Source organism: Rhinopithecus roxellana, chromosome 4 (assembly GCF_007565055.1).
Source record: "Rhinopithecus roxellana isolate Shanxi Qingling chromosome 4, ASM756505v1, whole genome shotgun sequence".
Lineage (NCBI taxonomy): Eukaryota > Metazoa > Chordata > Mammalia > Primates > Cercopithecidae > Rhinopithecus > Rhinopithecus roxellana.
Window position 1 is genome coordinate 75,062,389 of NC_044552.1, and position 133,223 is coordinate 75,195,611.

The window sequence follows — 133,223 nt, forward strand, 5'->3', positions numbered from 1 at the left end:
AATGATTTAATACCTTTTACCTAGTCAAAGTTCCAACACATGGTCATGATTTGAAATTTCAATTGGAATAATGTTTTGGAAGATTTTTGTAAATCATAAGTGTTGTACAAACATTACTTTGTTGATGTCATAAGCATGATTGGTTACTTTGTATCAAAAGAGATTTAATGAAAAAAATCTCTATTATAACATTAAAGATAACATTAAAACTCGGGTTTAACATTAAAGATAATTTTCTAGGCTTTGGCAGTAAAGGTTATGGTCTATTGCAGCATGGGGGAAAGGGAAGAAGACTGAAAGTAACTGTATGCCCTTATTTAATCATAATTTGGTTCCTTCCAGTTTCTTTGCAGCTAACTCCACCAGCAGATAATTAAATAATGCTGATTATGGCTACAGAAATATACTTTAGTATGCATAAATTTAAGTCAAAAATGTAGTATAAGGATGACTGGCCAGGAGCGATGGCTCGTGCCTGTAATCCCAGCACTTTGGGAGGCTGAGGCGGATGGATCACTTGAGGTCAGGAGTTTGACAACAGCCTGGCCAGCAGTTTGACAACAGCCTGGTCAGCATGCCCTGTCTCTACTAAAAAGTACAAAAAATTAACTGGGCATGGTGGCGGGCACCTGTAATCCCAGCTACTCGGGAGGCTGAGGCAGGAGAATTGCTTGAACCCAGGAGGTGGAGGTTGCGGTGAGCTGAGATCACGCCATGGCACTCCAGCCTGGGCAACAAGAGCAAAACTCCGTCTCAAAAAAAAAAAAAAAAAAGAAATTAGCCGGGTGTGGTGGTGCATGCTTGTAGTCCCAGCTACTTGGGAGGCTGAGGTGGGAGAATTGCTTGAACTGGGGAGGCAGAGGTTGCAGTGAGCCAAGATTGCACCACTGCACTCCAGCCTGGCCTACAGAGAGATACTCTGTCTCAAAAAAAAAAAAAAAAAAAAAAAAAAAAAAAAAAAAAAAAGGATGACTTACAAAGAAGGAAAGAGTCACTCTAAGGAAAAAACAGAGTATGAAAAGGAACCCTGAAATAGTCAGGCTTTCTACAGGGAAAATGTCTGTCTAGCCATTAAAATAAAATTGATTAAAATATTCAATTACAGACAGAGATAAATGCTAAAATGCCCAATGCCTTTTGTTTTTTGTTTTTTGTTTTTCGAGACATGGTCTCGCTGTGTCACCCAGGCTGGAGTGCAGTGGCACGATGTTAGCTCACTGCAAACTTCGCCTCCTGGGTTCAAGTGATTCTCCTGTCTCAGCCTCCGGAGTAGCTGGGATTACGGGTGCCCGCCACCACGCTAATTTTTGTATTTTTAGTAGAGACGGGGTTTCACCATGTTGGCCAGGCTGGTCTTTAACTCCTGGCCTGAAATGATCCACCCGCCTTGGCTTCCCAAACTCCTGGGATTACAGGCCTAAATGCCTTTTAATATATGCTGTTAGACTAAAGACAATTTATGTCTGTAGCTTTGCTTCTTCCATATTCTTTTTTTTTTTTTTTTTTTTTGAGATGGAGTCTTGCTCTGTCACCCAGGCTGTAGTGCAGTGGCGTGATCTTGGCTCATTGCAACCTCTGCCTCTCGGGTTCAAGTGATTCTCCTGCCTCAGCCTTCCGAGTAGCTGGGGTTACAGGGGCCCACCACCATGCCCGGCTAATTTTTGTATTTTTAGTAGAGATGGGGTTTCACCATGTTGGCCAGGTTGGTCTTCAATGTGATCCATGGCGCCCGGCCATATTAATTTACTTTTATTAAATATCTCACTAAAATAATTTCTTGAAACAATTGTATTGGGTTAAAAATATCTGCTGGGCATGGTGGCTAACGCCTGTAATCCCAGCACTTTGCCAGGCCGAGGTGGGGGGATCACATGAGGTCAGAAGTGACTTGGGAGGCTGGTGAAACCCTGTCAACTTGGTGAAACCTATCTCTACTAAAAATGCAAAATAGCCGGGGATGGTGGTGCATGCCTGTAGTCCCAGCTACTCGGGAGGCTGAGGCACGAGAATCACTTGAACCTGGAGGAAGAAGCTGCAGTGAGTCAAGAATGGGCCACTGCACTGCAGGCTGGGCAACAGAATGAGATCCTGTCTAAAAAAAAAAAGTGTGAATCACAAATTGCAATGAAATTATTATTATTATTATTATTATTATTATTTATTTTTTTTTTTTTTGAGACGGAGTCTCGCTCTGTCACCCAGGCTGGAGTGCAGTGGCCGGATCTCAGCTCACTGCAAGCTCCGCCTCCCGGGTTCACGCCATTCTCTCGCCTCAGCCTCCCAAGTAGCTGGGACTACAGGCGCCCGCCATCTCGCCCGGCTAACTTTTTTGTATTTTTTTTTAGTGGAGACGGGGTTTCACCGTGTTAGCCAGGATGGTCTCGATCTCCTGACCTCGTGATCCGCCCGTCTCGGCCTCCCAAAGTGCTGGGATTACAGGCTTGAGCCACCGCGCCCGGCCGCAATGAAATTATTTAAAGATATGATTAACATTTGCTTTGGAGAACATTTGAGTGGTCTGAGGTTATCTATGTTCAGGAATTTTAAGTTCTAGGATAAATTATATGTATATTTTTGAAAATAGAGGATACATTTTCAAATCTTAAACATGCTTTGGTTAAAAAAAATAACATTTTGATTGGTCTGGTGTTTTTTCAAATTGCTATTTCAATTTGGTTCGAGCCACTTTTAGGCATGACTCCAAAGTTGCAGTGAAAATATTATTCCTGCAGAAAGAAAGAAGGGGAGTATTTATCATCAATAACTTATATTGCTACAAGGTTACAAAACTGATGTATTATCTTTACACAAATGCGGAGTAAAACATAATAGGAGTAATAAAAAAAACAGTTCAACATTGTTAAAACCCAGGAAGACTTAAAACATATTCAACAAACAAAAGGAACTTCAGGATCCCACTCACTTCAGCTGAGACAAGTCTGTGACTAATTTTCTGCAGCAAGACAAATTGTTCACTCTGGGTATATCAGGGTTGGGAGATCACAATGCTATGTTGATTTCACAGTCCAACTTTCCCTTCATTTCTTGATTTTATTTTTTGACCTATAATATAGTTTTGAAACTTTGTGCAGAAAAAAAGTGAGGGGGGAAATGCATAGAAATGAATTTCAGAAATTTCCTTTCAAAGTGAGTAGATAGGAAATTTGAAGGGAAGAGAGAATACATATGAACACAATCTATTATGAAGGAAAGCATTACTGATTACAATAGATAATAGTTTTGAAGACATGAAATAAAAGACAATGAGCAACCAGATTTTTCCTCCAACAATGGAAGGAATATTATGATGCATTTAGTTAACAGACTATAAAGTATTAAAATGAGTCTTTAAAATATAGTGTAATATAGGCCGGGTGCGGTGGCTCAAGCCTGTAATCCCAGCACTTTGGGAGGCCGAGACGGGCGGATCACGAGGTCAGGAGATCGAGACCATCCTGGCTAACACGGTGAAACCCCGTCTCTACTAAAAAATACAAAAACTAGCCGGGCGTGGTGGCCGGCGCCTGTAGTCCCAGCTACTTGGGAGGCTGAGGCAGGAGAATGGCGTGAACCCGGGAGGCGGAGCTTGCAGTGAGCTGAGATCCGGCCACTGTACTCCAGCCTGGGTGACAGCGAGACTCCGTCTCAAAAAAAAAAAAAAAAAAAAAAAAAAATATATATATATATATATATATATATAGTGTAATATTTGGTATTTGCATATTACACACTTTCTCCTTTGAAAAGCATTTTCGCAATTAGTCCTTTCAATCTCCACAACCAGGTGGGCTATCCTTTTAACCCAGGGAGGGTCAATGGACTCTGGGACAGACCCCAACCACAGCTGCCGCTGGACCGTAGTGGGGTCGTTCCAAGATCCGGGCAGAAGCCCAGTTCCCAGCTCAGCAGACACCAGCCTCTAGGGTCCCACAGCCAGGGGAGGGAGAGCCTCCCGAGAGCGACTGCTACCGCCACCGTCCTTCCCTGAAATGCAGGTTCCTGTTCACAGCCTGCGGAAACAGTGCCAGCCACAGTCAGGAAATGTTAAGGTCCTGGGCGAAGGAGGGTTTGTGGCGTCAAAATGATACGGGTTTGATTCCTCAGACATTCTCTTACTGTGAGGGACCTTGGGCAGTCTCTCTGAGCCTCAATTTTCTCATTTGTAGAGCGGACATATTTTGCTTTATTCCATGGGGTTTACTGATGATTAAATGACACAAAGCAATCAAGGTCTCAGCTTACAGGGAACCATCTGTAGGGGACTGGGGAAATTTTCATCTGCAAAATGAGCACAGGGTAGTAGATTCCAATCTGTCACCCAGTGGAGAGCAATCTCATCTCACTGTAACCTTCGCCTCCCGGGTTCAAGCGATTCTCCTGCCTCAGCCTCCTGAGTAGCTGGGATTACAGGCGCGTGCCACCACACCCGGCTAGTTTTTGTAATTTTTTTTTTTTTTGAGAGGGAGTCTCGCTCTGTCGCCCGGGCTAGAGTGCAGTGGCGCGATCTCCGCCGCCTCCCGTGTTCTCGCCATTCTCCTGGCTCAGCCTCCCGAGAAGCTGGGACTACAGGCGCGTGCCACCACGCCCGACTAATTTTCTTTTTTGTATTTTTAGTACAGACGGGGTTTCACCGTGTTTGCCAGGATGGTCTCGGTCTCCTGACCTCGAGATCCTCCCGCTTCGGCCTCCCAAAGTGCTGGGATTACAGGCGTGAGCCACGGCGCCCGGCCTAACTTTGTATTTTTAGTAGAGACGGGGTTTCAACATGTTGGTCAGGCTGGTCTTGAACTCCTGACCTCATGATCCATCCGGTCTCCCAAAGTACTGGGATTACATGCGTGAGCCACCGCGCCAGGTGGGATAGTAAACATTGCTTTGTAAACATAACTGCAATCCACACCTCCTCCCCCCCCCCCCCCCTTTTTTTGAGACGGAGGCGCGAGCCACCACGTCCGGCTAATTTTTGTATTTTTATTAGAGACTGGGTTTCACCATGTTGGTCAGGCTGATCTCGAACTCCTGACCTCATGATCCGCCCGCCTCGGCCTCTCAAAGTGCTGGGATTACAGGTGTGAGCCACTGCGCCCGGCCTCCCACCCCCTATTCCAAATGACATTTGTCATCCAAAATATGGGGGCTGGAGGAGAAGATCCAGAACCCAAGGAAACATGATCAACCAGGGCAATTAATCGAAAGGGCAGGACAGGCTAAGCCTCAGCTCTTCTCTGAATATCTGGGACCCCAGTCGCAGCCAAGTGAACCGCCCGCGGCCGCTGCTTCCACGGGAAGCCTTTACTGGGATCCCACAAGCCGACGCCCGGGATCCGGCGTGGGGCGCTGGGAACTCAGCCGTGGAGGAAGGCGGAGGGGTTAGGGGCGGGGTCCTAGGGGAGGAGTTAGGGGGCGGGGCTTTGACGTTGGGGCGGGGCTAAGGGCGAGACCTCGCCGAGTTCCACCGTTGCGCTCGCCACGTCTCCCTTAGCGAGCTTGTTGGGGACAGGCAGGGGGAGGGAAAACTGAGCGGGGCGGGAACTATCTTCTCTCGCGAGAGCTGGCGACGGCGGCGGCAGCAGCGGCGGCGGCGGCGTGTCCGTGAGAGTGGCGTGGGGGCAGGGAGGAGAGGCGGCGGCGGCGGCAGCGTCCAAGCTACGCCACTGGGGCCGGGGCGTTGGGAGCGGGAGTGCAGAGCGTGGTCGTGGCGGCGGCGGTGAGAAGAGCGAGGGGGAGGAGGGGGTGCCATGGCCGGGCAGCAGTTCCAGTACGATGACAGTGGGAACACCTTCTTCTACTTCCTCACCTCCTTCGTGGGGCTCATCGTGATTCCGGCGACATACTACCTCTGGCCCCGAGACCAGAATGCCGGTGAGTCCCGCCGGCCTTTGCCCGCGGACCCGCGCAGGCCCCACCAGCGCCCCCAGGCCCTGTGGCGCCCGGCCCCAGCCCGCGGCGTCCGGGGTGACAAGGACCTGCGGCCCGGCCTGTGTCCAGCGTCCGCCACTGGCGGGGCCTGGGTCAGCGGCGTTTCCCTCGGCGCTTCTCCACCTCCCTTCATTGTCCTCAGGAGTTTCGCTCGCTCCATCTTCTCCATTGTTGTGGACGCTCCTTGCAGTCTCCTCCTGCCTCTTTGTCTTCTCTGCCTCTGCTTTTGGGATTTTTCTTTATGGAGGAAACGAGATGGGATGGGGAGGATGGGGACTTGGGAGGTGAGCAAAGAGTTGGCCAAGGAAGAGACTGAACGTGCGGGCACAACTCTCAGTCCCTCCAGTTCGCGGCCCTCCTCCCCCGACTCCCGTTTCCCTGTTGCAGCTGCTCTTAACAGATGTTTTGAGGCTTCTCTGAGCCGGGTGGCACGCTTAGGACTCCAACTGAGGTCTCCACCGCCTACCCCCGTCACTTCCTCCCGTTGCTTTTTCATTTGTTCACTCACTGTGGGGGTTGGAAGCAATGCTGTTATTCCTCTTAGCAAAAATAGGCTTTTTTCTATTTCCTTTTCTTTGGAGTTTCCTGTTTGTGACGGAAAAAGTGCAAGTATGAAGGATTAAGTCTCATTTAATTAATCTTACAGGGAATTTTGAGGTAGTGGGTCGATTTGCTTTTGGTTCTAAGTCTTTTCACATTAAACAACATCGAATTCAAGCACAGAATAACAGATTCTTTTCATATTTCACTTTATGTTTGGGTAATGTTTGCATCCATTTGTTGCACTCTACTAGGACATAGGGCAGATGATATTCTTAAAGCTGATGTAACTGCGAGGGCCTAATGGGTTATTTATGGTGGTGTTAACAGTAAGGAGTAGGTTTTGAGTATTAACAACGTAGAGAAGGCTTTCTGTTTCACACGAGCTGTGCTAACTTGCTTAAATATCTTCTCTTCAACTGGGTGTGCTGGAGGTCTATGTTGTCCAGGTTATATATTCTACTTCGGGGAAGTTGTTAACAGTGAAGCATTGAATCAGCTCAGAACTTGTTATGCTGAATGGATTCAATGCCCTGTAACATTCTTTTTTCCCTCCCGCCCCTTGTGATCTGCAGGAAACTAACATTCTTGACTTGGAATAGAACTAAAATAAATTTAGGATAAATAGTAAAGGATTCCATCATTTTGTACCTTTGCCAGTAAGTTAAAAAATCCATTAGATGCAAAACTCTGTGCATAGTTACCAGTCTTAATACTTTTCTTACTCAATGGGTAGTTTGTGAAATTTGGATTTTGGACTGTTGTGCCTTATTTCCTAAGTGCATTTAAATTGTGTATATTCTTCCTCGATGTTGAAAAAGGAAAAAAAATATTGGCTAGGTTCTTTGGACAGTGGTTGTGTATAAGTGAAGTCTTAATACTGTAATGACTTTTCTTGTCTGCAAAACCTAGGCCATTCTTGTGGTTGTTGTATTTCAAGTTAAATGGGTTCACTTTTTAACTTGGGTTAAAAAGGGTTAACTACCAAGTTAAAAGGGTAGTTTTATTTTCACCTAACAACCATTATGTGTGCAATTGGTAGTGTAGAAGACAAAAAGATACTGGGAGGGCAGTCGGTGGTTTTGGCTAGAATGTGTTTTGATCAGACAGAGCAAAGGTATAAAAAAAAGTGTTTTGAGAAACGGCCCTAATTTCAGAAATTAGCCATCATTTTTTAATCTACATTGGATTTTTGAAGTTTTTCTTTTTAAAGTGGAGAGAGTCTCATTTGCCCAGGCTGATCTTGAACTCACTTCAAGCCCCCCGACTAGCTGGGCTTACAGACTTGAGCCACCATGTCAGGACGGATTTTTGAAATTTGAAAGTCATATTTTCATGGTGAGTTTTGTATTACAAAATTCAACTGATTTCATAGACGAATCATACTATTTATTTATGTATTTATGTATGTATTCATTTTTTTTGAGACAGAGACTCACTCTGTTGCCCAGGTTGGAGTGCAATGGCTGGATCTCAACTCTTTGCAGCCTCCACCTGCTGGGTTCAAGCAGTTCTGCCTCAGCCTCCCGAGTAGCTGGGATTATAGGCATGTGCCACCATGCCTGGCTTATTTTCGTATTTTTAGCAGAGATGGGATTTCGCCATGTTGACCAGGCTGGTCTCCAACTCCTGACACCAAGTGATCTGCCCTCCTCGGCCTCCCAAAGTGCTGGGACTACAGGTGTGAGCCACCACGCCCTGCCAACAAGTCATACTTGACCCCCTTCATTATGTAAGTGTCTTTGAAAAAGTGGTGGTAGTTTAGGTGGAGGGAATTAATGCTATTTGTAAATCATGGAGTTCAACTTTTACTTTATTTAATCTTCTTAAAAATGCAATGAGGTTGGCTGGGCACAGTGGCTCACACCTGTAATCCCAACACTTTGGGAGGCTGAGGCAGGCGGATCACCTAAGGTCAGGAGTTCAAGACCAGCCTGGCCAACGTGGCAAAACCTCATCTCTACAAAAATACAAAAAGTTAGCTGGGCGTGGTGGCAGACGCCTGTGATCCCAGCTACCTGGGAGGCTGAGGCAGGAAGAATTGCGTGAACCCGGGAGGTGGAGGTCGCGATGAGCCGAGATTGTGCCACTACACTCCAGCCTGGGCAACAAAGTGAGACTATGTCTCAAAAAAAAAAAAAAAAAAAAAAAAAATGCAGTGAGGTAGGTTCTATTATTATCTCCATTTACAGGTAAAGAAACTGGGGGTAGAGTATGTAAGTAATTTTCCTTTATGGTTGAGCTTGGATTAGAACATTGGTCGCTTAGCTTCAGAGCCTTGTGTGGTTTCCACACTGCTAGATAGAAAGTTAGGTGAACTATTTTGGGTGTCAGTTTGCCCCTGTTTTACATCGGGCCCTCTGCTTCAGGCTTGCCTTAGTCAGTATGCATATTTTGATGTATTTGTTTGGTCTTGCTCAAAATCGTGTTATGAAAATTAAGGTGAACACTTAAATGCTATTCTAATCATTATGAAAATTACTGGGCACCACTTGGACTCTAATAACTTGAGTTGTTTCTGTAGAATTACAGTTGTATTAAAAGGATGTTTTCATCATAGTGACTTTTTTCTGCAGCCCAGTTGCAGTATCTTGAATATCAAAGAGAAATCTTGAATTACTGCTTCATTCAAAGCTCTGAAAAAGGAAGTTTTTTCAGAAGTTTTTGCAAAATAATTTGCTAACTTGTACGGACAGGAGGCTACTTAATAATCCTTATCTCACTTAGGAAATAGTTATGTTCTGCTCTTGGAATATTGATTTGTTTGGTTATTGGTGCTATTTTAGACCTTACAGGGTCTGTTTGAGTATAAATGCTGTGTTATCTTTCTAAAATCTGAAAAATTCTGAAGCACATTTGTTCTTAAGGATTTTAAATAAAAGATGAGGACCCCATAGTACTGTTTTGGGGAAACGCAACAGCATATATATATATGTATATGTGTGTGTGTATATATATGTGTATATGTATATATGTATATGTGTATATATATATAAAAAGTATTTTTATTTTTTGAGATGGAGTCTCGCTCTGTCACCCAGATTGAAGTGCAGTGACGTGATCTTGGCTTACTGCAACCTCTGTTTCCCGTGTTCAAACGATTCTCGTGCCTCAGCCTCCTGAGTAGCTAGGAAAACTGGTGTGAGCCACCATGCCTGGCTTATTTTGTATTTTTAGTGGAGATGGGGTTTCACCATGTTGGCCAGACTGGTCTCAAACTCCTGACCTCAATTGATCCACCTGCCTCAGCCTCCCGAAGTGCTGGGATTACAGGCGTGAGCCACTGTGCCCCGGCCACAACAGCATATTTTAATACTTGTTTTTGAGGCTTAATTGATTTAGTTGTCCTGTGAAACAGTTAAGTAGCCAAATACAAATATGTAGGCATGTGTTTGAATTTCAGAGTTCTGACAGTATTTTCAGAGATAGCGTGTGTGTGCATGAAAGCATGAAAAGGTTTGCTCTGGCAGTTATACAACCTTAAAGTTCAGTTTAAGTAATTTTTTTGTTTGTTTTGGCATGAAGTCTCACTCTGTCGCCCAGGCTCACGTGCAGTGGCATGATCTTGGCTCACTGCAACCTCCCCCTCCCGGGTTCAAGCAGTTCTCCCACCTTGGCTTCCCAAGTAGATGGGATTACAGGTGCCTGCTACTATGCCCGGCTAATTTTTGTATTTTTAGTAGAGACAAGGTTTCACCATGTTGGCCAGGCTGGTTTCCGACCCCTGACCTCAAGTTATCTGCCCACCTCAGTCTCCCAAAGTGCTGGGATTACAGGTAAGAGCCACTGCGGCCGGCCCAGTTTAAGTAATCTTTATTTCAGTTTTTTTGTTTGTGTTTTTTGCAACACATTTGGGACTTTCCGTTTTTAAGGTTGACAGTTGTTTCAGCACGACTCTTTTGGAATTAGTGGGCTCTTGAATGCACCAGAAAGCATAGCACCATTTCACAGCTTGTAAAGTCTGTGGTTTGAAAAATCCGCAGTTTCTTTATTGGCATATTTGACATGTTAATTGAACGTATCTGTTATCTAAAACATTAATGGACTTCTTTTGCCTTGATTTTTGCCTAACGTGTTTAGCTAAGTGTACTTCTTTTTTTATTTTATTTTATTTTATTTTATTTATTTATTTATTTATTTTTATTATACTTCAAGTTCTAGGGTACATGTGCATAACGTGCAGGTTTGTTACATATGTACACTTGTGCCATGTTGGTGTGCTGCACCCATCAACTCGTCAGCACCCATCAATTCATCATTTATATCATGTATAACTCCCCAATGCAATCCCTCCCCCATCCCCCCTCCCCATGATAGGCCCCAGTGTGTGATGTTCCCCTTCCCGAGTCCAAGTGATCTCATTGTTCAGTTCCCACCTATGAGTGAGAACATGCGGTGTTTGGTTTTCTGTTCTTGTGATAGTTTGCTAAGAATGATGGTTTCCAGCTGCATCCATGTCCCTACAAAGGACGCAAACTCATCCTTTTTTATGGCTGCATAGTATTCCATGGTGTATATGTGCCACATTTTCTTAATCCAGTCTGTCACAGATGGACATTTGGGTTGATTCCAAGTCTTTGCTATTGTGAATAGTGCCGCAATAAACATACGTGTGCATGTGTCTTTGTAGTAGAATAATTTATAATCCTTTGGGTATATACCCAGTAGTGGGATGGCAGGGTCGTATGGTACATCTAGTTCTAGATCCTTGAGGAATTGCCATACTGTTTTCCATAATGGTTGAACTAGTTTACAATCCCACCAACAGTGTAAAAGTGTTCCTATTTCTCCACATCCTCTCCAACACCTGTTGTTTCCTGATTTTTTAATGATTGCCATTCTAACTGGTGTGAGATGGTATCTCATTGTGGTTTTGATTTGCATTTCTCTGATGGCGAGTGATGATGAGCATTTTTTCATGTGTCTGTTGGCTGTATGAATGTCTTCTTTTGAGAAATGTCTGTTCATATCCTTTGCCCACTTTTTGATGGGGTTGTTTGTTTTTTTCTTGTATATTTGTTTGAGTTCTTTGTAGGTTCTGGATATTAGCCCTTTGTCAGATGAGTAGATTGCAAAAATTTTCTCCCATTCTGTAGGTTGCCTGTTCACTCTGATGATAGTTTCTTTTGCTGTGCAGAAGCTCTTTAGTTTAATTAGATCCCGTTTGTCAATTTTGGCTTTTGCTGCCGTTGCTTTTGGTGTAGTGTACTTCTAATTATTACCCCTTTTAGTAGTTAAAGGGTCTTATTTGTTTTACTCTCTTGGTTTGCAAGTTGGCTGAATAAAATGAATACTTTTTCAGACAATTAAGGACAAAAGCTCTGTATGAAATGATACCACAGAGGGCTTAGATTTCCTTGGCACAGTGATTCTTAACCCTGGCTACACATTAGAATCACTTCGGGAACTTTTTAAAACACTTACACCCATCCCCAGATACTCTGATTTATTTGGTCTGGAGTGGGTGCTATGTATTGGTATTTTTTAAAGATCCATGTATGAGTCTAAATTGTAGCTGTTTGGGAAGTGCTGCTTGGAGGAGAGCTTCCTTAGTAATGGTCTTTTGCTGTAGTTGTCATTTTGGGAGGTAGTATATTTTGGTATGTGCTCTTTGCTAACAACAACAAAAATATCCAAAAAACTAATGTGTTAGCATTTTTGTTTTACATAGCTAAGAAGCACTTACAGAACAGTACTGTAAAGTTCTGGGAGTTAAAAGCCAGATATTTTTGTCAAACAACTTTAATGATACAAGTTTACAATCAGTTTATCATAGTTGTGTATTAATGGCTTCCAGAGTATTTACCATTGTGCCATGATTATATTATTAATCATATAATTAATTATTAATATATAATTAATTATATAATTTGGATATCCTTAACATTTTGAAATAATTGCACATAATTACCTTAGCACTACTCATCTTTGGTGTTGCCAACAATACCTTTTGTGTGCACTGCCCACTTTGTGCTTTCTTAGTAATTGTTAATGTTTGTCTTGCTTAGTGCTTTTAAAATAGCAAGTATTCTTAATGTTTACTTGGAATTTCAATCCAACCATTATTCTTACGTGCATAATTTTGTTTACTACTTTTTTGATTTACAATAGAAGAGTTATCACTTTAAACATTGTATATCATTAGGCTTTTATTGGTATATTTGACAAGAGAAAATAACTGATTGCTTGTAATTATTAGAATTTTAAATAATCAAAAGCATGCTTTTATTCTTTCCTTAGGTTATGGAAAGAATTCCTTTTCAATTGAGATAAAATGTATAATTTCAAAAAAGTTTTTGAAAAAAGTTTTTGTTTTGACTCCTTGATCTTACTTTTGGGGCTTGATCTTCCCTTTTCAAAACTTATTTAACCTTACTCTGACCTTACTTTTTCAAAATTGCCTGGTTTTGAAACCTGGCTCTACAGCCTATTGTAAGTTATTTAACTTCCGTGTGTTTCAGTATACTCACCTGTATTGGTTACTGATTTAACTTCTGTGTATCTCAGTGTACTCATCTGTATTGGTCATACTTATCTGTTATGGTCAGAGAAGATACTTTGTATGATAGTTATCTTTTAAAATATACTGAGACTTAATTTTTGGCTTAACATATAGTCTGTCCTGCAAAATGTCCCATGGGCACTACAGAATGATGTGAGTGCTGCTGCTGTTGGGTAGTGAGTGTTATGTATGTCTGTTAGATCTAGTTGGTTTGTGTTAAGTCCTCTATTTCCTTACCTTCTTTTTGGTTGTTCTGTTCATTATTGGGGATGGAGGGTGTATTGAAGTCTGAAACTGTTATTGTAGCATTATCTGTTTTTGTTGGTTTTTGCATTGTATATTTTGATGGGCATTAGGTACATAAATGTTTATAAATGTTATATCTTCTTGCTGTATTGAACCTCTTACTAATATGTAATGTCTTTTTTCTCTTGTAATCTTTTTTTGTTTTAAAGTCTATTTTGTCTAATACTATAGTCACCACCCTGCTATCTTTTGGTTACTGTTTGCATGGAATATTTTTTCCATCCTTTCACCTTCAATCTGTTTGTGTCTTTGGATCTAAAGTGAGTCTCTTGTAGATGGACTTAGTTGGATCAGGTGCTTTTAATCCATTCTGCCAGTCTGTCTTTTGATTAGAACATTTAACCATTTACATTTAAAGTAATTACTGTTAAGGAAGGAGGGCCAGGTGCAGTGTTTCATTCCTGTAATCCCAGCACTTTGAGAAGCTGAAATGGGAAGATCACTTGAGTCCAGGAGTTTGAACCAGCCTGGGCAATATAATGAGACCGTGTTCCTAAAAACAATAAAAAAAAATTAGCCAGGCATGGTGGCGCGCACCTTTAGTCCTCGCTACTCAGGAGGCTGAAGCAGGAGGATCACTTGAGCCCAGGAAATTGAGGCTGCAGTGAGCTATGATCATGTCACTGCACTCCAACCTGGATGACAGGAGACCCTGTCACACACAATAAAAAGAAGGACCTCTGTCATTTTGCTATTTGTTTTCTATAGGCATACAGCCTTTTGTTCCTTATTTCCTGCATTACTATTTTTTTGTTTAGCTGATTTTTTTTGTAGTGAAATGTTTATATTTCTTTGCATTTTCTTATTTTTGTTTTATTTTATTTGTAAGTAGAGACTGGGTTTTGCCATGTTGCTCAAGCTTGTCTCGAACTCCTGGGCTCAAGCGATCCATGTCTCAGCCTCTCAGAGTGCTGGGATTACATGCGTGAGCCACTGCTCACGTCTCATTTTCTTTTGAGGATATTCTGTAGTTTTTGTGTGGTTACCATGGGGATTACATTAAACATCCTAAATATTGTAATTTCAATTTATACCAGTTTAACTTTGACATATAAAAACTCTGCTCCTTTATAGCTCCATCCCCACCTCTTTCAATGTTTGATTTCACATAATTACATCTTTGTACATTGTGTGCCCCATAGCATAAACTCATAATTCTTTTAAATGCATTAGTTTATTATTTAGAAAATAAAGTATGGATGTAGGGACCAAGGGAAACTTCCCTTTTGCCCTCTGAAGATTTGCTGAAAAGTCAACTCAGACAAGGCAGATTAATTGGAGGAAAGACATACAAATGTATTTGATGTGTACATGGGGCGAACCACAAAGTGATTCTCCACACTCCAGTGTAGTTCAGAAGCTTATATACCATCCTGGTGAAACAATGGGAAGGGGGAGAAGAGGAATTCTGTTGATAGGATTGCGAGGGAGAATGGATCAGAGAACAGAGATGAACTTGTACATTATCTTGTGAAGGGTCTGTTTAGGTGTGGTTACCTTCTTGGTCCTACAGGAGGAGAAGAAAAGCAGTTATTCATTTTGGTGGGTCTGGATCTTAGGCAGTTGAAGGCTTTGGGATATGGTGGGGTGTATCAGGAGGGCAGGGAGGAAAGTCAGACTTTGAGGCTTGTTTATTTAGCATGTCAAAATGCCATATTTTGGGTATCACTGAGCCCCAACATGGAGGTACAAACCAAGGAACTAAAATTGACCAAAAGTCTTCATAATTTACTCTCCAAGCCTTTCCCTGAAACTTGCAAGCCTTCAGTAGACTCCAGAGTTACAAAATAGTTATGTAAGACAGATTCTGCCAGTGAAGTGTTGTCTAGATAGGGAGATGGATTCCTGGTGTTTCTTACTCCACTGTCCTCCCGGAATCCTCTCTGTGGGGATAACTTTAGACATAGTCCCTCCTTGGAGGAGGAAAACCCACTTCCGCCTTCAGTCTGAGATAGATAACCATGGTTTTCCTCATCTAGACTCAGCTCTGCTGCTGTTGAGTGAGTGAGTGCTAGCCTGAAGGTGGGTAGTGCGGAATGCACTCACTGTAGCACTTTGAGCTGGATTGATGTATTACCTCATTTTATTCATGAGAAAACTGCGTCCTAGAGGAGGTTACCAACTTTCCTAAAGTCATATAGCTACCAGGTGGAAGATTGTATATTGGACTCAATTCTGTCTTCCGCCAAAGCATCTCTTGTTAGCCACTACTCTCTGCTGCCTCCTGTAATTAAGTAAATATAACACATTATGATATGTGTTAAAATGGCTAGTGGAAAGTGCTTTGGGAGCACATAGGAAGGAGTAAATACATTTTGGGATTTGGGGAAGTGTTTCATGCAGAGGAGGTGACATGAGATTGGTCTTAAATGGCAAGTGGGAGAAGGGCATTCCATATATAGGGGAAAGTATATATGAAAGCGTGGAGGTGTTTAGTATATGGTAAAGATTTGAATGTGATTGGCACTTACAACCAAGTTAACTATTTTAAGAGTGTTATACTTTATCCTGTAAGTTATTTGGTAAACAATGGAGGTTTTAAAGTATGGTAATAAAACATGGTCAGTTTGGCTTTTGTGGAGTATTGTGTGGAGAATGGTTTGGTGGGTGGAGGGGGAGGTTGGTGATGGCTGGGTGGGAAACTAGATGGAGGGGGTGTACATTTCAGAGGCTCTTTCCAGTGACAGGCGATCGGATTAGAAAGAATTCTAAGAAAGCTTGGACTGTTTATTGAATATAAGTACAGAGGAGAGAATGAGAATGGAGTGCAGATTTTGAATTTTCACTCATTTCCAGGATTACTTATTTCTTGTCCTCTTGAAAGCTGTTTGGTAATTGGCCAATGATCAGTTTGGGGATTAAGTTCAGGGAAAAGAATGGGGATGAATTTTTTTTGAGGCTGGGTTCTCATGTTGTTACCCAGGTTGGAGTGCAGTGGCACCATCACTGCTCACTGCAGCCTCAATCTCCTGGGCTGAACCATCCTCCTGCCTCAGCCTCCCAAATAGCAGGAACTACACATGCACACCATCTATAGAGTTGTAATTACAGTACAATGGGTTATCTCAGTCTCCTGTTGAGTGGTTTGGTTTTTTTTGTTCTTTTTTTTGACAATAACTTCTTGTCCGATAGTGAGTGTTTTTGTTTTTTGTTTTGTTTTTTCTTGGAGACAGGGTCTCACTCTGTCACCCAGGCTGGAGTGCAGTAGCACAATCTCGGCTCACTGCAACCTCTGTCTCCCAAGCTCAAGTGACCCTCCCACCTTGGCCTCCAAGTAGCTGGGACTACAGGTGCACCATCATGCCCAGCTAATTTTTCTAATTTTTGTAGAGATAGGGTTTCACTGTGTCACCAAGGCTGTGTTTCTTGACATTAGAAAAAACTAACTTGTATCAGCTTTGTATTCAAAGGGATATGTCTTAATGTTCATATTTAGAGCTTATGGTCGATTTTTTTTTTTTTTTTTTTTTGAGACAGAGTCTTGCTCTGTTGCCCAGACTGGAGTGTAGTGGCATGATCTCGGCTCACTGCAACCTCTGCCTCCCAGGTTCAAGTGATTCTCCTGCCTCAGCCTCCTGAGTAGCTGAGATTACAGGAGCCCACCACCACGCCTGGCTAATTTTTGTATTTTTAGTAGAGATGGGGTTTCACCATGTTGGCCAGGCTGGTCTTGAACTCCTGATCTCAGATGATCCGCTTGCTTCAACCTCCCAATGTGTAGAGCTTACAGTTTTCTCAGGCTTTCGCTCTTGAAGGAATGTTAGAGATCTGAGAAAACTTTAAATTGTTTTAAAAAGTCATTCCCTCTTTGTTCTATCCTAACAGAGGGGTGTATCAGACATGCAGCATATACACACTTAAGTCCTATGCAGAGGAAAGCAGTTGGGAACTTGGCAGTAGGAATTACAGGACTACATGAAGGTTTTATAGATGTGGTGACAAACATTAGATTAATAACTGCATTATTTTGGTCGGGTGCGATGGCTCACGCCTGTAATCCCAGCACTTTGGGAGGCCGAGGTGGGCACATCGTTTGAGGTAAAGAGTTTGAGACCAGCCTGGTGAACATGGTGAAACTCCATCTCTACTAAAAATAGAAAAAAAATTAGTTGGTTGCCTGTAATCCCAGCTACTTGGGAGGCTTAGGCAGGAGAATTGCTTGAACCTGGGAGGTGGAGGATGCAGTGAGCTGAGATTGCACAACTGCACTCCAGCCCGGGTGACAGAGTGAGACTCTTGTCTAAAAAAATAAAAATAGGCCAGGCGCGGTGGCTCGTGCCTGTAATCCCAGTACTTTGGGAGGCCGAGGTGGGCGGATCATGAGGTCAGGAGTTTGAGACCAGCCTGGCCAATATGGTGAAACCCCGTCTCTACTAAAAATACAAAAATTAGCTGCGCGTGGTGGCAGGCGCCTGTAGTCCCAGCTACTCAGAAAGCTAAGGCAGGAGAATGGCTTGAACCTGGGAGGCAGAAGTTGCAGTGAGCTGAGATGGCACCACCGTACTCCAACCTGGGTGACAGAGCAAGACTCTGTCTCAAAAAAATAATAAAATAAAATATAGATAATAAATTTAAAAACCCGAAAAAGAAAACCCTGCATTATGTAAAATTGCTTTTATTTAAAGGTCACATTGCATATTTGCTTGATCTTGGGAAGACCTGAGAAACAAAGATAGGTTTTCTTTGATGCTTTTCTTAGATGCTTGTTCCCTTAGTCATACTTTTTATTTAGACATAAAGAAGGTGATTACAAATGTATTCATAAATTGCTTGGACTTGCTTTTAAAAATGTTTTCATATTACCAGACTTTATTGATGACAAATGTTGTTACACTATTTCACCATCACATTGTTTCTTTGGTAGGCATTGCTGTTCATTCTTTTAAAAAGATGTTCTTGGCCAGGCACAGTGGCTCACGCCTGTAATCCCAGCACTTTGGGAGGCTGACGCGGGTGGATCACGAGGTCAAGAGATCGACACCATCCTGGCCAACGTGGTGAACCCTGTCTCTAACAAAAATACAAAAATTAGTTGGGTGTAGTAGGGTACGCCTTTAGTCCCAGCTGTTCGGGAGGCTGAGGCAGGAGAATCACTTGAACCCAGGAGGCGGAGGTTGCAGTGAGCCGAGATCATGCCACTGCACTCCAGCCTGGGCGACAGAGTGAGACTCTGTCTCAAAAAAAAAAAAAAAAAAAAAGAAAAATATTCTTTACATTTTGGAATTGTGTTTGTCAGTAGGAATTTTCTCGTGTAGATTCCAAATCTTTTTTTGCTTTAGATTTTTGTTTAGTTTTAGTAGTTACTGATTAAATGTTCACTGTTTGACCGTACAGGTACAGCAGATGATACAAAGATGAACGCAGTATAAACATAGTCTTGTTTTGGTAGAATTTGTAACCCGGGTGGGGTGACAGGACTAGGATTAGACAAATGCACTGATTATTATATGCAGAACACAAGAAAGAAAGTGTAAGAAAAGTGAAAACAAGTGCTGTGGAGGTTAGTTGGATGAAGTATTTGCATCTAGTTGGCTGTGATAGTGGGGATCTAGAGGTCAAGAAAGGCTTTTGCACGGTAGGTGAATTTTTGACTAGACTTTTGAGGACGAAGAAGTTTTTTTTTTTTAAGACGGAGTCTTGCTCTGTCGCCCGGGCTGGAGTGTGGTGGCACGATATTGGCTCACTGCAACCTCCGCCTCCCGGGTTCAAGTGATTCTCCTGCCTCAGCCTCTTGAGTCGCTGGGATTACAGGCGCCCACCACCATGCCCAGCTAATTTTTGTATTTTTAGTAGACACGGGGTTTCACCATCTTGGCCAGACTGGTGTTGAACTCCTGACCTCGTGATCCACCCACCTCGGCCTCCCAAATGAACTACAGCGCCTGGCCGAAGATTTTTAATTTTTTTTTTCCCGCAATTTAACCTACATCATGTTTTGAAGGATAAAGATTTTAATCAGTTGGGGAGGGGAGGAGGACTGCAAAGAAGAAATAGCATGAGTATGGAACATGTTCAAAGTACATATCAAGTTAGTTGGAACCAGGGTTCATAGAGTGAGAAAATGTGAGAAAAGACCAAAAGTGGATTTAAATCATGGAGAATCTTGTATGCCCAGCTGAAAGTTTCTATACTTTCTGTCTCCGTAAGTTTGCGTGTTCTAGATATCTCATATATGTAGAATCATAAAAATTTGTCCATTTGTGTCTGGAGTATTTTACTTAGCATAATGTTTTCAGGGTTCATCCATGTTGTAGCATGTATCAGAATCTCATTCCTTTTATTGCTGAGTAATACTCTATTGTAGGATATACCACATTTTGTTTATTTGTTGAACACTTGGACAGTTTCCACCCTTTGGCTGTTGTGAATAATGCTGCAGTGAACATTGTCAGTTCTTTCGAGGATATTCCTAGGAGTGGAATTGTTGGGTCATGTGCTAATTCTATGGTTACCCTTTTTTTTTTTTTTTTTTTTGAGATGGAGTCTCGCTCTGTCGCCCAGGCTGGAGTGCAGTGGCCGGATCTCAGCTCACTGCAAGCTCCGCCTCCCGGGTCTACGCCATTCTCCTGCCTCAGCCTCCCGAGTAGCTGGGACTACAGGCGCCCGCCACCTCGCCCGGCTAGTTTTTTGTATTTTTTAGTAGAGACGGGGTTTCACCGTGTTAGCCAGGATGGTCTCGATCTTCTGACCTCGTGATCCGCCCGTCTCGGCCTCCCAAAGTGCTGGGATTACAGGCTTGAGCCACCGCACCCGGCCCCTTTTTTTTTTGATATGGAGTCTTGCTGTGTTGCCCAGGCTGGAGTGCAATGGCGCGATCTCAGCTCACAGCAGCCGCCGCCTCCCAGGTTCAAGCGATTCTCCTGCTTCAGCCTCCCAAATAGCTGGGACCACAGGTGTGCGCCACCAGTCCTGGCTAATTTTTCTATGTTTAGTGGGGACGCAGTTTCACCATATTGGCCAGTCTGGTCTCCAGCTCCTGGCCTCAAGTGATCTGCCTGCCTCGGCCTCTCAAAGGACGGGATTACAGGCATGAGCCACCCCAACCAGCCTTATGTTTAGGTTTTCGAGGAACCACCAAACTGTTTTCCATAGTGGCGGCACCATTTTACATTCCTTATTTTTATTTATTTTTTTTCTGATACGGAGTCTCACTCTGTCGCCCAGGCTGGAGTGCAGTGGCGCGATCTCGGCTCTTTGCAAGCTCCACCTCCTGGGTTCACGCCATTCTCCTGCCTCACCCTCCTGAGTAGCTGGGACTACAGTCCCCCGCCACCACGCCTGGCTACATTCCTTACTTTTAAAATAGAGATGAGGTTTCACTATGTTGTCCAGGCTGGTTGTGAACTCCATGTTACATTCCTCCAAGCAATGTTCCTTCGTCTCCAATGCTTGTTGTTTTATGTTTTTTAGAAAAATTATAGCTAATAATGTATAGCTATAATATTAGTTAATTCTATTAAAATTATATATGAAATTATGGTTAATACTTTTGTTTTTGTTTCTTTTTTGAGGTGGGGTGTAGCCCTGTCCCCCAAGCTGGAGTGCAGTGGCGCTATCTTGGCTCACTGCAACCTCTGTCTCCCGGGTTCAAGCGACTCTCCTGGCTCAGCCTCCTGAGTAGCTGGAACTATAGGTGCATGCCACCACACCTGGCTAATTTTTGTGTATTTTTTTTTGTTTTTGAGACGAAGTCTCACTTTGTCGTCCAGGCTGGAGTGCAGTGGCGTGATCTCAGCTCACGGCCACCTCGGCCTCCCAGGTTCCAACAATTCTCCTGCCTCAGCCTCCCGAGCAGCTGGGATTACAGGCACGTGCCACCACACTTGCCTAATTTTTGTATTTTTAGTAGAGATGGAGTTTCACCGTGTTGACCAGGCTGGTCTTGAACTCCTGACTTCAAGTAATCTGCTGGCCTCAGCCTCCCAAAGTGCTGGGATTACAGGCATGAACCACTGTGCCTGGCTTAATTATTTTTTTAATTTTTAAAAAATTAAATGATAGATTTGAAGTGTATCTTATGGTTTGGATTTGCATTTTCCTAATGGCTGATGATGTTGAACATCTTTTCATATTGGCCATTTGTTTTTGGAGAAATGTCTATTTAAATCCTTTGCCCATTTTTAAATTGGGTTATCTTTTTCTCTATGTGTTCTGGATATAAATCTCTTGTTAGATACACAGTTTGCAAGTATTTTCTCATTCTGTAGGTTCCCTTTTTACTTTCTTGATAATGTCCTTTGATGAATCAAAAACCAAAAGCTTTTAATTTTGATGAAGTCCAGTTTATCTATTTTTTTTTGTTGTTCATGCTTTAGGTGTTTTATCTTTTTCTGAGATGGAGTCTCACTCTATTGTCCAGGCTGGAGTGCAGTGGTGCAATCTCTGCTCACTGCAACCTCCACCTCTCAGGTTCAAGTGATTCTCCTGCCTCAGCCTCCTGAGTAGCTGGGATTACGGGCATGTGCCACCATGCCTGGGTAAGTTTTGTATTTTTAGTAGAGACGGGGTTTCATCATGTTGACCAGGCTGGTCTCGAACTCCTGACCTCATGATCCACCTGCCTTGGCCTCCCAAAGGGCTGGAATTACAGGTGTGAGCCACCACGCCTGGTGTCATATCTAAGAATCCTGTGGTAACTCTAGGCTTATAAAAATCTGTTCGTATTTTTTTTCTAAAAGATTTATGGTTTCGGCCCTTATGTCTTTGATACATTTTGAGGTAATTTTTGTAAATGATGTGAGAAGGGGGTCCAACTTCATTCTTTTCCATGTGGAAATCCAGTTGTCTCAGCATCGTTTGTTGAAGAGTCTGTTCAGCATTGAATGGCTTGGTAACCTTGTCAAAAATCAACTGGCCATAGATGTATAGGTAGAACTATTTTTTATGGGGTAACTAATTGAACATAGTTTCACTGTGATGGCCTGTTAATATTAGAGTACCTCAAGGCTGATTCCTGGACATTAACATCTACAGTTATGCCTTTTGGTGATCTCATCCAACCTAATGACTTTAAATATAACCAGCCTACATGATGAGGACTCCCAGACTCCCAAATTTCTATTTCCAGGCTGGACTGGACTTCTTGTTTTTTTTTTTTTGGAGACAGAGTTTTACTTTGTCATGTAGGTTGGAATGCAGTGGTGTGATCTTGGCTCACTGCAACCGCCGCTTCCTGGGTTTAAGTGATTCTCCTGCCTCAGCCTCCTGAGTAGCTGGGATTACAGGCATATAATAACCACCTGTGGCTAATTTTTGTATTTTTAGTAGAGCCGGGTTTCACCATGTTGGCCAGGCTGGTCTTGAACTCCTGACCTCAAGTAATCTGCCCACCTCGGCCTCCCAAAGTGCTGGGATTACAGGCATGAGCCACTGCACCTAGCCCAGTCTGAACTTCTTTCCTCAGACTCCAGACTTAATGTGTAAAAGTGCTTAACCCACATTTCCACTTGGATATCTAATAGAGATCTTTCTATTAATATGCATATAATTGATAGGATTACTTTCTTCCCCTCCCCCTTAACCTTCTTGACCCATAATCTTTAGTTAATCACAACTGTCTTTTCAGCTGTTCAGAAAAGAAGTTTAGGGGTCATTCTTTGTTTTTTATTTAAATTTTTACCTTTAAGCTTTGGTGGACTGAAGAGGTTATTCTTGATTCTTCTCTTTCTCATACTCCACTTTCAGACTATTAGTATGTTCTTTTGGCTCTACCTTTGAAATACATCGTGTCTGACCATTTCTCATCACTCCACAAACACTACTGTCCTGGTTTATTGCCTAGATTATCATTAGCTTCCTAGTTAGTCTGTTTCTACCCTGGCTGAGTGTAGTCTTTTCTCAAAATAGTAGCAAGGATCCTTTATAACAGGAGTCAGCTCATACGATTCTGCTCAGAACTCTTCAGGGCTCTCTGTCTCAATCTGACAAGAAGCTCAAGTCTTAGAGAGTAAAGTCCTTCATGGTCTCTTTGATCCCTTTGCTGTTTCCATTCCAGCCATAGCTGCCTCACTGCACTTGTGAACACAGCGAAGCCACACTCTTTCTTTCAGTCCTTTACTGTTGCTGCTCCCTTTGCCTGGAATACTTTTCCTCTAGATAATCACATTACCTCTTCCCTCATCTCTGTTGTCTTTGCTCAGATGCTATCTTCCCTGAGCATCCTATTTTAAATTGTAGTGTTTCTTACCCCTACCTCACTAATTTTCTCTCAAAGGACCCTTCAACAACATGGGTTTGAACTATGTAGGTCCACTTATACGTGGATTTTTTTCAGTAAATATATTGGATAACTTTTTGGAGACTTGTAACAGTTTGAAAAAATTTTGCAGAAGAAATGTAGCCTAGAAATATCAAAAAGAAATTAAGAAAAAGATATTATAAATGCATAAAATGTATGTAGATACTAGTCTGCTTTATCATTCGCTACCATGAAAGAAGCACGTATCTATTGTAAAAGGTAAAATTTATCAAAACTTATGTACACAAACACTATAGATAGGACATGGAGTCATTTGCAGTTGAGAGAAATGTAGTATTAAATCATAACTGCATAAAATTAGTGTATACTACTGTAATACTTTTATAACCATCTTCTTTGCTATTGCAGTGAGCTCAAGTGTTGCAAGTATCCGCTTAAAACATTGTGTGATGCTGATCATCTCTGTGTAAGCAGTTTGTCCCTTCAGTAAATTCCTTATCACCATAAAAAGTGATGTCTTGAGGTTCTCTTGTATTTTTCTTTGTATTTAGTGCAATACCATAAACCTTGCAACACCATGGGACTCATACAAAGTGCCACTAGTGATGCTCTAAGTGCTCCTAAGAAGAAAAAAGTCATGATGATAACAGAAAAAGTTGAATTGCTTGATATATACTGTAGATTGAGGTCTGCAGCTTATAAACAGATGACATAAACTTAAGGTATTAATAAATACAGTACTGTAAATGTATTTTCTCTTATGATTTTCTTGACATTGTCTTTTTTCTAGCTTACTTTATTGTAAGCATACAGTATATAATACATACACAAAATATGTGTTAATCAACTCTATGTTATCTGTAAGGCTTCTAGTCAACAGTAGGCTATTAGTAGTTAAGTTTTGGGGGAGCCAAAAGTTATATGCAGATTTGCGACTGCACAGGGGGTAGGGACAGGGCCCCTAAACCCAACGTTGTTCAGGGGTTAACTATATATTATATAATTTACTTTGTTTATTGCTATGGTCTTTGAGAGCAGGGTTTTTTGTTTTGTTTTCTTCTATATCCTCAGTGTCCAGAAAAGTCCGGGTACGTAGTGGATATTCACTAAATGTTTGTTAAATAAAGGAGTTCATCATTCTCAAGAAATATTTATATAGTGCCTCCTCTATTCCAGGAAACTGGAAAGAGGAGGGTGAACACTGTGGATAAGATACAGTCTCTGCCCTTGAACTTCAGTACAGAGGAATCAAAATTGGCTTTTAGTACTGGCTGCTGAAGAATGGTGGTGCCAACGGGCAAACTGCTGAAAAGAATGTATAGTCCTACTGGCTTTTTTAGAAAGGAGTTACAAAAGTGTTAATGCTCTTAAACCTAGTAATTATACTTCTGGGGCTGTGTTCTAAGGATAGAGTGTTCTGAATACTTCTAGGACCAAAGAGATCCATAATACCAAGAAATTAGAAACATTTTATGTATCTAATTATAGAACAGTAGGTATATTGTGGTATCTTTATTCATTTGGTTATTAGTAGTCATTAAGTGATATTTATAATGATCTAAACACAGGGAAATGTTTAGAAATTTTAAAAATTAAAAATTGCTGCTAATGCAACCTTAACACAAACTTCAGCTTTTCGTTTTTGTCTCTTTCAGTCTGTACACTGATACATCATAGAAATGCTACCCTTAAGTGGGCTTTTATGTGTCCCATTTTTCTCTTTGAGAAGCTCACTTGGGCAGCTGCTGCAGTGGGGATAAGCACCAGGTATCGTCAACACTGCAAAAGGGCCCTTACAGGCCCTGATTGAAGCAGCAGGGCAGCCCTTTAATTGATTGAAGCTCATTCCTCAGGAAGTCAGTTGCTGGAGCTTCCTTCTTCACAGAGCTGTTTCTCTTCTGAGAGTGTACCTTCAACCTTGCCAACTCTCCTGTCTTCTTTGCCTTTTCCAGATATTCTCCTAAATATAACTAAAAGGAAACATACTACAGTGGTATTAATGATTACTAGCTGGGTGTTGGATTGGTGGATTTTTTTCTTCCACTGTATGCCAAATTTTCTTTTTCCTCCTTTTTCTTTTTTTTTGAGACAGGGTCTCACTCTGTTTCCCAAGGCCGAGGGTAGTGGCACGATCACGGCTCATTGTAGCCTCGATCTCCTGGTCTCAAGAAGCTAATTCTTCTGCCTCAGCTTTCTGAGTTGCTGGGACTATGCGTGTGTGCCACCATACCCAGCTGGTTTATTAATTTTTTTTTGTAGAGATGAGGTCTTGCTATGTTGCCAGGCAACATATGAATTTGTATCAACACTCAAAATCTTATTAAAACAATCTCTGGCTAGCATTACGATCTTGAGCAAGACACACTCTGCACTCATCTTCAGAGGCCTTTTCAGCTCAATGAATTCTTTTTACTTTGGGGTATGTGGTTTTTAAAGTTCTGGTGGGACATACATTCTTGTGTGTTAAGTTGCCTTTCCTTCTTAGCTAGCATTTATTTACTTTCCTAGTACTTGAGTTTCTCTTCCATTTTCTCTTGTTTTACCTGTTTTTGGTTAACCTTTTACTTAGGCTATGGATTATCACTATAAGATTAAGAGTAAAAGAAAAATAGGAGGACAGAGCTAACAGAGTGGTTAGTACATTAATAATGAAACTTCCCAGGTCCTCCTTTCCCTTCTTCCCTCCCCTCCTCCCAGGTAAGTACTGAAAGATACTACAACGAGTCTTTTTTTTTTTTTAAAGAATACTTTCAGGGGAATGGGAAAAGACAATTGTTGCCTGCCTGGTTTATTCTGCCAACCTTTCCTATCCTCCTTTTCCCTGTGTTCCTGATATGTAGGTCATATCGTTTAACTTGTTTTTCATGAACCCTCTGTAGCTATGTCTGTGTGCCTGTGTGTGAGAGTGTGTATGTGTGCACTTTAAATCAGGGGCAATTTTGTGTCCCAGAGGATATTTGTGAATTTCTGAATATTTTTTTGGTCTCCACTGGGGAGCTGTTCCTGGCGTCTAGTGGGTAGAGATCATGATGCTGCTAAACATCCTAAAATGCACAGAAACATTAAATTATAAGAATTGTGTAGTCCAAAATGTCAGTATCGCTGATGTTGAAAAGCCCTGCTCTGTAGTACTTATTTCAGTACCATAAAAGGAAAAGAGAAAGAGATAGTATATAATTGTATGCTGCTGTCAAGTACCCGCTTAGGGAAGATAAAACTCTTGATTTATTTGAACTTCTTGGTTTGTATTGGTTTGCACTTAGATTGTTCAGGAATTCCTGAGAATTGTGAACTTTGGTGGTAGAGGGGTGGTTCTGCTGTGATCCAGTGGTTTTTTTTTTTTTTTTGTTCAAGAAATTTTCAGTTGCCTTCTAGGTTCCCTCCTCCATTGCCAGAGTATGTGTAGTGGATAGGTGTTAAGTAGATCCCACGTTTCTGTAACCTTTCTGATTTAGGTAATCTGTGATTGTGTATCCTGGGTGGTGGTGATGGTGAACAATATGTAGTCTTATGAAGCCTATATTCCAAATCCAAATGGTTCTGAACTGGCCTTGGGAATGAGATATCATGGCTAACTGTTCAGATTCAAGTTAAGAGCATAGTGATTACTGGATGACTTTTATTTTTCAGTCATCTAGAGCCATGATTCCCAGTTTTTCACTTCCAAGTTATTTGCATGCTTTTCATATTCTGAAACATTCTGGGAAACCACAATTAAAGGAAATATTTTTTTTTAATTTTTTAAAAAATTATTTTTATTTTTATTTTTTACTATTTTTTAGTTTTTGAGGCAATCTTCTTGTACTTTCACCCGGGCTGGAGTGCAGTGGCATAATCTTGGCTCACTGCAGCCTCTGCCTCCTGGGTTCAAGTGATTCTCCTGCTTCAGCCTCCCGAGTAGCTGGAATTACAGGCACTCACCACCACACCTGCCTAATTTTTGTATTTTTAGTAGAGATGGGGTTTTGCCATGTTGGCCAGCCTGGTCTCGAACTACTGACCTCATGCAATCTGTCTGCCTCGGCCTCCCAAGTGCTGGGATTACAGGCATGAACTTTTTTTTGACAGTTCAATTTGGTTGGTTAGTTTAATAATGAAAACTGCCTTTGCCAATTAGGTTATATGGTATATGTTTTCTATAAATCAAATAAGCTAATCTGCAGCTTTAGGTTTTGACAAAATACACTTGAAGTACAAGGTAAAGCTATTTTGGCAGAGATTGAGCCATACTGACAGAAGTGTACTTTTTGTTTTCAAAAATAAGTTTTAGTTGGTTTTTTTTCTTTGAGACGCTGTCTCGCACCATTGCCCAGGCTGAACTGCAGTAATGTGATCATGGCTTGCTACAGCCTCGAATTGCTGGGCTCCCGTGATCCTCCTGCCTCAGCCTCCTGAGTAGCTGGGACTGTAGGCGTGTACCACCATGCCCAGGTAATTTTTAAAGTTTTTGTAGAGACAGGGTCTTCCTGTGTTGCCCAGGATAGACTTGCACCCCTGAGCTCAAGTGGTCCTCCTGCCTCAGCCTCCTAGAGTGCTGGGATTACAGGCGTGAGCTACTGTGCCTGGCCATTGTAATATTCTTTCAACTTTTATGATGACTTGAATATTTTCAAAACAAAAAAATTGGGAAAAACTTTAAAGTCACAGGGAATTAAAAAAGTAATTTTAAGAAGTGTATTTCGGTATTATAAGAAATGACTTACTGGGGCTGGCTGGGTGCAGTGGCTCATACCTGTAATCCCAGCATTTTGGGAGGCCAAGTGGGTGGAACTGGAGGTCAGGAGTTTGAGACCAGTCTGGCCAACATGGCGAAACCCCATCTCTACTAAAAATACAAAATTAGCTGGGTGTGGTGGTGCATGCCTGTAATCCCAGCTACTTGGAAGGCTGAGGCATTGCTTGAACCTGGGAGGCAGAGGTTGCAGTGAGCTGAGATCGTGCCATTGCACTCCAGCCTGGGTGACAGAGTGAGACTCCATCAGAAAAAAAGAAAAGAAAAGGAAGTGACTTACTGGGGCCAGATGTGGTGTCTCACACCTGTAATCCCAGCACTTTGGGAGGCCAAGGTGGGTGGAACTGGAGGTCAGGAGTTTGAGATCAGCCTGGCCAACATGGCGAAACCCCATCTCTACTAAAAATACAAAATTAACTGGATGTGGTGTTGCATGCCTGTAATCCCAGCTACTTGGAAGGCTGAGGCATTACTTGAACGTGGGAGGCAGAGGTTGCAGTGAGCCGAGATCGCGCCATTGCACTCCAGCCTGGGCTACAGAGTGAGACTCCATCAGAAAAAAAAAAAAAAAAAAAAAAAGAAATGACTTACTGGGGCCAGGTGTGGTGTCTCACACCTGTAATCCTAGCACTTTGGGAGGCTGCGGAGGGAGGATTGCTTGAGCCCAGGAGTTTGAAACCAGCCCGGGCAACATAGATCTCCTTATCTGTACGAAAAAAATACTAGCCAGGCATGGTGGCATGTTCCAGCTACTCCAGAGGCTGAGGTGAGAAGATCACTTGAGCCTGGGAGATTGAGGATGCAGTAAACCGTGATGGCATTACTGTAGTCTAGCCTGGTGACAGAGCAAGACCCTGTCTCAAAACAAAAACAAACAAAAAAAATTAACTCACCAGGATGAAATATATTACATTAGGATAATATTATATGGGAGAAGTAGAATGAAGGAAGGACTGTTCATACATTTTTGTAAATGGATGATGATGGGTATGAAATTGCTGTGGTTTTTAGCTTTCTTTGGATGTATTTAAAAGAGATGTAATTATTTTAATACATCAGCTTTACAGTTGCAGCAAAAGCAAGAATTGACAAATGGACCTGATTAAACTAAAAGAGATTCTGCACAGCAAAATAAACTATCAACAGAGTGAACAGACAACTTACAGAATAAGAGAAAATATTTACAAACTATGCATCCAACAAAGGTCTAATATCCAGAATGTATAAGGAATTTAACAAGCAAAAAATATTCCCATTAAAAAGTGGGCAAAAGTCACGAACATTTCTTAAAAGAAGATTTTTTTTTAAGTGGCCAAGAAACATGAAAAATGCTCAACATCACTAATCAGATAAAAGCAAATTAAAACCACTGTGAGAGATCATCTCATACTAGTCAGAATGGCTATTATAAAAAAGTCAAAAAACAGATGCTAGTGAGGCTGCAGGGAAAAGGGAACACTTATACACTGCTGGTGGGAATGTAAACTAGTTCAGCCACTGTGGAAAGCAGTTTGCAGATTTCTCAAAGAACTGAGAATTGTGATTTGACCCAGCAATCCCATTACTGGGTATATATCTAAAAGAAAATAAATTGTTCTACCAGAAGACGTGCACCCATGTTCATCGCAGCACTGCTCACCATAGCAAAGAGGTAGTACCAACTCAGGTGTCTATCAGTGGTGGACTGGATAAAGAAAATGTAGTAGTGGCTGGGCATGGTGGCTCATGCTTGTAATCCCAGTGCAGGCGCGGCTCGGGACTGGCGGGCAGCTCCGCCTGCAGCCCTGGTGCAGGATCCACTGGGTGAAGCCAGGTGGGCTCCTGAACTGGATGGGGCCTTGGAGAACTTTTATATCTAGCCGGAGGATCATATGTGCACCAATCAGCACTCTGTATTTAGCTAACCTAGTGGAGACTTGGAGAACTTTTCCGTCTAGCACTCTGTGTCTAGCTAAAGGATTGTAGATACACCAATCAGTACTCTGTGTCTAGCTCAAGGTTTGTAAATACACCAATTGGTACTCTGTATCTAGTTAACTCTGTATCTAGCTAACTAGCACTCTGTGACTCTTGTCTATCTCGAGGATTGTAAACGCACCAATCAGCACTCTGTCAAAATGGACCAGTCAGTGCTCTGGAAAATGGACCAATCAGCTCTCTGGAAAATAGACCAATCAGCAGGATGTGGGTGGGGTCAGATAAGGGAATAAAAGCAGGCTGCCCAAGCCAGCAGTGGCAACCGGATCAGGTCACCTGTTCTTTCACTCTTTGCATCTTTGCAATAAATCTTAACTGCTGCTCACTCTTTGGGTCCACGCTGCCTTTATGAGCTCTGACACTCACGGGGAGGTTCTGCAGCTTCGATCCTGAAGCCAGGGAGACCACAAACCCACCGGGAAGAAGGAGCAACTCCAGATGCACTGCCTTTAAAAGATGTAACACTCACCACGAAGGTCTGCAGCTTCACTCCTGACAGCGAGACCGTGAACCCACCAGAAGGAAGAAGCTCCAGACACATCTGAACATCTGAAGGAACAAACTCCCGACACAGCATCTTTAAGAACTGTAATGCTCACCACTAGGGTACGTGGCTTCATTCTTGAAGTCAGTGAGACCAAGAACCCACCAATTCCGGACACAACAGCACTTTGGGACGCCAAGGCAGGTGGATCACCTGAGGTCAGGAGTTCGAGACCAGCCTGACCAACATGGAGAAACCCCATCTCTACTAAAAATTCAGAATTAACCCGATGTGGTGACGCATGCCTGTAATCCCAGCTACTCGAGAGGCTGTGGCAAGGAGAATCGCTTGAACCCGGGAGGCGGAGGTTGTGGTGAGCTGAGATTGCGCCATTGCACTCCAGCCTGGGCAACAAGAGTGAAACTCTGTCTCCAAAAAAAAGTAGTACATATACACGTAGAATACTACACAGCCATTAAAAAGAATGAAATAATGTCCTTTAAAGCACATAAATGCAGCTGGAGGGTATTATTCTAAATGAATTAATGCAGAAACAAAACCAAATACTGCATGTTGTCACTTATAAGTGGGAGCTAAACACTGGGCACACATGGACATAACGATGGCAGCAATTCACACTGGGGTCTACTAGAGGGAGGGAAGGAGACGAGTTGAAAAACTGTTGGATACTATGTGGTAAGTAGGCAAACAAGTTTGAAGACTTTAGATCTGACTAATATTCCTTCACCTCTTTGGGTTTTATGATTATGGTGCAAAGAGTTCAATCAGTAATACTGCTGACTGGCAGATCATCCAGCGTGGACAGAGTGACTTTTTTAGCAAAGGCACTATATGGTTTATGAAGCACAGCCATAACCCAAATCTAGATTATCCTTGCAGCTTTACTATATGAAGTTCAGCTGCTGAGAGCAGTTATGACACGTTTTTATTGTTTTATGATCTTAGGATTTCCTGTTCTATAAATGTGGATAATTTCTTTAAAAACAGTATAAGTTAAGGATACTTCTAACATAATTTTTAGTGCCCATGAAAATAGTAATTCAATAAGCAAGTTTATAAGTGAACTTCATTTTATTCTGTTAAGTGTCTTATTAAAAAACTGTCTGGAATAACTTGACTTGTAATAGTTACTTTGACTTGAGGTCATTCATACAGAGATTTGGAATGTGTACCATGAATATTTAGTTTTGCTGGAAATCTAACTGCTACTATGTTAACGTGTAAACTGTGGCCTGTAGTACTTATTGATTGATTTAAATACTATCCTTAAAGGTTAAGATTTAATTTTTAGGTTGGAAGAGTGGGGCACACAAGGTCCATGCATTGTGTGGCCCCCAAGAATAAGGGGCTGAAAACCACATGTACTTTCTCTTGACCAGGAACAGTAGAACATCATACCTTTGAGTAGATCAAACTGTCTGCTTCATAAAGAGACTTCAGCATTGTTCTTATAAAACCTCATAAAATGTTTCCTTGATTTTATACTTGAAAGTGGGAGACTGTAGAGGCTTAATTTAATAAAATACATATTTAAAAATCACTAGTGGGCCGGGCGCGGTGGCTCAAGCCTGTAATCCCAGCACTTTGGGAGGCCGAGACGGGTGGATCACGAGGTCAGGAGATCGAGACCATCCTGGCTAACACGGTGAAACCCCGTCTCTACTAAAAAAAAATACAAAAATCTAGCTGGGCGAGGTGGCGGGCGCCTGTAGTCCCAGCTACTCGGGAGGCTGAGGCAGGAGAATGGCGTAAACCCGGGAGGTGGAGCTTGCAGTGAGCTGAGATCCGGCCACTGCACTCCAGCCCGGGCGACAGAGCGAGACTCCGTCTCAAAAAAAAAAAAAAAAAAATCACTAGTGGTATTTTCAAGTGTTCATAACTAAACCATGAACATCAGAAAATTGGCATTACTGCCATCTCATTGTCTGACTCCATTTGGGTTTTGTCACTTTTTTTGATGTTCTTTAGAGTAAAATATCCAATTTAGAGTCACATACCACATTTAGTTGATGTGTTTCTTTAGTCTTCTTTAGTCTGAAGTAGTTACTTATCCCTCTGCTTTAAAGATTAGAGACCAGTTATTTAGTAAAATGAATTGGAGTTTGAGTTGTACAGTGTTTTCTCATTATTAAAGTCAGGTTATGTATCTTCGGCAGGAATTTCACAAAACTGATTCTGTGTTCTTCTCATTGCATGCTGTCAGGTGGTGTATGATTTTAGGTTGTCTTTTTTTTGGCGATGCTCACTGATCACTTGATTGAGGTGGTGTCTGTTTAGGTGTTCTATGTTTCCTATTGCTGCTGTAACAAATTACCACAAACTCATTGGTTTAAAACAGCACACATTTGTTCTCTTAACAGTTCTGGAGGCCAGAAGTCCAAAATCAGTTTCTTTGGGCTGAAGTCGTGATGTTGGCAGGGCTCGTTCCTTCTGGAGGCTCTAGGGTAGCATCTGCTTTCTTGCCTTTTCCAGCTTCTGTAGATAGCCTGTATTTTTTAGCTTGTGGCCCTTCCCTCGTCTTTAAAAAGGGCATTAGTCCAGCATCTGCTTTCACTGTCATATCACCATCTCTGTCTTTGACCCTCCTGCCTTCCTCTTAAAAGTACCCCTGTGATTATGGTCCTCCTATGATAATCTCCCTATTTCAAGATCCTTAACTTAGTCATATCTGTAAAGTCCCTTTTGTCATTTAAGATGGTATATTTACTGGTTCCAGGTATCAGGATGTGGACATCGTGGGGGACAGTTATTCAGCCTACCCAACTGTAAAGTCATTCGTTTCCCCTTTGTAATTAGTATTTTGTGGGAGGATACTTGGATTCCTGGTTCCTGTTAGTGGAGAATTTAGAAGCCAAGATCTACATGCTAGATGTGCTCATTGCTACTGGGATTTTTCTGCTCCTAGGTCCATTTAGTAGATAGAGCTAGGGAGTATGTATGTATGTATTTAGAGCTGCATTTGTATTTCTTTATTAAAAGATATTCATTCATAGTGATGTCTTTAATTCCAGTCCAGCAGTACAGGGTTCATTCTTGTTTTCTATTTTTTCACTCCTTTTTCTTGACAGTGGAAAACTAACTCCAGGTATCTTTAACATATTAACTTATTCAATCAGTTCCCCTGCATATTATCAGTTTCCTTTTCTGCTACCATACTCTCCCCTACATGGATCCCTCCCTCTTCCCAATACTTGGTTTTGGTACTTCTTGCTGGGTAGTCCTCCCATGCGGATGACTTCATCTAAGCATGGTGGTAACAGGGTAGTTGGACTTCTTATATGGTGGTTTTGGAACCTTCTATATGCCAAGTCCTTTTACTTACCTGTTATCTCATTTAAGAACTGCAGTTTTGTAGATTTTTTTAATATGGTAAAAAAAAATTGTAGTTAACCAGCTGGACTCATTTTAGATCATCTCAATTGTGTTGGCAGCGTTCAAAACATCGTAAGTTAGGAGCCAGTTGAGCATACACCTTCTTCTCTCCATTAGGCCTGATGAGTATGTTTACCTTGGCCATGCCAGTGTCATAGAGCTTCTTCACAGCCTGTTTGATCTGGTTGCCCTTAACATCCATAGTAAACACAAATGTACTGGTGTCTTCTTCACGGCTGACTTAGTGGTCAAGGGGAACTTGATAATGTCATAATGATAAAGCTTGTTTTTTGTGGTGGTCGTCTTCCTAGGACATTTAAACTGCCTTTGGAGCTGCATTGTCTTAGGTCACTGGAAGGTGGGTGGCCAGTCTTATTTTGTGTGGTTGTGGATGCCTTTCAGCACTGCCTTCTTGTTCTTCAAAGCCTTTGCTTTGACTTTGGCTTTGGGGTGGGCAAGGGCTTCCTCCTTTGTTTTTGGTGCCATCTTCTTAAAAAGGCAGATTTTTATTTCGAAACTTAATTTTTTTTCTTTTTTTTTTGAGACGGAGTCTTGCTCTGTCACCCAGGCTAGAGTACAGTGGTTGTGATCTTGGCTCACTGCATCCTGCCTCCTGGGTTCAAGTGATTCTGCTGCCTCAGCCTCTCGAGTAGCTGGGACTACAGGCACGTGCCACCACGCCTGGCTAATTATTTGTCTTTTTAGTAGAGAGGGGGTTTCACTGTTTTAGGCATGATGATCTCTATCTCCTGACCTCATGATGTGCCTGCCTCGGCCTCCCAATACATTTTTTTTTTTTTTAAACTTGGGAGAGTCATTCAATCCAAGTGCTTGTGGTAAATTTAGTAAAACAATACATACTATTTTTGCTTGGGCTTAATTTCTTTTTAATTGAACTGCAAGTTTTTCCTGAGGCTGAAAATAATAGCTTTTTTTTTTTTTTGAGATGGAGTTTCACTCTTGTTGCCCAGGCTGGAGTGCCATGGCGCAATCTAGGCTCACTGCGACCTGCGCCTCCCAGGTTCAACTGATTCTCCTGCCTCAGCCTCCTGAGTAACGGATTACAGGCATGCGCCACCACACCTGGCTAATTTTGTATTTTTAGTAGAGACAGAGTTTCACCATGTTGGGCAGGCTGGTCTTGAACTGGCTGGTCTCGAATTCCTGACCTTGTGATCTGCCCGCTTCATCCTCCCAAAGTGTTGGGATTGCAGGCGTGAGCCACTGCGCCCAGCCTTAAAATAATAGCTTTTGTCACAACTCTCATATAAACTTAAGTTTTTTGTTTGTTTTGAGATGGAGTTTTACTCTGTTGCCCAGGCTGGAGGGATCTCCGCTCACTGCAACCTCTGCCTCCTGGGTTCAAGTGATTCTCATGCCTCAGCCTCCTGAGTAGCTGGGGCTATAGGTGTGCACCACTATGCCTGTTTAATTTTTGTATTTTTAGTAGAGATGGGGTTTTGCCATGTTGACCAGCTTGGTCTTCAACTCCTGACCTCAGGTGATCCGCCTGCCTCGCCCTCCCAAAGTGCTGGGATTACAGAGGTGAGCCACAGTGCCTTACCCCATAAACCTAAGTTTTACGGGTTTAGGAGACTTTTCCAGCTTAACACAAAATAATTATAATTTGTGATACTGAATTTTACTCTACCTTTTTTTTTTTTTTTTTTTTGAGACAGAGTTTCGCTCTTGTTGCCCAGGCTGGAGTGCAACGGTGCGATCTCGGCTCACTGCAACCTCGGCCTCCCAGGTTCAAGCATTTCTCCTGCCTCAGGCTCCTGAGTAGCTGGGATTACAGGCATGCACCACCACGCCTGGCTAATTTTGTATTTTTAGCAGAGACAGGGTTTCTTCATGTTGAGGCTGGTCTCAAGCTCCTGACCTCAGGTGATCCACCCGCCTCGGCCTCCCAAAGTGCTGGGATTAAAGGCGTGAGCCACCGTGCCCGGCCCCCCCTTTTTTTTATAACATTTTTTAAATGGTGCTTTTTTTAGGGACCAGGGTGCTCTGAGGCAGGAGGTGTGCTTGAGGCCAGGAGTTTGAGATCAGCCTTGGCACCATAGCAAGACCCAGTTTCTACAAAAAACAAAAAAAAAACTTCACAAATATGCATATCATCTTTGGGCAAGGACCATGCTAATCTCTGTATTGCTCTGGTTTTAGTGTATGTGCTGCTGAAGCAAGTACTCAACCTTTGTTTTAACTGCAAGTTGATTTTATGTTACAGCTCCAAGTCTTACTAGTTTTATATCATAAATAGATGAGATCTAAACTTTGTTGATTAGAAGACATTTTGATAGGCGTTTATTTTTGTGTTTGAGGAGTATTATTTCTGCTTAGCTTCCTTAATAAACCATGTTTTAACTGTTTTATACTTCTCGTTCCTTCTATAGCAGAGGGGAAAGAGGGAGAGAATTTCCCAGAAATTACTGATTATATCTGACTGAATATTTTGGGTGCAAGTCAGTTTTTGCATTTTCATTAAGTCTCATGTGAAAAATGGTCACCTGGTGGTTGAATGAAGTTTTCTAGATAGGTTGTTTGTTCTAAATGGCAGAAAATTTAACCTATCTTGTAAGTTTTTTAAAGGCTATTTGAATAGGCAGTAATTTCATGTTCCAGTAAACTATTAGTGTGATAATGAAGGTTAGTTAACCAGTTAACTCTGGTTTTGCCTTCACTGTGAAAAATGGTTTTTAATTCATCTTATTTTTCTTTCTTGACAGAGCAAATTCGATTAAAGAATATCAGAAAAGTATATGGAAGGTGTATGTGGTATCGTTTACGGTTATTAAAACCCCAGCCAAATATTATTCCTACAGTAAAGTAAGTAATGGATTTCAAGAAAAAAACCTACTTAATGCTTATTCTTTGCTAGGCCATACAAAATATATGTGTAATGATGAATAAGTTATTGTGTCTGTAAAGAAATTGTAATCTATAGTAAGGGTAAGATATGAGGAAATGTGGGAACAGTCTGAACAGATTGGTTTAGAAGTTCAAAGGAAGGAGAATGTGCTGTTGCTGGGGATTGGGGGTAGAGAGAGAGAGGTCATATTTTGAAGGACCTTGTGCACCTTGTGCCAGGATTTGAATTTTGTCTTAAAGACTGTGGGGAAATCTTTAAAAGATTTCAGAAGTAGGTGACATGAACAAGTTAGCATTTCATGGTGATAAAGTTTATTGAGTACCTACTGTATGCTAGAATCTGTGCTAGGGCTTTATATGTTATCTAATTTAATTCTGTATTCACTTCGAAGTAGATGGTTTTGCTTTTTCTCAGATAAGGAAACTAAGGCTAAGAATGATGACATAACTTGACCAAAGTCATGTAGTTAGAAGTGTTGGATCAGGGACCTAATCACCCTTTATTTTAGCAGGCCCATCTGCTTAAACAGGCCATTAACATGTTTAGTTATAGCAGACCAGTTTAATTCTGTGAGGCTATGGGGTGTACTGGTTAAGAGCAAGGCTTTGGGCATTTATCCTACGTCATCAGTTTAGACATAATAGATGAAACTGACAGGAGATGAGAGAGTTACCCTTATCAGACTACTATGTCTCGTGAATTACCTACATTTATCCAGTAGGAAGAGAAGATGTAGCAAAAGAAATTAGTGAGAGTAGAATCAGTTATTTAAAAGTCTTGGTTTAAATGATAGTTTTTTCAGCATAATTTCAGGGGATTTAGTTTTTCTTCATAAGGTTTAACTTTACCTAATTTAGTTTCTTTTTCTTTTCTTTTTGTTTTTGTTTTTCTTTTCCTTTTTTTTTTTTTTTGAGACAGAATCTTGCTCTGTTGCCCAGGCTGGAGTGCAGTGGTGCCATCTTGGCTCACTGCAGCCTCAGCCTCATTGGGCTCAGGCATCCTCCCACCTCAGCTTCCTGAGTAGGTGGGAGTACCGGTGTGTGCCACCATACCTGGTTAATTTTTTTTTTTTTTGAGGCGGAGTCTCGCTCTGTCTCCCAGGCTGGAGTGCAGTGGCCGGATCTCAACTCACTGCAAGCTCCGCCTTCCGGGTTCACGCCATTCTCCTGCCTCAGCCTCCCGAGTAGCTGGAACTACAGGCGTCCGCCACGTCGCCCGCCTAGTTTTTTGTATTTTTTAGTAGAGACGGGGTTTCACCGTGTTAGCCAGGATGGTCTCAATCTCCTGACCTCGTGATCCGCCCGTCTCGGCCTCCCTGTGTTTTTTTATAGGGATGGGATTTCACCATGTTGCCCAGGCTGTTTTTGAACTCTTGGGCTCAAGTGATCTGCCTGCCCTAGCCTCCAGAAGTGGTAGGATCACAGGCATGAGCCACCCTGCATGAGCCACCCAGTTTAGTTTCTTTGTAGGAGGAGGGAAATTCTAGCTTTGGTGTTAAGAGTTCTTTAATGAGGTGAAACTGGAGGCATAGTTAGTCTTGAGTAATTTTCTCTTCACTGTTTATTCTTTGCTGTTGGTTCTCATTTTAAATTAAATTTTCATAAAGCAGCAAGACAAAAAACAGTTCCCCCCCCAATATCTGCGGGTTCCACATCGGAAGATTCAACAAACCGTGAATTGAAAATATTTGGGGAAAAAAACAAGAAAAATAACAATACAACAATTAAAAGTATAAATAAAAATATGGTATAATAAGTGTTTCCACAGTGTACATTTTTATAGGTATTATAAGTAATTTAGAGATGATTTAATGTACACGGGAGGATGTATGTAGGCTATATGCAAATGTGACATCATTTTATACTGGGGACTTGAGCATCTATGGATTTTGGTATCTGTGGGATCCTGGAACCAGTCCCTTGAGGATACCAAGGGATGCCTGTATTTTTGGCCTCCCAGTCTCTTGTCTGGCTTTGTTCAAGACTTTGTGGGTATCTGAACCTCAGTTTTCAAGGAAAAAAACTTTGTGAAGCTCTTTTAGTGATTAATTAACTGATTTACTTAAAGTACAGTTTAAGGGAGTTTCGGTAAGGAAGAATTAAATATATACTGGTAACAATTTAGATAAGGTCATAAACCATTAAAACTTTTACTACTTAATCTTGAAACGTTCTTTCAAGGTTAAACAGTTGTGTAATGCTTTTCTTCTGCCATCATCTGCAAAACTAAGGCATGTAATTTTTGAAAGTTGCTTCTAAAGATGACACTTCAGACTGGGCATGGTGGCTCAAGCCTGTAATCCCAGAATTTTGGGAGGCTTAGGTGGGTGGATCACCTGAGGTCGGGAGTTTGAGACCAGCCTGGCCAACATGGTGAAACCCTGTCTGTACTAAAAAAATACAAAAAATTAGCCAGGCATGGTGGTGCGTGCCTGTGGTCCCCCAGCTACCTGGGAGGCTGAGGCAGGAGAATGGCTTGAGCCCAGGAGGCAAAGGTTGCATTGAGCTGAGATTGTGCCACTGCACTCCAGCCTGGGTGACAGAGCAAGACTCTGTCCCCCACCCAGAAAAAAAGATGACACTTTAAGTTAATTACTGAAGCCAAGTGTGGGGAAAACGCTTATCTTTTCAGAGGAACCAAATGGGTTTTTTAAAAAAATTGAACACAGAGCATGATGTGATCTGTTATGTTTCCATCTTTGCTTTGGCTCTCAGGAAACTAGAGCATGGCTTTATTGGTTGTGGTAATTTTTATTAGCCTTGGGATTCTGTTAGGAGCTTCTCCTTTCCTCTTCTCATTCCTTGGCTTGGAGAACTAGATGCTCTATGTGAAACATAGGGTTTAGCATATCCTAGGTGTTTTGTTCCTTTTGCCTTGCTTGGTTTTAAATCTTGTTTTTTTGGTTTCCAATTTCATTTTATCTTTGTTTTGTGAGCTTTTTTAGCCTTTTGGAGGAGTTGGAAAAACAAAAGGGGAGTTAATTCATGTGAGAGTAAAGCATATTTTCAAGTTTTTCTTTTCTTTTCTTTTTTTCTTTTTTTTTTTAGCATATTGAGGCTGTCACCAAATTTGGAGTTTAAAAAGTGTTAAAAAAGTTTGCTGTTGTAGGCTGGCCACGGTGGCTCATGCCTTAATCCCAGTGCTTTGGGAAGCTGAGGTGGGAGGATTGTTTGAGTCTGAGAGGTCGAGGCTGCAGTGAGCCATGATCATGATTTAAAAACAGGTCACTCCAATTTTGTTTAATTTGGCCTCTTAAGATTCATTTGATGTTGTCTAACAGTTCTTGCTCAGTGTAACATTGTCATACAAAGGGTATAAGAAATAAAAGTCATTCGGTTTGATCACCTAAAGCTAATTATTATTAAGATAATTACTTTGTACACTTATTTGTAATATAACTTTTATATACGTAGAGTTTTGAAAGCTATTTTGTAAATTTAACAATATAAGATAGTTATCCACAGCAAATATTTTTTAGTGGCCAGAAAGTATTTCACTGTGGAGGCTGGGTGCGGTGGCTCACCCCTGTAATTCCAGCACTTTGGGAGGCTGAGGGGGGTGGATCACTTGAGGTCAGGAGTTTGAGACCAGCCTAGTCAACATGGTGAAATCCCATCTCTACCAAAAATACAACAATTAGCCGGATGTGTTGGTGTGAGCCTGTAGTTTCAGCTACTCAGGAGGCTGAGGTTTCTGTGAGCCGAGATCGTGCCATTGCACTCCAGCCTGGTTGCGAGATTCTGTCTAAAAAAAAAGGTTCATCGAATGTACAAATAAACTAATGGGTACATCTCTACGGTGAAATACTTTCTCTTATTTACATCTGTGACCGCAGTTTTATACTTATTTCCAAATTATTTGAAGTGAAATGGATTGATAGAAAAACGGTATGTATTTCTTTAGGGCTTTTAATACCTTATTGCCAGATACTACTTTAGAGTGTATAGTGTATGAGAGTTTCTCTTTTTCTTTAACCTCTCCAGTGCTGGTAATGTTAATCTTTCACATAATTTTACTCACTAGAACACATTGGAGGGAGCAGAAATTAGTTTATTTTCAAATGATACATTCTTTTATACTTTTAACCTATTATGAACATCCTTCTATAACTATTGGCTACAAAATGTTGCATTGTGTGACTGTATCATGGTTTATTTAATTATTTCTCTGTAAATGGTTTATTTAATCAGTTCCTGTGAATGGACATTTAGGTTGTTTCCAAAGTTTGCTGCTATAAACAAGGCTATGTATTTATTTTTGCACAACTGGCCAATTGTTTTTCCTAGTTTACTTTAATAAAAGTGTAATTGCTGGGTCAGAGCAATTCTTTTTTCCATTAAATGGTTTACTTAGTATTTATATATTTTGATCTAATTTAATGGGTCCAATAAGTTAATAAGTTGAATTCACTTCTGTATTTAAAATTGTGCAAATAGTAACTGAGAAAATATGACATAGTAGACACTGTACTAGATTATAAAGAATGCAAAGGTAAAAAAGACACTGTCCTTGCTGAAACAGGAGTTTGTAACCCAGTGATTGTAGAATTTGAGTCAGTAGCATAGTGATATGGTACTACTTTAGAGTTTTTGCCTTGACCTTGCCATGATGTCTTTAGACTCTACACAGATGTATTTGTTGTTGATTCACTTACCTTTTTCCTAAACAGGAAAATAGTTCTGCTTGCAGGATGGGCATTGTTCTTATTCCTTGCATATAAAGTTTCCAAAACAGACCGAGAATACCAAGAATACAATCCTTATGAAGTATTAAATTTGGATCCCGTAAGTAGTATTTTTATATAATACATATTAGTTTAATGATCCCATGAAAATGCTATAGGTCCTCATTCTAAAAGAAATCAGACTTTGGTCAGTTTGTTTATTAAAATAAGACGTCTAATCCTCTGTTATTCTGTTTTAAGCTATAACTGTTGATTGTTATTAATAATTGGTTTTCAATTGCTGAAATAATAAAAGTATTTGAAGACGAGAGGAGAGGTCATTTTTTTAGGTGTTTTTTTTTTTTCTTTTTTTTTTTTTTTTTGAGATGGAGTCTCGCTCTGTCGCCCAGGCTGGAGTGCAGTGGCGCGATCTCAGCTCACTGCAAGCTCCACCTCCCGAATTCACACCATTCTCCTGCCTCAGCTTCCCTAGTAGCTGGGGCTACAGGCGCCCGCCATCACACCTGGCTAATTTTTTGTATTTTTAGTAGAGACGGGGTTTCACTGTGTTAGCCAGGACGATCTCGATCTCCTGACCTCGTGATCCACCTGCCTTGGCCTCCCAAAGTGCTGGGATTACAGGTGTGAGCCACCGCACCTGGCCTAAAGGCATATTTTTAAGATATATCTGTAATATTGGTTAATGCAAAGTTAAAACTGGGAAGTTAATTTGTGTTAGTTGAATGATAAAAATCTTATGACCTTGTATTCACTGACACTTAAGCAGTGTGGTAAAGTCTAGGTTGGGGATCTTAGAAATAACTAATATCAGCCAGGAACGGTGGCTTACACCTGTAATCCTAGCACTTTGGGAAGCTAAGGTGGGAGGATCCCTTGAGGTCAGGAGTTTGGGCAACATAGTGACACCCAGGCTCTATATTAAAAAAAAAATTATCTGGGTGTGGTGGCAACATGCCTATAGTCCTAGCTACATGGGAGGCCAAGGTGAGAGGATAGTTTGAGCCAAGAAGGTTGAGATGAGAGCCACACCCAGCTAGAGATGGGGTTTCACCATATGTTGGCCACGCTGGTCATGAACTCCTGACCTCAGGTGATCCACCCACCTTGGCCTCCAAAAGTGCTGGGATTACAGGCTGTGCCCGGCCTATTTTTTTGATATTTAAATGTCAGTATTATTTTATGTAAATGTGTCATCTGTTTTTAGTTTCAAATGATCAGTGCTTAGTGTACTGTGGCACATAGGTGCTTAATAAAATACATATATTGAACAATATAAGTGTTTTTATTTAAAAATGGATGAAATTTATCGGAAAATGTATAGGATGAAAAATGGATTTTGTCTTTCTCAAAATACTAAGTAGTTCATATTTTAAGTTCAAAATAGGATTGATTATTTCTTTACAGAATTGTGCTTATTTTTGCTAACAGAAAGCTTGTTTTTTTTTTTTTTTTTTTTTTTCAGGGAGCTACAGTGGCAGAAATTAAAAAACAATATCGTTTGCTGTCACTTAAATATCATCCAGATAAAGGAGGTGATGAGGTTATGTTCATGAGGATAGCAAAAGCTTATGCTGCGTAAGTATCAGGATCCATTACAGATTTTTAAGAATGGTACAGATAAACCAGGTGCAGTGGCTCATGCCTGTAATCACAGTACTTTGGGAGGCTGAGGCAGGAGGATTGCTTGAGCCCAGGAGTTTGAGACCATCCCTGGCAACATACCAAGACCCCATCTCTACAAAAAAATAAAAATAAAAGAATTAACCCTGTGTGGTGGTGGGTGTCTGTAGTCCTAGCTACTTGGGAGGCTGAGGTGGGAGCATTGGTTGAGCCTGGGAGGTCAAGGCTGCAGTGATCCATGACCGTGCCACTGCAGCCCAGCTTCGATGACAGAGTAATACCCTATCTCTAAAGAAAAAAAAAAATAGTTTTGTGTTTTAGTAAAATAGTTGTCATACACTTTCCAAGTGCTTACTTCATGTTGATTCTACCAGGTATTTAGGGGACTACACAGCAGCACTAACGTGGTAATTTAATTTAATTAAACTTTAATTTTTGCCTTGTAAACTTGATTAAGTTAAGTGGTGAATAAGTTAATTGAGCTGTTTTATTAGCATCTTGATTAGAGGAGGGTATACTTAGATCTTGTTATCATTTCTATGTTTTTTTTTTTTTTTTAGGCTTGATCTGCTTCTCTTGTTTTGACAATGTATAGCTTATCTCATTTAAACTATTTAAAGACAAGTTTAATTTGGACTTTTAAGTACTTCATTTTGGTGTCTTTTTCTTCTTAGAATTTCTTCACACAAGATTATTCTTAGATAATAACTACTGTACTTGTTGAGATATGGATTTTTAAGGTCTCCTTTTTTACTGCTCAGAAACTTTCTTCACAAATCTTTTCAGAACTTCCAAATATTTTTTCTTGTTGGTCTTACACCTTAGGTAAGGTGCATTGTTATTGTGAGATATATATATTCACATATACATTATATGCACACACATATGTCTGTGTATTTATAAAGTTTGAGGAACATTTGTGCACACTTTTGGGAAATAGAATAGAGTATGTTAAAATTAGATGCAGTGATCTCTTGGGTATTAATCTTCCAAGAGATGAAACTTAACTAGGTTCTTCGGGACTCTTGATAAGTACATCCCCACACAGCTCTTACATTGAATGAAGGAGTAAAATATGAGATTGTCTGTCTTTTGAGGACTCAGTGATGTATAATTTTGTAAACTCATTTTAAACATGCAAGTAAATACAAGCATCGTTTGGAGATATTATAGGTTCAGTTCCAGTCTCCTGCAATACAGCAAATATTGCAATAAAGTGAGTCATGTAAATTTTTTTGTTTCCTACTGCATATAAGTTGTTTCTACTATACCGTAGTCCATTAAGTGTGCAGTAGCCTTATGTCTTAAAAAAAAAGTACATACCTTCATTTAAAAATACTGTATTGCTAAAAAATGCTAGTAATCTGAGCCTTTGACAAATTGCATTCTTTTTGCTGTTGGAGAGTCTTGCCTTGATGTTGATGGCTGTTGATTGATAAGGATAGTGGTTACTGAAGGTTGGGCTGGCTGTGACAATTTCTTAAAATAAGACAACAGTGAAGTTGACTACATTAGTTAAATTCTTTTCACGAAAGATTTCTCTAGCATGTGATGCTATTTGATAGTATTTCATTCACAGAACTTCTTTCTTTTTTTGTGTGATGGAGTCTTGCTCTGTTGCCCAGGCTTGAGTTCAGTGGCATGATCTTGGCTCACTACAACTTCCACCTCCTGAGTTCACGCCATTCTCCTGCCTCAACCTCCCGAGTAACTGGGACTGCAGGCGCCCGGCAACGTGCATGGCTAATTTTTTGTATTTTTAGTAGAGATGGGGTTTCACTGTATTAGCCGGGATGGTCTCGATCTCCTGACCTTGTGATCCGCCCACCTCGGCCTCCCAAAGTGCTGGGATCACATGTGTGAACCACCGCACCCGGCCAGAACTTCTTTCAAAATTGGAGTCAGTCCTCTCACATTCTGCCACTGCTTTATCAACTAAAGTTTATGTAATATGCTAAATCCTTTATTTTCATTTCAACAATGTTCATAGCATCTTCATCAGGAATAGATACCATCTTAAGAAGCTACTTTCTTTGTTCAACTATAAGAAGCAACTCATGTGTTCAAGTTTGATTGTGAGATCCAGCAATTCAGTCACATCTTCAGGCTCCACTTCTTTAGTTCTCCTGCTATTTCTAGCACATATGTAGTGACTTTCTGTACTGAAGTCTTGAACTGTTCCAAGTCATCCATGAAGGTTGAAATCAACTTCTGGCTGGGTGCGGTGGCTCATGCCTGTAATCCCAGCACTTTGGGAGGCTGAGGCAGGTGGATCACCTGAGGTCAGGAGTTTGAGACCAGCCTGACCAACATGGAGAAACCCCATCTCTACTAAAAATTCAAAATTAGCTGGGTGTAGTGGCACATACCTGTAATCCCAGCTACTTGAGGCTAAGGCAGGAGACTCCGCTTGAACCCGGGAGCTGGAGGTTGTGGTGAGCTGAGATTGTGCCATTGCACTCCAGCCTGGGCGACAGAGTGAGACTCCATCTCAAAAAAAAAAAAAAGAAAAAAAAAAAGAAAAGAAATAAACTTCTACCAAACTCCTCTTAATGCTGACATTTTGGACTCTTCCTGTGAATCAGAACAAATGTCCTTAATGGCATTTAGAATAGTGAATCCTTTCCGGAAGGTTTTCAATTTACTTTACCCAGATCCATCAGAGATATCACTCTGTTTGTAGCAGCTATAGCTTTACAAAGTGTTTGTGTTTTTTTTTTTTTTTTTTTGAGATGGAGTCTCACTCTGTTGCTCAGGCTGGAGTGCATTGGCACAGTCTTGACTCACTGCTACTTCTGCCTCCTGGATTCAAGCAATTCTCCTTCCTTAGCCTCCCGAGTAGTAGGGACTACAGGCATGCACCACTGTGCCTGGCAAATTATTGTATTTTTAGTAGAGACAGGGTTTCATGTTGGCCAGGCTGGTCTTGAACTCTTGACCTCAGGCGATCTTCCCACCTCAGCCTCTGAAATTGCTCAGTGCAACTGTTATTATTTCTTAAGACTTAAAAGTCAAAATTACTTTTTGATCTGTGTGCTGCAGGATGAATGTTGTGTTAGCAGGTGTGAAAACAACATTAAAATCCTTGTACAGCTCCATCAGAGTTCTTGAGTGACCAGGTGCATTGTCAATGAGCAGTAATCTTTTGAAAGGAATCATTTTGTTTTTTTGAGCAGGTCTCAACAGTGGGCTTAAAATATTCAGTAATCCGTGCTGTCAACACATGTACTGTCATCAAGGATTTGTTGTTCTATTTATAGAGCATGGTAGAGTAGATTTAGCATAGATCTTAAGAGCTGTAGGACTTTTGGAATGGCACATCAGCATTGGCTTGAAGTTAAAGTCACTAGCAGCATTAGCCTCTACCAAGAGAGTCAGCCTGTCTTTTGAAGCTTTGAAGTCAGGCATTTATTTCTCTCCAGCTATGAAAGTCCTAAATGGCGTTATTTTTCCAATATAAGGCTATTTTGTCTACATTGAAAATTTGTTGTTTAGCCACCTTCATTGTGATCTTAGCTAGATCTTCTGGATAACTTGCCGCAGCTTCCAAATCAGCACTTGCTACTTCACCTTGCACTTCTGTTGTAGAGATGGTTTATTTTGGAAAATCTCGTAAACCAACATCTGCTAGCTGCTGCAGCTCCCTCACCTCTCTGAGCCTTCGTTAAGGCCTTGCTGGATTAGGCTTTGGCTTAAGGGAATGTTGTGCCTAGTTTAATCTTCTATCCAGACCACTGAAACATTCTTCAAATCAGCAACAAGGCTGTTTCACTTTCCTCTTATTTGTGTGTTCACGTTTAAGTTCCTTTAAGCACTGTTGCTCTGAATTCACAACTTGACTGTTTGGCTCAAGAGGCCTAGCTTTTGGCTTGTTTTGACTTTTGACATGCCTTCCTCACTAAGCTTAGTTATTTCTAGCTTTTGATTCAGAGTGAGAGACGTGAGTCTTTTTTTCGTTTCAACATTTAGAGGCCATTTTAGGGTTAGTGATTTGCCCAATTTGAATCTTGTTGTGTCTCAGGGAATAGGGAGGCAGAGGAGAGGGAGAGAGATGGGGGAATGGTCAGTGAATGGAGCATTCGGAACACATGTGTATTAAGTTCTTTTTCTTCTGCAGGTGCAGTTTCTGTGGCAGCTCCCCAATGACAATAGAAATGTCAAAGATCACATATCACTGTAACAGATAAAATAATAGTGAAAACATTAGATATATTGTGAGACTTACCAAAATGTGACAGAGGGACATGAAGTGAGCACATGCTGTTGGAAAAATGGCACTGATAGAATTGCTTGATGCAGGGTTGCCACAGATGGCAAAAAAATACACGATTATCTGCAAAATGCAATAAGAAGTTTGCTTGTAATTGGATACTAAGTTATAATAGCAAATTGTGAAAGTGGCATGTGAATGACAGAAGTTTGGGAGGTATCACCTTACTTATTTTTGTACTTTTAGGATATTGACTATGTCCCTTCTCGCCCCTTGTTTTGTGGCTTGCTGTTTATCTGTATGGATTACTGTATGATTCTGTAATAAAGCAGTGCCGTCGGCCGGGCGCGGTGGCTCAAGCCTGTAATCCCAGCACTTTGGGAGGCCGAGATGGGCGGATCACGAGGTCAGGAGATCGAGACCATCCTGGCTAACACTGTGAAACCCCGTCTCTGCTAAAAAATACAAAAAAAAAAAAAAAAAACTAGCCGGGCGAGGTGGCAGGCGCCTGTAGTCCCAGCTACTTGGGAGGCTGAGGCAGGAGAATGGAGTAAACCCGGGAGGCGGAGCTTGCAGTGAGCTGAGATCCGGCCACTGCACTCCAGCCCGAGCGACAGAGCGAGACTCCGCCTCAAAATAAATAAATAAATAAATAAATAAATAAAGCAGTGCCATTAGGATTTCTGAAGTGCGTATTACATTTTCTGCATGGCAGTTGTCCTTGAGATTGCTGTCTTTCAGTTAGTGTCTCCTTCAAGCATTTACTCTCTTTTCACAAGTATTGGTATGCCTTGATTGCTGTCTTCAGGTAATTTAAAAAGACATTTCCAAAGGAAGTCAGATGGCCAAGATTATTTAATTAGTAGCTTTAATTTTAGTGCTTTGGTGAAATCTCCCCACCCTATCCCCCCGGTCTTCAGGTATTTTAACATTTTCAAGTTTATGATTTTGTCTCAGATTTCTGGAAATCTGTGATGTGTGGTCACTATTCTGAAAAATGCACAAGAATAATACAAGGCCTTTACTTTTAACTCAGTTTTGTAGTTAAACTATAGAATATTTTATGTATAAAATATCTTAAATAGTTGACTTTCTATCAGATCAATGAAAAAGTGAAATGATCGTGGGACCTAGAACCTTGAGATTATGTAACTTGCATAAATATAGCTAAATTAGATAAAGGTGTATATTTTACTGACTATAAGTTCTAAGTGCTTGAGTTGAAGTTCCTATCTCATGAATAACTTTAGCAGCCTTGGAATGCAGTTATATAGGCTTTGATGTGCAAAGTTTTTTAGAACTTGCTTAGGTTATTTGAGATCATTTCTCTCTCCTTAGTTGCCTATTATAATAAACCAGCTGGGTCTTTTTTTTTTTTTTTTTTTTTAAATCAGGAGTTATGCCATTGAATTCTCTGGTTCATTATCTAGATAGAATTGAGATTTTGCTCTCAGATGTAAAACCTATCTTTAAAGCTATTTTATAGCAAGTGGGCAGCATTGTTGTCACCTTAAAGATAGGTTAATTTTTATAAAAGCATATGGTTTTTACAGATGAGCGTGTAACTTATAATAACTATGCATAGCCAACTCATGGTCACTTGTTTACAGTTTAGTGAAAGCATTCTCTAGATCAGGGTTTGTAATCTGGAGTCCCTGAAATTATATACACAATTTATGTGTCTCGGTAATGTGCATTTTTCCCAGGGCAAAGGGGTCGTAGATTTCTTTAGATTCATAAGAGAATCTATAATCATCTTCCCTCCCACCCCAAAAAAGTTAAGGGTTGTAATTATGTTTAGGAAACTACACTCATTAAATTTTCAAAAATTCTGTTAGCATCATTGATCTTGTTTAAACTTGTTAAATGTGAATTATACTAAAATTACACAATTTTTAAGTATTTTAACTCTTAGAAGTGGTATTATACTGAAATACTAAGTAACAAAAAATCATTTGCTTCTTAAACTGACTTTAAGTTGCTGACTTATTTTATTAGATTGAATGTTCAACGTGGTTCCATCACACAGCGGTTGTAGAAGTCAGTTTAATGAGTGAGTTAATGTAAAGAAGTCAGTTTAATGAGTGAGTTACTGTAATCATAACTCGTATGTCCGTGTAGGTTGCAAAACCAGAATGTCTCTGATATGAGCTGTGCTTTATTTGGCAAAATCTGGGAGTATTGTATAGAGGACAGAGCAGTTTGTTTTGCTGCCATAATCACAAAGGCAGAAGGGGACAGAGATGATTATTTTGGGCAGAAGGATCCAATTAGACAATAGTGAAAGAAACAATAGCTAAAACTCTGAGATGGATGGACAGTTGTACAGGGAATCTAGGACAAATTTTTTTCAGAAACATCCGTCAATTTTGAAAAGAAAATCTTAACACTATTCCTTATTAACTTGCAACCTGTCTAGTAATGCTCTTCACTGGCCCCTGTATTTTTCTGTGGCCTTTAATTGAATAGTGTAAGTGGAGTTACAATTAAATAAGGATTAAAGATATCAAGGCACCTGTTTGCGTACATGACTAAATTGATAAATTTAAAAATATTTTCAAGTCATTGAAAACTGATGAATGTCCTTTTTGCTATTTTATAAAGGTATTTCTGCATCGCCTATCTCAGATTGGAGTTTTGTTAAATAGAAACTACATTGACTCTTAAGTTTTGAGAAGCAGAAGTATGCTTAAAATTAGATTTGACCATATGCAAGGTCTTTTACCAATTGGTCTCCAAGAATGTCTTCCTTATTATGTTATTGGTCATTTTTGAGTATGTGTGTTGGGACGGGGAGGGTGTTCTGCCTTATATTCCTTAACTATATTGTAAATTTTTCTAAGGAATTGGGAATTTATTTTAACGCCTTTTAACGTCTTCACTGGGAACTGGAATAAAACTACTCTTGACTCAGTACCTTGAGCCATTGTCAAAGTCAGGGGTTACATTTTAGGTATCTAAAAATTACTCTTTAACTTTCACATTCCCTGGGTTAGGAAGCTGCTGTTTAGGAGAAATTTTCCTAGTTCTTCTGGCAATTGGCTTAGGAGAAAATTATGATATTAGCACAGTGCAAATTACCTTACCCACAGCAATGGAGTTTTACATGTGGTGGTCATTTGTTTCTTTCAGAATATGGTGCTGTTGTTTTGTAGGGAAGCTACCATTATGATTTAAATTTATGTTTTTAAAAATACGTATTTATCATTATTAATGTATAAACATGCTCATTGAAGAAATTTTGGAAAATATATGAGAGTATAAGGGGGAAAAAATTCCCTACAGTTCTCCCTGCCTTCTTGGAAAATGTAGTGGCCTTTAAAGTTTGGTCTCGTTGAACTGGCTAAGCTTGAGAACCATGGGCCAATCAGGAATTAGTATCAAGATGCAGTAGTTAGCATTTTCTGTTAATGCAGCTTTCTTGCTCCTCCCTTTCCCTTTCTCCTGATTTCAGAGTGACTGTTTTTGATTCATGGAATCAGTATCTTCTAAGAAATGAGTTGGTTGGCTAATGGAGTTTGTCTACATGAGTGCTTATTTTTCAGATGTGGCTTTCTAATTTTGCAACTTTGTTCTTTTGATGCTAGTTTAACTGATGAAGAGTCCCGGAAAAATTGGGAAGAATTTGGAAATCCAGATGGGCCTCAAGGTGTGGTAAATGATGATTTTAAAATATTGGCGATATGATATATATTATAAAAATGTAAACCAGATTAAAGGAATAATATTATTTTCTTACTAAACTTATACTCATGTGGAGTTTAACATAGATAAATTGAGCTCTCATTAATTTTTGCTTTATTTTTCTTTCTGAAGACTAGTTTGAATGATATAATTTCAGTTGGTCCAGAGAGAAGAGTAATCACTATCATTTCCAATTACTAGTTGATAAAAATTTGGAGGAAAAAATCTATTTTTCTTTACTGACTTCATATTTTCTTATATGTTCATAGTGTTTATGTAAACTCAGGACATATAAAATAATTTACATTTTCTTGAGAGAAGGAATTTGTACTTACACAGGGTTTTGTTTTCCTTCTTGAAAAATTTGAAGTTTCAGATATAAACTATATCCCTGAACTTTTGTGTAATGGGGACCTACTAATAAGATCATCTTTCTCAAAGTTTGTTTTTGTGTTGTGGGGGAGAGTTTTGGGATATATTATAGATCCCAAATATATTTAATATATTTATTAAGACTGAAAGTAGAGATTCTTCAGAAACTCATATTTTTTCTATTTCAGCCACAAGCTTTGGAATTGCCCTGCCAGCTTGGATAGTTGACCAGAAAAATTCAATTCTGGTGAGTGCATTTAAATAAGATACATTATAATGTATTAGACAAAATTTTTGTTGTGTACAATCTGTCTTGGTAATATAAGAAGAACTGTTACAGAGAAAATACTGGTGTGCTATTCATTCATTCATTCATTCATTCCTTTGAGACAGAGTCTTGCTCTATTGCCCAGGCAGGAGAGCAGTGGCGTGATTCAGCTCACTGCAACCTCCGCCTCCCGGATTCAAGTGATTCTCCTGCCTCAGCCCCCTGAGTGGCTGGGATTACAGGTGCCCACCACCATGCCTGGCTAATTTTTGCACTTTTTGTATAGATGGGGTTTTGCCATGCTGGCCAGGCTGGTCTCAAACTCTTAACTCATGACCTCAAGTGATTTGCCTGCCTTGGCCTCCCACCATGTTGGGATTACAAGCGTGAGCACTATGCCTAATTTTAATGTATGATAAATTAAATTGTATATATTCCATATGGTATTTCAGGAGGAGGTAGGATATCAGTCTCAATCAGTGATAGTACTGCAACCCTAAAATGGCAGGAATTATCTTACTCAGGGATACATTCCTACTTCAACTTTCTTGAAAATAATTGTTTAAAGGCTGTCTTTGAGTCAATAAAAACAAAATCCACAAAGTCTGTAATTTATTTTGAAAATGACTATTAAGTTATTTTGTGGCAGATTAAAATTGGTTACCTTGAGGGGTATACAGTTGCTGCTTAAGCTTGTTTTTCATGCTTCTGCTTAGTAGGAATAGTCAAGAAGGAATAAGTTACTACCAGATTTAGGATCAAGTAATAGGAGAAAAATCAATAGATAAAAATTGCTGGTCAACATTATGAAGTGGCTTCTTGATATTTTGCTAAAGGAACGTTTGGCCAGGGACTTCTTATCTCATTTGTTCCCAGGGCACACTACTGAGAGGTTGTGGCTATGTAAGTACCTGCCTGACTGGAAGAGAAATGTAATTTACAAAACTGTTTTACTGGTGTTATCTGTATTGTGTCAGCAAATGACAAATTAAAAGGTAATTTATTATAGTGGATATGAACATAGGCTATAGAGCTGAACTACTTGAGTTCAAATCCTGGCTGTACAATTTACTAACTGTGTCTTGGACAAGTTTTGTAACCGATGTGTACTGCAGGTTTTCTACCTACAAAAGGAAGGTTAATAATGGTACCTTACTCTTGGAGTTTGAGAATAAGGATTAAACAAGATAATACATGAGGAATCCTTTTAATAGTGGCTCCCCCATTGTAAGCCTCAAAATAAATTCATGGATGTTTTAATTTACCTCATGAAGGCCGTAATTATTTTTGTCTTCAATTATAGGTTTTACTTGTGTATGGATTGGCATTTATGGTTATCCTTCCAGTGGTGGTGGTAAGTTGTAGCTTTTTAAGTTAACGTTTATTTGGAAAGGAGATTGACATGTTTTGGAGTCTCCCTATAACATTTTAAATGTATGTTAGAATATTGATCCTTGAATTTAAGAATCTTGCTGGGTGAGATAGCTCACACCTGTGATCTCAACACTGAAGTTGAGGTGGGAGGATCGCTTGAGCCTAGGTGTTTGAGGTTGCAGTGAGCCATGACCCCACCACTGTACTCCAGCCTGGGCCACAGAGTGAGACCCCAACTTAAAAAAAAATTATATAACTATACTATTAAAGGTCTTCTAAAGGTGACATTACTTGAGCATGATAATGTGTATATTCTCCCAATTCAAAAGTTACCCACAACTGAGCAAGCGTGGTGGCTTACTCCTGTAATCCCAGCGTATTGGGAAGCCAAGGCGAGCAGATCAGTTTAGGGCAGGAGTTTGAGACCAACATGGTGAAACCCTGTCTCTACTAAAAATACAAAATTAGTCGGACATGCTGGTTGGAACCCAGGAGGCAGAGGTAGCAGTGAGCGAAGATTGTGCTGCTACACTGCAGCCTGGGCGACAGAATGAGACTCTGTCTCAAAGAAAAAAACAAAAATCACGAAAGTTACAATTGAGTTAACACAGATACGTATATACATATGTATACATATACATATGTGTGTATGTATGTATGTATAACATACATACATATGTGTATCTATGTATATATATTTTAAATACAGGGAAAACTGTCCGTTATAATTTTATTTTTGTTAGTTATTTGTTTTTAAGACAAGGTCTTGCTGTAGTAAGGTGCTGCAAACATGGTTCTCCGCAGCCTCTACCTCCTGGGTTCAAGCAAATCCTCCCATCTCAGCCTCCCAAGTAGCTAAGACCACAAGTGTGTACCGCCATGCCCCGCTAATTTTTTGATTTTTTTTGTAGAGATGGGATCTTGTCATGTTGCCCAGGCTAGTCTTAAACTCCTGGACTCAAATGATTATCCTGCCTCGGCCTCCCAAAGTACTAGGCTTACAGGTGTGAACCACCATGCCTGGCTGACACAGATACGTTTAAAGTTTAAAATGAAAGTCTTCCTGCACTACCACCCTCAACTTTGTTTATTTAGGAATCATTGCTAAGTTTGGTGTTTTCTCTTTGAAATCTTTTTCTATGCATTCATCTACACACATTCATTTAAAAATTAACCTTTAATGAGATTTTACTGTATGTATGCATTATTCTGTTTTTTTTGCTTAATATATTGAGGATGCAACATATAGAACAGCCTCATTTTTTAAAGCAGCTGTATAATACTATAATATGGAGATACCATTTGATTTTTACCATTTATTACTTTTGTTACTTGTGGCCTTTCTGATCCTGGAGTTCCTTTTAGTCACACAGTGAACCTAATAATTAAGTTGTTTGTTTTGCCTTCTTCAAATGATTGTTGCAAGAATCCAATCATATTAAGTAATATGAATGAAAGTTTCATGTCACTTACAAAATTACGCCTACATTTGTTTATCAAGTATTTATTGAAGACATGCTATGTGTCAAGAACCAGCTTGGTGCTTATAGCAGTGGGTAGTTTTATCCGTTTTTGGTCTTTAAGGAATTTCTATCCAAAATGGTAAATGTTTTAATTATATATGTGCAGTGACTTAGGTTAGTGTTTAGGCATCAGACAATATAAATATTTGCTAAAGAAGTCACTTGAAATAGCAACAAAGAGGTGCTTATTGTAAGACTCAGGTATTTTTGTTGTTTTATGAATATTTAGAAGATTTGACCATAAACATATCCTGCATCAAACTTAACATTTATCAGGATTTTGTTTTGCTTTTTTTTTTTTGAGACGAGTCTCCCTCTGTCACCTAGGATGGAGTGCAGTAGTGTGATCATGGCTACTGCAGCCCTGACCTCCTGGGCTCTAGCAATCTTCCCACCTCAGCTTCCTGAGCAGCTGGGACTAGAGGCATGTGCCACCATGCCCGGCTAATGTTTGCATTTTTCTTTTTCTTTTGTAGAGACAGGGTCTCACTCTGTTGCCCAGGCTAGTCTCAAATTCCTGCGCTCAAGCAGTCCTCTCACCTCAGCCTCCCAAAGGGCTGGGATTACAGGCATGAGCCACCTCTCCCAGCCTATCATAGTTTTTATACTTTCTTTCTTAATTTTATTTGTGTTTTAGGGCTCTTGGTGGTATCGCTCAATACGCTATAGTGGAGACCAGATTCTAATACGCACAACACAGATTTATACATACTTTGTTTATAAAACCCGAAATATGGATATGAAACGTAAGTAAACTTAAGTAACTTTGCTATTAATCATATTATTTTGTGACTTTTTTATGTGGGGTTTATATATATATTCCTTAACTCTGTACTGGTGAGATTCCATTGTACAGTTTTATAAATAGTTAATTTATATAATTAAAGCTAGAGAAAAATGCCAGCACCCTTTATCACATTTATTAATTTATATTTCCATTGTTCACGTTTACTCATGTATTTCATCAGAAATTTTACCATAAGCCTTATGCGTGCAAGTTTTGTAATACTAGTTAACATTTATTATTTGTTGTATGCCAGACACTGCTAGTTGCTGTACATGTCTTGACTCATTTAATTTTTGCTCTGCTCCCATAAGTAAGTTCTGTTTTTAAGTACATCTTATAGATGAGGAAACTGAGGCACAGAAAAGTAACACACTCAAGGATACACAGTAAGTGATATCCAGGATTGAACCCAGGCAGTCTGGTTCTTGAGCCTTAAACCATTATGTCATACTGTATTAACTGTAGTAAAAATAAAAAGTCTTAGGTGTGTTGAAAGAAAACTGTTAGAATATTTCATTCCCGTTTCTTATTTAAAAATTTAAGAAAAAAATTTTCACTTTCTTTGATTATATAAAGCAAACGTTGTAGTTTATCCCTGGGAGATAGAGTGTTGCCTTTCAGAATGATGGCTCTGCAAAAATCATAGATGCTTCTCCATTCCTCCTTAAAAAAAATGATAAAAGAATGTAAGTTTTAAATTGTGTTTCTGGGACCAAAATGGACTTTTCTGTATTTTGGATTTGGCAGTTTTACTAATTAGTAATGAGAGAGACTTATGATCATATATGACTGTGTGTGAACAGATCTTACATTTCTGAATGAGTTAATACTACTTTGCCTTACCGAAAATATTACCCTTCCTAAAGCTGGATTGAAATGTTAATACAGAAGCTTACTCCCTTATGAAAATGTTTCATGTTTATAATTTTAAGTGTGCTTTTTACCTCAATCATTTTGATTTCTGTTTCTTTTCTGAGGGTAGTATCCTTACACAGCTTTGTCAGGAAGCATTGTTTAGCTGGTGGATTTCTTTACACATTCTAGGTTATTTTAGCTGTTTTAGGAACAATTGTTATTAAGTAAATATTTGAGGGTAGTAATAGTAATAGCTCACACAAGTACTGTGCTTGCTGTGTGTCAGGCACATATGAAGAAGCTGAGATACACAGATAAGAAGAATATTATCCTAGGTCATTTAACTAGGAAGTGACAAAATACCAAAGTCTGTGCACTTAACTTCTATACTATCCTGCCTTTTGTGAGTACATTACATGAATTTTTTTTTTCTCCGAGACAAAGTTTCTCTCATCTTCCAGGCTGGGGTACAGTGGCGCAATCTGAGCTCACCACAGCATCCGCCTCCTAGGTGCAAGTGATTTCTCCTGCCTCAGCCTCCTAAGTAGCTGGGATTACAGGCGTGCACCACTATTGCCTGGTTAAGTTTTGTATTTTTAGTAGAGATGGGGTTTCACCATGTTGGCCAGCTTGGTCTCGAACTGGCTGGTCTCGAATTCCTGACTTCGTGATTTGCCTGCCTTGGCCTCCCAAAGTGCTGGGAGGCATGTAGGCATGAGCCACCACCGGCCTGTGGGTTTTAATCATGTGTATTTCCATAAAATCCTCTCGGGTTCCATAATAAAATTTTTTGGAAAATGACAGTGCATATTAGTTTATACAAGGCCTTGAGAAGTCATGTAGTAAAGAAACTTTTAACTTGTTTACATTATTTTCAGCTTTATTTAACCATAGGGCCCCCTTTTTTCAAGTAAGTTATTAATACCACACAGAATACTAATGTTCTATAGAAAGTTTCTGTGGAACTTTCAGTGATTTTAATGCCTCTGGTTGCTTTGGTGTGCTTTATTTGATCTATACTTCTGTTCACTTGTGGTGGTTGATGCTGTGTACATTTTAAAAAGCGAGATGTTACTTTTTTTATGGAAGAAATGAGTACTTGTCAGTAGAGTTCAGATAATTTTTAGCATTGTGCGTGTTTAGAAAAGTGCTTCACTTTCAAGTGAATTAAGTATCTCAGGAGGGGGAATTAATAAATGAGCATATTTATTTACCTTCATATTTTGTTTTCTTAGGTCTTATCATGGTTTTGGCTGGAGCTTCTGAATTTGATCCTCAGTATAATAAAGATGCCACAAGCAGACCAACGGATAATATTCTAATACCACAGGTTAGGCTAATTTCCCAAATCCCCCGATGAGCAGTTAAATATTAAAGTGAATACTTTTTTAAAAAATAAACTGTGTTTTTGAATAATTATTTTATTTATTCTAGCTAATCAGAGAAATTGGCAGCATTAATTTAAAGAAGAATGAGCCTCCACTTACCTGCCCATATAGCCTGAAGGCCAGAGTTCTTTTACTGTCTCATCTTGCTAGAATGAAAATTCCTGAGACCCTTGAAGAAGGTATTTGTGATTCTGGTATCTACAGTTTTAGTGGGATGAAAGCAGCAGATTTAATTAGACTTAATGGTGTGTATTAGTTTGTACTCCATTGCTCTAAAGAAATACCTGAGACTGGGTAATATATACACAAAAGAGGTTTAATTGACTCATTGTTCTGCAGGCTGTACAGGAAGCGTGGCTGAGCCGGGGAGGCCTCAGGGAACTTTTATTCATGGCAGAAGGCAAAGCCAGAGCAGGCACAGGCAGAGCAGACGTCTTCACATGGCCAGAGCAGGAGAAAGAGAGAGTTGGGGAAGGTGGCACACATTTTTAAACAACCAGGTCTTGTGAGAACTGGATCTTGAGAACAGCACCAAAGGGAGAACTCCGCCCCCTGATCCAGTCACCTCCCACCAGGCCCCACCTCCAGCATTGGGGATTAGCATTCAACATGAGATTTGGGTGGGGAAACAGACCCAAACCATAGCATGGTGGTGCAATGTTTTTTGTTGCTGTTCTTTTTTGGGCAAATAATTGCTCAAAGACTTTTTAAAAAAGAAGTGTATATGCTACATAATTACTTCACAAATGGTGTGAAGATCTAAGTAAGTCAGATATTTTGGCAGGTGTTAAAATTTAGTGTTTCAAGGTGAGAGAATGCTCTGTATGAGAAATGTTTAGTTAGTTGCAGATCATACAAAAGTTCCTAATGATTTTTTTTTAAACGACTCTGTAAGTTTTTGGAGGGAGCAAAATGGATTTCACAACAACCGACACCTCTCACCGCAGCATCTGCAAGCTTCCTCCAACAGTGGTTAACAATAATGTCTGTTTTATGGTTATTTAAAACTTCATAAGTACTTGAAGCCATGTATTTTGCTTAAAAGAAAAGTAGTTGATTGAGGCAACAGTGTTTGGGATGTCATTATCTCTTTTTCACCAACATTATTTGAATTACAGTTATAAAAGACAGTTATTATCTCTAGGAAATAAATGTTCTTTTTGAATGGTGTCCTACCATCCCCCACCTCCTTTAAGGCAGTAATGCAATTAAATGCTTCTGAAAACAAGGCCATGTGATACTTAGTAATTGGTGATAGGACAGGATGCTTATGGTGGAATGAAGGAGCACTATTTAGGCATTATCATTGGAGTTGCTTTGAAATATTGAATTAACTAGTAATTCTGTTGCTAATGTTCTGTACAGATGCATAAGCATCTCCATTTTTACTTACCTGTAAGAAGCAGGAAACAAATCATTGTTAGGTTGAGTACCAAATCCATAGGTTAATGTGGTCTTAATAGTTAACTGTTATTAAATGCAGTATAAATGAAAGAGTCTCTCTCTTTCTCTAAGTTGCCCTCTTCTTCTCTTCTGTGTCTCATCTCTCCCCCTGTATTTAGTTGACATATTTATTTTGACATATTTAGTTGATCCGCCCACCTCGGCCTCCCAAAGTGCTGGGATTATAGGCGTCAGCCACCATGCCTTGTTGGGAGTTGGTTTATTAAGCCTAACATTATGATATTAAAAATTTGTCTTTGAAATGTCTCATCTGAGCTAGGGTTTTATGGCTGATTTTTGACATAGTGATGCTGAGGAGAAACTCTTCCATTCAATCTGTAAAATTCTGAGATCATGTGAAATATTTGTGGCATAACGTTAATATTAGTTTTGGGTCACAGTGGTAAAGATGCTTTAACTGTAAAATTAAAATGATCTGTTTCAGGTTTTTTATTCTTTTGCAGATCAGCAATTCATGCTAAAAAAGTGTCCTGCCCTACTTCAAGAAATGGTTAATGTAATCTGCCAACTGATAGTAATGGCCCGGAACCGTGAAGGTGAGAAGGAAATATAGTTAATTATGTTATACTTTTTATTGCAAGCATATACAGATTATACTTCATATTTTAGGATTTATGGATACTCAGTATAATTCTGTCTGCCAGTTCAGTGAACTTTTTCAGTTTTACTCATGGCTTTTCATATTTCTTTCCTGTATTTTCTGTTATTTAAAGTCTATATCACAGCCCACTGTGGGGTTTTTGTTGTTGTTGTTGTTGTTGTTTGAGATGGAGTCTTGCTTTGTCACCCAGGCTGGAGTGCAGTGACAAAATCTTGGCTCACTGCAACCTCTGCCTCCCGGGTTGAAGCGATTCTCCTGCTTCAGCCTACTAAGTAGCTGGGATTACAGGCGCGTGCCACCACGCCCGGCTAATTTTTGTATTTTTAGTAGAGATGGGGTTTCATCATGTTGGTCAGGCTGGTCTTAAACTCCTGACCTTGTGATCCACCCACCTCAGCCTCCCAATGTGCTGGGATTACAGGCGTGATAACTTAATTGTTTTATTGTTCAATTGTTTGCAAAGATTTAACATTTCCTTTTTCTTTGAATAATTTTTGAGTTAGGTCATTATTTTTTTCTAACAGTGAATTTGAAATATTTAACTGATATAATAGTGATTCATATGTTATGTAATTTTTATTAATTAATTATAGACAGCATCTACCAGGGCTGGAGTCCAGTAGGGTAATCATAGCTCACTGCAGCCTCAAACTCCTGGGCTCAAGCAGTCCTTCTACCTTAGCTCTCTGAATAGCTGGAACTACAGGCGCATACCACAGCACAGAGCTAACTTTACGTTTTGTGTAGAGGTGAGATCTCACTTTGCTGCCCAGACTGGTCTGGTTTCCAACTCCTAGCTTTAAGCAATCCTCCCACTTCAGCTTCCCAAAGCCCTAGGATTATAGTCATGAGCCACATGCCTACAGGCATCTAGCCATTTTTTTTTTTTTTTTTTTTTATGGAAGGAAAAGAATGAGGAAATTTGTGATCAGTAATGGAAAGGAATACCCTTAAAAAAGGATAGTGGTATGGTTTGTTGTTACGGGCGATGTTGGTTCTTGTCATGGTGTCATATATTGCTGATACTGTCTGATAATTTACTATTATTTGAGGTGAGGCAAATAATTTTTCTTTTAGAAATCAATGGTTATTGCTGGAAAATGTTCATTTGATCAAGTTTGTATATTTTTAGCATCTTCTCTGGTAACTTTTAAAGGAAAATCTTCCATTATGATTCTCAAATTTGAGATAACTGTTAAGGATTTAGTGTGAATTGTGTTTTTTGTGATGAATTCTATACTCCTGAACATGTAAAAAGTCCAGCCCTGTTTCTTTTTTTCCTATTCTTTCTAAGAAAGGGAGTTTCGTGCTCCAACTTTGGCATCCCTAGAAAACTGCATGAAGCTTTCTCAGATGGCTGTTCAGGGACTTCAGCAATTTAAGTCTCCCCTTCTGCAGCTCCCTCATATTGAAGAGGACAATCTTAGACGGGTTTCTAATCATAAGAAGGTAATTCTTTGCTACTTTAAAGTCAGTTCTGAGCAGTTTGTCCTGTCACTTAAAGGTAACATGAATAAAAGTTTTCTGGAAATGGTTACTATGCATTTTTTAGATTTAGAATGTCTTAAGTATTCTAAAACTTTCAGGTGGTTCTGTTAACATTTTCTTGACTAGGTAGCTGTTTTATAGTACTTTACTATCGTAAGTGGCTTTACTATTTTGGGGGTTGGTGCATTTAAACAGTCAACAGTTAGTTCCTTACATTATGTTACCAAAAATAAATGTACTGTCTACTTTCCAGTCATTTTATTCTTGGCTTAAACGTTGGGCAATTGTTTACTGGTTAAGTATGAACAACAAAAACATTTACTAAATTAAAGACCGTCCTTATTTAGAATATGTAATCTATAGTACAAACATGATAATGAATCTTAAGGTATAACAAAAATTTGTATAAATGAGGAAATACAAGAAACTGAAGTTCAATTCTAGTAGGAGATTTTAAGCATTATTTTGTATATAATAGATAAAGTGAGCAGAGAATAGACATTGGATTTGATAGTATATTAATGTAGAATTAATAAATACATGTTGGAAATTTATATCAGAGTTCTCTGTCCTTTCAAGTACTCATATTCCCCTTGTAAATTTGATTATATGCAAAGTCATAATTAAACACCTTAGAATCTGAAAGCAGAGATTTTACATGCCTCATGATCTAATCTGTGTCTTTGAAAGTGAAAAATAACTAGCACCAAAGACCTGGAAAATTAAAGAACACGCTCCTAAGTAACCATTTTGCCAAGACGGGTATTACTGCAGTGACAGCTACATTTTAAGAATAACAAAAATGAGAATATTGTGTAGTAAAACCTTGAGGGTGTACCTTTATTGAGGTTTATTTTTACTTTTGTTAGGTAAAAGTAAAGGTTTATTATTAAAGGTTTGGTAATAGTAAATCTATTAATTGCAATTAAAGGTTTTTGTTATTAAAATTGAAAATTAACTGAGGACATCAGTTGACAAAGTTTTTGGTTGAGTCAAGATTCTTATTTTCTTCCCTCCAACTTTATTTTTTCTAATTTAAAAAAATAAGCCTGTATTAACTTTATAATTTAAAATTTTTTAATTCAAATTTTCTTGGAGAAAAGGGTCATGAAATGCCATGTGGTTATTTTGTGCTTTGAAATGCACATTAATCAACATTTTTCTAAAAGTTGCTGGATTTTGTTGTAGTTAAGATGTGAGTAATTTTCTTTTTATGAAAAGCTTTGTGAGTTAGGGAATTATGTATTTTCTTTTTTTTTTATTCAGTATAAAATTAAAACTATCCAGGATTTGGTGAGTTTAAAAGAATCAGATCGTCACACTCTACTGCACTTCCTTGAAGATGAAAAATATGAAGAGGTTATGGCTGTCCTTGGGAGTTTTCCGTATGTGACCATGGATATAAAATCACAGGGTAAGTGGGAGGTTTCTCTGTTGAACATTGCATCCCTTTTGATAGATTGGTTCTGATTTATTTGACTCAGGATTCTCAAAACACTGTACTTAATAACAGGACTTGTTATTAGACTTTGCAGAACTGTAGTTTACCTGTCAGATTTCCTGTGTTGGAAAATGATTTATACCTAATAGTTTGAGAAAACTGATAGAGTCCTACTTTTATTATCCTCATAATGGGATGAAGTCTGAGAACTCTGTTCTGTAGTTCAACTTTTAGCAATTTCTTAACTTTACAAAGAATGGTGAAGACTTCCAGGCATGATAAAAGAATGAGATATTTGAAATATATTATTAGTATGAAAGAAATAGCAGCTTAGTTGTAAAATTAAATTTTTAAAATCCAACTTGTTTATGTTAATTAAATGTTGAAAATTACTGTGTTTTATGCCACATTTCATGTGTTTTTCTTACCCTACCTCTATATTTTCTTTGAGGGAAAAAAATAAAGGCTATTTTTCTGCCTATATAATTGCCCTGTGTTTCTGTTTCAATATCTGAATGGTCTTAGAATACTGAGAGAATTAGAGACTATCTGCTCCATTCTTCCATTGTGGTGGTGGTCTGAGCTTTAACATTTGCTAAGTTACCATTATGAGAACATTCTTTTAGTTACCGAGAATACAGGGATGTGTTAATAATGGTTTCTGTCTTTATTTTATTTAGTTATTTATAAATAATTTTTGAGATAGAGTCTCACTCTGTCGTCCAGGCTGGAGTGCCGTGGTGCGATTTTGGCTCAGTGCATCCTCTGCCTCCCAGGCTCAAGCAATCCTCCTACCTCAGCCTCCTCAGTAGCTGGGACTACAGGTGCACACTACCATACCTGGCTAATTTTATTTTTTGTGTTTTTAGTAGAGACAGGATTTCACCATGTTGCGCAGGCTGGTCTCGAGCTTCTGGGCTCAACTGATCCACCTGCCTTGGCCTCCCACAGTGCTGTGATTATAGGTGGGAGCCACCGCGCCTGGTTTGTGTCTTTAAAGAGAGCTTATTGTCTAGTTGAAGCAATAGGATTAAAAACAAGATAAGGCCTGGGCCCAGTGGTGTCACGCCTTTAATCCCAACACTTTTGGAGGCCAAGGCAGGGGGATCACTTGAGCCCAGGAGTTTGAGACCAGCCTGGGCAACATGGTGAGACTCTGTTTTTATAAAATTTAAAACACACACACACAAACCAAGATAACATAGGCTAAGTGTTAAAATGAATGACACAGACGTTGTACCATTTATTTATACAGCAAATATTAAATGCTGTGCATTCTTCTAGGTCCTGGGGAAGCCGTGGTAAGACAGCCTCTCCTTATTGAGCTTGTATTCTAATAGGAATTGAGGAGAGGTAAATGGCTCCCAAAGATTGGCATAATTGGTAAAGGAAGGCAGTCAGTGCAGTTTGGTTTCAGTTTGACTGGAGTGTAGCATACGTGTTATGAAAACTTGGTTTGTTGGCTGGGCACGGTGGCTCAAGCCTGTAATCCCAGCACTTTGGGAGGTCGAGACGGGCAGATCATGAGGTCAGGAGATCGAGACCATCCTGGCTAACATGGTGAAACCCCGTCTCTACTAAAAAATTCAAAAAACTAGCTGGGCGAGGTGGCGGGCACCTGTAGTCCCAGCTACTCGGGAGGCTGAGGCAGGAGAATGGCGTAAACCCGGGAGGCAGAGCTTGCAGTGAGCTGAGATCCGGCCACTGCATCCCAACCTGGGTGACAGAGCGAGACTCTGTCTCAAAAAAAGAAAAGAAAACTTGATTTGCTTTGGTGAGGAGTTGGGGTTGCCTTGTGGGGCCACGAGTTTTCAGACTTTAAAAATACTAATGTAAAAGCTGTATTTAGGACTGTGCTGATTTAATGAAACCGTCCAAATAAAAATTTTGGTACTTACAGAGATACTTTTTGATATTAAGAACTGTTAAAATTACACCCTTTTCTTTCTTTCTTTCTTTTTTTTTTTTTTTTGAGACAGTCTCGCTCTGTTGCCCAGGCTGAAGTGCAATGGCACTATCTTGGCTCACTGCAACCTCCACCTCTAGGTTCAAGTGATTCTCCTGCCTCAGCCTCTCGAGTAGCTGGGATTACAGGCATGTGCCACCATGCCCAGCTAATTTTTGTATTTTTAGTAGAGATAGAGTTTCACCATGTTGGCCAGGCTGGTCTCAAACTCCCAACCTCAGGTGATTCACCCACCTTAGCCTCCCAGAATGCTGGGATCATAGGCGTGAGCCACCATGCCTGGCCAAAAAGTACATGCTTCTTAGAAAAATGAATATTAGAAGAGATTTTCTTATAGGAAGTAGAAATTTAAGAGTGTTTAGCCTCACCGACAGATATTACCATATGTTCCACTCCATAGCATCTTGTATAGACAGTTTATTTATATTTTTACAATGCTGCCTAATTATCTAATAATAGTGCTATAGTTGATGAAGGAGGAGTAGAAGTATAGAAGCAGGAAAGGGGCATCTGCATGATAGTAACGCTGGAGATGGTGGATCTCCTTCCCTACCTTGCAAGAATCTGTAATAGAATCTCTTGTAGTCCTTTTCTTCACTTTAAAGCACCAAACAGCAGGTCAGCATTCATGTGGTTATTTCACATGACGTGCTTGTGCACATACAACTGTGCAAAATGCAAAATGTAGATGAATATGTGGCCCAGATTTGACTTTTGATAATAGAGACTTCCAGGGTGAAGAAGGGATATTATACCCTTTGTTGATACCCAGCTGCTGCACCTTATAGCCAGTAATTGAGATAGCAATTGTAGATTATTGGAGGTCATTCTTTTCAACTGATGATGTGTTAGTAAATGCCAGACCAATATGAAAAGTAAACGTAACAAACTTAAAATTGTAGGTAAAAATATATAAGAATAACTATCTTACAGATAAAATCTGTAGAAAAAATAATGATCACAATTGAATGAAAGGTATATTTGAGTTATTTTTATTTATTTTGTTTTATTAACTTTATAGTAGAGTTTTTGGGGATATGTGTGAGAAATGTGGTTTTAAAAATTAAATAATTGCAAAAACATGTATTTAGTACCATTTATTGAAAAAATACTTTTTCAAAAGTGCTTTTTGGTGTAAAGAGGATATATTTGTTCCTGCCTTTAAAAAAATAAGTCTCTTTTGTGTGGTTAGGAATACTAGTTTTCATTATTATATTCAGACAGACATTGATCACACAGGTAAAATCTTGTGAATGTAAGGTTTGCACAGTTTAATAGGGTGACAGAACCCCATTTTTATGTCACTATGAGAGAACTGGGTTATGGTAAGTCTCACATTATACTGTGTTTTCAAAAACCTGGGTTTGAAGCTTAGTGTGCGAATGCAGGTGTTGTGTGGGTTTGGGTTTGGGTATTTTACTTTATTTCTGAACCTCGGTTTCTTTTTGTGTTTTTTTTTTTTTTTTTTGAGCTGGGGTCTCACTCTGTTGCTCTGAAGTGCAGTGGCGCTCTCTTGGCTCTCACTGCATCCTCCACCTCCCAGGCTCAAGCTATCCTCCACCTCAGCCTCCCGAGTAGCTGAGACTACAGGCTTGCACCATCATGCCTGGCTAACTTCTGTATTTTTTGTAGAGACAGGGTTTTGTGATGTTGTCCCACTGATCTCGAATTCCTGAGCCCACGCCATCCGCCTACCTTGGCCTCCCAAAGTGATGGGATTACAGGCATGAGACACCACGCCTAGCTAAACCTTAGTTTGTAAAAGTTTCTAAGTAGTTTCTATACTTTGTAGAGCTATTTTAGAGATTAAATGAATTATTAAAAGCATCTACTGGAGAGCCTTATACAGAGTAGTCAGTTTTTTTTTAAACAAATTTAAAATATAATATGCTTGAAATACTGAAGTGCCAAACTAATTTAGGTAAGCCAAGTTTTGCTGTTTGCATTGACATAGAACTTGATTTTTATTTTTTGCTGTTTTTTTTTCTTCCATCTTAACAGTGTTAGATGATGAAGATAGCAACAACATCACAGTAGGATCCTTAGTTACAGTGTTGGTTAAGTTGACAAGGCAAACAATGGCTGTAAGTAGTCTATATGTATTTTTATGCTTTAAGAGTTGTGTGTCAAGGCTTTTATATTTATTTCCATCATTCTCAAAGTCAAAACTGTTGTAATACCAAGATCTAATTTTGCAAATTCTATTAACTCTTTTGAAATTTTCAATTAATGTTCATGAAACAGTTTTTACATACACTAAAAAAACCTGGAAAATAGTCCTTTGTGTGATAGTTTAATTCTCTGTAAAACATAATCATAGCAAAGTAATGTGAATATAGTTCTTAAGCGATGAAGTGCTATACAGAAGTTGTTACTGATGAGAATTTCATCACATTTCTTTTTAGTCAGTTCTATAGAGAATTGACTGTTTTATTTATTTATTTATTTATTTATTTTTTGAGACGGAGTCTCGCTCTGTTGCCCAGGCTGGAGTGCAGTGGCCAGATCTCAGCTCACTGCAAGCTCCGCCTCCTGGGTTTATGCCATTCTCCTGCCTCAGCCTCCCCAGTAGCTGGGACTACAGGCGCCCGCCACCTCACCCGGCTAGTTTTGTTTGTATTTTTTTTTTAGTAGAGACTGGATTTCACCCGTCTCTAAAAAAAAAAGCTGGGGTAACACAGACGTGTTAGCCAGGATGGGCTCGATCTCCTGACCTCATGATCCGCCCATCTCAGCCTCCCAAAATGCTGGGATTACAGGCTTGAGCCACCGCGCCCGGCCGACTCTTTTATTTTTCATTTCAAAATTTAAGAATTACAATAAAAATAACTTTTTTTTTCCCTGATAATGTGAAACATTTATGTTGTCTGGAAAAAATTTAGGCAATGCAGAAAGTATAGGAAGAAATTAAAATTACCCGAAATTCCACCACTTCGAGATGATTCGTTTTGAGGCTCGTCACTGTAATGTAGCCTAATGCATGGATACCTGTAGAGCTAAATGATGTTTTTGTCATGGATCCCTTCTCTCTCCCATTTATTTCCTTCCTTCCTTCCTTCCTTCCTCCCTCCCTCCCTCCCTCCCTCCCTCCCTCCCTCTCTCCCTCTCTCCCTCCCTCCCTCCCTCCCCTCCCCTCCCCTCCCCTCCCCCCCTAACTTTTTTTGATTGTTGGAGTATCATTCTTGTTGCCCAGGCTGGAGTGCAATGGCATGATCTTGGCTCACTGCAACCTACATCTCTTGGGTTCAAGTGATTCTCCTGCCTCAGCCTCCTGAGTAGCTGGGATTATAGGCATGCACCACCACACCTGGTTAATTTTTGTGTTTTTAGTAGAGATGGGGTTTCACCATGTTGACCAGGCTGGTCTTGAACTCCTGAACTCAGGTGATATACCTGCCTCAGGCCCCCAAAGTTCTGGTATTACAGGAGCTACCATGCCCAGCCCATCTCTCATTTTCTTTAGGAAAACCCCTTGTGAGCCTCAAAATGACCAGAATGCATAATCTTGTTGTTTTGTATCTTCTCCTGTCTTTCTCCATGCTCATATTTACCATCTGGATCTTTATAGTGCCTACGTACATATATGCACTTAAGTGTAGATTGGTACTTGTCTCATGCTTTTTTGTTCAATCCGGTGCAATCATTTTGCATGTATTTCCTTCATCTTCTTTTTTGAGATGGAGTCTAGCTCTCACCCAGGCTGGAATGCAGTGGTGCAATCTCAGCTCATTGCAACCTCTGCCTCCCAGGTTCAAGTGATTCTTCTGCCTCAGCCTCTCCCTAGTAGCTGGAATTACAGGCACATGCCACCACGCCCAGCTAATTTTTGTATTTTTAGTTTCACCATGTTGATCAGGCTGGTCCTGAAATCCTGACCTCAAGTGATCCACCCACCTTGGCCTCCCAACATGCTGGGGTTGCAGGCGTGAGCAACTGCGCCTGGCCTATTTTATTTTTTGTTGAGACACGATCTCACTGTGTTACCCAGTCTTGAGTACAGTGGTGCAATCTTGGCTCACTGCAACGTCCACCTCCTAGGCTCAAATGATTCTCCCACCTCAACCTCCTGAGTAGCTGGGACCACAGGTGTGCACCAGCATGCCCAGCTAATTTTTTGTATTTTTAGTAGAAATGGAGTTTCTCCATGTTGCCCAGGCTGGTCTCGAACTCCTGTCCTCAAGTGATATGTTTGCCTCAGCCTCCGAAAGTGCTGGGATTTAGGCATGAGCCACCATGCCTGGCCTAATATATATATGTAATTTTTTTTTTTTTTTTGAGACAGAGTCTCGCTCTCTCGCCCAGGCTGGAGTGCAGTGGCCGGATCTCAGCTCACTACAAGCTCCGCCTCCCGGGTTTACACCATTCTCCTACCTCAGCCTCCCGAGTAGCTGGGACTACAGGCGCCCGCCACCTCGCCCGGCTAGTTTTTTGTATTTTTTAGTAGAGACGGGGTTTCACTGTGTTAGCCAGGATGGTCTCGATCTCCCGACCTCGTGATCTGCCCGTCTCAGCCTCCCAAAGTGCTGAGATTACAGGCTTGAGCCACCGCGCCCGGCCTATATATGTAGTTTTAAATAGAGATGCGGGTCTCTGTAGGTTGCCTAGCTGGTCTCAAACTCCTGGGCTCAAAGGATCCTCCTGCCTTGGCCTCCCAAAGTGCTGGGATTACAGGCATGAGCCACCATGCTTGGCTCTCAGTTTCTTTTATTTATATTTTCTCCTGAGTCAACTGGTAGAGACCGAAGTATTTTTACTCAATTTATTCAACTAGTGGTAGATTTTAGCCTTTTGCGCTGAGGTTTTTGAGCATCTGCAAGAAATATATGCCACATTTATATCCCATGCCTAGCTTGTAGAAAAAACATATGTATTTTTTTCTTATAGAGATGGGGGTCTCACTGTGTTGGCCAGGTTGGTCTTGAGCTCCTGACCTCAAGTGATCCTACCATTTCAGCCTCCCAAAGTGCTGGGATTACAGGTGTAAGCCACCAAGCCCAGCTTGAAAATCATATTTTGTGGTAGGATATATTGAATCCAAGATGTTAGTTTTATTATAGCAAGTGATAAGGAAGCATTTGTCATGGACTCTGGGTGAGAGAGGTGCCTCCTGGGAGAAGAGGAACCGAAACCAATGCTAAAATTGGGTTTAGAATCCAAATCTAGACTACCCATATCCTTTGGACTTCCCAGCCTGAAAAATGAGCAAAAATTTGTTCTAGAGTGATTGGTAGAAAAAAGAATGGAACTGCCCTTGAGTAAATAAAAAAATTGTTTTATCTTACCATTCTTGTATGAACTGTCCCTTGGAGTAATCAAGTAGCAGAACCCAGCTAATAAGTGAAAGGAGGAAGTTATGATAGAATTAGACTAGGGAATGGCAACCTTTTTCTTTAAAGGTCCAGATAGTAAATATCTTAGGTTTTATAAGTGATACAGTGTTTGTAGCAACTACTGAACTTACAAATGGGTGTGGTCATGTTCCAGTAAAGCTTTGTTTTAAAAAGCAGGTGGCAGGGCAGGCACAGTGTCACAGCTACTTGGGAGGCTGAGGTGGGAGGATCATTTAGCTCAGGAGTTCGAGACCAGCCTGTGCAGCATAACAAGACCACTGTCTTTAAAAAAAAAAAAAACAAAGGGGGGGGGGCAAGTGGTATGGACTGTTCGGAGTTGACGTTGACTTCTGAATTAGGCTGTCTTTATTGTATAGAGCCTAACAATTACAGCTGTTTTTACTTGTTAGCTTTAATAATTCTAGGGAGTTTATTAAACACAGTCTGTGTGTCATCTTCTATATAGATGCTTACTGGGATTTAAATCCTAAATTTATCGGTTCTGTACTGATTCTAAATGGATTGTATGGTTAGTGGATATAGCTTTCGGATATGTAGATTTTCTTGGTGATTTTTTTTTTTTAATAGATGTGGGGTCTCGCTATGTTGCCCGTGTTAGTCTCAAACTCCTGGGCTCAAGCTGTCCTCCTGCCTCAGCCTCCCAAAGTGCTGAAATTATAGTCATGAGCCACCGTGCCCCACCTGTGATGATTTAGTTCTTAGTCTTAGGTCTCAGGTCCATTAAGTAGTATCACTGACAATAGTGAATAAACTAATACTAGTCTCAAGGGTTTTTTTTTTTTGTTATTGTTATTTTGCGCATCACACTGACTTATTGTCGTTTTAATGCAGAAAATAGTATACTCATAACATTAAAATACTCATGTTTGCTTGCTATTAGAATAAAAGTGAAATTTTAAACAAATATTTTTACTATATGTATCCTTACTCCATTTGTAAACTTGAGTAGACTGTACTTTCAAAACTTGTTCAAGACAGATGTGAGATACAAGGTATCTACTTGCATATGCACACAGTCATCAGCTAGTAATTGATAAACATCTCCTCCTCCTTCCTCAATTATAGCCAGTTAAAAATACTTTAAAAATACAGTTTGAAAGATTGCTTTGTCTGAAAGATAAATATAGGTTGACAGATTTTGTATTTCTCTTCTTGCTACCCCCTAGGAAGTATTTGAAAAGGAGCAGTCCATCTGTGCTGCAGAGGAACAGCCAGCAGAAGATGGGGTAAAAACTTGGGTTTCCAAAGCTATCTTTCCTAGTGAAAGAAGTATTTTATTTACTTCTCCAGTTGACTTATATTGCTCTGGGAGAGTAATTCAGTTTAGCCATTTCCACCTAAAAATTACTATAACCTTCAATTGAATATCTATTGCTATAACTTACAAGTGTGATGTGTTATGATTTACAGCAGGGGGAAACTAACAAGAACAGGACAAAAGGAGGATGGCAACAGAAGAGTAAAGGACCCAAGAAAACTGCTAAATCAAAAAAAAAGAAACCTTTAAAAAAAAAACCTACCCCTGTGCTATTACCACAGTCAAAGCAACAGAAACAAAAGCAGGCAAATGGAGTCGTTGGGAATGTAAGTTTATTATTATCGTTATTAACATTAAGCTAAGATACACAAACACTAAAATGATCAAATCTTATGTGTACAGCTTCAAAAGTTTTACATATTTATGCACCCGTGATACCCTAGAAAGCTCCTTTGTGCCCTTCTCAGTCAATGAGCCCTCCACCCATCTCCCCATCCCTCTACCTCCCACTATTCTGTCTGTAATTGCCATAGATTAGTTTTGCCTATTCTTAAAGGTCATATAAGTGTCATATTTTATGTATCACTCCTTTCATTCAGTGTTATGTTCATGATAATCCCTCTATATTTGTAGCAGTAGTTAATTCTTGTTTGTGTGTGTGTATATGTGTATAGTATTTCATTGTATGAATATACCACATTTATCTGTTTTGTGGTTGTTGGACATTTGGGTTGTCTGTAGTTCTTAATCTAATATGAATAAAAGGTGCTATGCTTATTCTTAAACATGGCATTTTGTGGACAGTCATTTTCCACCTAGCAGTGGAATTGCTGGATTATAAAGTAGGTGCATGCTTAACTCATTAAAAGAGCCTATTTTCCAAAGTTGTACCATTTTATGCTCCTACCTACAACATACGTGAGTCTTTTGTTCTACATGCTCACCAATACTTGGTTTTACCAGTCTTTTAGCCATTTGGTAGATCTGTAGTGATATCTCTTCATGTGGTTTTTATTTGCATTTACCTGATGGCTAATGATGTTGAACACCTTTTCATGTGCTTGCTGGCCATTTGGATAACTTCTTTTTCTATTGGGTTGTTTGTCTTGTTACTGAATTTATAGGAATTCTGTATATATTCTGGGTAAGAGTCCTTACATTTTTACTCTCTTATTGGTAGCTTCTAATGGTTCTTGCTTTAATGAGGTCAATTTCATTAGTCTCTTTTTTTCAGCAATGAGGTCATTTTTCATCAATGGCTAATGCTTCTGTGTCTTAAAAATTAAGACATCCTGACTGCTCCAAAGTCAGGGAGTATTTTTCTGTTTTCTTCTGGAAACATTACCTTAGTTGATAAACCTGTCTTGAATAACTTTTCATGAATGGTGGAGGGTAGGGGATATGAACCACTTACACCATCACCATTCATTGAAAAGGTCATTCTTTCCTCAGTAAATTGTAATGGCACTTCATTGTAAAACAGATGACACTGAGCCCAACAAGGCTGTTGCGGCCTGACTGTCTCCTCTCTGGGCAGGGCATCTCTGAAAAAAAGGCAGCAGCCCCAGTCAGGGAATTATAGATAAAACCCCACCTCCCTGGGACAGAGCACCTCGGGGAAGGGGCAGTTGTGGGTGCAGCTTCAGCAGACTTAAACATCCCTACCTGGCAGCTCTGAAGAGAGCAGTGGATCTACCAGCACAGCATTCAAGCTCTGATAAGGGACAGACTGCCTCCTCAAGTGGGTCCCTGACCCCCATGTACCCTGACTGGGAGACATCTCCTACAACAGATACCTCATACGGGAGAGCTCTGGCTGGCATCTGGCAGGTGCCCCTCTGGGACAAAGCTTCCAGAGGAAGGAACAGGCAGCAATCTTTGCTGGTCTGCAGCCTCCGCCGGTGATACCCAGGCAGACAGGATCTGGAGCAGACCTCCAGCAAACTCCAGCAGACCTGCAGCAAAGGGGCCTGACTGTTAGAAGGAAAACTAACAAATAGAAAGCAGTAGTATCAACATCAACAAAAAGGACGTCTACTCAAGAGACTCCATCCGAAGGTCACTGATTTCAAAGACCAAAGGTAGATAAATCCACGCAGATGGGGAGAAATCAGCCCCAAAAGGCTGAAAATTCCAAAAACCAGAATGCCTCTTCTCTAAAGGATCACAACTCCTTGCCAGCAAGGGAACAAAACCGGATGGAGAATGAGTGTGATGAACTGACAGAAGTAGGTTTCAGAAGGTGGGTAATAACAAACTCCTTCTAGCTAAAGGAGCATGTTCTAACCCAATGCAAGGAAGCTAAGAACCTTGAAAGAAGGTTAGACGAATTGCTAACTAGAATAACCAGTTTAGAGAAGAACATAAATTACGTGATGGAGCTGAAAAACACAGCACGAGAGCTTCGTGAAACATTCAGAAGTCCCATTAGCCAAATTGATCAAGTAGAAGAAAGGATATCAGATTGAAGATCAACTCGATGAAATAAAGCAAAGAAAGAGTGAAACGAACAAAGCCTGCAAGAAGTATGGGACTCTGTGAAAAGACCAAATCTGTGTTTGATTGGTGTACCTGAAAGTGACGGAGAGAATGGAACCAAGTTGGAAGATACTCTTCAGGGTATTATCCAGGAGAACTTCCCCAACCTAGCGAGGCAGGCCAACATTCAAATTCAGGAAATACAAAGAACACCACGAAGATAGTCCTTGAGAAGAGCAACCCCAAAACACATAATTGTCAGATTCACCAAGGTTGAAATGAAGGAAAAAATTTTAAGGGGAGCCAGAGAGAAAGATCGGGTTACCCACAAAGGGAAGCCCATCAGACTAACAGCAGATCTCTTGGCAGAAACCCTACAGTAAGCCAGAAGAGAGAGTGGGGCCTGATATTCAACATTCTTAAAGAAAAGAATTTTCAACCCAGAATTTCATATTTAGCCAAACTAAGCTTCATAAGCGAAGGAGAAATAAAATCCTTTACAGACAAGGAAATGCGAAGAGATTTTGTCACCACCAGACCTGCCCTACAAGAGCTCCTGAAGGAAGCACTAAACATGGAAAGTAACTACTGGTACCAGCCACTGCAAAAACATACCAAATTGTAAAGCCCAAATCGACAGAATACACATTCTTCTCAGCACCACATCGCACTTATTCCAAAATTGACCGCATAATTGGAAGTAAAACACTCCTCAGCAAATGCAGAAGAACGGAAATCATGACAAACAGTCTCTTAGACCACAGCGCAATCAAATTAGAACTCAGGATTAAGAAACTCGCTCAGAACTGCACAACTACATGGAAACGGAACAACCTGCTCCTGAATGCCTACTGGGTAAATAATGAAATGAAGGCAGAAATAAAGATGTTCTTTGAAACCGATGAGAACAAAGACACAATGTACCAGAATCTCTGGGACACATTTGAAGCAGTGTGTAGAGGGAAATTTATAGCACTAAATGCCCACAAGAGAAAGCAGGAAAGATCTGAAATTGACCCCCTAACATCACAAAAGAACTAGAGAAGCAAGAGCAAACAAATTCAAAAGCTAGCAGAAGACAAGAAATAACTAAGAGCAGAACTGAAGGAGATAGAGGTACAAAAATCTCATCAAAAAAATCAATGAATCTGGGAGCTAGTTTTTTGAAAAGATCAACAAAATAGACAGACCACTAGCCAGACTAATAAAGAAGAAAAGAGAGAAGAATCAAAAAGATGCAATAAAAAAAATGATAAAGGGGATATCACCACTGATCCCACAGAAATACAAACTACCATCAGAGAATACTGTAAGTGCCTCTACACAAATAAACTAGAAAATCTAGAAGAAATGGATAAATTCCTGAACACATACACCCTCCCAAGACTAAACCAGGAAGAAGTCAAATCCCTGACTGGATCAATAATAAGCTCTGAAATTGAGGCAGCAATTAATAGCCTACCAACCAAAAAAAGGCCAGGACCAGACAGTTTCATGGCCGAATTCTACCAGAGGTACAAAGAGGAGCTGGTACCATTCCTTCTGAAACTATTCCAAACAATAGAAAAAGAGGGAATCCTCCCTAACTCATTTTATGAAGCCAGCATCATCCTGATACCAAAACCTGGCAGAGACACAACAAAAAAAGAAAATTTCAGGCCAATATCCCTGATGAACATTGATGTGAAAATCCTCAATAAAATACTGGCAAACCGAATCCAGCAGCACATCAGAAAGCTTATCCACCACCATCTAGTCGGCTTCATCCCTGGGATGCAAGGCTGGTTCAACATACGCAGATCAATAAATGTAATCCATCAAATAAACAGAACCAATGACAAAAACCACATGATTATCTCAATAGATGCAGAAAAGGTCTTCGACAAAATTCAACAGCCCTTCATGCTAAAAACTCTCAATAAACTAGGCCTTGATGGAACGTATCTCAAAATAAGAGGTATTTTTGACAAACCCACAGCCAGTATCATACTGAATGGGCAAAAACTGGAAGCCTTGTCTTTGAAAACCAGCACAAGCAAGGATACCCTCTCTCACCACTCCTATTCAACATAGTATTGGAAGTTCTGGCCAGGGCAGTCAGGCAAGAGAAAGAGTATTCAATTAGGAAAAGAGGAAGTCAAATTGTCTTTGTTTGCAGATGACATGATTGTATATTTAGAAAACCCCATCGTGTCAGCCCAAAATCTCCTTAAGCTGATAAGCAACTTCAGCTAAGTCTCAGGATACAAAATCAATGTGCAAAAATCAGAAGCATTCCTATACACCAGTAACATACAAACAGAGAGCCAAGCCATCAGTGAATTCCCATTCACAATTGCCACAAAGAGAATAAAATACCTAGGAATACAACTTACAAGGACCTCTTCAAGGAGAACTACAAACCACTGCTCAAGGAAATAAGAGAGGACACAAACAAATGGAAAACATTCCATGCTCATGGATAGGAAAAATCAGTATTGTCAAAATGGCCACACTCCCCAAAGTAATTTATAGATTCAGTGCTATCCCAATCAAGCTACCATTGACTTTCTTCACAGAATTGGAAAAAACTAAATTTCATGTGGAACCAAAAAAGAGCCCACATAGCCAAGACAATCTTAAGCAAAAAGAACAAAGCTGGAGGCACCATGCTACCTGACTGCAAACTGTACTACAAAGCTACAGTAACCAAAACAGCATGGTACTTATACCAAAACAGATATATAGACTAATGGAACAGAACAGAGGCCTCAGAAATAATGCCACACATCTACAACCATCTGATCTTTGACAAACCTGTTAAAAACAAGCAATGGGGAAACGATTCCCTATTTAATAAATAGTATTGGGAAAACTGGCTAGCCATATGCAGAAAGCAGGAACTGGATCCTTCCATACACCTTATACAAAAACTAACTCAAGATGGATTAAAGACTTAAGACTTAAAACCATAAAAACCCTAGAAGAAAACCTAGGCAATACCACTCAGGACATAGGCATGGGCAAAGACTTCTTGACTAAAACACCAAAAGCAATGGCAACAAAAACCAAAATAGACAAACGGGATCTGATTGAACTAAAGAGCTTCTACACAGCAAAAAACAAAAAACAAAAAAACAAAAACCTATCATCAGAGTGAACAAGCAACCCACAGAATGGGAGAAAGTTTTTACGATCTATCCGTCTGACACAGGGCCAATAGCCAGAATCTGCAAAGAACGTAAACAGATTTACAAGAAAAAGATAACTCCATCAGAAAATGGGCAAAGGATATGAACAGACACTTCTCAAAAGAAGACATTTATGCAGCCAACAAAAATATGAAGAAAAGCTCATCATCACTGGTCATTAGAGATATGCAAATCGAAACCACAGTGAGATACCATCTCACGACACTTAGAATGACAGTCAGTAAAAAGGAAACAACAGATGCTGGAGAGGATGTGGAGAAATAGAAACGTTTTTACACTGTTGGTGGGAGTGTAAATTAGTTCAACCATTGTGGAAGACAGTGTGGCGATTCCTCAAGGATCTAGAACTAGCAATATTTACCCAGCAATCCCATTACTGGGTATATACCCAAAGGATTATAAGTCATTCTACTATAAAGACACATACTCACATATGTTTATTGTGGCACTGTTTACAACAGCAGAGACTTGGAACCAACCCAAATGCCCATCAATGATAGACTGGATAAAGAAAATGTGGCACGTATACACCATGGAATAGTATGCAGCCATAAAAAAGGATGAGTTCATGTCCTTTGCAGGGACATGGATGGTGTTGGAAACCATCATTCTCAGCAAACTAACACAAGAACAGAAAACCAAACACTGGCATGTTCTCACTCGTAAGTGGGAGTTGAACAATGAGAACACATGGACACGGAGGGGAACATCACACACTGGGGCCTGTCAGGTGGTGGTGGGCTAGGGGAGGGATTGCATTAGTAGAAATACGTAATGTAGATGATAGGTTGATGGGTACAGCAAACCACCATGGCATGTGTGTACCTATGTAACAAACCTGCACATTCTGCACATGTACCCTGGAACTTTAAGTATAATTAAAAAAACAACAGGTGATACTGTATATGATGTGTAGGTCTGTTTATGGACTGTCCTGTTCATTCTATTGATTATTTGTCTATTCTTATGCCAGTGCCATACAGTTTTAATTGTTGTAGTTTTATGTTAAGTCTCAAAATATGTAGTATAAGTGCTGCAACTCTATTTTACTGATCAAAATTTTCCTGTTTTAATTCCTTTACATTTCCTGCCAGTTTTTAGAATAAGCTTAACAATTTCCCCCCCAAAAAGCTGCTGAAATTTACATTGGTATTGCATTGAATCCGTGGTTCAATATGGGGAGAATTGACATGTTAACAATATTGAGTCTTGTTATTCATGATTGTGGTTTATCTTCATTAATTTGGATCTTCCCTAATTTTTCTCAGCAGTGTTTTGTAATTTCCAGTGGCAGAGGTATGGCACATCTTTCGTTAGATTTACCCCTATGTATTTGATCCTTTCTGATATCACTGTAAATGTCATTAAAATTTTTATCTGGTGTTTGTTGCTGGTGTATAGAAATAGTTGCTTCTAAATATTGACCTTGTATCAAAGAGTCTTAATGAATTGGCAATAATTCTAACCATTTGTAGATATTTTAATAAAGATTTTCTACATATACAATGTTGCCATCTGTGAATAAAGACAGTTTTACTTTTTTCTTTTTAATCTTTATGCCCTTTCTTCCTTTCTGTCTCACTGTGCTGACTAGAACTTTCAGTGTAATATTTATTCAGAGTTATGATAGTAGAAACCTTATCTTATTTTTGGTCTTAGGAAGAAAGCAAACATTATTTTACCACTAAATGTGATGTTAGGTGTAAGTTTTTTGTAACTATTCTTTGTCAGGTTAAGGAAGTGTTTCCTTTTATTTCCAGTTTGCTGAGAATTTTTGTCATTAGCAAATAGTGAATGTCATTAAAGGTTTGTTTTTTTTGTTGTTTTTTTTTTACTTTTTTCCTTTCTGTTGAATTAGATTGATGGATTTAAAAAATTTGAAACCATCCCTGCATTCCTGGAACAAATATCATTTGGCCATAACTTAGTATCCTTTTTTATATTTATCTGGATTTGACAATATTTTCTTTGTATTCTCACATCTAATTTTAAGAGCAAATATTGGTGTGTCATTCTCTTTTTTTGTAATATCCTTGTCAGGTTTTGTATCAGATTTATGCTGGTGTTATTAATCACGCTAGGAAGTATTCCCTTTTTTGCTCAGAAGAGTATGTGTAAGCTTCAATTTGTTTTTTTAGTCTGTGGAAGGATTCTCCAGGGAAACTATCTGGGCCTGGAGTTTTCAAAGGGAGTTTATTTGTGGAGTTTCTTTCTTTAATATATATTCTGCATTTTTCTTATTGATTTTAGCAAATTGTGTTTTTCAAGGAATTTTGTCTATTTCCTCTTATTAAATTTGTTGGCATAACATTATTCATAATTTTCTTTTAATGTCTGTTGGATATAGTTACACCTCTCTTGTTCATAATATTGGTAATTTTTATTGTTTCTTTTTTTTTCTTGATCATTCTTGCCTAGGGGTTTAATCAATTTTATTAACCTTTTCAAAGAACCAACTTTTAGTTTTAAGTTTCTTTTTCTATACCTCTCTCTGCTTTTTTTTTTGTTTGTTTTTTGAGACAGAGTCATGCTCTGTTACTCAGGCAGTGGCTCACTGCAACCTCCGCCTACCAAGTTCAAGTGATTCTCCTGCCTCAGCCTCCCAAGTACCTGAGATTACAGGCACGTGCTACCACGCCCAGCTATTTTTTGTTTTTTGTTTTTTGTTTGTTTGTTTGTTTGTATTTTTAGTAGAGATGGGGTTTCACCATGTTGGTCAGGCTGGTCTCAAATTCCTGGCCTTAAATTATCCACCTGCCTCAGCCTCCCAAAGTGCTGGGATTACAGGCATGAGCCACCATGTCCTGCCTATTTCTGCTTTCTTTGCATTTAATTTGCTGTTCTCCTTGATTCTTGAAGTGAGCTAGTATTTTGCTGGAGATACTGCCTTGCCTTACTCTGTTAAAAAAGTGATTCTATACTTCCAAAGAAGTACTTTTCCTTCCTCCCTCCCTCCCTCCCTTCCTTTTTTGAGATAGGGTCTTGCTCTGCCACCCACACTGAAGTGTTGTGGCGTGGTCACGGCTTACTGCAGCCTTAAACTCCTGGGCTCAAGTGATTCTCCCACCTCAACCTCCCAACTACCTGGGACTACAGATGTGTACCACCATGCCTTGTGAGAGAGAGAGATATATATATATATATATATTTTTTTTTTTTTTTAAGGGATCAGGTCTTGCTATGTTGCCCAGGCTGGTTTGAACTCCTGGCCTCCAGCAGTCCTCCTGCCTCTGCCTTCCAAAGTGCTAGGATTACATGCATGAGTCACTGTGGCTGGCCCCAACATTATACTTTTCTATAAACTACCTGTTTCCTTAAATAAAATATAATTGATGTTTTTGAAAGCAGAACCATCTTAGCCTTTGTGTTACTGGGCTTTACAAATAGAAATACTTTCATTTGACAAATTATGAAGAATGAATAAAATAACTAACAATAGACAGACTAGCCAGATACTAAACTCTTCATTCTGACTCCCACATCTTTATAAGTAGGAATGTTTATAATTTAAAAAAATTGTATATGAATAGTGAAATTGTCATCGAGTCAGTTTAATTATGTTGACAATAAGTTAACTTTAGGGATTCAGATTAATATGTGCTCATTGAGATACACAGAATCTTTGTGTGTGCTTTTTCCTTTTAGGAAGCTGCAGTAAAGGAAGATGAAGAAGAAGTTTCAGATAAGGGCAGTGATTCTGAAGAAGAAGAAACCAATAGAGATTCCCAGAGTGAAAAAGATGATGGTAGTGACAGAGACTCTGATAGAGAGCAAGATGAAAAACAAAACAAAGATGATGAAGCAGTAAGCTTTATAGGTTTAAATAATTTGAATTATACCTCTGATGATAGCTTTGGGTTTTGTTGTTGTTCATTTGTTTGCTTGCTCGCTTGCTTGCTTTAAATAATACCTGTATATTTTATAATTTTATTACTTTGAAAAACGTTTTTAAGGAATGGTAGTCAAGGTTATAAAGAAAAATGATTTCTAACAAGGATTGGAAATCCTCATTTTCTTAAATATTAAATTGTTAGGTGGAGTAGGACCTGGTTTTGAGGTTAGGTCAGTTGATCTCATAAGGGGATTTTCAGTGTTGGGGATATCTCTGGAAATAAGAGTAAGGAAAGGTGTTTGTGAAATGCATAGTACTTACTTGGAAGGCTGTGTCACGAGCTACAGGTCATGTTTACTGTAGAGAAACAGTACTGTGGACCCTGATGTCAACAGGTTGGTTAAGGGAAAAGCTAACTTTTATAGAATACCACCTTGTTTCGTGGGTGTATATATTAAGGACAGGGGAAGTCTTTAGAGAATTTATTAATATGGTGTGAAAGTACAGAGTATAGAAGAAAAATCTCATGGCATTGAGTTGCACATGATTTATGGGAGAATTATAGAGAAGAATGTGGTCCTTAGAGTCTCACTGCAAATAAACTGGCCATTTCCTTTAGGTTTTGTTAGCGTTGTTCTTTTTGAGTGGCCATTGATCTAAAAGTAACATTGTAGTTTAGGAGATAAAAAGGGATTGCCTGAATAGCCTCAGAGGCAAACGAGAGGCCAAAAAAGGAGGAAGGAGGTAAAGAGCAAAGGATAAAAGTATAAGGGAGTAATAACACACTTGGCCTTGGGAATGGTAGAAAACAAAGATGACTATTGTTAGCATTTGCAGGGCCTTGGCTGTTTTTGTACTTAGAGAATTAAATTGATTGCCAGGAAACTAAAATCTGTCAAATACCTTATATCCCTGGCCTGACTTTGAGAAATAATTGACATATTCCTAAGTATATTAGGGTTAGTAGCAGTGACTCTTAGGGTTTTGACAGACTGATTTCTTCATATGACCAAAAATACAGTCATTAAATCAACAAATCATTATTTATTATTTGTCACATCCCAAGGCTGTCTGAGATTAAAGAATTACAAAGCCAAATGTGAAACAGCTGCAGCTCTTGAATGATATGTAGGCTAATGGAGCAGGCAGATTTGTAAATAAATATAGTACATATGAAATTACACACATCTTATGCAAGGTACGTAAGGAGGGAGTGATCAGTTCAGTCCTGAGATAGAAGGGAATTTATGGGAGGCTTTACTCAGGAGTTCATACTTTGGGCTTTAGCTGGTCCTAAATAATAATGAGTAGGCAGAGAAAGGGAGAAACCAAAGTCTAAACAGGGTTTAGGAGGAGTAAAATAGTTTGGTAAGTTCAGAGAAGTATAGGTAGTTTGAAATGACTAGAATAAAAAGCACAAGGAGGGAGGCAGTGACCGAAGAGAGGAGACCAAAGAGAGGCAGACTAGGGTCAGATAATTAACGGCTATGTAGTTGATACTACAGTGGTTAGATTTAATATATTTAAAAAGGCATTGTAAGGATGAGCAGGGAGATATTCAGATTTGTGGAACTGAACTTGTTCTAATCCTAAGTAGTTAATTAGCATTATCAGGAATAATACCTGGAAACTCCTCAAAGTGATAAAACACATACTAGATTTTAAATATTTTAATTTTTTTGTTTACTAGGAGTGGCAAGAATTACAACAAAGCATACAGCGAAAAGAGAGAGCTCTACTGGAAACCAAATCAAAAATAACACATCCTGTGTATAGCCTTTACTTTCCTGAGGTGAGTTATATACAGGCTACTGTGTTCCTTATTCCATTCACTTTCTCCTCTGGGATTTGTCAGTTGACTTTTAGCCCTCTGTCATGTATATTAGTTCATATGTGCTAAATGTGGTCTGTCCTGAAAGGCCATATTTTTAAAGGGAATATTACAATAGGTATTATACTTAGGGAACGTGTTGCTTATAAAAGAGATTGTTAGCTTCTTAAGTATTTCTGTGGTTTTCTTTGCTGCTATCTTTTCTGTGCCCTAATTACTGAATGTTGTGCATAATGGTGATTTCTTATTAGCAGATTAGGCAGTCTTCATCAGAAAAATGCGTACTTTGCCTTTGAATACTTAACTATTGTGAATCTCTCACCTCTGCCAAGTTTTAAATAGGATAAAAAAATATTTAAATTTTCCCTCTGAGGATCCTGCTGGCCACATGGAACCATTAGAATTGCTCTGACCCTGGTTATTGTTGTCCCAGTCCATGGAAATGTGTGAGCCCATGGCTGTGAGACCAACTGTGTTCTTGGCTCTAATAAATAAAGTTCCATAAGAGCTTGATCATGACTGAGCCCCAGGCTCAGGACAGGTCATTACAATGCTATTTGTTGCCTTGTCCTTGTTTACTTTGTAGTTGCAGCCTGCTCAACTTTAGATCTCCTTGATAGCCTGTGTTGTTCATCTTTCAAATTACCTTGGGATTCCATTGACATTTTGCATTAGAGTATAATTCTGTCTGGAGCAGAGGTCAAGAACTGGTTCCCCCAGTTTGGGAAACTGTTCCACAGACTACCTCACAGCTTTGCCACAGAACCTTCTGCTCACCACTTGTGTTTGGCAGGTGATTTCATGTATAAATCTACTTTCTGCTGGAGAATGTCAATCTAGAGTTTTTGAGGACTGCTTAAGGCAAATTCCTAAATAATTTGGCTCTCTTAGTAATAAATGAGTGGCTCTGTACAGACTGTTGTTTTGACTTGGAGAGAAGTCTGCCCAGGATTCCATCTTAATGCACACGCTGATCTTCTGGCATGTCCTGAGCTTTAGTCCATCTGTTAGGAGCATTTTGCCCATTGCAGAGGTAGCCTGCCAACACCAGGCATCCTGAAATGAAGCAAGTAAATTCCATTCATTGATTGGTGTAAAAAGTGCCATGGGGTGCTCAAAGCTGCCTAGTGTGTACCCATATAACAGACAGTTTCATTTTAGACCATGCTTAGTTAATAAGAGAAACATTCATTCACTCCCTCAGAACATTTTATTAGTGGCCAAATGCCACTAATGCACATGAGTGGCTCATGCCTGTGGTCCTAGGCTACTTGGGAAGCTGAGGTTGGAGGATCACTTGAGCCCAGGAGATTGAGGCTGCAGTGAGCTATGATTGTGCCACTGAATTCCAACTTGGATGACAGAGTGAGACCCTGTCTCAAAAAAAATAAGAATCATTTTTATCAGCAAAATGCCTTTTTCAAATTTAATCTGCATCTGCATGGTAAACATTTAAGATCATTGTTTATCAGATAAAATTTATTTAGGGCCGGGCTCAGCGGCTCACGCCTGTAATCCCAGCACTTTGTGGGGCTGAGGTGGGTGGGTGGATCACCTGAGGCCAGGAGTTTGAGACCAGCCTGGCCAACATGGCAAAACCCCATCTCTACTAAAAATACAAAATTGGCCGGGCATGGTGGCACATTCCTGTAATCCCACCACTTGGGAGGCTGAGGCAGGAGAATAGCTTGAACCCAGGAGGCGGAGGTTGCGGTGAGCCGAGATGGCGCCATTGCACTCCAACCTGGGCAACAAGAGTGAAACTCTGTCTCAAAAAAAAACAAAAAATTAGTCGGCTGTGGTGGTGGGTGCCTGTAATCCCAGCTACTTGGGAGGCTGAGGCAGGAGAATTGCTTGAACCTAGGAGGCGGAGGTTGCAGTGAGCCAAGATTGTGCCATTGCATTCCAGCCTTGGTGACAGAGCGAGACTCTGTCTCAAATAAAACAAAACAAATGAACAAACAAAATTTAGGATCTTCCTAACCTCTCTACGTATCTACATTTCCATGTTTCTTACCTAAGTAACCTAACTACCAAACTACCCACTTAGTAGTATTTGACTTACATGTTAGTGAAATTCATCTATTGTATTTAATGTGTTAAGAATGGTTGGGAATCTCACACAAGAAAAACGGTTTTGTCTAAAATGCAGATAACTCATAGAACATCTGTTTCACTTTTAACATGTGCATCAGAGTCTAGGCACAAGTGTAGTGCCATTAGTTGATATTAATTGGCTTCTTAATAAATATTCTTTTTTTTTTTTTTAGCCAGTAGCTGGGATTGCAGGCATTTGCCACCACGCCCAGCTGATTTTGTGTTTTTGGTAGAGATGGGGTTTCTCCATGTTGGTCAGGCTGGTCTTGAACTCTTGACTTCAGGTGATCCACCCACCTTGGCCTCCCAAAGTGCTGGGACTACAGGTGTGAGCCACCGTGGCTGGCCCTTAATAAATATTCTTGAGTGCATCTCATTGTAATTAAATAGGCTGAGAGGTTGGAGGGAAAGGCATTCTCTAAGTAGGGAGGTAAAGAAGTGCGTAATCTTTAACATAATCCTGTGCTGCTTACATTCCCTACTTGTTGTGGTAATGATGTTTCTGACAAATGTCAAAATGACTTAAGTAAAAGAACTGTTATTGTACCTCATGTCACTAATAATCATAACTGCCATTTATTATACTGCATGTGCTAGGCTTTCTAACATATATTTTTTATTTGTATTTTCTCAGATCATCTTTGCAACATGGCCAGAAGTAGGCACTGATTGTTGAAAAGAAAATGAGATTTTAGGGAGGTGAAATAATCCGGGTTTCTGTGTCTTTAAAACAGATATTGCTAAACTGCAGTCTACAGGCCAGATCTGGCTCCCTTCCTGTTTTTGTCAATGAGGCTTTATTGTAAATAAAGTTTTATTAGAATACAGTCACACTCATTTTTTTTCATGCTGCAAGGGCAGATTTGAGTAGCCGCAACAGAGGTGTTAATATTCCACTTTGAGGCTGTTATGTATTTACACACATAAGTTATATATACAAATATGCCTACGGTAGTAGTCCTAACCCTTGGTTTAAGCAGAATTTAATTTTCTTGTTAGCTGCTGCTCATGTCACCATGTACTTGTCATTTATTTATTAGGCTTATTAATGTTGCAGTGCTTTATCTCCTAAGGTATTTAAACAGAAGAGTTTTTAGTTGTGCTTAGTATAGTAGTGTTTGAAAGATAAACCAAATTTTAATCTATTTTTATAGTTAAAATAGAAAGTGCAGCAATTTTAGTTTAAAAACATAAATATGGGCCTGTTGTGGTGGCTCATGCACTTATGGGAGGCCTCAGTGGGAGGATCGCTTGAACCCAGGAGTTCAAGACCAGCCTGGGCAAAATAAATGAAATCCTGTTTCTACAAAAAATACAAAAATTAGCCAGACGTGGTGCATGCCTGTAGTCTCAGCTACTCGGGAAGCTGAGGTGGGAGGATCACTTGAGCCCCAGAGGTAGAGGTTGCAGTAAGGTGAGCTGAGATGGTGCCACTGCACTCCAGCCTGGGTGACAGAGTGAGACCCTGTCTCAACAAAAAACGAAACAAAAAAACCCCACGTTTTCTCAAAGAAACTGTTTCAGTAAGATGATATTTTAACCCATTTCGGACAATTGAGAATTTAGGATAGTCTAGTACTATTTTGTTTAAATAAATCTTTAGAACATCCTAGAGTTTATTTTGTTTTAAGCTGTAAAACATTTTTCTTTAAACCGTTTTAGAAAGATACTTCCCTACCCAACTCTTAAAACAGGTGTTACTAAGCAGATGACTAAATAGTTAACTGAGGTGTGCTGTAATAGAGCAGTTGTTGCTGAATGCACAGAGGTTTGGTGCTTTTAGACTTCTTGGTCTTCTAAAATACATACATACATATACATATACATATACATATACATATACATATACATATACATATACATATACATATATATATATATATATATATATATATTTTTTTTTTTTTTTTTTTTTTTTTTTTTTTGAGACAGAGTCTCGCTCTGTTGCCCAGGCTGGAGTGCAGTGGCGCGATCTGGGCTCACTGCAAGCTCCGCCTCCCGGGTTCACGCCATTCTCCTGCCTCAGCTTCCTGAGTAGCTGGGACTATAGGCGCCTGCCACCATGCCTGGCTAATTTTTTGTATTTTCAGTAGAGACGGGGTTTCACTGTGTTAGCCAGGATGGTCTCGATCTCCTTACCTCATGATCCGTCCGTCTCGGCCTCCCAAAGTGCTGGGATTGCAGGCGTGAGCCATTGTGCCCTGCCTAAAATTTATATATATATTTAATACTTTTCTGTCTCTAGTTCTCTGATTTTTCCCTGTTGTCATTGTGTACATTCTGACATTCTGGTGGCTTTTTTTTTTTTTTTTTTTAAACCCAGCTCTTTTTTCTGTTCCTAATTTTTTTGGAGTTCAGCTAGAAATGCCAAGTTTAGTACAGTCACAGGCAGTGGAAAGTATAAATAGACTCTTACAATCTGAAATATCCTCTTAAAAGTGTATAAAGTATTTAATGTATTGATTTTTGATTTGGCTGCCCAAGTTCCTTCCACTCCTACTTTGTGGCTTTTGCTTATTACTAGGTAAGATTACTAAGATTATTTGCTACATGCTGTTGTAATAGTTATATATATTTAGAAAAATGCTTGTTCCTTAAGGTTAGTCATGGGGTTTTTAATATGAAGGCCAATCAATAGGTTTTAAGGAGCTATTGAAATCCCCAAAATTGGATACGGAATGCTTTTAGGCAATGGCTCTACAAATGTTAAGAACAGCTTATTCTTTCAGTAAATAATCATTTGAACACCTATTTTGTACCAAGCACTTTGTCAGTGCAGAGAATCTCTAAGATAAGAGAGGCCAAAATTACGTTCTCTCTGGTTCTTTCTGATTATTTATACTCCTCTTCTTCTTTTCTTTCCAGGAAAAACAAGAATGGTGGTGGCTTTACATTGCAGATAGGAAGGAGCAGACATTAATATCTATGCCATATCATGTGTGTACACTGAAAGATACAGAGGAGGTAACTATCACACAACATGATTTCAGTATTTAACAAGACACAACTGTCACCATCATGCTGCTTCATATATCTTCATATATCTTTTTTTTAAAAAGCAGTTTATCATATTTAGCATATTGTATTCTGTTTGTTGCCTGCATTTTGTAACTGTTCTCTGATGTTTTGGGGGTGAGCTTGTTGGAAATTTATAAACAATTGTTAAAGGTAGGCAGCTTAGTCAATGTTTTAAAAACTTGTTCTTAGCTTGTTTTGGGAGTTTTCACTGTTAGTGTCTAAGAACATATGCCTTTCCTCCTCCTCTCCAGAATTTAGTAATAGGATTTTTGTTCTTATTGGATTAGTGTTAAGTATTAGATCTTTTGTCTTAAAAAAATCTAAGAACTGATGATGTGGATTTTTTGAGTGGAATTTTTGATTACGTGGTATTGTTCACTGTTAATGACGTCAGTGAAGTAACATTGTGATGAACATATTTACCCTTGGGAACTGCATTTTTGTTATTGTTTTTCTTGATTTTTTTTTTTTTTTCCTAGGAAGAAAATTCTGTCTGCCTGTACTTGGTGGACAAAAGCTTTTCAAGATAGCCCTATGATGTTGAGTTTTAGTATATGTTTTTTAACCCTTTGTAATCAAGTGGTAAATGCATGAAATAGGTTAATAATAAATTTATAGAGGTTGAATTGATGGGCCAGAGGCTCTGTATGTTTGTAATTTTGATCTATATTGCTAGATATTTTATTTCTCTATAAAAAGAATGAATGTCTAAATATGCCTAATGCCTCTCAGCATGTCATACATTTTGAATATCATTGCTAGTTGGAAAGGTGAAAAATAGCATCTTAGATCTTTGTGTTTTTTTTTTTTTTTTAATTTTTTCCTCTGATCATTTTTTTGAGACATGATCTGGCTGTGTCACCTAGGCTGGAGTGCAGTGGCACAGTCTTGACTCACTGCAACCTCCACCTCCCAGGCTCTCCCACCTCAGCCTCCCAAGTAGCTGGTACTACATACGTGCACCACCATGCCTGGCTAATTTTTGTATTTTTTGTAGAGACGGGGTTTACCCATGTTGCCCAGGCTGATTTCAAACTCCTGAACTCAAGAGATCCGCCTGCTTTGGCCTCCCAAAGTGCTGGGATTACAGGCATGAGCCACTGTGCCTGGCCTCTCTGATCTTTTAAGTTTTAAAACCTATTGAAAAGTTACAAGCACAGTATCATGAAACCTTCCTAGATCCCCACCTATATTCACCAGTTGTTTACATTTAGCTGTTACTTGTTTTATCTTTCTCTCACTGTATGTGTACATACAAAACATGCACATGTGTATGTGTTTTCCGCTGAACCATTTGAGGTACTTGTAGATACCATGACATGACACCCCTAACTACTTGACATGTATCCCTTAAGAGCCAGGGCCTTGGGCTGGTTGCGGTGGCTCACACTTGTAATTCCAGCACTTTGGGAGGCCAAGGCGGTCAGATCACTTGAGCCCAGGAATTCAGGAGCAGTCTGGGCAACATGGTGAGGCCCTGTCTCTTAAAAAAGAAAAACAAAAACCAGGACCTTCTCTATAGGCCCACTACAATGATTATACTCAGGAAATGTAATGTTGATATGGCATAATTATCTAATATACAGTCTGTATTCAAATTTCCTCAACGATTCCACTAATGTCTGTTACAGTTTTTGGTTTTATTTTTGAACTCAGGATCTAGTCAAGGATCACACATTGTAGCTGGGTGTGGCAACTCGTGCCTGTAGTCCCAGACTAACTCAGGAGGCTGAGGCAGGAGAATCACTTGAGCCCATGAGGTTGAAGCTGCAATGAGCCACGATCATGCCCCTGTACTTCAGCCTGGGCAACAGAGTGACCTGTCTCGAAAGAAAGAAAAAAAGACCTTTTTACATTGTATTTGGTCGTCATGCCTCTTTAGTGTTGAATACTTTCTTGTCCTTGTTCTTTTTTAATCTTTGCATGCCGCTGACATTTTTCAAGAATCCAGGCAAAGTGTTTTGTAGAGTATCATTTAATATGAATTTGTCTCGTTGGTTACTCATTATTCCTCTTCGTGTTTTTGGCAAGCAAGCTATGTTGGTGATGTACTTCTTACTGAATTATGTTAGAGGTACAGTATATGCCTCTGCCCTATGTTGGTGATATTAAGGTTGCTCATTTAGCTATGGTTTTTCTCTTGTAAAGGTATTTTTCTCCCCCTCTAATCTATGGGGTGATATTTAGGCCCTGTGTGAATGTCCTATTCTCCAACATTGTTTTAGCCAGTCATTTTAAGCATATATTGATGATTGTTGTCTAAATCAATTTTTACTCTGCTTATTCTATTCAGTGTAGTTTTTATTTCTCTGAAGTGTGAAACTTAACCTTCAGTGTGTTTGAGTCATCTTTTTAATGTGTCTGTCTGTGATCATTGTTCACTTTTCTTGAGTCTTAAAAAATTGGGATTTTTTTTTTTTTTAATGTTAAGAAATCAGCCCTGGCCGGGCGCGGTGGCTCAAGCCTGTAATCCCAGCACTTTGGGAGGCCGAGACGGGTGGATCACGAGGTCAGAAGATCGAGACCATCCTGGCTAATATGGTGAAACCCCGTCTCTACTAAAAAAATACAAAAAACTAGCTGGGTGAGGTGGCGGGCGCCTGTAGTCCCAGCTACTCGGGAGGCTGAGGCAGGAGAATGGCGTAAACCCGGGAGGCGGAGCTTGCAGTGAGCTGAGATCCGGCCACTGCACTCCAGCCCGGGCGACAGAGCGAGACTCCGTCTCAAAAAAAAAAAAAAAAAAAAAAAAAAGAAATCAGCCCTTTGTGATATGTGTTGCAAATATTTCTCCCCAGTTTGTTTTACTATTCTGGTTGTTTCTACCAGACAGAAATATAAATACCTATTTGTTTATCCATTTTCTTATTTATTTTTTGTAGTATGATTTAAAGCGTTTTTTTTTTTTTTTTAAATAATTTCTAGGTTTGTGTTATAGTTAGGCCAAACTGAGATTAATTTTTAAAAAAAGATTCCTTCATGATTTTTTCTAGTTTTTTAAAAACTGGCATATTTTAATATTTAATCTTGATTATAAAATCTGGATTTTGGAGATTGGAGGCAGATCACCAGAGCATACAAATGTCATTTTAAAAAAATTGTTCTTCTTTTGTCCACGTGGAATAGAAACTTTTTTAAGGTTTGTTATTTGTATTTGAAGTTTATGATTTGATGGTAAGTAAAATATCTTCTTGACCTTTGGCATTGGGCATTTATTCTAGAAATAAGAAAATTTGGCAAGAAGTATCTCCTATCTAGTGAAGTCTGTTGTTTTATTCCAACATTTCATTTATGCTTTTATACCTACTTAATTTCTTCAAGGTGATAGCGTAGAATTTGGTTGCTTTAAGTACTTTTTTCTTAAATTGTGGAGATACAAATTAACCTCATCAGTTCTGCATAATTTGATCTCCTCTTTGTGAGGTATTTATAATATGTAATACATTTCACTTTTCTTTATTATTGTTTATAAGGACTTCAGTAACATTTGTTTGGGCTTTCTGTATCATCTGCAGAAAAAACCTGGCTGTTAAATACTGTGGTCTAGGAATTTTAGGGAGTGAGCTGTTTCCTCCCCATAATACAGATATTTAAGTTCTGATTTTATCTTCTAGGTAGAGCTGAAGTTTCCTGCACCAGGCAAGCCTGGAAATTATCAGTATACTGTGTTTCTGAGGTCAGACTCCTATATGGGTTTGGATCAGATTAAACCATTGAAGGTAAGAATAGTGACTCTTCAGTAAATAAGAGTTTTCTGTATACATGTTTAATATACTAGGAAAATAATTCTAGTTTTGAAATGTAGAGTTATGGAAGGAAAAAGAAGTCATCTCTTGCTTTATATGTGATATACTTGATGGACTAGTCTTTCAATAATAAGGTTTTAGGTTTTAAGGAGTATAACAATTTAGAACATTGAATATAAACTACTTTAGGGATACATTTAATGTGTTGTAACTTTATAAGGCCTCAGCAAATGGGTTCTTTTTTCTTTAGAAAGGCACTTTTTTTTTTTTTTTTTTTAACCACAGATTCTATTTGGAGTGTTTATTAATTTCTGAAACTAATTTATTTTTGTCATCTTAGAGCATACACTTCTGTAAGTATCATTTGCAGCACACTTTCATCTTTGTTTACCAATTCACTTGAGCTTTTTATAAAAGGTGTCCTATTATATTAGAGAGATGGTGCTAAAAGTATTATTGCATTGTAAAGGGTAAAAGTAGCCAGTAAAGGCAAACTCTTTTTTTCCATGAGGGTTCCATATTTCTTTAACTGTAGAATTTTACGTCACAAGTCTAGCAACTGTAAAATACCTCGGATTTTTCTTCCTTAAAGCAGAAGGCTTCTGTTAAAATATGACTCAGTGTTCTTGCTCAAGAATCATAATTATTTTATGCCACAGAAATACATTCATAAGTAGTATAACATATAGAATCAAAATATCAAACTGTATTAGAAATTTGACTACATTTACTTATGGTTAGATTTACTTGTTTTATTTCTGGGATGAAGTGTCTATTCTAAATGAATGAGTTGAATTTAGAATTGTATCCATAGAAATCTATTTCTTTGTAATTGCTATGGTCAAAGAAAAGCTTTTGTTTACCAAGATTTCTTCCATTATTTCTCCCCAAATTTCTGATGTCTACATTTAATTCTTCTTTCTAGTTGGAAGTTCATGAGGCTAAGCCTGTGCCAGAAAATCACCCACAGTGGGATACAGCAATAGAGGGGGATGAAGACCAGGAGGACAGTGAGGGCTTTGAAGATAGCTTTGAGGAAGAAGAGGAGGAAGAGGAAGATGATGACTAAGCAGTACTCAGAACGGACCACAGTGTTTGCACATATTTGCAATTTTTTGCTGTTTTGGAAGTGTATAATAAACCAGAGACAGTACAGAACTGATGTTGAGGGAGGTGTAGTTTTTTTACTCTAGAAATGGGTGCATAATATAACTAGGCAGTGGTGCCTTGGTACAACCTGAAAAATGTTAAGGCTTATTGAAAGCTTTCAAGTATGGGATGGTGGATTTATTTCATCTGCAAATGATAATAAATCCTTTGTTATTATAACTGTCCAGAAGTGTGGGCTGTGTATTATCTGATCAGTCTATGGTCCCAGTAAAAGTAAAGATGCAGGAAACACAGTCTGTAAATGAGCGACTTTTCTTTGTTCAGCTTTAGTTTTAGCAAACACCACAAATATGTTTTAAGTAACATTGCTCAAGTTTATAATCTCTTGATAAGCTCTATTATTGACATTTTGCAGTGATACAAGACTGTAACAGCTGCATTCATAGATTTAAACTTTTATTTTTACTTGTCTTGGTCATAAGTTGGCATTCTCTCACATTCCACATGATATAGAGGGCTACATTTTGGAATTTTTCTTTTCTTAATTGTCCAGTTACCGGACAGATTATAAAAATGGCTTTAATGGCTTAAAACATTTCTAAACCTGTATCTTAGCAGATCAGTGCAGGATCTAATTCTTTTGATAAGCTGTAGCTCTAAAAGTGATAGTGGGACCGTATGTTTTCTGATATTGGTGGCTTATGTTATTAAACCTTTTATAAAAAAGGTTCACTCTAAAAGCTGAACTACATCCTTAGTTTTCAGTCTACCTGACTGTATCAGGAGCTTTTTAAGGAAAGTAAGTATAACATACAAAGGAAGCTTTTTTTTGTATTCATTTTGGACTCCTGTCAATAAAAATAGAAGTTTGTTGACTCGTTTTATGTTTCAATGGTGTGTGTCTTTTTACTGTCAGGGCATAAATAGGGCAATCCACTTCTTTATTTTTCAACTAAAAATTGCATAGTATTGTACATTACTGCTAAAGTGACTGCTATTTCTGTATAGTATAGAAAAACCCAGGAGTAAGAGGGATTTCCCCTTGTAGTACAACTGGAAGGATAGTGCTTGTAAAGAGTAGAGATGTACACATGATGAATCATTGAGGGAGGGTGGATACTTTTATTCCTAGATATGGAGGAAGCATAAGTCTGTAGTATTATAAAACTGATTATAATAATTCTTTCCTATCAAAATTTCCATAGGTCAAAATATTGTTGGAATACTACAACTTGCAACCTTGTTTACTTAAAAGGTTGCCACTTTCAGTGCAGAATTACCACTGGTATCTTGTTACTGCAGTAGTTGGAAGTAAAAACTGAAAATTACCAAAACCATGAATGGTTTTGTTGGTTCTAAATTTAGGATGTAATATTTTCTATCAAATGGTCAAAGCAGTTTTTTTCACTGTAACCTCAATCACCAGTTTAGTGAGCCCCTTTCTTGGCAGGCAGGAGGCAGTGTCACTGAGGATTTTTTTCATTTACTTCATTGAACAAGTAAGAGGGTGGGTTTAATTTTCAAATCAGGTTCTGCTGTGAAGCACTAGTGTGTTGAGGCAGCCACTGATTACTTAAGTGTGGTGGCCGGGGGTGAGCCAGCTGGTATCAAGTGGAAGGAGGGATTAGAGAAAACAGGTGTGGCACAAAGGCAAGGAAACAGAGCAGACAAGACACGACAATGTGTAGAATGCGTATTTCCTAGTTTTCTTGAAAGATTTCAAGAAAAGTATGTTTTTTTCTAGGGGCTACTTTGCCTTAAAGAGGCTTTGTAAGTTCATTCACACAGCTGGCTTCTCTCTGGGTTTAAGATTCTGGAGAGGAGGGTAACCTAGTAACTCACCACAGTGCTTAAAAAACCACCATCACCAGAAAATTCCACTAGTTGGTTTTCCTTTTCTCTTTGTGTGATGTGTATGTACTTCCCAACGAAGTAAAATAAAATTTCCTCTAGTGAGTACTTTAGGTACTAACCTCTTTCCATATGGCAGTAGTGAAAGAACTGAGCCTTCAGTTGATAGTTCTTATCTGTCCAGCAAGTGGCTGAACTCCACATCCCTTTGTTTTTCCTCTGGAATGAGAATAACAAACTATTTATCCTAGTTTGCATTTAATCTAATGGAAACTTGAGTGAAGTTTCAGCGTTCTTCCTATAAAAAAACTGACACGTTGTCGACAGTTGATGAGCCTATAGATGATACAGTGTATAGGAAGTGAAATTGAAAGTTACTTAAATTATGTGATATTTTTCTCTAATTGGTAAAGTAACTGTTAAAATACAGCTGTTCATAAGGAGACTTAGTTACCACAATTAAAAGTGTAGCAGTTGTGATTTTTAGCATTGTAATATTTGATTGAGGCCCTGAGGTGTTAATATGTCAATCTCAGAGTTAGATGTTCATGTCCTTTTTGAATTGTTTAAACATTTTCGTGATTTTTTTTTTTTTTTAAGTTAGGGAGCACATTGAGTGAAGTTCTCTGTGTAGAAAATACCTTCTGCTCTGCTTCTCCCAGCTTGCACTGAGGGTTGGAAAAGGACAGGCCTGTCCAGCTGTACTGTCCCACTGTGTGCAGGGAAGCTCAGGCTCTGGTGGAAGCAGGGGGGCGTAGATGTCAAACAACTGATGCTGAAACAGGGAGGGAGAGAGATAATAAGGCTCTCTAGGCATGTTCTTTTTGACCACAAGCTTTGTTCAGTTTGCTTCAGCCAATCCAAACCATATACTAGTGTTCTGTAGTCACAATTCTTATTTCAAATGTAATTCAGCACCTTACATAATGTTTGAGGAGTTGTCATTCATCACATATTTACTGAGTTTCTATGTGCCAGACTCTGTGATTGGATACTGGAGCCATCAAAAAAAAAAAAAAAAAAAAGTTAAGAACTCACTTGCTGGTGTTAGATCAGGTAGATGAGTGGCAATCCATTTAAATCCATTTGCCTTGGCCATTGTTTGGAACGCCTTTTTTGTTCTTGTTGTTGTTGTTGTTGTCTACTGTAGGCAGAAGAATTATTTCTTTAGGGGCTAGCTATTTAATTTGCTGTCCTTTTTCTCTCTCTCTCTCTCTCTTTTTCTTCTTGAGATGGAGTCTCGCTCTGTCGTCCAGGCTGGAGGAGTGCAGTGGTGCAATCTCGGCTCACTGCAACCTCTGCCTCCCAGCTTCAAGTGATTCTTCTGCCTCAGCCTCCTGAGTAGCTGGGACTACAGGTGCACGCCACCACACCAGCTAATTTTATGTTTAGTAGAGACGGGATTTTGCCATGTTGTCCAGGCTGGTCTCGAACTCCTGGCCTCAAGTGATCAGCCCTCCTCACCCTCCCAAAGTGCTGGGATTACACGCATGAGCCACTGCGCCAGCCAGTTGGGTGTTTTTGGGGAAAAAAAAAAAAAGCAAATAATGATCCTTTGCTTTAAAATGTTTTTTTAAAACAACTTTCCCACGAATAGCCTGATTTAACTCCATGAAATCCCCTATTTAGACTGCCTTAAAGTGAAATAACTATTGGTGAACCATAACATGACATTTTACCAGCTGTGTAGTGACCAGTCCAAATATGTCTCAAGAAGTTAGCACCAAGCATTCTCATCCATTTAAACTTGATGGTAGGGCTATTTTGCAAAACTTAAAAAATGTGATCTTGTACATATTTCTGTAACCTGAGCTGAAAACCCAAATAACAATCATTGACATACTTTAGGGCTATTGTTTCAGGTGGGGGTGTATACATCCCAGGGGCATGGAGATGATCAATCCATTGAGGAAGTATTAAAATGATTATTTGTATTTAATCTCATCCTTTTAAATTTCTATTTTTGTGTGTTTTATAATGTACATAATATATTGTACAATTGTACACTTATATTATTTATAAATAAATATACATTTATTGGTGCATTATATTGTTTTTTCTGATTTGGGTGCATGATCAAAACATTTGGGCACCACTGCTTTGTGGTATTGATAGGGTGACGTTTGACACCATCTGAGATCACAGAGTGATGTACTCTGGAGTTGGTGGGTTGGCATTCACTGTGTCCAGCCCTACTGTAGCTCCCAAGAGCAGAGTGAGACTTTTCTGAGATAGAGCTGAGTAGGTCTGGAGGTGGGATTGATAGGCAAGGGGAGGATTCTGCACAGCGGTTTTCTGTGGAATGCAGGTGGTGCAGGTGTGGAGCAGCACTGCTGGGGTCGACTTGCTGGGACTTTGAGCAAATCTCAGCCTGTTACTGGTGGCAATCAGTGACTGCTGCAAATGGAAGGTGCGTGTGGGAAGGACTGGCCACTCTGTTCAGCGCGAAGTTGTTCAGGTTAACCTATCAGCCTGGGTACACAAAGGGAGCTGTATCCCTCATACCTTACCAGAAACACCTGAGGTTTACACTTTAACATCTGGATAATAGCAGCAATGGACTTCAGTGTGAACAGATTCCATTAAGAGTTAACTTCAAGCTATTTCTCTGTATTTTCCAGCCTCGTTCCAGTAGAGGGCGATAGGGCTGTAATTTTCTTTAACAAAGAATGGTGTGTTTCATTTGAGACTAAAAACCACGATTAAAGAAATGCATTGTAATTTATTTCTATCTGCATCTTCTGGGATTACCTCCCTCTCTTGAGCTTTTATGTTTCCCCCTAAACTCTGTCTTCCTTTGTCCATGTGTCCTTTGTTATTTATTTATTGTTTTTTTAGAGGCAGGGTCATGCTCTGTCGCTCAGGCTGGAGTACAGTGGTGTAATCATAGCTCACTGCAGCCTCAACTCCTGGGATCAAGTGATTCTCCTGTGTCATCCTCCTCCGAAGTAGCTGGGACCACAGGCACTAACCTGGCTCATTGTATTTATTTATTTAGAGACGAGGTCTTGCTATGTTTCCCAGGCTGGCCTTGAACTCCTAGCCTCAACCCTTGGCCACCCAGAGTACTGGAACTATAGGCATGAACCACCGCACCTGGCTGTGTGTCCTTTAACCCATTAAATTTACTGTCTGGAAACATTAAGTCCCTTTGCAACCAACTCCGAAAGATAATCCATATGTATTCAATGTGCTGGAATTGCAATTTGCATTTGTTTGCTTGAGAGAGGTGGACAAATAGGACATGGAAATTCCTTAACTCTACAATAATCTAATCTGTTTGCCTGATAGGTGTCAGCTATTAAGAATCCAGAGTTTTTACATGCAAGCTAACAAGTTAACTTGCCAGTGTCATGGATGCTGACAAAACACAGAAGACTCCAAAGACTAGAGGCACAGTAGGCGCCATGAGCTTCATGTTCCCCATCTATTCCTGTTGTCCCCCAAATTCCCATGGAGGCGATGCTGAGTGGCCAGGCAGATGCTGTTCATATCAGAGCTGAGGAACTCCAAGCTTGGGAGACCTAACCCTGTCAAGGGCCTGCAAGCAACCCTGTCTGATCTTATTATTCCAGACAGCAAACAAACTCACCCTCTTTCTGGGAGGGAGACACTGCCTTCCAAGGCTGTTTGCTATACAGACACCCTTGAAAAGATAGTCTAGAACAAAAGCTTGTGTGCCTCTGATGACAGGTGTGCAGAAACACGAGAGATCCATGGAAAACTGTCTCAACAGTTGGAATTCAATACATGTAGGACCTGTATTTACAAAGAGAGATAGAACGCTGATTCTTCAAAGGGAATGAGGTCTATTTAGTGAAAACTAGGACCACTGAGGCAGTTTCCTTGAGAATAATGTACATTTAAACCCCTTGGAAATGCTTTATTGTCAAAGATAAACACATTTATGTTGCAATTGAAGATAATTTACTTACCCGTGCACCAACTAAAAAATATCCAGAATTTTTAAAGTTGAATCCAGTCCATTGTGACAATGCAAAACAGGGTGTATAAAAGAAGGAACACTATACCTCTTCTACATGGTAACCATAAGAGATTTTTATTATTGCTTTCTGCACTCCTTCCCCAAAGCTTCCACCCCTCCCCCCAAAACATAAAACCCATACCCTTCCTTTCTGGACAAACTGAACATTTGCCTCCAAGGGAGTCTGGTTCCTTGTGGAATAGTTGCCATTCCTTTAGTGTTCTTTTTCCAAATATGCTGCCCAAATTTAGGGAGGCCTCAGACCTTTGGTTGAAATAACTGAGGAATCTTTGAAATACTATTTTGAACCGTCTTCCTGGTACCCAGTCATCCTTTAGGGGGAGATGTGTTTTTGTTTTTAACTACAAAAGTTCATTTAGAAATGATACACAGTAGGGGGGATCAAATGCATTGATGGGTATTCTGATTTAAAAAAAGGGCATGTGACAAAAATTCAATGAGAGACTTAAAAAATCCTGATCTTCCAATCAGGTTTGACGATTCCCAAGGAGACATCATTATTCAGTAGTGTTCGTGGGATCATGATAGCCTCCCTCATTCATATGCATTAGCCTGCATCTGTATCTTTGTCCGATTAGTCTGTGTGCTTTATAATCACATCCAGCGTTTCCGCAGCTTTTTTATTTCCCAATTCTCTGCCATGTTCTTGGGACTCCAGTCATTGGCTAGGCTCTATGTCACTTTCCAAGTTCCTCCCAAAGCTTACTGTTCCTCTTCTTGACCTGACAGCATCTATTAAACAGGGAGAGAGCCAGGAGAGGTGGCTCAAGTTGAAAGATGGCAAGGCACCCTCTTTCAAGTATCTTAGAGTCGCTGCTCTTCCCGCAGCCTAACTCCTGGTTCAGAACTCAGTAGTCACTCTTTTTCCCACGATCCCAAGGAAATCTTGCCCCACCTACCCACCCCTACTCACAAAACACTGATCTGGGTCTATTATCATGGAAATTATAAGGATTAATGTGATTAGCAGCAAAGTGCTTTTGAGAATGGGGGATGAAACTATAGTGTTATGATCCTCAGCATTATTTCTTTATACACTGAAAACCCCCACATCTTTCAAGTCTGCTGACTTAATGACAGGGTATCACACTAAATGTCAGGAGTGACACTTCAGGAACAGCACATTGTAGACGCTGTTTAAGTTTGATAATACTAAAACCGAGTTTTGAGTAGAATTTTGAATGTTTCAGTGTGTTAAAAGGAATTCTTTTTAGAGTGAGAAAAAAATCTTTTAAAAAAACGAAGCCTTTCTCTATGTCACTCAGTATGATTTGTAAAGTTTTCTCTGCATTTGCATCTGATTGAACCAAGTCCCTTCTCCCTAATCCCCTCCACAGCCTAATAGAAGCAGAGCTGGAATGTAGGGATAGAAACAAAACCCCTGACTTTAGTCTTGATTATGTTGCCTATGGAGGTAAACTACATGGGATAGACTGCTGCCTCCATGGGCAGCGTTATCATGGGAAGGGAATGAAAGCATGTGTGTAAGTGCTGCATACTTGTATTTATGGGGCACCCACGCTGCAGCTCTGATTTGGAGCAAACTGCAGTCCCTGTTGTGCCCACAGAGGGTCAGACATTGATATGAAGCGGGGATAGAGACACAAAGACCCAGAGACGAGGAGTGACTTGGCACCGCTGATGAACCGGAGCTGGGACCCAGGCATCTTCCCCTGCAGTGTGCTGCACTGCGTTCCACAACCCTCATTCTCCGTCTTTCCATTATGGAAGGCCAGGAAGGAAACCAACACACACACACGCGCGCGCACACACACACACACACACACACACGCAGCCCTTATTAAAGTGGAAGCTGGCCGGATCAGGTCTAGTGTGACCACCTGCTGTATGTAGCCCACCACAGCTACTAATGTTCTTGGAGAATGGGTACATGGTTATACTTGAGTCAGATCCTCTCCTCTATCTCAGAGCCCCCATGCTGTGTTGAAATGAGATGCCATTGTGCCAAGATATGTGGGCTTCCAGGTTAGGTGACTTCATGTTAGCCAAAAGGGTGAAGGGGGACCAGGCATGGTGGCATGCACCTATAGTTCCAGCACTTTGGGAGGCTGAGGTGGGAGGATCACTTGAGCCCAGGAGGTCGAGACTCCTGTGAGCTGTGTTTGCACCCCTGCACTGCAGCCTGGACAGCAGAGCTAGACTGTTTTTAAAACACACACACACACACACACACACACAGGCAAAGGGACCTTTAAGATCCATTGCAATCTAAAGTGTTGCAGCTTATGCTTGCTGAAGACAAATGATTCCAAGTGTTACAGTTCTAGGTAATTGTCTTGACGGAAGCAATAAATTCTTCCTCAGCCTTGAATGTGATTACCTTGAAGTAGAGCAGGGCTTGATCCCCTGGGTGTCCAATCTTTGACCTTACAAGGCCAAGATGGTATCATAGACTGCCCAGTCTGGCTTCCTCGCATCTATTCACCCTCTTTTTTCTACTGAGTGGGGATTCTAAAGGATCTATTTGAGGTTCTAATTCTAAACCTTAGCAGCCTTCTTACTGGGCCAAATATGTGTTTCTTGGATAATTTCTTTGATTGTATTTAAATATTACTTTTTACATCAGGACTGAGGACGGAAGCTGAGAGAAAATGAAGACACCCGTTCTGTGAAGAATGGAGTTCTAGAAATGACTATTAGGCTTAACTTCGAGCACTCTAAAATTTCTTCTTGCAAATCCTTTCTGCTGCCATCCAGTTACTAAAATGCACCCCAGCAATATAGCAACATAAAATAAGATGAGAACACTTTGGAATTTTCCAGGACACTGCTTACAGTGTCCTGATTTTTTTGCATTTGCTTCTGTTTCCCACCAGTGTGGGAACTCTGAAGGAACTCTGAAGGTTGCTGAAGTCTAACTTGCTGCATGGCACATATTTATTGAATTGAAATTTGAGCAGGTATTCTGAGCTAGCAGAATGAATATTTGAAGGTTAGCTTCCTCCTATTGCTGCCAATAAGCCTTTCCCAATTCAGTCTAAATAGTCTACTATTTATTCACATGTGCACCCATGGTGGAAGAGTTGATGGACAAGGACCTCACTACAGTTATTCCTTGGATGTCACCTCTGGAGACAGAAATTTGCTGGGAAGTGCTTTTATCCCAAGAGCAGGCAAAGTTTCTGCTTCAAAGAGCAACTGGATCATTGTCCAGTGTCTGGGGTATAGCCTGTGGCTTTCTGCCTGGGCAAGGCAACCTAGCCGAGTGACCCAATTGGCATCATGAGAATTTGTCCAGCCTACTGTGTGCAAGTCATCCAGCACCTCTGAAGCTGAAATCCCTGACCCTTGGGAGCCAGTGCATCTCTGCTGCTGAGCAATTAAGGAGGATATAGAGCTGGGGCAGGGTGGGGGAGGAGCCTGTGGTACAGGTGAACACGTGTTCAAATTAGCATATAAACCACGGCAAAATTCAGGGATGTCAGTGAAAGAACTGATGGTCTCTTTCTGATTTCTCTAAACCTAGAAGACCATTTACAGACAGTGTTTTTGCTGTAAGGCCACAAACCCACTCCAGCATGACTCTAGATTCCTGCTGATTGCAGAAAAATCAACCTGAAGTTAATATTCTTAGGCCTTTTTATTTGGCCCATCTAAGTGGAATTAAAAGAGAATGAGAATTAATAAAATCAATATATAAAAAATACAAGTGAACATAATGGTCAATGGTGAAAGACTGAAAGCTTTTTCTCTAAGGTCAGGAACAAGGCAAGGATGCCCGCTTTCACCATTTCTATTCAACATAGTACTGGAAATTCTAGCCAGAGCAATTAGGTGAGAAAAAGAAAGACATGGCATCCAAGTTGGAAAAAGAGAAGTAAATTATCTCTGTTCATAGATGTTATCACCTTATGTGCAGAAAATCCTAATGATTCCAAACACAACAAGAAAAAACTGTTCGACCCAATACACGACTCAGCAAAGTAGCAGGATACAAAGTCAACACACAAAAATTCAGTTGCATTTCTATACATTAACAATGAACAATCTGAAAAGGAAATTACAAAAATTATTGATATGGTTTGGCTGGGTCCCCACCCAAATCTCATCTTGAATTGTAGCTCCCATAATTCCCACATGTTGCAGGAAGGACCCAGTGGAAGATAATTGAATCATGGGGGCAGTTTCCCCCATCCTGTTCTTGTGATGGTGAATAAGTCTCATGAGATCTGATGGTTCTATAATGGATTTCTTCTTTCTCTTGGCTCTCATTCTCTCTTGCCTACTGCCATGTAAGATGTGCCTTTCACCTTCCACCATGATTGTGAGGTCTTCCCAGCCACATGGAACTGTGAGCCCATTCAACCTCTTTTTCTTTATAATGAAACCTCTTTTTCTTTATAAATTACCCAGTCTCAGTTATGTCTTTACTAGCAGCATGGAAATGGACTAACGATTATACTTACAGTGACATCAAAAAGAATCATGGGTGGATCACTTGATGTCAGGAGCTCGAGACCAGCCTGGCCAATATGGTGAAACCCCAACTCTTAAAAATACAAAAATTAGCCAAGCGTGGTGGTAGGTGCCTGTAATCCCAGCTACTCGGGAGGCTGAGGCAGGAGCATTGCTTGAACACAGTAGGTGGAGGTTGCAGTGAGCCAAGATTGTGCCACTGCACTCTAGCCTGGGTGATAGAGCAAGACCCTGTCTTAAAAAAATAAAAATAATAATAAAAAAATACTTAGAAATCAATCAAAGAGATGAAATTCTTATACAATGAAATCTACAAAACATTGCTAAAATATTAAAGAAGATATAAATAAATGGAAACACACCCTACATTCATGGATTGAAAGACAAAATCATTAAGATGTCAATACTATCAAAAGTAATCTACATATTCAATGCAATCCCTTTCAAAATATAGTAACTTCCTTGCAGGAGTAGAAAAAAATCATCTTAAAATTCATATGGAATTTCAACGGACCCTGAATAGCCAAAACAATTTTGAAAATGAAGAACAAAGCTGAGGGATTCACATTCCTGTTTCAAAATGAAATACAAAGCTACATAATCAAAACAGTGTGGTACCGGTATACAGACAGTCATATAGACTGATGGAATAGAATAGAGCCCAGAAATAAACCTTGCATATATGGTAAAATATTTTTCACAAGGGTGCCTAGATCATTCAATGGAGAAATGACAGTCTTTTTAACAAATGGTGCCAGGAAAACTGGATATTCACATGCAAAAGAATGAAGGTGGACCATTACCTCAGACCACATACAGAAATTAACTCAAAATGTATCAAAGACCTGAATGTAAGACCTAAAACTATAAAACTCTTAGAAGAAAACATTGGGCAAAAGCTTTATGACATTGGATTTGACAATTATTTCTTGGATATGACATAAAAAGCATAAGCAATAAAATAAAAAATAGACTGGACTTCATGAAAATTAAAAACTTTTGTGCATCAAAAGACACTACCAACAGAATAAAAAGGCAACCCATAGAATGGGGGAAAATATTTATAAATCACTTATCTGATAAAGGGTTAATATCCAGAATATTTAGTGAACCCCTAAAACTCAACACAATAATAACAACAACAAACCCACCTGATTAAAAAAATGGGTAAAGGACTGGAATAGAAATTTCTCCAAAGAAGATATACAAATAACCAATAAGCACATGAAAAGATGCTCAACATCACTAACAATTAAAGAAATACAAACCAAAATTACAATGAGATAACATCTCACACCTGATATGATGACTACTACAAAAAAAAAAAAAAAACCACCACCACCCAGAAAATAACAGGTGTTCATGACAATGGAAAAATTGGAACTTTTGTGAAACATTGGTGGAAATGTAAACTGGTGTGTCTGCTTTAGAAAATAGTATGGTGGTTCCTCAAAAAATTAAAATCAGAGGTACCGTATGATATATGATCCAGCAACTCTACTTCTGAGTACATACCTGAAAGAACTAAAAGTAGGATCTCAAAGAGATATGTGTATAGCTGTTCATATCAGCATTATTTACAATAGCTAAAATGTAGAGCAACCTAAGTGTCCATCGATAGATGAATAAATAAAACAAAATGTGATATAGACATGCAATGCAATATTGTTCAGCCTTAAAAAGGAAAGAAATTATGATACGTGCTAAAACACAGATGACCCTTGAGGACATTATGCTAAACATTATGTTAAGTAAATACACCAGTCACAAAGAGACAAATACTGTATGACCCCACTTACATAAGGTACTTAGAGTAGTCAAATTCATAGAGAGAAAACAGAATGGTGGTTGCTGGGATGGGAGGAGGAATGGGGAGTTAGTGTTTAACTGGTGTAGAGTTTCAGTTTCACAAGATGAAAAGAGTTCTGGAAGTGTAAGTGGTGATGATTGCACATTATGAATGTATTTAATACCACTGAACTGTACGTATTTATTTATGTATTTATTTATTTTTGGACAGAGTTTTGCTCTTGTTGCCCAGGCTGGAGTGCAATGGTGCAATCTTGGCTCACTGCAACCTCTGCCTTCCAGGTTCAAGTGATTCTCCTGCCTCAGCCTCCCGAGTAGCTGGGATTACAGGCACGCACCACCATACTTGGCTAGTTTTTGTATTTTTAGTAGAGATGGGGTTTCATCATGTTGGCCAAGCTGGTCTCGAACTCCTGACCTCAGGTGATCTGCCCACCTCAGCCTCCCAAAGTGCTGAGATTACAGGCGTGAGCCACAGTGCCCAGCCTAAACTGTACTCTTAAATATGGTTAAGATGGTGAATTTTATGTTGTGTGTATTTTACCACACTTTTAAAAATTGGGGGAAAAAACCAGTGGGTATTGGACAGTGTGGTATTGGGACAAAAACAGACAGATAGGCCAATGACACAGAATGGAAATCCAGAAACAGACCCACATATGTGGGCAGACTCACACTTGATGTGCAGGACAAGTTGGTATTACAGCACTGTGGGGAAAGAAGACATTTTCAAAATATAATGCTGGCGCAATAGCACATCCATTTGGGAAAAAAATGTTACACAGTCCCAGCCTCACGCGTTACGAAACAATTAATTCCAGGTAGCGTATACATGTAAATCTGAAAGGTGAAACAATACAAGCTTTTTGAATATAATATAGGAGAATACATTCATAACCTTAGGATAGGAAAATATTTCTTAAACAAGATACAAAGAACGTATATAGAAAGGAAATAAACTGATAAATTAAATTACATCTAAATGAAGACCTTCTGTTCTTCAAAGGCACAATAAAGAAATTAACAAGGCAAGACACAGTGAGAGAAGATATTTGCCACACATGTAATTCACAAAGGACTTGTATCCACACTAAACAAAAAGCAGCAAACTGGTAAGAAAAAACCCAGACAATCCCATAGGAAGATGGGCAATAGGCTTTTTTTCAAAAAGGCACTTCACACCGCAGATGGAGTTCTTCAGGAGCAGACCCTGAAAAGGAGTTTGTGGTGCAAGATGTTTATTAGGAATCAAGATGTTTTTTGTGAACCAAGAGGGAAGAAGCAGGATTGAGCAGAGAAAGGAGTTGAACTGTGATGTAGCCTAGCACAGCCTGGGCCAACCTGGTGGGGCTCAGGAGTGGAGTTGCTTATCAATCTGCCCCATTCAGGCTGAACGGCTGTGCTTTGGCCTTCCCTTGCTCAGTCAACACTCAGTCATACTCAGGAAGAGCATGACTTTGGACAAGGTGGTTCTCTGCTGTTCGGGCAGACCCTGAAGGAGCTGATGACCATCTGCAAACCACACTCCCCACAGCTGGGCTGCAAGTCCTTGCTGGAAGGAAGACTTGAATACCCTAGCTCCATGTCTACTGCATGTCCCAAGACAGCATATCCTAATGGCCAAGAAATACATGAAAAACTGTTCAAGCTCTTTATCCATCAGGGACATGCAAATTAAAGCCATGATGAGATATTAATTCAAGCTCACCAGAATGGCTGAAGTTAAAGGGATGGACCATATCAAGTGGAATTGAGAACATGTAACAAGTGGAAATCTCATATATTCCTGGAGGGAGCGTATATTTGTGGATCACTTTGTAAAACAGTTTGCCATTAGTTACACTTCTAGATATTTACCCGAAAGAAATGCGTGCATGTATGCACCAATAGACACGAACAAGAATGTTCACAGAGGCTCTATCACAATAGCCCTAAACTAGAAACAACCCAAATGTTAACCACTAATAGAATGGATACATTTTTCTATGTTTATCCAAGGGTTGTGGTAGGCAGCCTCTCAGATGATTCCTGCCTCCTGGTGCTCACATCTTCGTGTGGTTCCCTCCCACGTGGGCCTGTGTTCTCCTGTGTGATCAGTGGCTTATGGGCAGCAGTGATGGTGTGTCACGTGACAGGAAACGTGACATTACAGCTTCCATCTTGGGAGCTCTGTCACTCACACTCTGTCTCTTGGCTTATTTGCTCCGGGGAATCTATGTCACGAGCAGCCCTCTGGAGAGGCCCAAGTAGTGAGGAACCAAAGTCTGTCAACAGCCTTGGGAGTGAGTTTGGAAGTGGCTCCCTCAGCCCCAGTTAAGTCTTCAGAGACGACAGCTTCAGGTGGCAGCTTTGCTGCAACTGCATGAGAGGACCCTGGGCCAGAGCACCCAGCTAAGCCACTCTCAAGATTCCTGACTCTTAGAACATGTGTGAAATAATAAATGTTAGTCTTAAGCTGCTACGTTTTGGGGTAATACATTATGCAGCAGTGGATAAATAATACATTAAGATTCCGTAAAGTAACTAGCTGGGCATGGTGGCTCAGGTCTGTAATCCCAGCACTTTGGGAGGCCAAGGCGGGCGGATCACAAGGTCAGGAGTTTGAGACCAGCCTTCCCAAAATGGTGAAACCCAGTGTCTACTAAAAATACAAAAATTAGCTGGGCGCAGTGGCGGGGGCCTGTAGTCCCAGCTACTCGGGAGGCTGAAGCAGAAGAAATCGCTTGAACCTGGGAGGCTGAGGTTGCAGTGAGCCAAGATCATGCCATTGCACTCCAGCCTGGGTGACAGAGCAAGACGCAGTCTCAAAACAAAACAACAACAACAAAAAAGATTCTACAATTTAGCAAAAACAAATGAAATGTAGTTATACATGTTGACATGGGTAAATTTGACATCTGTAAAATTGTGTTATTTCATTTTCTGAAGATCTTGTGTTATTTCATTATCTGAAGATCAAAAAAATGGGTAACAATGAAGTACAGTGTTAGGGGATGCATGCCTAGATGGTACAAAAAAATAAATCAAGGAACTGATTATCATAAAGGTCAGGATGGTGTTTACCCTTGGGGGCAGATGGGGTGGACACCGGGAGGGGGCATGAGGAAGGCTTCTGAACTCTTGCCAGTGTGCTATTTCTTGATCTGGTTGGTGGTTGTAAGGGTTTTGGAGAAATTATCAAGCTGTATGTTTCTGGGTTTGCCCTTTTTCTCTGTGTGTGCTATATTTCACAATAAAACGACAGAGAATTGGAGGAGAGAACTTGGATAGAGTACAGACTTTTTAGAGGAATTTTGTTGCAGGCAGGACAAAAAGCAAAAACAAAAACTAGTAGTAGCTGGAAGAGAAGTGGGATCAAGATTTTCAAGGATGAGAGAAACAACAGTTGCTTTCTGCAGAAGGAAATCACCCACTGGAAAGGGAAGGTGATAAGACGGGAGATGGGGATTGCTAGAGCCATCCATGCTCTGGAGTGCGTGAGGGGAATGGGCCTGGGCTGAGCTGATGCCAAGGCCCTAGGGACCTTTAGTCAGGGCTCTCCAGATAAATCGAACCAACAGGAGATTGACAGATACATACACACACACACGGATGCATATACATCTCCTGTTAATAAATCTCCCTCTATTTCTCCAGATAGATAATCTATCCATATAGACATATAGATGTCCCTCTCTCTATAGATAGATAATAGATAGATGGATAGATCTATTTTTCTTTCTATCAATAGAGGCAGAGAAAGATTGATTGATTTTTAAGGCACTGGCTTATGTGATTGTGGAGGCCGGTGAGTCCAAAATCTCCAGGGTAGATCAGCAAGCTGGAGACCCAGGGAAGAGCTGATGTTGCAGTCTCCAGACCGAAGGCATCCTGGAGGCGGAATTCCCTCTTCCTCAGCAAGGTCAAGCTTTTTCCTTTTCTTAAAAGGAAAGGACCTTTAACTGATTGGATGAGACCCACCCACATTATGGAGGGTAATTTACTCAATCTACTGGTTTAAATGTCTCTTTCTCTCTTTCTTTGAAGATAGGGTTTCATTCTGTCGCCCAGGCTGGCAGTGGTGTAATCTTGGCTCACTGCAGCCTCGACCTCCTGGGCTCAAGCAGTCAATAGCTGGGACCACAGGTGGAGCCACCATGCCTGGTTAATTTTTAAAAGTTTTTGTAGAGACGGTCTCATATGTTGCCCAGTTGGTCTTGAATTCCTGGACTCAAGTAATCCTTCTGCCTCAGCCCCACCTTAAATGTTATTCTCATCTGAAAAATACATTCACAGCAATATCCAGACCAATGTTTGACCAAATATCTGTGTACCTTGGTCTGGCCAAATTGACCAATAAAATTAGCCATCTTGAATACAGTGTTGGCTCTAACCACTCTGCTCTTAACTTGCTCGGGGACCGGCGGGGTGGGGGAAGAGCCGCGTGGGTCGTAAGGACAACTCTTGCCCTTGATTTTCACTCAGAACACGTGAGTCTGGATTCCTCCCCCTCTTAGAGAACATTCCCACAGCCTTGAGGAAAGGGGAAAGAGGATGAAATCATTGTGTGAATAATGTAAACCAAGTCCTCAGACCTCGATCTTTTCATTCTGGGCTAGCAGCAAGAGCCTGAGAATGTTACTGCTGAGTGAGGAGGATGTACACATGTATTTTTCTTACAGCTTGACAAGTCTTATATTTGAGAAGATGAGATTTCCCTATCACACAAGGTGGCTAACAGGTGGGGCCAGGAAAGCATTCAGTTCCCCAATGGCCTAATGCCTGCAGAGGGGAGTCGCCAAAGGTGCTCTCAGGAGCGGCGAAGGAACTCCCCTGGGGACGTCAACCAGAGGCTTCGTGCTGCCGCCAGAATTTGGTGAGCAGGTAGATGCTCCGTGGGATTCACAGCTGGGATTGCTTTGCCCGTGAAGACACTGCACGTGGTGTCTTCGGTGGAAACGGCCACTGTCTTCCCCCTGTCCCATGAAGCCCTAGCTCCCTAGAGGACTCTGTCGTGTCCCCTCCCTCCTTCCCGTCCAGGCGCTCAGCCCCTAGTCCAGATTCCAGCGGCTGCGGGAGAAATGAGCGGGCAGCTTCTCCCTCTGTGGCCACCAGGGGGCGCGAGGTGGCCGACCGGGGCCCGGCCAGGTTGGTCAGGGACTGGGAGATCCGCTGCCTCTTCTCGGAGTCCCGGGCCGGCCAGTGGGGCTGGAGTGAGGCTGCCGTGCCCCCGGCTCTCCCGGACCCCTCGCAGTCGCTTCCCGGGCTCCACCACTCTGGAGCTCAGGGTGGCCTCCGGCATTCGTTGAGCCAGACCCAGAGTCCAGACCGTCTCCCCTTAGACCCAGCTGTTTCTCCTTGGATTCAGACGCAAAAAAGGGGTCCCTGTCGCTTCTCTAGTTTCTAGCGCCTTGCCTCCTAAGGGGGCTCCCCAAGGCCCGACCCCCCGACCCCCGTCCTGGGGGAGGGGAACAGCTGCAGGCATTGCCTCAGAGCCTCTCTTGGCGGGGGGACAGATACAACCGGCCCGGGCCGTCAGCCGGACCCTCAGTAGGACGCCCCTCACACAGCCCGTGCATTCCGGCATAAGATGGTCCCCAGATCCAGCACCCCAAAAAAGATGCCCAGTTAAATTTGCATTTCAGATAAACAACAAATGAATTTTTAGTATAAACATGTCCCATTAAATATTTGAGATGTACTTACACTTCGAAAAAGCTTTCCTTGTTTTTCTTGAGATGCGAATTTGACTAGGTGTCCTGTATTTTTTTTCTGGCAACTCTAGCCAGGAACGGATTTAGGTGCAAGGAGGAAGGGGGAAGCTTGAGGAGAAATAAAAGAACGTGGGAAACCCTCACTATGCAAAGTATTTATTTGGTCTTTTGAAAATCTGTCTGTATAATTCCATTTATAAAAACCCAGCTAGCTTTTTAAAATCCTGCTTCTCTCTGTTTTGTTTCGGGCAAGATCAAGTACAACCTTGTCTGTGACTTTTTTTATTTTTTATTTTTTATTTTAGACAGGGTCTCACTCTGTCACCCAGGCTGGAGTGCAGTGGCACGAACACAGCTCACTGCAGCCTCTACCTCCCCAGGTTAAGCAATCCTCCCACTTCAGCCTCTGGAGTAGCTGGGACCACAGGTGTGCATTACCATGCTCAGCTAATTTTAAATTTTTTTTCTAGAGACAAAGTCTCACTCTGTTGCCCAGGCTGGTCTTGAACTCCTGGGCTCAAGCAATCTTCCTACCAGGGCCTCCCAAAGTGCTGGAACTACAGGCATGAGCCACCATGCCTGCCCCCCACCCCACAACTTTTTTAAAAAGTCATTAGTTTTCTTAGCAGATTTTTAAAAGCAGTGACGGATCATTTAAGTCATGGCACATAGCTAAAGCTGCTGCCCTTCATGTCTATAGAACATTTTCTTCAGAGGAGCTGAATATATTTATATTAATTTCTGTTTGTGGGCAAATCTATATTTTGCTATTTTTGGCAGGGATTTACTTTTTGATGTGGGTCCACACTGAATAGGAATGATTCTGTGGGGTAGACATAGGGACGAAATGATACAGGTACCACCTGTACACCATCCTGAACAAGACCTTGTTCAAGACAAGACCCTCCTGGGGACCTTAACTCCTGGGTGACTATTTCACACCCACTATCCTATGGGACACACACACATGCACACACACAACAAACATGTGATATGTTTCTATCACATTTAGATTTTGGACCAAGGGTCTCAAAACATCCTAAGGAACCCAACCACCTATAATATTCCTAATAACACTGTCTGGCCCTGCTGGAGTTCATTGCCCTCACTCCAAAGATGGGTGGCTCAGATGCAGATGTGCTCTTCTCCTTGGCCCTGACCTGCCTGGGTCTCAGAGGAGAGGAGGCCAAGGGATTCATCTGCTAGGGCTGATGTCACAAATGCCATAATCGAGGGTGCTTGGACAACAGAGCTTTATTGTCTCACGGTTCTGGAGGCAGAAGTCCACACTAAAGTTGTCAGCAGCGTTGGCTCCGTCTGAGGCTGATGAGGGAAGGATCTGTTCCAGACTCTTCTTGGCTCTGGGATGGTTCTCATCTCCCTGTGTCTCTGCACTTCCTCTTCCCTCTACGTGTGCCCATCTCTGTGACCAAGTTTGTCCTTTTTATGAGGGCACTGATCACATGGAGCCAACCTAATGACCTCGCTTTAACTTGATTACCTCTGTAAAGGCCCCATTTCCAAATCAGGTCACTGTCAGAAGTACTAGGTGTTAGGATTCCAACATATCTTTTTTGGGGTGAACACCGTTCAACCCATAACACCAAGGAAACCCTGATGAATGGAGGTGGAGTTCATTGGTGCTTGACAAAGACCCTTTTCAGGATCCAATCAGCTTCTCAGTGGACAGGCTGCCAGGCTAAGGCTTTGGCCAGGAAGGTCCTAGAACTTGGGGACTGCCGGCCTCCTGGGAGAGTGGAGTCTGAGGCCAGCCCCGGACTGCTGTCAGGAGGCTCACTCAGGGAACGTCCTTCTCTCTCCACATCAGAGGCCCACTTGTCTCCTGTCACTGCAGGTAGAGACAGGACCTTCGCTGGAACATTCCACACAGATTTGCCCAACACATGTGGCACCCGAGTTCAGTGGGGAGCCAGGTATTGGTCGAGGAAAGAAAACAAGGGTCCAGCATCTGGAAGATGCAAGGTAAAAATGTAATACCATGTGTGGTAAATGTTCACAGTAATTTGGGTCTCATAAAGCGCTGTGTCTCCACACCATATCCTCTTGCTCAGATGATAAAACTCTAATGTAACTGTGTTCTGTCACACACAATTGAAATCTGAGGATCCCAAGGAACACCCTTGTCCACCCCTTTCTAAGGCAACGTCATCATGAAGAGTTTCAAATTCATATCTGGGTCACCTTATCCTCTCAAGATTGTAATGTTCTCATTAGTAACAGGAAATCTCTCAAGCAAGTGAGAAAATCCCTTTTCCTCCATTCGTTCGCAAAGAAAAAAGAATCCAGGCAATCGTTCTGTAATTTCCGGAGAACAATCACCTTTCCAGTAGCTGCTAAGGCCAAGGTGAAAACAAGCTGACAGTACATGCCATCTCCTCCCATCGCCGGGCCCTGGAGCGTCTCTAGGCTCCAGCAATGTTAGCTGGTGGTCAGGGCCACTGGGTCCCACTGTATTAGGACAGACTGACCTCTAAGCCTAATTTCAGATGATCCTTTTTGCTGATGTGAAATCCTTTGTGTTACTATGTTGGGGATAAGATTTTTTTTTTTTTTCTAGCGCTGTTCCCCTGGCTGGAGTGCAGTGGCGCATTCTCAGCTCATTGCAACCTCCACCTCCTGGGTTCAAGTGATTCTCCTGCCTCAGCCTCCCAAGTAGCTGGGATTACAGGCATGCACCACATGCCCGGCTAATTTTTGTACTTTTAGTAGAGATGGGGTTTCACCTTGTTGGCCAGGCTGGTCTTGAACTCCTGACCTCAAAAGATCTGCCTGCCTCAGCCTCCCAAAATGCTGGGATTACAGGTGTGAGCCACCATGCCTGGCCTTATAATTATACATTTTGTTGTTGTTGTTGAGTCGAGGTCTTACTATATTGCCCAGGGTGGTCTCGAACTCCTGGCCTCAAGCAATCCTCTGAGCTTGGCCTCCTAAAGTGTTGGGATTACAGTTATGAGCCATCACAGGGATATGATTTCTTAGTCTCCCTAAAATATATATTGAGTGTTAGAGGTACAAAATTTGGCATGAGGACAAATGGGGTAGGGAATTGACTGCAGTGAGGGAAAGCTGCCTGCCTTCCCCACTGGGGATATAGGCTCACTGTGATCTCGAACTCTTGGCTTCAAGCGATCCTCCTGCCTTAGCCTCCCAAGTAGTGGGACTACAGGCCCGTGCTACCACTTCCAGCAAATTTTAAAAATATTATGCAGAGATAGGCTCTCACTATGTTGCCCAGGCTGATCTCCAATGCCTGGGCTCAAGCGATCCTCCAGCCTCGGCCTTCCAGCGTGTTGGGATTACAGGCATAAGTCACTGTGCCCAACTGCAGAGCATTTGAATCGTTGGCTTCTGATACATTGTAAACGCATTAGTAATTTTTTCTTAATACATTTAAGGTAAAAAGAGATTGTGATACAAGACCATTCTATTTCTGTACTTGGGGACCAGCACCCTTTTTCTGCCTTCCCTCCTTGGCACCCTCCCTCCACAACAAATATTCCATCGAGTTTTCTTGCTGTCAAACTCATCGTCTCCCTTTCTCTTACACAAATTCATGTCTATTTCCCATCATTTAATAGATTTGTTGCATAGTTTACATTTTATTTTTAAATTTTTCTCTGTCTGGCATCTAGCTTTCCTGTAGCAAGTACATAATCATTTTGTTCTGTCTTTTCATACTGTATCCTTGACGACATCTCCCACCCAATTTGCCGTCATTATTTTTCTCTTTGCCTTTAAACTTTAAAAACATTTCCCCATTGTTTTTGTTTTGTTTTGCTTCTCTCTCTCTCTCTCTCCCTCCCTCTCAGTGGTGGAGAAAGCACAGTGCCTTTTCCAAAGCTGGCCAACAGTACATTGGCAGCAGCACTGGCCAACCTTCCCATCTCTTTATTAGGATCTCCCTAATTCTGTGAACACCAGTGTGTGGTAAAGCCCCTACCTATACCCTCTAACTGGTTTCTGAAAGTTTGGGTGGGTTATCCCTGCCTGGAAACATGTTCAATCTCCTTCTCCCCCAAAGTTGAATGTCGTCTCTGGGGGCAGTGCTCTCCTGCAGTCCCCACTCCGCAGGGCCTGTGGGCAATACAGCACAGATGTTACCGGCAGGGCCAGTGGGCAGAGCAGGCAGGTTGATGAAGACGTGGGCGGGCGACAGAATTGTACTTGCGTGTGTGGGAGTTGTTTTCCTGGGTGATTTTGAATAAGGCACTTCCCTGTGCTTTGGAATTTCTGGTGGTCAAAGGGTACTTTACTGAAAGTTTTCAGATTGGTGCAAAATAGGTTGCTCTAAGTTTGGTGAAGTCAATTCTAGATTTGTTTTTAAATTTCAGGTTGATGACCTTTAAAGGGGCACTGGAACAATGTTTCTGATCACTCTTTGGGAGTCTCCTGCCTTTCCCCAAAAATATAATATGCCTTTTTTCTCTCGCTATCTTTGGGATTTCCTGTCTTCTACTTTCAGCAGTTTGAAAGTGATAGACCTAGGTAGGACATTTTTGATCAATCGTTTGTTTTTGTGTTTCGCTTGATGTTTCTGAGCTTCTTAGATCTGTGGTTTGGTATCTGTCATGAATTTTGGAAAAAATCTTGGCCATTTGTTCTTCCAATATTTCTTCTCAATCTCTCTTCTCCTTTTGGTGTTTTGATTGCATGCATATTAGGCAATTATATATTTTCTCACATTAAATATAAAAATACATATTTATTATAAGGAGAACGAAAAATAAACACCATGTAAACATTAACCACAAGAAAGCCAGAGCAGCTTATTATATTAATATCTGGTAAAGTACACTTCCGAATAAGAAATATTATCAGGAATAGTAATGTTACATAATAAGAAAAGGGTCAACTCTCCAAGAAGACATAACAAGTGTGTACATACCTAACATCGGTGCTTAAAAAAACATGAAGCAAAAACTGCTAGAACGGAAAAGAGAAAGAGACAAATTCACATTTACAGATGGAGATTCCAACATTCCTCTCTCAATGGTTGAAAGAAAGAGTAGACAGAAAATCACAAAAGACCAGGCCAGGTGTGGCGGCTTATGCCTATAATCCCAGGACTTTGGGAGGCTGATGTGGGCAGATCACTTGAGATCAAGAGTTTGAGACCAGCCTAGGCCAACATGGCAAAACCCCATCTCAAAATACAAAAATTAGCTGGGCGTGGTGGTACACACCTGTAATCCCAGCTACTTGGGAGGCTGAGGCAAGAGAATTGCTTGAACCTGGAAGGCAAAGGTTGTAGTGAGCCAAGATGGTGCCAGTGTACTCTGGATAACATCAACCAACTTGACCTAACTGACATGTATACAATACTCTACTCAGCAACAGAATACATAATTTTTTATCTTCTACGTAGACTTTTCACCAAGGTAGAACATATTTTGAACCATAAAGAAAATCTTAAAACACTTTAAAAACTGGAAATTTCACAAAGTATGTGCCTGGAGCATAATGGAATTAAGCTAGAAATCAGTAAGTAAGATATTTGGAAAATCCCCAAATATTTGGAAATTAAACAACACACTTCCATATAATCCATGAGCCAAAAGGAAAGCCTCAAGGCAAATGAAAAAAATACTGTAAACAAAATAAAAACAAATTATATCTAATCTGTGAATTACAACTGAGGCAGTGCTTTAGAGGAAAATTTATGGTATTAAATGCTTATATTAGAAAAGAAGAAATGTCTCTAATCGATAAACTAAGCTCCTACCATAAGAAACTAGAGAAAGAAGAGCAAGTAAACCCAAAGCAAGCAGAAGGAAGGAAATAATAAAAGACCTACATCAATACTATTAAAATGAGAAAAACCTTCCTACCTCTTCCCACAAGAGCCCCAAGTCTCTATGAAAATCAGTGCATGCAAATAGTGGTGTGTAGAGGAGGAGGATTTTATTCAATTACACAGGTCAGACTTGGAGGTATCGGCCCTCTCCTACCCAGGATCTCTGTGAAACTAGATGTAGAACATGTTTTTAAAAATACTATATTCTATTTGTATCATTTTTAAAGCTGACATTTGTTGAGTGCTTATGATACACCAGGTCCTGTTCTAAGCACTTTGCATGTATTTGTCTATATAATTCACACAGCCAATCTATTTTGATCCCCATTTTACAGATGTGGGAATGAAAGCATGCAGAGATTAAGTAATCTGCCACATTACTGCCTGGATTGGAGTCCAGGCAGTCCGGCTTCATAGCTCAGCTGTAAAGGAGTGTTTTCACTTCTAGCTGTGAGCTGGCGGTGCATGACGGAAGAAGCTGTTTCCCCAGTGCTGGCACAGTGTCTGGCATGTGGAACCTCTGGATAGTGGTACTTGGCTGATTTACAACTTGAAACCACTTTAGAATAAAATGGGGAAGAAAGTTAACCTATTAGAAAGGTGATGACTACAACTCCACTATATTTATTTATTTATTTATTTATTTATTTATTTATTTATTTATTTATTTATCTATGAGGTCTTGCAGTGTTGGCCAGGCTGGTCTTGAACTCCTGGCCTCAAGCCATCCTCCCACCTCAGCCTCCTGAGCAGCTGGAATTACAGGTGCATCCCACCTCTCCCAGTTAACTCATTTTTTTTTTTTTTTAGCGGTTTATAAGTTACTGCTGTCAGTCAATACCAATGACCCTTCATTTTATACCGTATGATGCAATATGATGGTTGAGAGGAGGGAGATGGTGTTTGGGGATCGAGTAGGTAGGTGGGGAGAGATGTTTCTCTGATGAATCACAAAAATCACAGAGGATAGCAAAAAAATTCAGTCTCTGGAATCTTCATGTACTATTATGTATTCTAGGAGTTAGTGTTACTCCCACTCTGAGGGCTCCAGAGAGAGGTTGAGTAGCTTGCTCTGCCATGCATGGTAGATGAGGGGTCACAGAGCAGGTGGATACCACCTCTCCCCTTCCCACTCTGCATTGCCTCGGAGCAGCATGGGTTCAGATGGCTCCTCCCTTGCTGCCTTCAGATCTGAATGCACCTTCACCTCCATGGGACTTTGGCGACTAATTTTAATTGCAACTCTTCTCCCCCTCATCACATTTCTGACATTTCCTGTCCCTGTTTGCTACTTACTTTTTCTCTGTAGCAGTTATCACTATGTAACATATGCATATTTTACTTATTTGTGCTGTTTATTATCTCTCCCTATAGTAGAAATTAAGCTCTATGAGGCTAGAGATTTGGGTGTGTTTTGCACACTAAGCCTAGAACGGTGCCTGGCACTCAGAAGGCATTCACTGCATACTTGTTGAATAAGTGAATGAAGATCCCCTGTTTCAGCTATCATAGGTTAGAAGGACACTCTACTCAGGAATCTGTGAGATGTAATATGTTAGATAGCTCAAAAAGTGTCATATTTATTATGGAATCCCCGTCTGTGATAGGTGCGTGCCAGGCACCTGGTGGGTCACCGATCATTCATCCCAGACCAGAGCCCAATCATTAATATGGCGCAGTCTATGCGTTCAATGAACTTGAGCCCTGAAGGTAGGATATTAGATGCTCACAAGTGTTTAATGAATTAGGATTTCTCATTCACTCATTTATCATTTCACAAACATTTATTGAGTTCCCACCATGTTGCAGCCACTGTTTTAGGCACCGTACTCTTCCTTGGATCTCTGTTTACAATAGAAACAGTCCAAGAAAAAAATTATAATATCCAACTACAGAGCCATGATTAAGGATTTTCATGAAGCATATGTAATAACAAATTTTTATTGTGAGTAAAAAGCAGTCAAATTCGGTTTATTTTTAAAATTGTGTTTATAATTTTTATTTTAATTTGGGATTAAATTTTATTATATATTTTAAAAATTACAACTTAGATATTTAAAAAGTCATATTTGGATGGGTGTGATGACTCACACCTGTAATCCCAACACTTTGGAAGGCTGAGACAGAAGGATTACTTGATCTCAGGAATTTGAGACAAGCCTGGGCAGCACAGGAAGATCCCATCTTTACAAAAAAGAATTTTTTAAAAAGTCATATTTATAGTACTTGTGAGCTCCCTCACTCTCAGGAGTAGAGAACCAATGATTTTCTCTTTTTCTACTTTTTTGTGTCTTCCACATTTTTTAACGAGGATAGTTAAAAATTTTAATTTAATTCTTAAAAATCAGTTGTGTATGTGTTTAGCTTTATCAATAAGGAGATTTAAAAAGCAAATCATTCTATAAGATTTTTATCAGACATAGTTGTTCTCTGTTCCTCCATCTCTACTTTCTAATGGCAATCATGTTTTTAGTTGATTCTTCTGATATTTGCCTGTAAATTTCTTTTCTTTTCTTTCCTATTCTTTTCTTTTTCTTCACTCCCTCCCTCCCTCCCTTTTTCTCTCTTTCTTTCTTTCTTTTTCTTTCTTTCCGTCTTTCTTTCTCTCTCTTTCTTTCTCTTTCTTTCCTTCCTTCTTTCTTCTTTTCCTTCCTTCCTTCTCTCCCTCCCTCCCTTCTTCTTCTTCTCTTTCTTCCTTCCTTCCTTCCTTCTCTCCCTCCCTCCCTTCTTTCTTCTCTTTCTCTTCGTCTTCCTCTTCCTATCCTTCCTTCCTCCCTCCTCCATTCTTTCTTTGCTTTCCCTCCCTCCCTCCCTCCCTCCCTCCCTCCCTACCCTCCCTCACTCACTCCCATTCTTATCTTTCTTTCTTCTTTCTTTCTTTCTTTCTTTCTTTCTTTCTCTTTCTTTCTTTCTTTCTTTCTTTCTTTCCTTTCTTTTCTTTCTTTCTTTCTTTCTTTCTTTCTTTTTTCTTTCTTCTTCTTCTTCTCTCTCTCTGTCTTCTTTTCTTTTAACAGGGTCTGTCTTTGTCACCCAGGCTGGAGTGGTATGATCATGGCTCACTGCTGCCTTGACTTTCCAGGGCTCAGGTGATTTGCCTTCTTCAGCTTCCCGAATAGCTGAGACTACAGGCATATTTCACCATGCCCGGCTCATTTTTGTATTTCTGTAGACATAGGGTTGCACCATGTTGCCCAGGCTGGTCTTGAACTGCTGGCCTCGAGCGATCCTCCTTCCTTGGCCTCCCAAAGTGCTGAAATTACAGGCATGAGCCACTGCACCTGGCTTTGCCTCCAAATTTCAATTAACCAGCATATACTGCTATTTCTGGACTATTTTTTGTTGTAGACATAGTTCGTTAACTTTCTACTTTGGAAGATGAGGGCTTAACTCTTGAATGCTTCATTCTACCCTTCTTCCCTTCATCCTCCCAATAAAATTACATAATAATTTTTAGTGAAATCAATCTTTAGTGATTATTTTTTCATATGCAATTATTAATATTTGCATGTGTCTCTATTTCTTGTTGTTTGGTTTTCTAAGCATCTATCACAAATTTATCCCCAAACCATTCCTCAGAAATGTAACTCCTGTTACATTCAAGCATTGCCTTACCTTCTTGTTTGATTTTTCCGTCTGGGGAGATACCTCAAGGATGGGCAACTCTCTAGGTCCATTGCATATCATGGAGTATCAATGTCATTCTGGAATTCCTCTCGCCGTTACTTTAGAATGAATCACTCCTATTGACTGACCTATGAGGGTGATGATTTAGATTTATGTGTCCATTTCAGACACTCTTGAATCAGGCCTTCGGGGACACTGGGGGAGGCCGGAAGGCTGGCCTGACAGTGCGCCTGTCAATGCGGCTCAAGTTCCTGTGCTTGTGCTTCACAAAAGCCCCATCCAGAGCTGGGCATCTGGTTTCCTTTGCAATCCCTGGTGTTTGCTGCCTGGGGAGAAAGGGAGGGTTAGTTTTTACTCTGGGGCTTTGGAGAGCCACAGCCCCGACCAGGTGTGGTGAGCCCTGCCCTGTTACCTGTGAAGAGAAATTTAAGGAAGCCCCTACTACCCTCTTAATAATGGTAAGGTCAGCCAGGTGCAGTGACTCACACCTGTAATCCCAGTACTTTGGGAGGCCAAGGTGGGCAGATCACCTGAGGTCAGGAGTTCAAGACCAGCCTGGCCAACATGGTGAAAGCCTATCTCTACTAAAAATACAAAAATTAGTTGGGTGTGGTGGCACGTGCCTGTAATCCCAAATACTCAGGAGGCTGAGGTAGGAGAATCTCTTCAACCTGGGAGGCAGGGATTGCAGTGAGCTGAGACTGCGCCACTACACTCCAGCGTGGGCAACAGAGCAAAACTCCATCTCAAAAAAAAAAAAAGAAAGAAAAGAAAAGAAAATAATAATAATGGGGAGGTTACTCTGGGACACACTGGGCTATGATACCAATTGGAATATAATGTAAGCCAAATAGCTTGTCCCATGTAGAGGGTCAGTTGCAACTGGAGGGGTAATTTAATCAGAACCCAGTAGGCAGGGTTGTGGCACTCCTAGAGCACTCAGGACCATTGACAGTTGATCTATACTCAACAAATGCTTAGGGAAAATAGCCTTCTGTAGAGTCGGAAAAAGACCCCTCACTCCAGAATCCCTGAGGGATGGGCCATCATGGTGTCTGTTGTCAAACCAGGAAAGAGCCACAGGCCACCAGTTAGGCTGTTGAGTGACCTGTCTCCAGTGGAAAACCTCATAAATATCATAAATGAAGAGGAAATGGCAGGAAAGGCACCTGCCATTATGGGTGTTGGGGGGGCAACCAAAACCCTGTACTCGAGGTGAAGGTGAAGTGATTGAAAGTGCATTCGGCTTACTAACTTTCACACATCTGGGATCAGGGACCATAATGCCTAAAATCTAAGCACTTAAAACTCATGACTGGCTTCCCAATCCCCCAAACACACTAAGACATGCACCGTTGTAAGGCTACTCCCTTGTTCAGGATATACACATTTCATGAGCCCAGGAGGAGGTGGAAGATGTTGTTGGAACACCATGATGGTTCCTAATGGTTCCTAATGGTTCCATACCATTGCCTCTCAATGCAGATCCTACAAGGTAGACTTGGTAATAGGTCAAGAATGGTGGCCTGCTCCGAATTCTACCTACTGGATATATGTGCCATGTATGGATATCTGATGTCTCCCCGAGAGATAGTGGTGGTGGGGAGAACAAGACTGAGAATCAGGAACTCAGGATAAGCTCTGGAACAGTATGGATATACAATTCCAAATGTATGCAGGGACAAAGGCCACACGAGAGACTGGAAATGGATCATAAGAATGATGGCTTTGAGAAATGTAGTACTCTAAAATTTTGTGGCCTTAGATCATATCCTAGCTGAAAAAGGAGGAGTATGTGACATTGGCTGGGATGACTGTGGCATTTATATCCCAGGCTACTTCCGAGACGTATAGGATTTAACAAGACACGTACACAAGGAAATGGCTAAATGTAGAGAGATTCTAAGTGAGCCCTGGAATATGTGGTCCTGATTTATTTTATTTTATTTTATTTTATTTTTTTTTTTTTTGAGAAATGGGAGCTTATGTAACACAATATGAATTATGTTTTGTTTTACATGAATTGGTATTCATATAATATTGGTTGTATTCAAATATTAATTAAGAGATGCATTACCTGTTTGAGGTGTCACCACAGTTGCCTGGAAAATAAAAAATTATTAGTGGGAGGGCCACCCTCATCCCTGAACCAGGCGGTGAACAATTCTGTATGCTGTGACCAGGGCATTGCTTGGGAAGCCCAGAGTCAGTGAGGATGCCCCATGGAGTTGATAAGTTCTGGGTTGAAAAGACCCCAGGCCTTGTGGTGAGAGATTTAGTATCTGGACATTGGACTTGAGGTCTGAATGGCATGGCACCTAAGGTTGAGTTTTATTAGCTGAGTTGTGAATTATGTGGCCTCTGGGTAGGAGAGACAGAAAGCTCTGAGAGTAAAGAGACTTAGTTCCTCTCTGACCCAAGGACTCCCCTGTGCCGGCTCCTGAGCCCCTCTGCATGTCTTTGGAGTGCTTCTCCTATTCAAGTATTTTCAAATGAGAATGCAATAGAACTCCAATTAACATACTTTTTCAAACCAGCCTGGTTTCTTAACAGGATGTATAAATTTGTTTTAAGAAATTTATTCTGTTCTTCTAAAATACATCTTAAAGCATGAGAACATTAACAGTTTTCACAAAAGGAAAAAAAATCACAGGAACAAAAATTGCTGCCATCAAAATGTGCTTTAGATTATTCATGTCAGCAAAATGGCAGAGCAGGATACTCCAGCCCTGTTCCCTCGAGGAGACATCGAAATACAACCCCAAACTGGCCGAAATAGACTTATAGGAGGATGAAGTCCAGGCAGGACATAAATCTCACTTCTGTGGACACCTCAGGAGGTCCTGACCTGCCATACATACATCTCCTGTATTGATCCTTGAAGTTTTTCTATTTTCCTTCTTTTAGTTTTTTTCCTTGACACTATCTTCTATTCTTCTAATAATTTGTTTTATTTCTGCATTCATTTTTTGTTTGTTTGTTTGTTTTGAGATGAGGTCTTGCCCTGTTACCCAGGCTGGAGTCCCAGCTCACTACAGCCTCGACTTCCGGGTTCAAGCGATCATCCCATCTCAGTGCACCCCACCTTGCCCGCCCCTCTCCAGCAAGTAGCTGAAACTACAGGTGCATGCCACCATGCCCAGATACTTTTTTTGATTTTTAGTAGAGACAAGGTCTTGCTATGTTTCCCAGGCTGGTCTTGAACTCCTGGGCTCAAGTAGTCCTCCTGTTTTGGCCTCCCAAAGTTCTGAGATTATAAGCATGAGTCATCGTACCCCAGCTTAGTGTCGTATTTTTAATTCCAAGGATTCCCTTTTATCTTGTAATGTCCTTTTTATTTTTTTCATTTTATTTTTAATTATTTATTTATTTTTGAGACAGGGTCTCGCTCTGTCACCAGGGCTGGAGTGGGGTAGCACGATCTTGGCTCACTGCAACCTCTACCTCCCGGGTGCAAACAATCCTCCCATCTCAGCCTCCTGAATAACTGGGACTACAGGCACGTGCCACCACTCCCAGCTAATGTTTGTACTTTAGTAGAGACAGGGTTTCACCATGTTGTCCAAGCTGGTCTTGAATTCCTGGACTCAAGTAATCCACCCGCCTTGGCCTCCCAAAGTGCTGGGATTACAGGCCGTAAGCCACTGAGCCCAGCCTAATGTCCTTTTTTATACAGCAATCTATTCTTATGCCATTGATGCAATATATTATATTTTGTCTTTTAAGATATTAGTCATAATTAAATAAATTTTTTTTCTCCCTGAAATTTGCCTTTTTCCAAATTCCTTTTTTTTTTTTTTTTTTTTTCAGGCAGAGTCTGTCTCCCAGGCTGGAGTGCAGCGGCATGTTCACAGCTCACTGCAGCCTTGACTTCCTGGCGATCTGCCCACCTCAGCCTTCCGAGTAGCTGGGACTACAGCTGCCTGCCACCATGTCTGGCTAATTTTTGTATATTTTCTAGAGACAGGTTTCGCCATGTTGCCTAGGCTGGTCTTGAACTCCTGGGCTCAAGAGATCTGCCTGCCTCAGCCTCCCAAAGTGCTGGGATTACAAGTATGAGCCACTGTGCCTGGCTCCAAATTCTTTTCCTTCCTGTTTGTTGGTTTTGGTCTCTGTCTTTCATACCAGAGGCTCACACTTAGTGAGGGCTCTAGAATGCATATTGTCACTGGTCGGCTTCACTGGGAGGGGCATCTTGCTGGGCTGCCCCATCTGAACCCCACTTCAGTGTGTATAAGTCTTTTCTTGTGAGCTGGTCAGTTTCTCAGAGTTTTCCAAGGTCTCATCTGGGTGGATTGCCTCCTTGCAAACAGTCTGGCAGTGAGAGAGCCAGGGGATGTGGATCTCTGCTGAGGAGGTGAACTTTCTTTGAATTCTGTTTTCAGTGTAGCACCTCTCCCTTCAGCTGTGCCTATGTCCTTGAGATCAGAGTAAACCTTCATTCTGTCAGGGTTAAGGGGCTGTCACAAGCAGCACAGGGTTGGGAAGGAGATTCAGTCTTGTTTTCAGTCCTCCCAACTTCTGCTTTTGGGGATTCCTGGGACTTCCAGTTTAAGAGACTTTCTGGGTTCTATGGTGTGAACTGTGTGCTTTTTTGAGAATAAAAAGGCCCAGTTTCTTGGGCCTGCCAGGTCAGTTACCTCTTGTTCATCCACTTTGCAGCTTCTACAATTTTGTTGCTTTTATTCCCTTTTCCTTCCATTTGTCATAGTGTATTTATGCCACTTAAATTCCCCTTTCCTTATTATGACCCCTCATATATGTGTCAGGCACTATTCCAACAACTTTACATCATATGCAGCGTAACTCATTTAACTTACACACCCAGTCTTAGCATCCCTGTTTCAGGCATGAGGAGCTGAAGCATGCTGGGGTTGAGCTTCTGGACTGAGGTCATGGACATGGTCAAGCCAGAATCCCTGCACTGAGCCAGTGAGCTTCCCATCCAACTTGTACATTTCTTGTAAAACATTTTATTCTAATTTTCAGATTTGGCTATTCCCATTCCTTTTAGTATGAATATCATATTAATATAACTCTGAGCTGGACCCTTTCTCACAAAAATTGGGGGAAGCCTGGACTTCCTCTCTGGAGAGTACTCCAAGCTCTCTGGGTTTCATACTTAGTCCAAAGGGGTCTTTGCTGGTTTTGGTCGCTGGTAGGTCAGTCCAAGGATCCATTCCCAGATGGTGCTGCCACGTCCTGTTACTGCTGGAAGCAAGCAGTCCAGACAGTCCTCAGGTCCCCTGAGCTCCTCAGCCTTGCAGAATCCACTCACCAGCTCCTCCAGCTACCCCATGGCTAGGTCCCCAGTGCTTGCCTGCAGCCTTCACAGGGTTCAAGCAGAGAGAACGGACCCTCCCACCAATTTCCTGATTCAGATAGGGCCCTGCTCTTCACCCCTACCCAACAACACACACAGTGTGGCCGTAGAGCCAGATAAGGCGGTCTGAGTAGTGCACAGCACTTCTCTTAAAGACTAAGTTATTCAATCTTAAACAATCCATCTTGAGAATGTCAATATCCAGTCAAGCCTTCCTTTCTAGAAGGTCACTCACCTTGTAAGAAAGGATAGAATTCAGCTAACTATATGCCCGACTTACATGGCTGCGGCCCCTTTGTCAAGTAGCTGCCTTTCTGCCTCTTATATCCCAATGTTCGCAGCCCAGTTAAGTCCAGAGTCCTCCCGGCACAGTGGCCTCCTTTCCTAGACTCACTTTCATAATCTTTTTGGTCCTGGCCCCTGGCTTCTCATATGCTGATGTGGTTTCACCTGCATCAACCCAGGATACAAACCTCAGCCTCTTCACGAGTTTCTGCAAGAACTTCAACCATAGCAAGCATTTCCTCATTTCTGTGGCTCTTCCTAAAGATTGGTGTCTGAGAGGGCAGGAGGTCACATGTGCAGTGCACAGCACCCTATCCTCTCCCCTTCCCTGTGGCCTCTCTTCTTCCTGGTCTCCTCCGCCCCACCTTCTACTAGTCAGTTGCTTCTTGCTGATTTTGGCCTTTAGCACCAAATTCTCTTGCCTTGTACTGAGTAAGAGCCCTGCAATTGTCATTCAGGTGTCCATTTCTCCCCAGACAGCTCCAGTGCCTGGAGGAAAGCAGAGGGTCCCGCCAGTTTCAAAGGTGAAATTAAGCCAATCAGCATTTCCGAGTGGCAGTCTTTGGAATGGGATGGGGCCCAGTTCCAGCCAATGAGATGAGAGGGATGTTAACCAGAAGTTCTAGGAAAGAGGCTTCCTTGCTCCTCTGTGGAAGTTACCTGGAGAGGCTCTCCCTTGTGCTGGGTGGGAAAGGGGGAAGCATGTGGCCTGGAAGCAGCTGGCAACAGAACTGTGACCATGAGGGAAGCCAGGCATAAGATGATTCAGACCAGATCTTTGGTGACGTTGTTGACCAACTGTTGGGTCACCCTTGCCTAAGCTCACTGGACTCCCTGCCACTGAATACCCTTTATTTTTATTTTTATTTTTATTTTTTGAGATGGGGTCTCTCTCTATCGCCCAGGCAGGAGTGCAGTGGCACAATCTCGGCTCACTGCAACCTCTGCCTCTCGTGTTCAAATGATTCTCATGCCTCAGCCTCCCGAGTAGCTGGGACTACAGGCATGCACCACCGCCGTGGGTTAATTTTTCTTTTCTTTTCTTTTCTTTTTTTTTTTTTTTTTTGAGACGGAGTCTCCCTCTGTCGCCCAGGCTGGAGTGCAGTGGCGCGACCTCGGCTCACTGCAAGCCCTGCCTCCCAGGTTCACGCCATTCTCCTGCCTGAGCCTCCCGAGCAGCTGGGACTACAGGCGTGTGCCATCATGCCTAGCTAATTGTGTGTGTGTGTATGTTTTAGTAGAGACGGAGTTTCACCATGTTAGCCGTGATGGTTTAGATCTCCTGACCTCGTGATCCTCCCCGCCTCGGCCTCCCAAAGTGCTGGTATTACAGGCGTGAGCCACTGCGCCTGGCCTAATTTTTCTATTTTTAGTAGAGATGGGTTTTGCCACTTTGGCCAGGGTGGTCTTGAACTCCTGACTGCAAGTAATCTGCCCACTTTCGACTCCCAACGTGCTGGGACTACAGGCATAAGCCACTGCACCTGGCTGAATGTCCTTCATTTTAATAAAAAGCCAGTTTGAGCTGTTTTTACTAGTACTTGCAAACTTACTTCCCTCTTCTTTCCTCCTCTATTCTCCAGTCCCAGCCTCTAGGTTCACTTCTAGTTCATGTGGGCTTATCATAGATATGGTCCACACTGAAGTTGGCTGTCCTTAAGATGAATTGATCAACCAGTTGCTTTTTATTCACCAATGAGTTGTGTGTTTTTTTTTCTTTTTTTTCTTTTTTTTTGAGCATGAAAATTTCAGACTGCATCATCTGTATTCAGATTCAAGTTTTATTCTAAGGACAATGGTTGTATTCTTGCTTTTTTGTTACTAAGAAACCCATCTTGGAGATCTTCCCTCAAATAAAGGGAGATGGAACCTCAGGTGATCAACGTCTTTATTCTAGAAACTGCAGGCAATCCCCCAAAACTATCTTCTACATGAACTTTTAAAAATGTAGAGTCTCTCTTTGGTGGGCCTCTCTATCCAACTCCCCTCATCTCTTGCCTTTCCACGTTATATCCCTTTGCCATACAAATTGAGCCCAGAAGCAGTAACTGTTATCAGCTGAAATTGCAGGTACTCGTTACTTTATTTGAAGTCTGTCATTCTGGCTCTTTGGAGCACACATAGAGGTTTGACTGAGACTCACATTTGGTAGTTCTAGAAGCTTCTCAGTACTCCAGGCAGAGTACTGAGGGTACTCTGGGTTTGTTTCTCCTATCTAACTTCGGGGAAATATCGCAGGCGGGAAAGAGAAACCTAGTGCTTGGAGATCACCCATTTGAATTAAAGCTCATTTGTTACCAAGAAGTACAACTCAAAGCAGAAATGATCACAAAGAGATAACATTTTAATAGAACAAAGGAACAAAGAGTAAAGGGAAGTCTTCCTTTGAATTTTAATGAATGATGTTTTTTTCTGATAACAAACATCTGACATCAATCACTTCTGTGGGAGAAAGGAATCAGTTCTAAAAGCCTGTACTAACATAGATTAAGATGAGATCTCCCACTTTAACTTCTAGTTTCTTTCATTCATTCAGTAATAATTATTTGTGGATTTCCTGCTACAGACTAGGCTGTGCACTACATGCTGGAGTTACAGTGGAGAAGACCTATTCCCTGCCATCTTGGAATTAACATAAGCCTAGTGACCAAAGAAAAATCCCTGATGTTGCCCCTCTCAGTTCTCCCAGCTGTCAGCCACCTGCCCTTACCATCCAGCCCCTTACCAGACACAGCCCCTGGGATAAGGGTCTCTGGGCTGTGCTCCCATCAAAACTGTCAGACCTTGAGACAAATGTTTCCACTCAGTCAGTCCTTGAATATTAGCCAGGGTCACAGGCCCAGAGCCACAAAGACAGGAGGCCCTGTCTGAGAGGAGCCATGTTTTGGGCCCAAGAGAATTTGAGTGAGTCATTCTTTCCTTGGATGAGAGTGTTTTTTACTTGACTCAATCACCAACTTCCTATGTCTTTAGCACATGGCTTGACTAAAAATAAGACAGACAGAGTATTATCAGCTCTGAGAGGACCCTGTTGATGGCAGGGTCCCTTGAGTGGGGAAGGATAGGGAATATGTCCCTAATTTTTGTATTGGCTGCACTAAGCACCCCTCATGGGCTCCAGAAATATTCGTGATGGTGAAGCCCGTCATGGAGGATGTGGGAGCAGGTTTCAGACTCAGGGCACTGGCTAACCTACAGCCACTGGGCTGACAAAGCTTTTGGTTTTATTTTAATGATGAAATTTGAGACTTAACATTTATGAGAACCATTATCAAATATGTTTGCCAGTATGACAAGGAAAAATTCTGTTACCAATCAATTAATTCATACTAGTTTTTTAAAAATAAAACTAATATTTATTTATTTATTTATTTATTTTACTTTAAGTTCTGGGATACATGTGCAAAATGTGCAGGTTTGTTACACAGGTATACATGTGCCATGGTGGTTCGCTGCACCTGTCAACCTGTCATCTAGGTTTTAAGCCCCACATGCATTGGGTATTTGTCCTAATGCTCTCCCCAACCTTGCTCCCCACCCCTCGACAGGCCCTGGTGTGTGACATTCCCCCTGTGTCTGTGTGTTCTCATTGTTCAACTCCCACTTACGAGAATTCACACCACTTTTGATTATCACAAAAGAAATGGGTGTTCTTGTGCAGAAAATATAAAAGAAAAATATTACAAAGGTAAAAATTATATCACCAAGGAATCATTACTATTTTTTCTTTCTTTTCTTTCTTTTTTGTTTTTTTTAGGCAGGGTCTTGCTCTGTCTCACAACCTGGAGTGCAGTGGCACCATCACAGCTCACTGCAGCTTCGCCCTCCCCACTGCTCAAGCATTCCTCCCACCTCAGCCTACCAAGTAGCTGGGACTACAGGCATGCACCACCATGCCTGGTTAATTTTTTTCTTTCTAACTTTTTGTAGCAACAAGGTCTCCCATGTTGCCCAGGTTGGTCTTGAACTCCTAGACTCAAGCAATTCTCTCAGTGCAGCCTCCCAAAGTTCTGGGAAGAATCATTGCTCGTAACATCTCCTATATTTTGCAAATCATTAGTTTTTTCAAAATAAAATTCTATCCCACATATTATTTTGTAAACTGCAGTATTTTAGCAAACATTTATTGAGAACATTTTAAAAGTTTAATTCCATGTTCTTCTATGACAATCTTTTTGGGGGTGCTTTGTGTATTCTGTGATTTAGGTTGTTTTTTGTTTATCTTCACTACAAAGAACAGTTTTATCTTTAACTTTAAAAGATCGCTGCTTGAGCAGTTGAAGCAAAGATCTGGCCCCATGGAAGGCAGGTCTTTGGGTTGAAGAAGTGATATACTGGGGAGTCAAGAGATCTAGCACCCACTCTTATGTAGTCTGACTAATTAGATTAGCCATTTGGTGCAAAATGGTAATCACAAGTCTTATACCTTCCATAGCCCCTAAGGTTCTCAAACTTGTGTTGAATGATGTGGAAGGAAAGCTGTGGGGCCTCTTGAGTGTGGGAGGCTGTTCTCCCTTCCTTACTACAGGAATGGAATCTTAGCTTTTCTTCCTGTTCTGTCTCCATGCTCTCTCCACCCTACCTTTGCTGCAAATTGATGTCCAAAGCTCTAGTTTACTAGGTCTTATCCTAATGAGAGAAAGGGTACTTTTTGCCCCTTTGTAGTCATGGCCATATCCATAATCACAAGTAAGCACTCCTCCAACCCAAAGCATCGTACTGTTCCAGCAGACCGATGCTTTGAGTTAGAGATAAAGCAGTTCTCAGGATTGTGAAATGTCAGAGACATAAGTGACCACAAAGATGATCTAGTCCCTTGTTTCTTTCTCCCGTGTTATAGACAGTCAATGATTTTACCCATGTCATTGGGTTAGTGGTAGGGCTGGAACAAGGGGAAGTGCCAGGAACCATGAGGTGGAATGATGAATTAGAGTGTCTTTGGGCACAGACTGCCTGGGTCAGACCTGTATCTACCCACTTCTAAGCTGTGTGTCCTTGGGCAAGTTATTTAACATCCCTAAGTCTCAGTTTCCTTATATATAAGATGGGGATAGTATCATAATACCTACTTCATAGGATTGTCGTAAATGGGATACAAAATGAGAAGGGTTTCACACGTAATTCTTCAGTAAACATTAGCTATCATTATTATAACAAAGGTTGTTTTGGCAGTAGCACTGACTGCCAGTCCAAGACAGAGTCCTCTCGATCTGATGCTCGTGTTGGAAAACACAACTCTTTAGGGCAAAGGCCATTTTCAACGTGAAGGATGTCTTTAACAGCAGCTGACAGAAGGATTACTCTTCAAATGGAGGCTACTCTAAGTAGATTTGCATTTGGGAGTCCCCCAAATTAACTTGCTCCCTCTGGTTGCCTCCTGCTAACCACCAGCCCAGTAGCACTTGTGTGGAGAGAGTGGAACATGCTGCTTGTGGTCTGAGACAGAAATGTAACCACAGCGCTAAAGAAAATTAACAGCGTGGCACAACCTAAGCACCCTTTTCATGGGACAGGGATGTACAAGATTTAGAGAGATGCTAGCTCAGAGCAGTCACTTTTCTTCTTAACAGACCCCTCAGCTAATACCAGTTATATCATCAAATTTCTTTTTCTTACATGTTTAACTTAAATTTTTCTTGGAATTAAAAACATTTAGGATTTTAAAAAATATTGATTTAAGTTATTAAAGGCTATGTTCCTGGTTGTATTAAGAAAGAAATCCCAGTAAGTATATATATATGTAAAAAAATAAATGTGTGTATATATAGATATATTTAAATAAAAATTATAAATATACATTTAAATAAAAATATAAATACACACTTAAGTAAAAAACATAGATATATATTTAAACAAAAATGTAAATATATATTTAAAAAAATAAAGATATATTTAAATATATTTACATATTCATTAAATTTATTAAATTACATAATTTAAATGAATAATTTATTAAATTAAATGTCAAATATTTTGAATAATATATTTTAGTAAATAGATGTTATTTACCAAAATATATATGTAAAATGTATATATATACACATATATATTTTTTGAGACGAGGTATCGCTCTGTCGCGCAGACTAGAGTGCAGTGGCGCAATCTCAGCTTACTGCAAGCTCCGCCTCCCGGGTTCACGCCATTCTCCCGCCTCAGCCTCCAGAGTAGCTGGGACTACAGGCGCCCGCCACCACGCTCGGCTAATTTTTTATATTTTTAGTAGAGATGGGGTTTCACCGTGTTTGCCAGGATGGTCTCCATCTCCTGACCTCGTGATCTGCCCGCCTCGGCCTTCCAAAGTGCTGGGATTACAGGCCTGAGCCACCGCGCCCAAGCAATCCAGCTTTTGTTGATTTCAATTGTAGACTTTATTACCAAGTTGGCCTGTTAGATGACAGTGGCTGCTTCCCCCATGCACCCACCTTGAGGACAAGGACAATGGTAGCCCATCTGGGAGGAGGCAAGGAGGTTGGGCCCTAGGATCTGGGTGAGAAACGCTCACAGAGCTGGGGAGGAAAACCAGCAACTCCTTTCTTTTGGGTAGATTCTGCCGACCCTTTTTCTTCTGTTACAGGACTTGGAGAATATTTCTAATTACTTAAGAAACATTTTTTTTTTAATCCTAAGAAACATTTTAGAGTGAAAACTGGTCTAATATCTCAGCCCATTCCAGGTGCTTCAAGTTCAATGTAGTGTGGCATGTATGAGGCCACGGGCGTGAGTATAATAACCGCTGCAGCTGGGACAGAGATGCTATCCAAATTTAAATCATCCATCGTCTTTCTTTTCTTTTCTTTTTTCTTCTTTTGTTTTCCTTTCTTTTTTTCCTTCCTTCCTTCCTTCCTTCCTTCCTTCCTTCTTTCCTTCCCTCCCTCCCTCCCTCCCTCCCTCCCTCCCTCCCTCCCTCCCTCCTTCCTTCCTTCCTTCCTTCCTTCCTTCCTTCCTTCCTTCCTTCCTTCCTTCCATTTTTGATGGAGTTTCGCCCTGTCACCCAGGCTGGAGTGCAGTGGCGCGATCTCAGCTCACTGCAACCTCCGCCTCCCAGGTTCAAGTGATTCTCCTGCCTCAGCCTCCCAAGTAGCTGGAATTACAGGCATGCACCACCAAGCCTGGCTAATTTTTGTATTTTTAGTAGCGATAAGGTTTCTCCATGTTGGTCAGGCTGGTCTCAAACTCCTGACCTCAAGTGATCCGCCTGCCTCGGCCTCCCAAAGTGCTGGGATTACAGGCATGAGCCACCGCACCTGGCCCATCCATCTTATTTTCTTTTCTTCTCCTCTTCCTCCTTCTTCTTTAGTGAAATCAATTTATATGAAATGAAAAGGCAAACTACCAAACCTGCCTTTTCCAACACAAAACAACAAAATTTGATGAACTAAAGTAGTGAACTACTTCTTGCTCAATTAATTACAAGGCTTTGACTTAAAACAGTTTTTTATATTTTCATAATAAATTTCAGAGGAGAGATTTCTTACGTACTTCTAATGTGCTCTGCACATATATTCAGAGAAACCTCAAGTTGTTAATTGCAGTTTTTTTCACTCTCAGTAACTGGCCAGGTTGTGGCCTAAACCTTAATTAGCCCTGGTTGATATTTAGTCCCAGCTAAATTTGTTTGCTGCTCATCCCTACGAGTAAGCCACATGTTCGTAGAATGGATGTTTCATCTTGTAGGAAATACCTGTGAATATGCCAATATCCCAGAGTGGATGAAATGGGCAATGGGGAGCCCTGCTCCACTTTACAAATAGGAAGGAAAAGAAAAGGTCCCTTCGCCAGCATAAATTGATTTCCTGCAGAAAATGCATTGGGGCATGGGAATGAGT

At 40.5% G+C, this 133,223-nt stretch overlaps 1 protein-coding gene and 1 non-coding gene across 2 annotated transcripts; one reads left to right on the forward strand and one right to left on the reverse strand.

Annotated features, from left to right (window-relative positions):
• The first annotated feature begins 5,539 nt into the window (after window positions 1-5,539).
• Window positions 5,540-96,448, forward strand: SEC63 (SEC63 homolog, protein translocation regulator). The gene is made up of 21 exons (XM_010382489.2): window positions 5,540-5,862; window positions 36,778-36,877; window positions 41,590-41,704; window positions 43,067-43,179; window positions 51,022-51,083; window positions 51,679-51,737; window positions 53,062-53,112; window positions 55,293-55,401; window positions 57,533-57,627; window positions 57,732-57,864; window positions 59,593-59,685; window positions 61,045-61,199; window positions 62,505-62,652; window positions 66,647-66,729; window positions 71,163-71,222; window positions 71,407-71,580; window positions 80,569-80,727; window positions 82,446-82,547; window positions 87,549-87,647; window positions 91,313-91,417; window positions 92,370-96,448. The coding sequence occupies exons 1-21, from the start codon at window positions 5,739-5,741 to the stop codon at window positions 92,511-92,513; spliced, it is 2,283 nt and encodes a 760-aa protein (XP_010380791.2). The 5' UTR covers window positions 5,540-5,738; the 3' UTR covers window positions 92,514-96,448.
• Window positions 36,135-36,238, reverse strand: LOC115897130. Its single transcript, XR_004057069.1, has one exon. It is a non-coding gene; the product is annotated as a U6 spliceosomal RNA (small nuclear RNA).
• Window positions 96,449-133,223: the final 36,775 nt, after the last annotated feature.

Bases quoted from the DNA above. Each gene is read 5' to 3' on its own strand.
- SEC63 (XM_010382489.2), top strand. From the start codon at position 5,739: ATGGCCGGGCAGCAGTTCCAGTACGATGACAGTGGGAACACCTTCTTC. The intron at 82,548-87,548 runs GTGAGTTATATA...TTTTCTTTCCAG, and splicing joins ATAGCCTTTACTTTCCTGAG to GAAAAACAAGAATGGTGGTG. The intron at 87,648-91,312 runs GTAACTATCACA...TTTATCTTCTAG, and splicing joins CACTGAAAGATACAGAGGAG to GTAGAGCTGAAGTTTCCTGC.